General features: G+C 47.8%; 2 protein-coding genes across 2 annotated transcripts; both read right to left on the bottom strand.

Moving 5' to 3' along the window:
* Positions 1–23354: 23354 nt before the first annotated feature.
* LOC142010756 (coiled-coil domain-containing protein 166-like) lies at positions 23355–25286 on the bottom strand. The gene is made up of 3 exons (XM_074989170.1): positions 25260–25286; positions 24495–24607; positions 23355–24208 (listed from the first exon to the last, which is right to left on the bottom strand). Exon 3 carries the CDS (start codon positions 24198–24200, stop codon positions 23355–23357), a length of 846 nt encoding a protein of 281 aa, XP_074845271.1. The 5' UTR covers positions 24201–24208; positions 24495–24607; positions 25260–25286.
* Positions 25287–25638: 352 nt separating this feature from the next.
* Positions 25639–130743, bottom strand: GCKR (glucokinase regulator). Its single transcript, XM_074989168.1, has 9 exons — positions 130709–130743; positions 70578–70734; positions 50832–50950; positions 50472–50570; positions 50093–50190; positions 40841–40917; positions 37348–37444; positions 27499–27644; positions 25639–25731 (listed from the first exon to the last, which is right to left on the bottom strand). The coding sequence occupies exons 1-9, from the start codon at positions 130741–130743 to the stop codon at positions 25639–25641; spliced, it is 921 nt and encodes a 306-aa protein (XP_074845269.1).
* Between the last annotated feature and the right edge of the window lie 12828 nt (positions 130744–143571).

Below are 143571 nucleotides of genomic sequence, written 5' to 3'. Positions count from 1 at the left end.
AAATGTCCTTCTGACACGCAGTTATCATAGTGCTGCCTGTGATACAGATCACTCGCTAGTTTGCTCCAAGCTCAAGCTGAGACCCAAGAAGCTGTACCGCTGTAAACCTGCTGGAAGGCCCCGCATTGACGCCAGAAAGACGGCAAACTTGGAGAAAGCTGAAAAGTTCAGAGAGACCCTCCAGGAAAATCTGCGCAGCGGCCCTGGGGGCGTCGATGCGACATCCAAATGGCAACATCTGAGGGATACAGTTTACAACATGGCCTTGTCGGTGTTTGGAAGAAGAGCTAGAAACACGAACGATTGGTTCGAAGCTAACTCTGATGAAATGATTCCAGTCATTGAAAAGAAGCGCGCTGCACTCCTGGAGTACAAACGCTCACCGAGCCAGGTACCCAGCAAGCACTTAGAGAGGCCAGAAGAACAGTACAGCAGACAGCCAGGCGCTGTGCCAACAACCACTGGCTCCAGTTATGCAGCAGCATCCAGATCTGTGCCGACTTTGGTAATCTCAGAGGAATCTATGAGGGTATGAAGAAGGCATTAGGACCCACCCAGAACAAGATGGCACCTCTGAAATCCAAATCTGGTGAAGTCATCGCTGACAAAGCCAAACAGATGGAGTGCTGGGTCGAGCACTACTCCGAGCTGTACTCACGTGAGAACCTTGTGGTTGACGCAGCCCTCGATGCCGTCGAGCTCCTACCAGTAATGGACGAACTGGATCAAGAACCGACTGTGGATGAACTGAAAACACCATCGACAGCATTGCAGCAGGAAAGGCCCCTGGTCAGGATGGTATACCACCAGAGGTAATCAAATGTGCCGCAGACACACTCCTGGAACCCCTGCATGAGCTGCTGTGCCTGTGCTGGAAAGAGGGTGAGGTTCCACAGGATATGCGTGACGCTAACATTGTAACGTTGTATAAGAACAAAGGAGACAGAAGTGACTGCAACAAGTACCGTGGAATCTCCCTCCTAAGCATCACTGGTAAACTGTTCGCTCACGTCATCCTTGGCAGACTCCAGAATATTGCTGAGAGGGTGTACCCCGAATCGCAGTGCGGATTCCGTGCAGAGAGGTCTACTGTTGACATGGTCTTCTCTCTAAGGCAGCTGCAGGAGAAATGCAGGGAGCAGAGAAAGCCACTCTACATAGCCTTCATTGACTTGACCAAGGCTTTTGACTTGGTCAGCAGGGATGGTCTGTTCAAACTGCTCCACAACATAGGCTGTCCTCCACGGTTACTCAAGATGATCCAGTCGTTCCACGAAAACATGAGAGGAACCATCCAATATGATGGCGCATTATCGGATGCTTTCAGAATCAGGAGCGGCATCAAACAAGGATGCGTGCTTGCTCCGACATTGTTCGGGATCTTCTTCACACTCCTCCTGAAGCATGCCTTTGGATCTTCAACAGAGGGCATCTTGCTGCACACAAGATCTGATGGGAAACTGTTTAACCTTGCAAGGCTGAGAGCTAAGACTAAGGTGCGGGAAGTCTTCATCAGAGACATGCTGTTCGCAGACGATGCTGCTGTAGTGTCTCACACAGAAGACCAGCTTCAAAAACTGCTGGATCAGTTCTCCAAAGCGTGCAAGGACTTTGGGCTTACCATCAGCCTAAAGAAGACAAATGTACTTGGTCAAGATGTTGCTGAATCCCCATCAATCAGCACGGACAACTATACGTTAGAGGTTGTCCACGAGTTCGTTTACCTCGGATCCACCATCACTGACATCCTGTCGTTGGACACTGAGCTAAATAGGAGGATCGGAAAAGCGGCCACAACTCTGTCCAGACTCAGCAAGAGAGTGTGGAATAACAAAAAGTGTACACTTGCACCAAAATGCAAGTCTACAGAGCCTGCATCCTCAGCACCCTCCTTTATGGCAGCGAGACTTGGACCCTGTATGCCCGCCAGGAAAAGAGGCTGAACGTCTTCCACTTGCACTGCCTCAGGCGCATCCTTGGAATATCATGGAAGGACAGAGTTACCAACACAGCCGTCCTCAAGCAAGCTGGAATCCCAACCATGCACACCCTCCTCAGGCAGCGTCGGCTCCGCTGGCTTGGCCACGTCCACAGGATGAACGATGGAAGGATTCCAAAAGACATCATGTATGGTGAACTAGCCTCTGGCAAAAGACCCCCCCAGACACCCCCAGTTGCGTTACAAAGATGTCTGCAAGAGAGACCTCAGAGAGGTAGACATTGAGCTGGACAACTGGGAAGAACTAGCAGACGACCGCGGCAGATGGAGGTAGGGGTTACACAAGGGCCTTCAGAAGGGCGAGTTAAAGATCAGACAGCTAGCAGAGGAGAAGTGAGCACACAGAAAGCACAATAAGGACTTGCCAGACACCCACTACATCTGCAAGAAATGCAGCAAGGACTGTCACTCTCATGTGGGTCTTTATAGTCACAATAGACGCTGTAAATGAAGTCTTAAATTGAAACTTTAAAGGGCGTGATCCATAGTCTGTGCAGACTGAAGGATGCCTACTACTACTATATACATCGGACAAACTGGACTGATGTTGGGGCAACAAGGGCCCATAATTCACTGCTTATGCTGCTATATTCTTATACTTCTCTTCTCTCGTGGTGGTCATTCAATAACAAGTTGGATGTCTTCATGTCACCTTCCTATCTGTGAGTCCATTTATGTCTGATCAGCTCCATTCTGGAGCCACAGAACTTATCACAGAAGGGGCACTCTTCGTAGTTCTATTTGGGATCATCATTTGCAGCATCGACTGTGACTGTGAAGGCCCACACGAGAGTGACAGTCCTTGCTGCATCTGTTGCATGTGTAATGGGTGTCTGGTAGGTCCTTACTGTGCTTTCTGTGGGCTTGCTTCTCCTCTGCTAGCTGTCTGATCCTCATCTCACCCTTCTGAAGGCCCTTGTGTAACCCCTGCCTCCATCTGCTGCAGTCGTCTGCCAGCTCCTCCTAGCTGTCCGGCTCGATGTCTGCCTCCCTGAGGTCCCTCTTGCAAACATCTTTGTAATGCAACTGGGGGCATCTGGGAGGTCTTTTGCTAGAGGCTAGCTCGCCATACAGGATGTGTTTTGGGATCCTTCCATCATTCATCCTGTGGACATGGCCAAGCCAGCAGAGCCACCTCTGCCTGAGGAGGATGTGCATAGCTGGGATTCCAGCTTGCTCAAGGACGGTGGTGTTGGATACTCTGTCCTTCCATGATATACCAAGGATGCGCCTGAGGCAGCACAAGTGGAAGACGTTCAGCCTCTTTTCCTGGCGTGTATACAGGGTCCAAGACTCACTGCCATTAAAGGAGGGTGCTGAGGATGCCTTGTGGGTTATGCTGGGAAGGAGCAAGGCTAAGGGAGTAAACCCTGACAGAAAATCCAGAGGGGAGTCCTAAGGCGGTTCTATGCCAACTTCTGGCATTGACCTGGCAACTCTTGCAGCTGAGCTGGTACCAGACGTAGAGGTTATCCTCTCCTTTGGACTATATCAGTAAAGCCGAGAGGGGAACGCTGGTGTCTGGGTAGCCCAGGGTCCCAAAAAGTTGCCCAGGTTCGCGCCTGGAGAGGTAGTCCAGCATTGCTTAACAGCGTTGAACCAACACGGGAGGTAACAGATACCAGTTACAAATTCTTGCTTGATTGGCATAGAGAATGAGCGCCAGGGGTTGCCTTCGACAGTGGGAGAGATCGTTGCATCTCACTGGACAGTCACCGCCCGCCAAGCTGGGCAGCCCCCAGCCAGAAGGGTACTGTCCCACCACAGTTCACCCGCCTCACCGGGTGTGTGAGGCTTAAGGTTCCCAAACCTGACAAGTGACTGAAATTTGAGCACCAGTCAAACCAATAAGAAAATCAACAAGAAAAGGAAACCATCCAAGTTTTAAGCTTGCTTGTTGGAATGTGCAGACCATGCTGACCGGTTTGACTGAAGATCTTCAGGACATCAGTGACACCCGAAAGACCACTGTCATCAATGAGGAAAAGAGGCTCCAAGTTGACATTGCTGCTCTGCAAGAGACGCGACTCACAGATTTGGGATCTCTAAAGGAAAAGGACTACACCTCTTTCTGGCAGGGTAAAGCCCAAGAAGAACCCAGGGAGCATGGTGTTGGCTTTGCCATCAGAAACACCCTTCTACAAATGGTGGAATTAGTCATGGGAGGATCAGAAAGACTCCTTCAGGTCATACTTCAAACTTTCGCCAGTCCTGTCCACCTGATCAGCGCATATGCTCCAACCCTGTACGCTGCACTGGAAGTAAAAGACAAGTTCTATGATGTGCTTAGCGCTGCCATAGCGCAAATACCTGCTCGCAAACAACTGTACATTTTGGGTGACTTCAATGCAAGAGTTGGAGCCAATCGTGACTCATGGCCTTCCTGCTTAGGCCACTTCGGTGTGGGAAAAATGAATGAAAACAGACAGCATCTTCTTGAACTTTGCACGTACCAAATCTATGGATCACAAACACATTTTTCCAAACCAAGCCACAGCACAGTGTGTTATGGAGACACCCACGCTTGAAACACTGTCATTAACTAGACGTGGTTATCACTAGACGTGATAACCTCAGAAACGTCCTTCTGACACGCAGCTATCATAGTGCCAACTGTGATACAAATCACTTGCTAGTTTGCTCCAAACTCAAGGTGATTCCCGAGAAGCTGTACCACTCTAAACCAACTGGAAGGCCCCACATTGATGCCAGAAAGACAGCAAACTTGGAGAGAGTCAAAAAGTTCAGAGAGACCCTCAAGGAGAATCTGCGCAGCAGCCCTGGGGGTACCAATATGACATCCAGATGGCAGCATCTGAGGGATACAATTTACAACACGGCCTTCTCAGTGTCTGGGAGAAGAGCTAGAAACAAAAATGGCTGGTTTGAAGCTAACTCCAATGAGATGATTCCAGCCATCGAAAAGAAGCGTGCTGCACTCCTGGAGTACAAACACTCACCGAGTCAGAGTACCCTGCAAGCGCTCAGAGCGGCCAGAAAAACAGTACAGCAGACGGCCAGGTGCTGTGCCAACAACTACTGGCTTGAGCTATACAGCGGCATCCAGACCAGTGCTGACTTTGGTAGTCTCAGAGGAATGTACAAGGGCATCAAGAAGGCATTAGGACCCACCCAGAACAAGATGGCACCTCTGAAATCCAAATCTGGTGAAGTCATCGCTGACAAAGCCAAATAGATGGAGCGCTGGCTCGAGCACTACTCCGAGCTGTACTCACGCAAGAACATTGTGGTTGACACAGCCCTCAATGCTGTCGAGCTCCTACCAGTAATGGACGAACTGGACCAGGAACCAACTGTGGATGAACTGAAGAAAGGCATTGACAGCCTTGCAGTAGGAAAGGCCCCAGGCCAGGATTGTATACCACCAGAGGTAATCAAGTGTGCCACGGACTTCCTCCTGGAACCCCTACGTGAGCTACTGTGCCTGTGCTGGAGAGAGGGAGAGGTTCCGCAGGATATGCGCGATGCTAACATCGTAACCTTGTATAAGAACCAAGGAGACAGAAGCGACTGCAACAATTACCGTGGAATCTCCCTCGTAAGCGTCACTGGTAAACTGTTCATTCGTGTCATCCTCAGCAGACTCCAAAAGATTGCTGAGAGGGTGTATCCCAAATCACAGTGCGGATTCCACACAGAGAGATCTACCGTTGACATGATCCTCTCTCTGAGGCAGCTTCAGGAGAAATGCAGGGAGCAGAGGAAGCCACTCTATATTGCCTTCATCGACCTGACCAAGGCCTTCGACTTGGTCAGCAGAGATGGACTGTTCAAACTGCTCCACAAGATAGGCTGTCCGCCATGGTTACTCAAGATGATCCAATCTTTCAACGAAGACATGAGAGGAACCATCCAATGTGATGGCACATTATAGGATGTTTTCAGCATCAGGAGCAGAGTCAAACAAGGATGCGTCCTTGCTCTGATATTGTTCGGGATGTTCTTCGCACTCCTCCTGAAGCACGCCTTTGGATCTTCAACTGAGGGCATCTTTTTACACACAAGATCTGATGGGAAACTGTTTCATCTTGCAAGGCTGAAAGCTAAATCTAAGGTGCGGGAAGTCCTCATCAGAGATATGCTGTTCGCAGATGACGCTGCTGTAGTGTCACACTCAGAAGACCAGCTTCAGAAACTGCTAGATCGGTTCTCCAAAGCATGCAAGGACTTCAGGCTTTCCATCAGCCTAAAGAAGACAAATGTACTTGCTCAGGATGTTGCTGAACCTCCATCAATCAGCATTGACAACTATACGTTAGAGGTCGTCCACAAGTTCGTTTACCTTGGGTCCACCATCACAGACACTCTGTCATTGGAGTCTGAGCTAAACAGGAGGATCAGAAAAGCAGCCACAACTCTGTCCAGACTCAGCAAGAGAGTGTGGAATAACATCAAGTTGTACACCCACACCAAAATGCAAGTCTACAGAGCCTGCATCCTCAGCATCCTCATTGGAGGGGTATGAGGCAGTTTTTGCTGCTCTTTTCTTCTTCTCTGCCATTCCTCATGTGCACTGCTGCAGGACCTCTCAAATTGTGCCCCCTCCTTCCCCAAGGCTACCATTCTCCACTGGGGACAGTGCCAGGCAAGGTTCTCCCAAAGGTCAACACCTATACTGCACTGTTTCATGTGTGCCTTCAGCATGTCCTTATATCACCTCCTTCTTTCAATTCGGAAAACAGACTCTGTTTTGGGAGGCATTGAGCAGACATCAGTTTGTGACCAGTCCAACGAAGTCATTGATGAATGATAACTGGTTCAATGCTGGTCATGTTCAGCTCTTCCAGGATGCTAGTATTCATGTGCCTATCCTCCTAAGATCCATTTAGGATTCTCCTGAGGCAATATTGATTAGACTGTTGGAGTGCCCTCAAATAATGCTTATGTCAGCCAGGTTTCACATGCGTACAGTGGCATTGGAATAACCACTGTGTAATGTACACGGAACTTTGTCTTGGGATAGATGTCCCAGTTTTCAAAAATTCATTGTTTGGGGTGTTCAGTGTGAGGCTGAGAGTCTCATATACTTTGGTGAAGGAACTCAAGATGGTCTGAACAGCTCTGGAAGAAAGAGCAGCAACCATATTGTCATCTGAGTATTGGCAGTCCATGGTCTAGGTCATGGAGGGCTTGCTTTTAGCCTGCAATCTCCTGAGATTAAAAAGCTTCCTAGTCTTTCAATAGACAATCTTCACACCATCTGGAAGCTTGCCATCAATGAGGTGAAAGGTCATGGCAATGAAGCTATAGAACAATGATGGGGCAGTGATGCAAGCTTGTTTGACTACCATTTTGACCTGAAAGGGGTTACTTTGGGATCTGATGTTGCTCAATACTATGGCAGTCATGTTGTCGTGAAGCAGCTTCAAGGTGCTAATGATTTTTTTTTGGGGCAGCCATGCTTTGGGAGGATGGTCCATAGGGTGCTATGACTGATTGAGTAGAACACTTTGAGGTCAGTGAAACTCATGTATGAAGCTTGGTTTTGTTCGCAACCTTTTTCTTGCAGTTGCCAGGCAGTGAAGATCATGTCCACTGTTCCTCGGAATGATTGGAAGCAATACTGGCATTCTGGAAGAATTTCATCTAAGTGGCAGGAATTGGTTTGCAAGGATTCTAGCTAAGATTTTTCCCTGCAGTTGGCAGGAGGGAGATGAGAGCATGGAATTACTATCCACAGAAATTCTATACAATAGTTTAAGTCATTTAAAAATTTCACTTCATTTGACTCTATGCTTTTCTCGCATATAAAAACAAGATTCCTGTGGCACCTTACAGACTAATAGATATTTTGGAGCATAAGCTTTCATGGGCAAAGACCCACTTTGGCAAATGAAATTTAATGTGGGTAAGTGTAAGGTAATGCATGTTGGAAAAAATAACCCAAATTACACGTACTACATGATGGGGTCAAATTTAGCTACGACAGATCAGGAAAGGGATCTTGGCGTTATAGTGGATAATTCTCTGAAGACATCCACACAGTGTGCAGCGGCAGTTAGTAAGGCAAATAGGATGTTAGGAATTATTAAAAAAGGGATCGATAATAAGACAAAAGATATCATACTTCCCCTATATAAAACTATGGTACGCCCACATCTTGAGTACTGCATGCAGATGTGGTCTCCTCACCTCAAAAAAGATATATTGGCATTAGAAAAGGTTCAGAAAAGGGCGACTAAGATGATTAGGGGCTTGGAACGGGTCCCATATGGGGAGAGGCTAGAGAGACTGGGACTTTTCAGTTTGGAAAAGAGGCAATTGAGGGGCGATATGATAGAGGTATATAAAATCATGAATGGTGTGGAGAAAGTGAATATGGGAAAAGGTAAATAATTTTTCTATAATACAAGAACTAGGGGACACCAAATGAAATTGATGGGTAGTAGGTTCAAAACTAATAAAAGGAAATTTTTCTTCACACAGCGCACAGTCAACCTGTGGAACTCCTTGCCCCAGGAGGCTGTGAAGGCCAGGACTCTATTAGGGTTTAAAAAAGAGCTTGCTAAATTTTTGCAGGTTAGGTCCATAAATGGCTATTAGCCAGGGATAAAGTATGGTGCCCTAGCCTTCAGAACAAGGGCAGGAGATGGATGGCAGGAGATAAATCACTTGATCATTGTCTTCTGTTCTCCTTCTCTGGGGCACCTGGCATTGGCCACCGTCGGCAGATGGGATGCTGGGCTGGATGGCCCTTTGGTCTGACCCAGTATGGCCATTCTTATGTTCTTATGTACTTGTCTTTGCCCATGAAAGCTTATGCTCCAAACTATCTGTTAGTCTATAAGGTGCCACAGGACTCTCATTGTTTGTGAAGATACATACTAATTTGACTACCTCTCTGGTACTTTTTCACATATAGTGCAACTCCCCCACCAGGATGACCTGTTCGTTCTTCTGATATATTTTGTACCCTTGTATTACTGTGTCCCTGTAGTGTCCTTGACCTGCGGTAATTGCCCTATGTAGGTGGCGTGGGTCTCCACAGCTTGCCCCCTCAGTGCCCAGCCACCCTGGCATGTTGTCACCTTTAACGGGGCTGCTCAAGGCAGGCCTGCTGGTAGGAAGCCCAGACCTCAGTTGTTCAGAAGCCCAACCATCAGTTTGGGGCAGGGCAGCAGGTAAGCAGTGCAGAAGCCCAGCCCTCAGTTCAGGGCAAGGCTGAATGGTCTGTAGTTTCCTGTGTCGTTCTTATTCCACTTTTTGTAGATGGGCACTATAATTGCCTTTTTCCAGTCTTGTGGGAGCTCTCCTGTCTCCCATGATTTTCCAAAGATGATAGCTAAAGTAAATCAAATGCTATAGTAAAGCATTTGATATAGTCTTAGCGAAGCATTAACAGGTGTGTTGTGAACAAGACATGAGAAGTCATTCTTCTGCTCTACTCTGCACTGGTTAGGCCTCAGCGGGAGTATTGTGTCTAGTTCTGGGTGCCGCATTTCAAGAAAGATGTGGAGAAATTGGAAAGGGTCCAGAAAAGAGCAACAAGAATGATCAAAGGGCTAGAGAACATGACCTATGAAGGAACGCTGAAAGAACTGAGCTTCTTTAGTTTGGAAAAAAGAAGATTGAGGGGGGACATGATAGTGGTTTTGAGGCCTTTAAAAGGGTGTCATAAGGCAGAGGGGGAGACCTGGTTCTTCTTGGTCTCTGAGGATAGAACAAGAAGCAATGGGCTTAAACTGCAGCAAGGCAGATTTAGGTTGGACATTAGAAAAAGTTCCTAACTGTCAGGGTGGTCAAACACAAATAAATTGCCTAGGGAGGTTGTGGAATCTCCATCACTGGAGATATTTAAGAACAGGTTAGATAGATGTCTATCAGGGATGGTCTAGACAGTACTTGGCCCTGCCATGAGGGCAGGGGGCTGGACTTGATGGCCTCTCAAGGTCCCTTCCAGTCCTAGTATTCTATGATCAGGCAAACCAGGGTGAGAGCTAGACTACGGGCTCAGATGGGGAGGTGGGAGGGCAGGAGGTAGCTTGTGGGGAGCAGCACTGCTGCTCCCTGCTGTTTCTCCAGCCAGGGAAATGGGAGAGGGAGTGGCAATGGCCTCAGCAACACTGCTGGGAGGCCTCATCCTGCTGGTTTGACTGTCCAGAATTCATAGAATCATAGAATGCTAGGACTGGAAGGGGCCAGGTATATTTGTTTAAATCCAGGCTACTTACAGCCTCAGGCTATGATTTCTTTCTCAATAAGACAAATCCAACCAGCCACAGTGGTACTTCTGCCAGCCCCACTGGTACTTCTGCCAGCCCCACTGGCCAGCCAGAAACCACATAAGAAAACCCATAGCTTCTCCAGCTGCTACACAAGCCCAGACCAACAGCTCCCTGTTCTCACGTGAGAGGTTATTAAACCTATATCACCAACTCCACCCAGATTGTTCCAGGCCCCACCAGGTCCAGCCACAGTCCCAGGTCAATTATATACTTGGATCTTACCCAAAACAACACACTGATGCCAATCCTTTAGAATCCAAAATCGAAAGGTTTATTAACAAAGAGAGAAAGAAAAGGGTAAGAGACAAAAATTGTTAGTGATATTTTACATACATCAATTACAGCTAATGATGCAGGCCAGCGATGGTATATTCTGATTTCTTGAAAGTCTTTACAAGCATCATTTTGAGGGGATCGGCCCCTCAGTTCAGAGTGGCTTAGTTCATGGGGTCTGAAAGAACAAAGATGGACCCTGCCAGGGCCGCTGTGATAGTTTTTCATAAGGAGGGAAAATCTCTTTCTTCCTCCCATAGGCACTGGAGGGCAGGGTCACCTGAGCCAGGTTGGCTGCTGTAGTACTCTACCATTGGACTCTTTGGGTGGATGACAGTTCCAAACTCCTGAGATGTGTATTGGACATCTGGGAATCTGTTCCTTTTGTTTAGCCCATCACCCAAGCTGAGGAAGAGATCATGCCTCCCATTGTGTACTCTTGATTCTAAAACACTTATAATATAGCTATCTAGCCACATGCAAACATGGCACTGACATACAAGTAACACAAACAGATTTAGGGCATTGCCAGCTGTTAGCCGGTGGCCGGGTAATGTGCGGTGAGGTACCCACTATGCCCTTGTTACCATCTGAGTTTAAAACTGCGAGAGCAGGGAGCTCGTCGCTGTGAGCAGCCAGGACAGGCTGATGGATTCCCCTGGGTCCTAAACAACCCAGTTTTTTACTGTTAGAGCAGGGAGCTCCTAGCACTCTCATCTATGGCCAGGCTGTGGTAACCAAACAGTTAAAGTTCTTTTTATTGTGCCAGCTGTGTTGCAGTGACAAAGACTAACATTAGTCAGGCTTAGATCTTAACTAGTTACAAGTTTATTTAGGCTACAGTTATAAGCGTGTGGTTACAAAAGGCTATTGTCTACTTCTTATATGCTAGCAAAGTACAGGTGTTAACAAGTTACGTTACAATCCAATACAAAGATATCTGTTACCATCTAACACAATGATATCTTGATATGACGACATCTAGTTACAGAGCTCTAATTCTTTAACTGTGCACAAAAAAGGACACCTTGCATGGGTATATCTTACCCTCTCTGCGTCTTTCGATACCAGCATAGCCAAGCCAGATCGGTCACTCAGTTCCGCGGAAAGATGAATACGAGGTTGGGCGTCCCCAGTTGCGGACCTCAGGAGGCAATCACCTGACCCGACCAGCAGGTAGTTGGTGGAATGCACTCAAAGTTAGAGTTCTGCTGGGCCCACCTTTTATACCCCTTTAGGTTACGTATTCGCTTTCTTATCTATGGTGCCAGATTGTACTGGTCTGTCTTTTGTGACACCAGTTTGTTACAAGAGCAATTCTTACTTAATTTGCACTTGTAAGACAGGAGATAAGCAATTTGGGAGTACAGGACATTCTTTTGCAAGGGCAGAGATTTCTCTTCTGGGATGTGTGTGTGTGTGTGTGTGTGTGTGCGCGCATCAAAGCCATCAATTCCAGCTGGGGTGATTTCCTGAGGTCCCCCCCCGCCTCTTGTTGACAGTTTGGCCTGTTAGCCTTTTATCTGTACTTTCTGTTTCTCAGGGTCACGATGAGCTAGCACATCTGGGCCTCAATGAGAGGCATCAAAGACTGCTGTCAGCAGCCGTTTCCGTGCCCTGTGTGCTTGTGAGGCTCCTCAGTGAGTGGGGGGGGGCAGCGAGCAAGCTGGCTTGCAAGGGGGAGACTTTGTCTGGCTACACCAGCTTTCATTACACACTTCACTTGGGCCACGTGGCACAAGGTTTGGTGTCAACTACATACAAGGATAACATACATAGCTTCCAATTTCAATTTAAATTCCAGTAATGTCATAGGGAATGGTGCTTTGTGATCAGTATCTACTCCAGTTTGGTTAGAGTACAAGAAAATAGACTCAGGCTGTACCAGAGATGTTCCATCCCAGCACAGATATGCAGTGGTGACCTCACAGCAGTGGTGCATAGCAACAGAGCGCACAGAACGTCCCATGAGAGTAAGCACTTATAGTCTCAGACTGGAGGTCAGAGTTGCTAGGCAGCAGGGCACTCTGGGAAACTGCCAGGTAAGGGAAACATGATATATTGCAGTGTGGTGGTGGGTAGGTGGGAACAATCTAGGTGGATGGGTGAGGACATCCTACACCCAGTGCACCCTTCCCTTGTAAAGTCTATTGACCTATAAGTTTCTTCTCTCTTTCGGTCTGCACTCATTCATTCACAAGCCTCGGCAGAGCTGGTTGTTATGGGCACTATTCACTCTTTACCAGCAGACTCGCCACTCTTCGCATTCCATTTAAACAGAGAAATAAAAATGCCTCTTGCAAAATCTTCCCAGTACTGGACAAATGGCACTGTGGCTAGTTTCAGGGTTCTCAGGATTGTGGATCGCCTTATTACCACCTGCATCTAGTAAGATGGAGTCTTCATGATGGTGTCTGGAGGTCTGTTCCTTGACACCAGCAGCCTGTGAGCCAGTAATACATTCCCCTGGGGCTGTCAGCCTTGTCTTCTCCTTGAGGGTTAAAAAGAGGTGCAACACATTCCCCTTGAAACATTCATCTGTGGTATCCTTGCCATGCCCCGACAACTCCCAGAAAACACCAGCCCTGTAAACTGCATAGCATATGTGAAAAATAAGTTGCCTGTTTTATTGAAGGAAAGACTAGAGGTTCCACCAGAAAGCACAGGGGAAGTTGCAAACAAACAATTACAGTAGGAAAAAAACCCATAAAAATAAACTAAGACCTACCTTTATTAATTTTAATATTAATTAATTAATTATTATTACCATTCCCTTCTAATAAACTAAGTTCCCCCCTCCTGCTGCCCACACCAAAGTTCAGTCTGTTGCAGAGATGGGTGGCTACCCAGGAGCCAATCTTTTAGGAAACACTTATGCTCAATAAGATGCCACCTCATTGAATGTGTGCCATATCTTTTTCACTGTTCTGTGGTATACCTAATTAGTCGTCTGTCTTTGTTCACACGTAGGGCACTCACCTCTACTACAATGTTGCTTTTTACCTCTGTGGTTTTGATTGCTATCAGCTGTCTTTGATGGTTTTTTTCACTGACAATTAGTTCTGAGATGGGCAAGGGTAGGAAATTGGACACTATATTACTAGCTCGCTGTTGCTCACTGTGTCTTGCTAGTGGCAATCAACAAACTCCTGCAGATGCTGTGGTCACTCAGCAGAACCACATGTGGAGTTCCCCATCAAGCTACATTCATGAATGTTCCCTGAGCCACTCATGAATCACTCAGAGAAAAGTACCAGCCAAATCCTCCCAGGCTTGCACCTTAGGAACATACCATCATGCACTGCTCGAGATGATAGGTTCACCATTTCATCAGTGGGAAGTGGATGTGGCCCAGCCTTTAAAAAAATCTGATCTAATTAATCAAACACTTGAGGAAATTCACTGGTAAAGCTAAACAGTAAAACAAGTTTGACTACAAAAATAGATTTTAAGTGACTGTGTGACAGGCAAAAAGTCAGAATGGTTAATTTAAAAAAAGAAAGCATAACCAAATAGTTTAAACTCTCAACCTTATCAAACCAGTCAACATCTAGATTAAGCAGTTTTTCACTCCCGACTGTATTTGGCAATCCTTAATACAGAAGTTTGTCCCTTAAACCTGAACCAGTCTTGTCTGTTGGTGTCTTTGCTCTTCTTCTCGGAGTCAGTGTTGCTTGCAGCATAGGTGAGGGCAGGAAGAAGTTTAAGCATGGGTCCCCCCTGTTTTCTGTTTTATAACTTTAGTCCATATTCTTGGAGAATGCAAGTCCAGGCATGTTTGCTGGGCACTTTTGAATCCTCAGGCAAGTTTCAGCAATTTCCTGATGTAGCTATATGCAGATAAGTCGATGAATTGTAGTTCCCTGTCTGGACAATGAGGGCTGATACCTCCCCATGCATTAGTTAGCTCCCTTGTCCTTATCTCTGGAGAGTCGATATCAGGGCACTTTCCAAACCCCAGCATAGTATAATGAAAACTATACCATATAGTAAAATTCTTATAATTTACATGCACTAATTATATACATATGTAGATGAAACCAAGGTTTTCAGCAAATCATAACCTTTCCCCTGATACCTTGAATGATATGTTTTACATGCAATATCAAGGTTATATAGAGATGAGGAGTATGTGGGCTACAGAGTGCTCCCCTTGGGTACAAAGAGTCACTACCACCATGAAAGCCATGTATAATATGTAGTAAGTTTGTCAGGTCTGAGCCAGGAATTGCTTGTAAAGAACAGTGAACACTTTTGCCACTTGGCTTCATTGGTGTCTTTGTTACATGAATCCATGCATTTTCCTATACATTATAATCCTTATGATTAACAGGCCTGGAATTAGAACTTCAGTCTATAGCTGTTTTCATGCTACAGACTCAGAACCTTGGATCCAGAGTGAGAGCAAGAGAAAGAAATGAAGCCTAGAGCTATTTCTCAAGACAAAGAATCATTGGCTGCAGCCTTGTATCAAGAGTGGTGGTGAGTCATGGAGTCCCCCTGTCCCTATCCACTTCCTCTGAGCAGAGGCAGTGGTGCTATTGTGGAGTCTTCTCTACTTCATCCTTTGCTGCTCATCAAGGATGTGAGAGAGCGGCTAAATACACACATCAGAAAAAAGAGATTGCAGCTTCTGTGGGGCTTGCCATATATAATCCTGAACTCCCTAGAGACATCCACCCCATCCGTCCCAGGGTTCCTGGAGTGCACAACATTGCTGGACTCTAAAGAGCACCAGAGGCCACTCTTCAGGGCAGAAAGACGTAAGCACCTCGAACGACACCTGAGAAAGAAAATGGTGCACCACAAATGGGGCCTTCCCAAGAGAATCCAGAAGTCTTTGAAATTGTTTATTCCTCCTGAGGCAGCCAAGCAGGAACCCATACTGGATGAGAAGGTTCCTGTATCTACCTCTATACATACAGGACTCTGTGAAATTACCTGTGGAAGCTCAGAGGCCTGTACTAACAAGATCTATCTGACAGCGCATAGATCTGAAGGCAGTGGACAGACCACACTGATACTAGACAATACATCTGAGGCCACTATAGCTGAACACAAGAGAAGTCTTCTGGGATGTCAGACCAGAACATGTCCACAGAGTAAAACAGGAAAGAAAGCTCTGTTGCTGAAACTGTCTGTGCACTCAAACACAGATGCAACTGAACTATCAGTGACTGAGGAGAAGGAAAAGCACGTGGAGTTCCAGAGAAGCGAGGAGAACTGTGACTTTTCAGAAGACACCAAGGGCTCCTGGGAGACATTTTTGCTGGGTACAAGTCCACCAGGCACGCTGCCAGCTTTCCTCAATGGCACTCAGAGTGCACTTGGAATCAGCTTCATGGACACACTATTCATAAATGACAAAGGACAATGTCACCAGAATCTGCAGCTTGGGACAGAGCTAGAGATGAAATGTAGCATAGCCTACAAGATCCAGGAATCCTCTCCTCTCATGAGATTTTCCCCTGCCCAGCTTACTGACTGGGAGAGAGAGCCAAACTCAGGCGCAAAAAAAAGCCTTGTAAACAACATCAGTGGGTCTCAAAAATTACCCTACAGGTGCCAAAGGGGATTTTCCCAGGGATTCCTAAAGGCACTCAACCCTCCAGAAGAGTTACAACCACAGCTGCTTTCACACATCAGTGGAGATGAGGTTCCAAAATCTAACTTTGTCCAGGAAGGTCAGAATTTTTTTGGAATATCTGGCTCTTGTAGATCAGCAACTATGAAAAGAACTGGTAATGATCTAGCAGGGTCCTCTGGGGCCCAGCTACTGCCAGGGCAGTTAGCCTCACTGGAGGACAAGGAACAAGAGGCTAAACTAAAGATGAGTCTCCCACAGTTGCCTCTGGAATTCCAGCTGCAGCCCAGCCCATCTGGTGCTCCTCTTGCTGAGACTCTATGGGCTCTCAATAGAGACATGCTGGTCAATCAAAAGGTTCAGATTAAATTGGATCTGCAGAGCCCCTCTCCAGTGCCCGTGATCTCCATCATCAAACCTATAGACTCCCTACAAATTCCAGAAGCTGAAAGTAAAGGAAGTCTTGTTACAGATGACATAAAAAGATACTTTGAAATCCACCTGAGAGAAAAATTGCTTCACCAGAAATGGGGATTCCCTAAGAGATTGCAGGAATCCATTACTCTGTTTCTGCTGCAAGAAACAATAAATTAGTGCCTTTTTTCCCTAAGGAAGGGTAGGATGTGCTGACCTGGGTCTCTTTGTTCTCTGTGAAGGACAGAATTCTATAATAATTATCACCTCTTCTATTTGTTAACCCTTTAAATATAACTTTGGACATTCAACAGAAATATAAATGTAGATTTTTTTAAAAATTGTACAGTTCACAGGCTCAGTCACAGAATCATAGAATACTAGAACTGGAAGGGACCTCAAGCAGTCATCAAGTTCAGGCCCCTGCCTTCACGGCGGGACCAAGCACCATCTATAGCATGGATGCTATCAATGACTTCCAGTGGCAGTGAGTTTCAGTCTAATTACACATAGTGTGAAAAAGTACTTTGTTTTCTTAGGTCTGAATTTGCACCTTTTTGTTTAATTGAATGTCCCCTCATGCTGGTCTGACACAGGAAAAGCATAAGTTGTTTATATATAAGGAAACTCCAGCTTTTCTCCTAATCACAGGATTTCAGAAATACCAAAAATGCAGTTGTGTGTGTGTCAGTCCCAGGATATTATATTACTTAACTTGTGTCTCTCCTATCTTGTATGGGGACAACTTCTGTTGGTGAGAGAGACAAGCTTTCAAGCCCTACAGAGCTCTTTCTTTCACATGGGGGCTGCATCTATACTACAAACTTACTTTGAAGTTTACTTACAGGGCTACTTCAAAGTAGCTTGCAGAGCATCTACACACACTTTTTCTTACTTTCAAGTTAACTTTGAAGTAAGAGAGGCTAACTTTGAAGTGCTCTACTTTGAAGTTTAACTTCAAAATACGGTGTGTGTAAATGTTCTGCACTCCGCCTGGGAGGATGGAGACAGCCTGGCCCTTGTGGTCCCTGCCGGCTGCCCTAAAAGAAGCAGCTCCCTGACAACCCCAGGCAGGAAGCTGAGAGTGTGCCAAAATCAGGGGCAGCACAAGCTCTCCCTTGGACTGCCCCTACTCAACGCACCAGCCAGCCTCCGCACTTCCTGGCCACCATGGCAGCATGCCAATACCACCCCCTGCCCCCTGGGGGCCCCAGATGACAAGTCCAAGGGCTTGCAGTACCCAAGCAAGAGCCGTGCCAAGAGGGGACCCTCCTGGACCGAGGCAGAGCTGAAGGACCTCCTTGCTCTGTGCAGGGAGGAGGAGGTCCTTTGGCAAACCGGCACCTGCCAGAGAAATGCGGAGGCCTTCAACTGGCTGGCCAGCGGCCTCGCCACCTGAGGCCACCCGAGCTGTGAGCCACCAAGCCAGCTCGCACCGAGCTGCGCTGGGGACAGAGTCTGGACGAAGGTCAAGGAGCTAAGGCAGGCGTATGTCAGAACCTGGGATGCTGCCAGCTGGTTGGGGGCACAGCCTGTGCACTGCCCCCATTACCGAGCACTGCACAGGCTCCTGGGCCCAAGGGAGATGGATGCCCCAGAACATATGATAGACACAACCGGCCATCTCCACAGACAGCGACAAAGAGGCAGGCCTGTCCAGCACCACCCCTCCCCCATGCAGGGACTGGCCCACCAAGACCAAAGGCAATGATGAAGGCTCCAGCAACGGGACCCTTGTCATCACCCTCCCCACGGGGACACCCAGCCATATGTCATCGAGCCAAGCCTGAGCCCTGGGAGGTCACCGCCTATAGGTATGGGGTGAGCTGGATATCATAAGGGCTGAGGATGGGGCCTCCCCAGAACAGCCCTGCAGCCCATGCACCTGGGGACAGGGGACGGGGGGATGGGGAGGGAATATGGGCTGACCCTTGCCAGGCAGGAACCTCCACGCACCTGGGATCCCATAGGGGTCATGGGCCATTGAATGGCAGGGGGATGGGATGGGGACCAGGGGCCTCGCCCCCCCCCGGTGTTAGGACCTGGCACTCATGGGCTGTCCCCTTCTGTCTCCATAGGTCCATAATCAGGCAGCTGCCACAGCCCATCAGCGTGGGCCACAGCCGCAGGGGGCCAGGAGGCTGCCCCATTGCACCAGCCTGCATCCTCCTGCAACCACGCTGGAGGGATGAGGAGGTGGCCACCCACCAGTTGGTCATGCAGGAGATGACTGTGGCACTCCAGGACTGGCTGGTGGTGGAGCAGGAGGTATGGGTGTGGCTGGCCAGCAGCCTGGATGCTGTGGTCCAGGCCTTGGCCACCTGCCTTGCCCAACCTCCCACCCCCTTGCCAGCCACTACCCCCCCTGAAGATCTGTCTCCAGCTGCCCATGTCGAGCTGGCTCGGTGGCTCCCAGCTGGGGTGGGTACACCTGGCCCAGCCCAGTGACCCTCCTGCACATTTTGAGGAGGCTGAGCCTGTGGCTCCCCCCCTACCACCCTGCGGTCCCAGCCTCACAGGGGGCCCCAGCTCCAGGGCAGTAGGGGCAGCCATGACTGCCACAGTTTCCAGCCCCTCATGCCCCTGGGCGACTGAGCCTTCTCCCATCCCAGCCCCACTCCCACTTCAGTCACCCCACCTAGCCCCTCGCTTCCCTTCTGTGGACTATTGCCCCCATGCATTATATGTAGTTTCATATGTTGTTCGTTTTCCAATTACATTTATTCCCCCCAAGTAAAGTTTATTGTTCCCACCCTAACCCCATGTCCCTAGTGCATGGTGGGAGAGTGGTGGTGGGGAACAGAAGGGGTATGCATTTGGTAGCAGAGCGTGAGGTATGGGCAAGTCGGGGGGGCGGGGGGAAGCTGTGGTGTGGAGTGTGGCTGGGAGGGTCACAGCAGTTTGACCCCATTCCTCTGGGCCTCACGGTACAGGGCAGTGGGAGCTGTTTGTACCCAGCCCCTGGGTCCATGGCCCAGCCATGGATAAAGGGCTCCTTCCAACCCTCCACAAGACTGTGGAGGGCACAGCAGGCAGTGATGACCACATGGACATTTGGGAGGCAGACATTCAGCCTCGTGAGGAGGCTATGAAACCTCCCCTTCAGCCTCCCAACCGCCGGCTCGACTCTGCTCCTGGCATGGTTGTGGTGACCACTGAAGGGGTCCTCAGCTGGTGTTGTGTCATGTATTGGGCTACATGAGTCATGGATGCAGTGGGTACACGGCATTGGCTATGATGCAAGGAGGCATGGTGCTCCAGTGTTGACAAAACAATACCCAGCGTCCCTTTGCAAGACACCTTAGGTTTATAGTGGCCTCTCTCTCATGCAACTGTTCACCAGTTAGTCATCCTCTGCATATGCAAAAATCTATGTACTCTAGGCTGTGTCAGTCACCCCACTGCCACTTCAATGGTGCCACATTCGTCTTCAAAGAGGGCCTTTTGAATCTGCTTTCAAAAGAAGGCACTTGCTTTTGACTCTCAAGGTTGTTAATATGTCTGGTCTTCCCATATGTCAGGTGTTTACTGTCCTTAGATTTGGTCCTATTCCTCTCTCCCACTGTTGCAGCTATTCTGCGGTGATTGCCTTCTACACCTCTCATTCACACCTCATTCATTCCACAGGGCAATCAATTAAATAAAAGCGGAGCGATCGAGAATCATAGAGTCCTAGGGCTGGAAGGGATGTGGGGAAGTCATTCAATCCAGCCCCCTTCCTAAAGCAGGATCAACCCTAACTAAGGCTGCATCTACACGATGAGCTAAATTTCAGTTTGGTAGTTAGCTCAGTATCACCAGGTGACTGTCTTCACTGTAACTACCATTAGCTCGATTTAGGGAGCAGTAATATTGATATCATATTGTTGGTACCTGATGGGTATAGTATCAAGCTCAAATTCAAAAGTTCAATTAAAGGCCACTGTGGAAGCACCACATCTTAAAACTGAATTTATTAGCCTCCAGCGGTGTCCCATATGTAATCCACAATGCCCCTCTGTGTTCTGCTCTGGCTGCTGCTTTCCAGGTGTGCGGGAATTAGGTAACAGGAAGACCATGAATTTCAATTTGGGACCAGGAAGCCTGTGGCTGTGGGGGGGTCATGGTTGTATGAAAGCCTGAGAAATGTCTTTCTTTGGTATTAGTGCTGTGAGCGCATCTACCCCTTACAAATAACCCCAGCAGGGAGTTTGTGGTTCTGTCTCTACGCTTCATATCTTTTTTCTGTGCTGCCTGGAGTCATCCACTACCCCACCACACCCTGTGGCAGCAAGGCTGTTGGGGGGGGGGAGGGGTTGTGCTTCAATAAAAGCCCAAGAAACTGCTTCTCTGTGGTTTACATTTGTGTGCTCCCCCAGGTGCCACGTAGTCAGGGTCTTTTTTCCATCCTCAGCCACATCATGTAGGTAGCCCCCTGACCCAATAAGATAACATGCCTTCCATTTGGTGCTGACCATGCTGCCAGGCAGCACCATGTCCTGGCTTGTGCATGGTTAGGGCTCCAAGGGCAGGAAAGAATTTTGGGTTCTTGCATTCACCGGGGGTGGGGGAGGTGCTTTCCAGAGGCCCTGTATTATTTTCAGAGACTGGATGCAATCAAGGGCGTGGGGACAGTCAGTGGATGTCCAGTTGAGAATTCAGTTACAGCAGAAAGATAGATCGGTTAACTTTGCCATCTTTGTGAATGCCCTACTTTTCCTTCCTTCCAACGGGAGAAAGAGACGTTTGCTTAACATAAGAAGGGAATGAGGAAAATGCAATGTAGGCAGATGATATTAAAGACCAGTAAGTACACCCAGAATGCTAAGAGGATGAGAGAACTGTGGGATAGGTTCCCATAATGCACTACAACAGTTGATGTTTGCCAATTGAGTGTTGCAGCAAAAAGTTGACTTTGTAAGGATCATATGGGGAGGTGAGGATAATCAAAATCAAATTTATAAATTCCAGTTACAAAATTGATATTAATAAATTTGATTTTTAAGCTCATAGTGTAGACACAGCCTAAATCATCCCAGCCAGGACTTTGTAAGCTGGGCCTTAAAGACCTCTAAGGACAGAGATTCCACCACCTTTCTAGGTAACGCATTCCAGAGCTTTAACCACCCTCCTGGTGAAATAGTTTTCCCTACGATCCAACTTACATCTCCCTCTCTGTAACTTTAGACCATTGCGCCTTGTTCTGCCATCAGCCACTACAGAGAACAGCCTCTCTCCATCCTCCTTAGAGCCCCCCCTTCAGGAAATTGACGGCTGCTGTCAAATCGCCCCTCACTCTTCTGCAAACTAAATAAGCCCAGATACCTCAGCCTCATTTCATAGGGCACGTGCTCCAGCCCCCTAATCATTTTTATTGCCTTCCGCTGGACCTGCTTCAATGCATCTATAGCCTTTCTATACTGGGGGGCATGAAATGGCCACTATACTCCAGATGTGGCCTCATCAGTGCCAAATAGAGGGGACTAATAACTTCTCTCGATCTGCTGGAAATGCTCCTCCTAATGCACCCCCAAGGCAGTGTAAAAGACAGTCTCTTTACCTTAATTATGCTTAGGGACCTTTAAACCAAGATTTAATACAGAAGACTTAATACAAAGTTTCTATGTAAGAGTTCAAACAAAGCTTTCTTTACACACACACACACACACACCACCCCCCCCCCCCCATAATATCTTGGTGGACGCTCAATAACAAGTAGGACATCATGTTACCCTTCTATTTGTGAGTCAGTTTATGGCTGATCAGCCCGATTCTGGAGCCACTGATCTTACCACAGAAGAAGCAGGTGCTGCTAGCTGTTGGAGGGGCACAAGCCAGTTTTTAATGCTCTTTTCTTTTCTGCCTCACCTCATCTCCACTGCAGCAGGACCTCTCATATTTCTTTACCCACCCCCACCCCCCATGGATTACCTTGCTCCACTGGAGATGGTCTTGGACAAGGTTCTCCCAAGTGTCACCAGTGATGCTGTACTTTTTCATGTGCGCCTTCAGCATGTCCTTATATCACTTCTATTGGCCCTACAATGCTCCTCTGGCCTTCCTCCAACTTGGAAAACAGAATCTTTTTTGGGAGGACATATGAACCATGTGACCAGTCCAACAAAGTTATTGATGAATGATAATGGCTTCAAAGCTTGTCATGTTTAACGTTTGAAGGATGCTAGTGTTCGTGAGTCTATCCTCCAAAGAGATATTTAGGATTCTCTTGAAGTGGCATTGATGACATTGTTCAAGTGCCTTCAAATGACGTGTGTATGTTGTCCAGGTTTTCTTCTCTGTCTCTCTCTCTCTCACACACATACACACAAAGTTAATAAGAAAATGGTACAGCAGTTACCAAGTTTCCATATAGAAGGACAATAAGCAAATGGTGTGGTGACTTAATACAAGGTTATAAGAGAATGATACAATTTTTTGTCTACATTATGAGCATTTAGTCTGACTTCCTGCACAACAGACAAGAAAACTTTCCTAAAATAATATCTAGAGCATATATTTAAGAAAAATATCCCATAATGACATTACCCTACCTTTCAGTGCAGTTTGGGTAAATATGTTCAATTTTTTGAAGCATTCAGACACTACACCAATGGGGGGCCATATAAGAACCTGTGAGACTGACAGGGAACAATTTATCCAGCTACTTCTCACTAAGGCCTTTAGGATTAGTTCTCTTTTTCTTGGAAGTTATAGCTCCTCTTTGTTCACTATCCTCTGGGAATTTAGTTTCTTTCCTGGATTAACAAAGCTGTTACTCAAGAATTCTAATAGTAAAAGCATATTATGGCACGCAACAGTGGCCACTTTGTTAGCTCATTCCTGGGGTCACAGCTGGGGTCTATTTCTTGCCCTGGTAAGCATGGTACAGGTGAACCATGTCTTGCATGTAGCATCGCTCTTGCAAAAGTTGCTGTGCCTGCTTCTCTAACTGGCACTTGTATAAATGCAGTATGCGTGATCGTTGGATGAGCTGGCGCAGCTCCTGACGCAGCTCCTGGTTCTCACGTTTTACCTGGTCACTATGCTCCTGCACACAGTGCACAGCCACTTCCTGTGCCTGCTGCACCAAGCAGAGCACTTGCTGCTGGGACTTCTGCTCTAAGGCAGCCTTCTCCTGCAGGAAATGGTTCTTGGTCTCTTGTAGATGCTGCACATATTGCTGCTTGGTGGCCACCAGCTCTTCCTGCAGCTCCCTGATGCGAGCAGCCTGCTCCTGCTGTAGTGCCTGGATGTCCCACAGGCCCTCAACCTCCTTGTTAAGATGGAGGAGTTCACCCTCTTTGTGCAACAATTGCTCTCGCAGAGCAGCCTCCTTCCGCTGGTAGAGGGTGAGCAGTTCCTGCTGCTCCTTGCGGATCTCCTCTATAGTCTGCTTGTTCTGGTCATTCACAGAAATAATGGCATCCTGGCACCGCTGAGCCCGCTTGGCCACATAGCACATGAATGCCTGGCTCTCAGCACGGAGATGTTCGGCCTCTTGCTGCAGGAACTCATTCTCCTCCCGCAGCTGAACTCTTGTCCCCTTCAAGTCTTCCAGCTCCTTGCAAAGGTGGTTGTATTCTTGCTGCAGCAGCAACTCCTCTCTGCTGGCTTCAGCCCACTCAGCAGCTTCCTCCAGGGGCACAGCTGCAGCTAGCTGCCCCTTCTGCTCTTGTTGCAGTTTCTGCCTTTCCTTTGGGGGCATTGTCGGGCCTTATGAGGGAGAGAGAATAGAAAAAGACACAATAAAAGCTCAACAACCTGTACACAGCTCCTCCCAGTGTGTATCTAGAGCATTTCAAGAGCAGGGAAGCGGGAGGTGGGGAGAATACTGCTGCCCTGCCAAACCTGTAAAATAAGTGGGGGAATTGGAGAAGAGTGGTGACTGAAAAGAAATAGGTGTGGCAGCCAGAGTAGTTCAGTGTCTCAGGCTATAAGGGTGCTTTCTGAACCCTCTTGTTTCTGGTGAAAATTCCATTACCTGTAAGTTTCAACTCACCTCTACTACTTCACTGGAGCAGAAAGGATTTCGAGAAGAAAATTCATGCCCGCTTGTTCTTACTCTGTGTGCAGAGCTGGAGTCATTGCTTCTCTGGGAAAGGCAGGTCCCCTCTGCTGGAAAACCAAACTCTGTGATAAAGAAATCTCCTCAGTCCTGTATCCATTCCCACAACAGGGTTTTCCGTGCTACCCAACTCCTCTTCACTCTGTGCCTCCCACCCGGGCTACTTATCCTATATCAGTCTGCCACTACTTACCTCACCCCATCACAATGTCCTGTTTTCTCCTACCTCATCTCTTGCCCCAGGCCAGCCCACCAGCTCCCTTCGTCCTGCACACTGTCTTGCACCACGTGGCTCCCACCCCCTGTGCCAAGAATTCTAGCTCCTCCACAGACACCAGCCCACCCTTGCGTCCCTCTCACATACACCTTGTATCCCCCTGATCCCCCCACCTCACTCCAGTCTCCCCACTTCCCTCACTCCATGCCAGGACTCAGTTCCCCCTGCCCTAGCACCAACCCTCCTAAATTCCGCAGCCCACCCAGGTCCCTCCCTAGGACATGGACTCTGACTCCCTTCCAGCTCCTCCACTGGTGACGTCTCTGACTCTCCACACCCTGTACCCCCAACCCCTCTCCCCCGCTTCACTCACGCTGGGCCCCCCAGCTCCCCACATCCCACCACCTGGCTCCCCTCCCCTCCCCTCCCTCTCCTTCTCCCCTGCACAACAGACTCCCCCGTAAAGCGCTTCGGCCCCTCACCCGCGCCGCTTCCCCGTTGCTTGGAGACGCATTGGGTCCCAGGGGAAGCACACACCCGAGGGCGGGGCCGGTCTGCCCCCTCCGGTAACCACACTGAATATTCATGAGGCCAGGGCCGCCGAGGAGCCGTGGCAGGGTGTGGCTCTGCACCGAGCGGGGCGGAGCTGGCTCCGGAGCCCGGCTCAGCCGCGGCCACGTGGGGCCTGTATAGCTCCAGCACTATCATGCTCCGTGTGGCTGGTTCCGGCCCGCTGCTTTGGTCCGTCGTGCGCGGCCGAGCTGCGCCCCTTTCCGCTCCAGACAGACCTGCCCCCGGCCCTGCCCGCTCCTCCGTACCGTGTGTGTGGGGGGGCAGTTCCTGTGCCGCCCCCCTGCACACTCATTGCAGGGAGGCGGTCGGGCCAGTTTCTCCTCTGGCAGCGCCGTTCTCCCTTGCAGCCGGAGCGGACTGCAGCCCGGTGTTGGAGGGGCTCTGCAGAAAAAGCACCACGGACCACAAAAATGCAGCTCCACTGTGTGTGGGGTGGGGAAGTGGGGGCTGCCGCTGCTATTCCTCCCTTCGCGCTCGAGGGAATGTTGCTTCCGTCGCCTGCAGGCACCACCACCGCAGCTCCCATTGGTTGGGACTCGCAGCCAGTTGCAGCTGCGGGGAATGGGCAGATGCTCAGTGCTTTGGACCCTCATCCCGCGTCCCCTCCCATATCGTATATCCCATCCAGACTCTCATTATCTCCAGCACAGCCTCCTGGTCCCCCACACTGAACCCCTGGCTCCAGCCTGGAACCCTTCCTGTGCCCAAGACACTATATCTCTCTCTATATATATTTTGCAAATACATTGCAGATCAGAGATTTCTCTCTCCATTTGATTTTTTTTATGGAGATCCTTTACCTGCATATCTACTAATATAATATATTCCATCATGTGCTAGCAATGCCTCACTGCGATTTACATTGGCCAAACTGGACAGTCTCTATGTAAAAAAAATAAATGGACATAAATCAGACATCAGGTATGGTAATGTACAGAAAACTGTGGGAGAGCACTTCAGTCTCCCCGGACACTCAGTAACAGATTTAAAAGTAGCAGTCCTAAAACAAAGACATTTCAAAAATCGGATGAACAGGGAAATCTCTGAGCTGTGATTTATTTGCAAATTTGACTCCATCAACCAAGGATTAAACAGAAACTGGGTGTGGCTGGCCCCTTACAAAAGCAGCTTCTCTGCCCTGGGTGTTAACATCTCCACATTAGACTCTGACAATGGGCCACATCCCCCTGTCTGATCTGACTTGTTTTTCCTCTTTTGATCCATACTACTGATAATGGGCCATTTCCACCTTGCTGAATATACCTTCTCAGCTTTGGCCATCCCTTTTACCCGGACCCCACTCATTAAATACCCCTCTGAACACCCACCCCACTCATGCATCTGATGAAGCAGGTCTTTGCCCAAGAAAGTTTATGCTTCAAAATATCTGTTAGTCTATAAGGTGACACAGGCCTTCTTGTTGTTCTCGAATATACAGACTAACACGGCTACCTCTCTGATACATGCTTTTTCCATTACTTTTACTAAAGAAGCCCATGACTAAAATGTAGCCTTAGTCATGATTATTGTGAGAGATTTGTATGGGGAACAATTTTACAGTTAGCCAACAGAGGATGCAGTATTCTAAGCCTGTTGGGAACTTAGCACTTAAGGCAGAGCCATCTGAGAGCTGAGCCAATCAGCACGAGAACAAATATCCATGCAGACAGCTTGTGTCTGTGGTCTAGATCAGACACAGGGAGATGTACAAAGCCAAACAAACTCCAGGAGAGTTCTGGACAGAGTGATCCCCTCAGGCTAAGGCTCCATAGCCTAGGATTGGGTAGTAGCAGATGGTTTTTCCCAAGTGGGTACCAATTAGGGTAAGAGACTCTGATAGTGGGGACAAGCCCTGGATGAACTAACCATTGGGCAAGGAACAACGTTACTTTCCTGTGTAAGGTTATGGTTTGCAGACTGCATTTTTTTTGTTTCTTTGACCTTTGAGGTTCAGTGCTGTTTGGGGGCAGCATGTCCTTGATGCAACTTAGAGCACGTCCAGCTGCACCCATTGCTTCTGTGGGGCAAGACTTACTCCCTTCCCACTCACGAGTTAAGGAATCCAAAATGGAGGCAACCCTAGCCTGTTCTCGCTGGGTATGCACCAGAGTACAGTCTAATTACATGAGCACAATTTCTATTTCCCACAGGACTTTCCCTCATCAGGGATGAAGGCAAAGAGCCTTCTCTACTTCCCGGGAGGTACTGCCCAACAGTGGCATGAGAAAGTGCTTGGATATTTGATGTCTTCTCCTTCACCTGAACCACAAGGTTTTCCACCTCTGTGAGGTCATCTAAAAGCAAAACGGAGCATAAGACTGAGATAACCAGGTTCTGTACAGTCACTCAGGAAAATCCAGGGCTAGACAGAATCAATGGCCCTTTGTACCACCATAAACAGTAATGAAGAACCCAACTTCCAACAGATTTGTACGCTCACACACCAGCATATATTTCTTGCCTTGCTTTGGTCTCACACCTTGGAATTATGGCAATGAGAAAGAAGAGAATAACAGTTGCCTGCACTTGCTCGCAAACCCCTGACCTACCCCAGCAGCAAGAACAGCTGGTATTCCTCCTGTGTGACAACACAAACAGGCCCTTTTTGCCTATAGTTCAGTAAAAGGGCTATTTGGATGATCCAAGGAATGAAAAACCTACCTTATGAGAGGATATTTAGAGCTTGGCTTGTTCAACCTAACCAAATAGATGTTGAGGGGAGATAGAATTAGTCTGTATAAATACATCAGAGGGATAAATACCAGAGAGGGAGAGGTGCTATTTAAGTTAAATGCCGATGTGGACACAAGAACAAATGGATATAAAGTTTTGGTTTGAAATTAGATGAAGATTTCTAAACTCGTGAAGTTCTGGAACAGACTTCTTAGGTAAGCAATCCCTGTGGTTGCCTCTGACATGACAGATCTAGACTACTGTGATATTTTTAGTTAAATTGGAGTAGGCGGATAAGGAACAAATTAAAGGGGAGATTACAATGGGTCATTCTGAAAGGTGACCGATCAGGCTGGAGGGAGATAAGCCTTGGAATGAATCCTATTTAAAAATTTTATTAATGATCTTGCACAAAAAGTAGGAGTGTGCTAAGGTTCTGAATGACAAAGCTGAGTGGCACTGCCAATATGGAAGAGGACCACACTGATGACCTTAAATCAGCATAATAGAGCTGGCTGGAAATTAATAGTGCAAGATCATGCATTTAGGGACTAACACCATGCTTTGTTGCTGAGAATGTATCAGTTGGAAGTAATGGAGAAAGATATGGGCACGTTAGTTGACCACAGAATGCGTGAGCTACCAGTGTGATATGGCCATGAAAAAGGCTAATGCACTTTTAAGCCACATCTTATTTATATAGAGAATTTTAACTACTGGATGCGTTATTTTTATAAATATGGAAATGTTAGTACCATTTTAAAAGGCACTGGTGAGATCTCATTTGAAGTACTGTGCACACTTCTGGTATCCCATGTTTAATAAATATGATTTCCTGCCAACACAGGTGAAGAAAAGGGCTACTTGGATGATCCAAGGAATGAAAAAGCTACCTTATGAGAGGATATAAAGGGGAGATAGAATTAGTCTGTATAAATATATCAGAGGGATAAATGCCAGGGAGAGAGAGGTGCTATGTAAGTTAAATGCCAATGTGGACACAAGAACAAATGGATATAAAGTTTTGGCTTGAAATTAGATGATTTCTGAACTCATGTGAAGTTCTGGAACAGACTTCTTAGGTAAGCAGTGGTTGCAAAAAAACCTAACTGCCTTCCAGACTGAGCGTGATAAGCTTATAAAGGGACTGGTAAGAAGAGTTTGCCTTTGGTGGCATGTGGATGAGCTGTGACTGCTAGCAGTAATCTGTAACAGCTGATGATGAGACATTAGATGGGGAGGGCTCTGAGTTACTACAGATAATTCTTTTTCTCTCTCAGGAGTGTGGTTAGTTGATCTTGCCCAGGTGATCAGGATCTAACTGACTGCCATATTTGGTGTCTGGAGGGAATTTTCTTGCAGGTCAAATTGGCTGGGACCCTATGGCTTTTTTGCTTTCCTTTGCAACATGGAGCACTTGCAGATTTAAGCTAGTGTAAGTGTCAGATTGATAAGAATCCAACCAACTGGCCTTAGGCAAATCCCCACCAACACAAATAAATATAATTTCCACAGTCTTAAGAAACGGATCTGGGAACAAGAGCCGAAAGCAAATATGGATGATAGGGTGGAAAGCAAAAGATGAGAGATTGTAAAAGCTCCACTCCAAATGATGCTGACAGTATCAATCCTTAACTGCAAAGCTATTCATTGAGGCACCTACACAGTCCAAGACTAAAGCTCTGTGTGGATGGAAAATTGGTATCTGCATTCACATCTGCAAAAATTATCCATGAATATTTACACCCATAAAAATAGCCATACTTGGTTAGACCAAAGGTCCATCTAGACTAGTATTCTGTTTTCTGACAGTGGCAAATGCCAGGTGCCCCAGAGGGAATAAACAGAACAAATAATCAAATGAAATTCCAATCTTCAGACAAACAGAGGCTAAGGACACAATCCTTGCCTATCCTGGATAATAGCCATCAATAGACCTATCCATGAATTTATCTAGCTCTTTTTTGAGCCATGTTATAATCTTGGCCTTCACAATATTCTCTAGCAAGGAGTTTCTCAGATTGACTGTGCTTGGTATGAAAAAGTACTTAATTTTGTTTTAAATCTCCTATGTATGAATTCATATGTTAGTTCATGTGTCGTGGGAGGGAGAAAATAACTCTTCTTTATTCACTTCTTCCACACCAGTCATGGTTTTATAGTGCTCTGTCATATCCCCCTTAGTCACCTCTTTTCAAGCTGAAAAGTCCCAATCTTAATCTCTCATGACAGGGCTGCCATTTCATATTCTTAATAGTTTTTTTCCCCTTTTCTGATCTTTTTCCAATGCCAAGATATCATTTTTGAGGTGAAGTGACCACATCCAAAAGCAGTATTCAAAATGTGGGTGCGTGATGGATTAAATATAGAGGCAACAAGATATCTCTAACTTATTATCCAGCCCTTTCTTAATGATTCCTAAAATTGTTTGCAGCCACTCATTGAGTGGATGTTTTCTAAGAACTATCCACAATGATTCCAAGATCACTCTTAAGTGTGAACAGCTAATTTAGTCCCCTTCATTTTATACATTTTTGTGGGATTATATTTTCCAATACGCACTACTTTGCATTTATTTACATTGAATTTCATATGCCAGTCTGTTGCCCAGTCACCTAGCTTTGTGAGATCCTTTTGAAACTCTGCACAGTCTGCTTTGGGCTCAAATATCTTGAGCAGTTTTGTATGATCTGTAAATTATGCCACCTCTCTGTTTATGCCACCTCTCTGATCTGTTTCTCCAGATCATCTGTGAATATATTGAGAAGGTTTGATCCCAGTATAGACTCCTGGAGGACACCACAAGTTACTTCTCTCTATTATGATAACTGACCTGTTCCTACCCTTTCTACCCTTACTCCTACACTTTATTTCTTGTATTTTAACCAGTTATCAACCCATGACTAGGCCTAGAATCATATAAACACATAGTTGGAAGAGACCTTGAGTGGTCATCAAGTCTAATCCCCTGCAGGACCAACGCCAACTAAACCATCCCAGCCAGGACTTTGTCAAACTGGGACTTAAAAAGCCTCTTGGCATGGAGATTCCCCCATCGCTCTAGGTAACCTCTTCCAGTGCTTTATCACCCTTCTGGTAAAATAGCTTTTTCCTAATATCCAACTTAGACCTCTCCCCCAGCAACTCAAGGCCATTGCTTCTCATTCTGTCAGCTGTCACCAAAGAAAAGAGCCCTTCTCCACCCTCTTTGTAATCCCCCTTCAGGTAGTTGAAGGTTGCTATCAAATCCCCCTGTCACTCTTCTCTTCTGTAAACTAAATAAGCCCAAATCCCTCAGCCACGCCTCATAAATCATGTGATGCAGCTCTCTAATCATTTTTGTTGCCCTATGCTGGAGTGTCTCCAATGTGTCCACATCCTTTGAGTAATGGAGGGCCCAGTATTGGACACAGTATTCCAGATGTGACCTCACCAATGTTGAATACAGGGAAATAATCACTTCCCTAAATCTGCTTGCAATGCTCCTATTAATGCAGCCTCCTATGCCATTAGTCTTCTTGCCTACAAGGGCACCTTATTGACTCATTTCCAGCTTCTCATCATTTTTCTGAAGAACTACTACTTAGCTCGGGGGTGAGAAAACTTCTTACATCAGGCCTCATTTTTCATTCCTGCAATTAGCAGGGCTCCTCAACCTGTCTAATGTCATCTAAACAAACATTAATTTTGGTTACGTTCATATGAAAAAAACTTTTGGCACGTATAAGAAAATAAGTACGTAGAATGTAGAAACTTTGTTATTCTGTAAATAAATGTGAATACACGTACAGTAGAACCCCAAGATATGCACATTCAAGGTGTGCAAATCTCACGTTAACGTGACTCTCAGTGGTGGGGAGCTGGCACCTGGCTCTGGGCTGCCTACTACTCAGGAGAGCCGGGAAACTGACAAGTGCAGCAGCACCAGTGTCTGGTCACTCACAGGAACAGGAAAACTGATCAGCTGCTGTGCTGGTCAGTTTTCCTGTTCCTGTCAGTGACGGCAGCCGAGAGCCTGACTCTCAGCTGCCACCACTAACAGGAGTGGAGAAACTCCTTTCTCTGCTCCTGTCAGGAGCGGCAGCCTCCCAGCTCCTGTCAGGGATGGCGAAAGTCAGGCTGCCAGCCCTGACAGGAACAGTTTCACAGGTTTTTAAGTTCTGGCTTGACAAAATCCTGGCTGAGATGATTTAGTTAGGATTGATCCTGCTTTAGGCCGGGGGCTGGACTTGATGACCTCCTGAGGTGCCTTCTAGCCCTAGGATTCTATGATTCCATGATTTCCCTTTATAAAAACCATATTGATTCTTCTGCAACAAGTTATGTTCATCTATGTGTCTGACAATTTTGTTGTTTACTACAGAGTCAGAGTTAGGGTTAGTTTTTAAGGTGCTAGAGGACACCTCATTGTTTTTTGTGGATACAGACTAATACAGCTACCCTGGTGGGCCCCCCCACCTTTTTTTTTAATAGTTGCTATCGATTTGCCAGGTATTGAAGTTAGACTTCTGTTAACTACAGGCCAGTAATCATCCCTAAAGCCTTTTTTAAAAATTGGTATCACATGAGCTATCCTTCAGTCATTTGGTACAGAAGCTGATTTAAAGCATAGGTAACAAAATATAGCTTGTATTTCTGCAATTTCACATTTGAGTTCTTTCAGAACTCTTTGATCAATAAAATCTGGTCCTGGTACTTAGTACTGTTTCATTTATATATTTTTTCCAAAACATCCTCTGATGGAACCTCACCTCAATTTCTCAGATTTGACACCTAAAAAGAATAGCTCATGTTTGAGAATCTCCCTCACATCCTCAGCCATGAAGACCAATGTAAAGAAATCATATAGTTTCTCTGCAATTACCTTATCATCTTTGAATGCTCCTTTATCACCTCACTTACCCAGTGACCCCATTTTATTAGCAGGATTCCTGCTTCTGATATAGTTAAAATTGCCGTTACTTTGACTTTTTGGCTAACTGTTCTTCAAATTCTTTTTTACACTTAATTTGCCAGAGTTTATGGTCCTATTTTCCTCATAGGATTTAGCATCCACTTTTTAAATAATGCCTGTTTATCTTTCCCTGTTTCTTTTACTTGGTCGTTAAGCCATGTTGTATGCTGATAACCAGGGATATAAAGTGGCTATCACAAATTTGCAGGCTTCTAGTTACAAACTGGGATCCACGTCTACAAAAATGAGCCATGGATATCTGCATCTGCATCCAAGGATACAGCTACTTGCAGTTTGTAGGGCTCTACCCATGAGCAGAGTTCATTGAGTTTACTCTCACAGTCCTTTGTGACAGAATGTACTGTATTGCCACTGGCCATAAGAAACTGAGGCACAGAGAGAAGTGACTTGTTCTAGAGAGAACTGACCCCAGATTTTCTGAGCCTAGGCTAGTACTTTAACTGCTGGTCAACTTTCCCATGAGCCAGCAACACAGGACTCCAACACTACCCATGTGGAATGGATAAGGGTCCATTTACACTACTGTCCTAACTCCAACATGGGCCAGCACCAACTGCTTCAGGAATGGTACACTGACCAGGTGGCCTGACCTAGCAGATGATTGCTTGAGCCCAGTAGTTGGGGCTCATGCCCTGGAGCATGAGGGCTCATGGCCAGTCCCCCGCACTTATCTTCAGTTGCATTATGTGACAGAGAGATCCACAGGCATTCTTGTTTGTATGGGAAAATATGGCTTTTGGTCAGTGACAGTCCTCCCCGCCACTTACGCTGTATGAAAATTGGCTTATAAAATAAATAAAATAAAATAAAATATATAAAGTATATAATAAATATGCATAACTCAGAGATGCTTTGGACAAAATACCTCATGTAACCTATAAATTTTGGTGTTATAATCTGGTGGATCTAACTATTCTGGTCTGGTGCATGTGTCATTCTTCTGTGTCAGGGGTCTGCAACCAAAATTGTGAGAAGAGCCATTTTTTTTCAAATTCATTTGCAAAGTTAATCCTTCAATGCATGTGAATACCAGACAGTCCTTAATAAATAACATCAAACCACACTTTTTAATCATCCCTATTTTAAGAACAGAACACACACATTGATTTGTGCCAGTTAGAAAGTTGTTACCCCCATCTCCAGGCTTAACCCACCTCAGCCCCCAAAGCTGCACCATAGCCCCCAGCTTCCCCTGCATCCCCCAAACCCCTCTCAGCCTCAAACCATGCCCCCATCCCCAGGATTAACTTGCATCACTGTGTGCGGCTCCTCTGCAGCTGCTGCCTCCGCCTTTGCTGCTCCCTGCTGCCTCCTCAGCGGAGCTCCATGGCTCCAGCAGGGACAAACTCAGCCTCCCCTTCCCTCAGCTCTCCTGTGGGCTTAGCACTTCCCCCACATGCAGAGCAGGCAGCTCCCTGCCTTCCTGGCTTTCTTTTCGGGGACTCTCTGCCCTGCTGCAGCTTTCTTCTCCAGGGCTCCCTGCCTCAGCTGACTGGTCTGCAGCTCTGGAGGCTGCTGCCACTTAAACAAACAAACAAACAAAATTAAGTTGGTTTAATGGTGGGCAACTCAGTTTAGTTTTTTTGTTTAAGTGGCTGCAGCCTCTGGCACCACAAGAGGAGTCAGTAGTGGTAGGGCTCAGAGCTGCAAGTGGCTCCTTAAAGAGTTGCATGTGGCTCTGGAGCTGCAGGTTGCTGACCACTGTTCTATGTGAAGTAAGAAATATGAAATATAAGTCTGTTTATAGCTTTAAATGTGCTAATGACAGCCATTACCCTAGTGATTGGGTGATCAGCTTAATGATTTGTAAACAGCCTTGTTTGTCCTGTAAGCCTAGAAGGTGGTTGGTGCTGGAAAGGCACATGATCATGCCACCCGGTACTGAAAGCTATTTTGAGCCAGTTTTTCCAGGTGGAGAGGGCACTGGGGCTATGTCTACACTAGAGAGTTTTGTCTGCTGTGCTTCCGGGTGGCTGTATTGTCAACAGAGCAGATCGCTTTTTCAATCTGCTTTTGTGTGCAGACGCACTCTGTCAACAGAAGTTTTGTTGGAAGATCTCTTCTGATGGTGACTTCTTTTGACAGACTGCTGTAGTGTAGACATAGCCTGGGTGTATAGCACAACTATTTTCCACCCCATGGGAAAATCTGTTTAGGGAATGGGAAGCTATCAGTTTTGTCTCCAGCCTGCCTTGGAATCTTCGTGACACACCCTAAGAGGAAACAAAGAACTCTGATTTGGGTCAACAGCCTTTCCTAGAAAAAAATAGCAGCTATGGTCTGAAGATTTCACCTGACGTGAGAATAGCTTTTTAGGGTAAGAATCTGTATGCAATAAGTTTTAGTGACATCAGAAATAACGAAGCATTTTCTTCCCATTTCAATTTAGTTATTTAATTTGATCTGTCTTTCATTTCTAACCACTTGAAGCCTATTGTTTATGCTTAAAAAAGTCTTTTGCTTATGATCAAGCCAAGTGTAAGTAATTATTACCTGGGGGAGAGGGGCATGACTGTTTATAGCTTCCTTTCATTGATGAAGAAGGCTTACCTGATGAGCTCTCTGTGCAAAAGTTTTGCACAGAGAAAGATAGTTTATTTTGGGGTGTGATCCCTTTTGAGGGTTGGTTTCCTGGGTGCTATGGCCTAGACCTGCATCCACCCAGAGATAAAGGACACAGTGCCTTGATTGCTCAGCTTTGGGACAGTAACCCCAACTCTGTGCCTGGGCTGGTGTAGCCAGACAGACCCCCCCACCACTTTCTCTACTCCGTCTTGTCTCTCCTGGGTGCTTCAGAGCACCAAAGGGTTAAAAGAAACACCTCAGCCCTGGAATGCCCGAGAGTGCAGATATACTTATCTCAGGCACAGTCTTTTTGATGCTCCAGAGCAAAGACAATGGACTAATAAACAGCCGGGCCTCGGACTGCCCTTGGCTAAGTACCATCAGTTGATTCGCCTACACAAACGTCTCAGATGGAGGAAAAAATCTCTGGCCCATAAAGAAAGAATGCCCTAAAATTATCTCCACCCCACAGGTGTGAACCAGTCTTGTGAGAACTAGTGTCTCAAGATGAGTTAATTCAACTCGCACCTTTTGAGATAAGGAAGAGCGTACATGACCCAATGGGTATAAAGTAAGGGACCGGCAGGCCCTCTAACTGAGCTCCAATTACCTCTACCTGCTGGTCAGGAGGGTCTTTGCTGCCCGAGGTCCTAGGGGATGCCCCTTCCTCATTATTATTACTTCTTCCCGAGGGATTGAGTGAAAACGCTGGCCACGCCACGTTGGTAACACGGGGTAAGAATAAGACCTGTTAAGTGTATTGCTTTCCTTTTGTTTTCTTTGTGCACATTCAATAATAGATCTATGAATTGTTACATGCTAGCTATTGGCAACTAAAGAACAAAGTGTAAACCTTGTAATCTTTGTAACAAAGTATAAATCTTGTAAGCTTGCAACAAAGTGTGTGTGTATATATATATATATTACTCTTGTAACCATAAGAGTTAAGTCTCCTTAGTCAATAAATAAGTAACTGGTTAACTTGTAACCTGATTCTCCCTGTTACTGTGCAAGCCAAACACAAAACAAAGAACCCAGCTGCTTTTCAGCTGCATTAAGCCTGGTCATTGGTAAGAGCGTGCTGAGAGCTGAGCGCCGAGTCATACTGCCTCCATGGAGCAGACTCTCTGGGGCACCCGTCAGCCACCCTGGCTGCCTGCTGTGAAGGGACTTTCTCGTCCTAGCAGCTAAAGACTCAGGTGTTAGGATCTTGGGGCATCCGTCAGCCTGCCCGGGCTGCCCGCTGCGAAGGGACTGTCTGTCCTAACAGTTAAAGACTTGGATGAAAATAAGGGCATAGGTGGTATCTCACCCGACCATCGGCTAACAGCTGGGGAAGACCACAGGATCTGGCCCAGCAGGACAGAGAGTGGGTGTCAGGGTCATGACCAGCACACTGGGGAACAAGCCCAAGGAGTCTTCTGTGATCGTACTCGTCACAGTCAGTTTTCACTTTGCAGCCTTTCAGTCTGTAGCTTCCCTCTCTTTCCTGTCTTATGAGACTGGGAGAATGCACACTCCCAATCTCCTTTCTCTAGATCATGCATTGTTTTAAAGATATTTTCCATCATATTTTAACCATGTCCCCTCTTATATTCTTCCCAGGTAACACCCCCAATCTTTCCAATCACTCAGCATACTAGGGAGAGGCAGGATAAATCACAGCAAGAGGCTGACGTGATCACTCGGCTGAGGGTAGTGCCCAGCAGAGGGAACAAAAGCTGCTTCTTCCCCACCCCTCAAGTTGTGCTGGCTTCTGCCTTCAGCTCCCAGCCACCCCTCACCATCTAGTGTGAAGAGGAAGAGAACGGTATCGAGCTCCGTCAGTGATGGGAGAACCATCTTCACAAAGTCCTCCCGAGAGAAAGCAAACTGTGGGCCCTGCCAGAGAAAAGAAGCCTGTTTAATATAAAGCCAGGGCTCCAGCTACAACCCCAGACACTTGGGTTCCCCATCCTCACCTTCACTGGGGCCTCTTCCTCTCCCAGAGACCAGTATTACCTTTTGCTCCTAAGTCCTATCGTCCCTTCCCAGACATTGGGAGACCCCTTCCCCTTCATAATACTAGGACTTCCTCTGGTCTCTCCTGCCTGACTCCAGGTTCTTCATGCTTCCTGACACCAAAATCATAGGCCCCCACCCTAACACCAGCCCCCTCTCCATGCCCGGACACTGGGGCCTCTGACCTGCTCTCTCCCAAACAGGGGCCCTCTGCATCCCTCACAAGATAGGCTCCCTCACACACCCCAAAACCAGACCCCTTATCCTTCCTGACATCTGGGCTCCATCAGTCCCTAACACTGGGGACTTTTTCCCTACCATGGTGACTCTACTTTGCTCCCCAACATAGCAGCACTACCCTTTTCCCCAATAACAGGCAGAAATGGGGTATCAGTTCCTGTCTGCTCATCAGCCTGGGGGACTCTGGGAACCAGAAGCATGGGCCCACCACTCACTCAGCATCCACCACATCCCCACAGCACCTGCCTCAGGCCATCATCCACTCCGCACCCAGCACCCATGCCAGACTATGAAGTTCCTCACTCCCAAAGAAGCCTATAACTGGAAGACACCTTAACGTGGCATCAAGCCTAGTCCCCTGCACTCATGGCAGGACCAAGAACCATCTAAACCATCCCTGACTGGTGTTTAACCTGTTTGTAAAAATCTCCTATGATAGAAATTCAACAACCTCCTCAGGCAATTTATTCCAGCGCATAAGAGGACAGTTGAGAATTTTTTCCTAATGTCCAACCCAAATCTCTCTTGCTGCAATATAAGCTGATTGCTTCTTGTTCTATCATCAGACATTAAAGAGAGCAATTTTTCTCCCTCCTCGTTGTAACAACCTTTTAGAGCATGCAGAGCCATCCCATTCATAAGACAAACTGTGTTGCAGCCCCTGGCCCTGCACTTTTCAGGGTCTTGCAGCAGCCACCCCAACCTTCCTATGGTCAAGGTGTTCCCTGTGGACAAAAGTCAGGCAGCGGAGGTGGAAAGGGTAGCTTCCTCTCACTCCACCAACCATTCACCACATGAACAGCGGGAGCAGCAGCCTGCTGCATTATGTCATCCTGCCCTCCCAACCTGCTGCACTTCACTTTGCTTCAGTGGCAGGAATCAGAGTGGAAAAGTCAGGTGCAGTGGGCCAAGAAGATGGCAGGTCCTGCAGAAGATGAAAGCTGCTCTGTTCCCATCAATCTTCTCTTTTCCAGAGAGAACAAACTCATTCCTTCAATCTTCCCTCATAAGTCATGTTTTCCAGACCTTTAATCAATTTTTGTTGCACTTTTGTGGACTATTTCCAGTTTGCCCACCTCTTTCTTAAAATGTGGCCTCCCAGAACTGGACTCAGCTCTCCAACTGATGCCTGAGCAATGCAGAGTAGAACGGAAGAAATTGCTTATTGTGTCTTCCTTACAACACTCCTGTTAATACATCCCCAAATGATGTTTGTTCTTTTTGGAACAGCATCACAATGTTGACTACTTTTTAGCTTGTGGTTCACTATGACCCCTTAATCCCTTTCTGAGTACTCCTTCCTAGACAGCCAACTCTAATTTTGTATGTGTGAAACTGACTGGTCTTCGCTAAGTAGAGTACTTTGCAGTTGTCCTTATTTAATTTCATCCTATTTACTTCAGACCATTTCTCCAGTTTGTCCAGATCATTTTGGGAATATAGGATTATAATTCAAGCACTTGCAACCCCTCCCAGCTTGTTACTATCCACAAGCTTTATAAGTTTAATTTCTATGCCACGGTTGGCAACCAAAATAGCAAGAACAGCCATTTTTTCCAATTTGGTAAAAAAACTCAATAATTCAAGAGCCTCAATGCATGTGAATATAAGAAGGTCCTTAATAAATAACATTAAACCATACTTTTCATAAGCCCTATTTTAAGAACAGTGCACACACAATGATTTGTAATGCAATATATGTTTACTACAGGATGTTCACAATTTTTTTACATATTCTATTTCCTCACACTTTATGGGCCTGTTTGTACACTGTCTTCCTGACTTTCACTCCCTCGCTCTCTGGAGGACACTAGCAGGAGTTATCCAATGATTCAAGATCACATATTGTTTGCTATTTAGAAATGAATTGTTATTTTTTGGGCTTTTAGATATTCACTGTTTACTGAAAATAATCTAGAATGGGTTTTTTTTTGCTTTTTTTGGGTTTTTTTTTTTAACTTTGCAATTATAGCATCGGGAGCCACAAAAATGTCTTTGAAGAGCTGCACGCAGCTCCAGAGCCGCAGGTTATGAACCCCTGTTCTATGCTATTATCTAAGTTGTGGAAGACATTGAAGCAAACCAGTCCCAAACCAGCCCCAAAACTGATTCCTGTGGCTCCACACTTGTTATGCCCTTCTATCATGACTGTGAACCGTTGTTAACAACTGTCTGGGAATGGTTATCCAACCAGTTATGCACACACCTGATAGTAGCCCCATTAGGTTGTATTTCCCCAGTTTATTAATGAGAAAGTCATGCAAGACCATATCAAATGCTTTAAAAGTTTAAGTGGCACTTTAAAGACTAGCAAAATGGTTTATTAGGTGAGCTTTTGTGGCACAGACCCACTTCTTCAGACCATCATGGTCTGAAGAAGTGGGTCTGTCCCACGAAAGCTCACCTAATAAACCATTTTGCTAGTCTTTAAAGTGCTACTTGACTGCTTTTTGTTTTGATAGTGTATAGACTAGCACGGCTTCCTCTTTGCTACTATTTAAAAGTTTAGTTATACCACAAGTACCGTATCTCCCTTATTCACAAGGTTTGTTATCCTATCAAAGAAAGCAATCGGGTTGCTTTGATATGATTTGTTCTTTATAAGTCCATGCTAACTGTTATCTATCATCTTATTATCTTTCAGGTGTTTGCAAATGGATTCCTTACTTATTTGTTGCTCCATTATTTTTCCTGGTACACAAGTTAAGCCAACTGGCCTGTAATTTCTTAGGTTGTCTTATTTTCCCTTTTTATCCATGAACTACCTTATATCAGACGCTGCCTAGTAGCCACCCCAGCTGAGTCCAGCCCTAGAATCCTGGCCAGAACTACCTCCTGGTCTCACTCCGTACTTAGAACCTATTCAAGAAGAGCACTCACATTCTGCCCGAACTCTCCGACTGTCCCAACCCCCTCATGCCTGGCCAGACAGGATCTTATTTCTCATAGAATTCACTCCATTGAACTCAGCACACACCTAGAATAACTCTGATGTCAGGTTCTTCCTCTTCACCTGTATTGCAGCCCAGCTCATACCTGTGATATCAGATCTGCCTCCTTGTTGAACATCTCACTGAAGTCCCCAGTCAGGAAGCCCCGCACATCATTATAGTCTGCACAGAAAAGTAACAAGAAAGCAAGTGAGTGACACAGAGACAGAGGGAATGAGGTTCAGAGCCAAGGGGGCTTTGAGCAGGAAACCAAGGGGCTGTAGGCTAACAGGTCTCTGAAGGATCCAAGAGGCAGGAGGTAAAGGAATGTCCCAGAAGGATCCTTGGTTGCTGGTGACCAAGTAGGATCCCTGGGGATTCAGCTAGGAGGTGCCTTGCCCTAGCCTTTAGGATCCATCTCAGAGATCCCCCTCTCCCTAACCAACAGCTATCTAGCTTGGAGACTCCAAAGCCAGCTAAAAGAGGAAACTGACCCCTGAAGATACAGCTTGGGCACCCCTTGCTTTCCAGCTCCCCAGGAAGCCTGCTCAGAAAGACCTTCCCCACAATTCTTTGGGGATCCTGCTTACAGACCTCCTGTCCCCAGCTCACAGGATCCAGCTCTGAGACTCTTGTTTTCCATCATCAAGAATAGGAGCACTGACCATGTAAATCCAGGGTTGTGAGAACCCTTGAGGGGGCCTTTTAAGGGTATGGGTCAGGTTAGAATGAAAAAAAAAACCTGCCAGGGATGGTGATAGGTCCAGCTGTAAGTGCAGGGGACTGGACTTGATGACCTCTCAAGGTCCCTTAGTAGTAGACATCCTTCAGTCTGCATAGACTATGGATAGCGCCCTTTAAAGTTTCAACTGAGGACTTCATTTACAGCATCTATTGTGACTATGAAGACACACACGAGAGTGACAGTCCTTGCTGCATCTCTTGCAGATGTAGTGGGTGTCTGGCAAGTCCTTATTGTGCTTTCTGTGCACTCGCTTCTCCTCTGCTAGCTGTCTGATCTTCATCTCGCCCTTCTGAAGGCCCTTGTGTAACCCCTGCCTCCATCTGCTGCGGTCGTCTGCTAGTTCTTCCCAGTTGTCCAGCTCGATGTCTACCTCTCTGAGGTCTCTCTTGCAGACATCTTTGTAGCGCAACTGGGGGCGTCCGGGAGGTCTTTTGCCAGAGGCGAGCTCACCATACAGGATGTCTTTTGGAATCCTTCCATCACTCATCCTGTGGACGTGGCCAAGCCAGCGGAGTTGACGCTGCCTGAGGAGGGTGTGCATAGCTGGGATTCCAGCTTGCTCAAGGACGGCGGTGTTGGTCACTCTGTCCTTCCATGATATTCCAAGGATGCGCCTGAGGCAGCGCAAGTGGAAGCCGTTCAGCCTCTTTTCCTGGCGGGCATACAGGGTCCAAGTCTCACTGCCATAAAGGAGGGTGCTGAGGATGCAGGCTCTGTAGACTTGCATTTTGGTGTGAGTGTACAGCTTGTTGTTATTCCACACTCTCTTGCTGAGTCTGGACAGAGTTGTGGCCGCTTTACCGATCCTCCTATTTAGCTCAGTGTCCAACGACAGGGTGTCAGTGATGGTGGACCCGAGGTAAACGAACTCGTGGACGACCTATAACGTGTAGTTGTCAATGCTGATTGATGGGGATTCAGCAACATCCTGACCAAGTACGTTTGTCTTCTTTAGGCTGATGGTAAGCCCAAAGTCCTTGCACGCTTTGGAGAACTGATCCAGCAGTTTTTGAAGCTGGTCTTCTGTGTGAGACACTACAGCAGCATCGTCTGCGAACAGCATGTCTCTGATGAGGACTTCTCGCACCTTAGACTTAGCTTTCAGCCTTGAAAGGTTAAACAGTTTCCCATCAGATCTTGTGTGCAGCAAGACGCCCTCTGTTGAAGATCCAAAGGCATGCTTCAGGAGAAGTGTGAAGAAGATCCCGAACAGTGTCGGAGCAAGCACGCATCCTTGTTTGACGCCGCTCCTGATTCTGAAAGCATCCAATAATGCGCCGTCATATTGGATGGTTCCTCTCATGTTTTCGTGGAACGACTGGATCATCTTGAGTAACCGTGGAGGACAACCTATCTTGTGGAGCAGTTTGAACAGACCATCCCTGCTGACCAAGTCAAAGGCCTTGGTCAGGTTGATGAAGGCTATGTAGAGTGGCTTTCTCTGCTCCCTGCACTTCTCCTGCAGCTGCCTTAGAGAGACGACCATGTCAACGGTAGACCTCTCTGCACAGAATCCACACTGTGATTCGGGGTACACCCTCTCAGCAATCTTCTGGAGTCTGCCAAGGATGACGCGAGCGAACAGTTTACCAGTGATGCTTAGGAGGGAGATTCCACGGTAGTTTTTGCAGTCGCTTCTGTCTCCTTTGTTCTTATACAAGGTTACAATGTTAGCGTCACGCATGTCCTGTGGAACTTCACCCTCTTTCCAGCACAGGCACAGTAGCTCATGTAGGGGTTCCAGGAGTGTGTCCGCGGCACATTTGATTACCTCTGGTGGTATACCATTCTGACCAGGGGCCTTTCTTGCTGCAATGCTGTTGATGGCTCTCTTCAGTTCACCCACAGTCGGTTCTTGATCCAGTTCGTCCATTACTGGTAGGAGCTCGACGGCATCGAGGGGTGTGTCAACCACAACGTTCTCACGTGAGTACATCTCGGAGTAGTGCTCAACCCAGCACAACATCTGTTTGGCTTTGTCAGCGATGACTTCACCAGATTTGGATTTCAGAGGTGCCATCTTGTTCTGGGTGGGTCCTAATGCCTTCCTCATACCCTCGTACTTTCCTCTGAGATTACCAAAGTCGGCACAGGTCTGGATGCTGCTGCGTAGCTGGAGCCAGTGGCTGTTGGCACAGCGCCTGGCTGTCTTCTGTACAGTTCTTCTGGCCTCTCTAAGTGCTTGCTGGGTACTCTGGCTTGGTGAGCATTTGTACTCCAGAGCTGCGTCTACACGTGCACGCTACTTCGAAGTAGCGGCAGTAACTTCGAAATAGCGCCCGTCACGTCTACACGTGTTGGGCGCTATTTCGAAGTTGAAATCGACGTTAGGCGGCGAGACGTCGAAGTCGCTAACCCCATGAGGGGATGGGAATAGCGCCCTACTTCAACGTTCAACATCGAAGTAGGGACGTGTAGACGATCCGCGTCCCGCAACATCGAAATAGCGGGGTCCTCCATGGCGGCCATCAGCTGGGGGGTTGAGAGATACTCTCTCTCCAGCCCTTGCGGGGCTCTGTGGTCACCGTGGGCAGCAGCCCTTAGCCCAGGGCTTCTGGCTGCTGCTGCTGCAGCTGGGGGTCCGTGCTGCATATACAGGGTCTGCAACTAGTTGTTGGCTCTGTGTATCTTGCACTGTTTAATGAAAGTGTGTCTGGGAGGGGCCCTTTAAGGGAGCAACTTGCTGTTGAGTCCGCCCCGTGACCCTGTCTGCAGCTGTGCCTGGCTCCCTTATTTCGATGTGTGCTACTTTGGCGTGTAGACGTTCCCTCGCTGTGCCTATTTCGATGTTGGGCTGAGCAACGTCGAAGTTGAACATCGACGTTGCCGGCCCTGGAGGACGTGTAGACGTTATTCATCGAAATAGACTATTTCGATGTCACAACATCGAAATAAGCTATTTCGAAGTTGGGTGCACGTGTAGACGTAGCCCAGGAGTGCAGCGCGCTTGTTTTCAATGACTGGAATCATCTCATCGGAGTTAGCTTCGAACCAGTCATTTGTGTTTCTAGCTCTTCTTCCAAACACCGACAAGGCCGTGTTGTAAACTGTATCCCTCAGATGTTGCCATTTGGGTGTCGCATCGGCGCCCCCAGGGCCACTGCGCAGATTTTCCTGGAAGGTCTCTCTGAACTTTTCACCTTTCTCCGAGTTTGCCATCTTTCTGGCGTCAATGCGGGGCCTTCCAGCAGGTTTAGAGCAGTACAGCTTCTTGGGTCTCAGCTTGAGCTTGGAGCAAACTAGCGAGTGATCTGTATCACAGTCAGCACTATGATAGCTGCGTGTCAGAAGGACGTTTCTGAGGTTATTACGCCTAGTGATGACCACATCTAGTTGATGCCAGTGCTTCGAGCGTGGGTGTCTCCACGACACTCTGTGCTGTGGCTTCGTTCGGAAGAATGTGTTTGTGATGCACAGATTGTGGTACGTGCACAGTTCAAGGAGACGCTGTCCGTTGTCATTCATTTTTCCCACACCAAAGTGTCCTAAGCAGGAAGGCCATGAGGCCCAATCAGCTCCAACTCTTGCATTGAAATCACCCAAGATGTACAGTTGTTCACGAGTAGATATTTGCGCTACAGCAGCACTAAGCGCGTCATAGAACTTGTCTTTTACTTCTGTTGTGGCGTACAAGGTTGGAGCATAAGCGCTGATCAGGTGGACAGGACCGGCGCAAGTTTGTAGCGTGATCCAAAGAAGTCTTTCTGATACGCCCATGACTAAATCCACCATTTGTAGAAGGGTGTTTCTGACAGCAAAGCCAACACCAGGTCCCTTCCAGTTCTGTGATATACATATTCTGCTCAGACAGACCCCTGTGTCCCAAGTATTCTGCTTAGGTACCCCTTTGACCTTGAATCCCCAAGGCTCCAGAACAGATAGCCCTTGTCCATAGACCCCAGGGATCTTGGCCAGAGGTGGAGTGCAGAGTCTCTCAGCAGGCTCTCAAGGAACTGTGGAGCAAGGGGTCTTGGGAGCTAAAACATTGGAAACAGTTCATGAAGCTGTGGTAGCCAATAAATACCATGTTAGGCACAGTGTTAGTATAAGTGTTGGGAATTTATTTGACCTGACCATATTATACTTGTCCCACAACTCTAGTCATCGTTGTAAGGTATCAGACGTTGAATTAGCTAAAGTAAGCTTTGGCTTAGGTAAAAAGGAACACCGTCAGGCTTAGAATATAGGAGTATTTTTCCATAGCAACTGGTAAGGTGTTAGCCTCTCAGGCTAAGTCTGGAATGTCCCAGAGAGAAAGGATGATGGTCTACCATGGTACAAACCTAAGAAGTGCCTTCATCCCCTGTGGCACCTGAAATGTACAGGCTCAGATCAAAGAGATAAGGTGTACACCAGAGCATCAGAAACACAAAGTGGAAAGCTGATTAGTAAAATCCAGTTCTAGGTGATGTACCTTTTACTTGTAAACAGACAGAGCATAAAATGGTTTGGGATGTAACTTTGTGAACACACTTTCTGTGCAAGCTGACTATAACACCCTGCACACAACCACTTCCTGGTGACGGTTAACAGAATGAACAATGTAACATTACATGATTAAAATGACCATTGGGTCAAACCTCTGACTTGTGCCAGTGGGTCCCACTTTCATGCAGATTATGCTTGCTGCAGAAGTTCACTGTAGTCTTCAGTGTAACCCTGCTCTCTTAAGGCAATGGTTACAACTTATTGAGCCACTTTTGTCATGGGCCAGCAACAGGACTGGTAGGAGAACTCCCACAGTCACTATTGTTCCCTTGTATTTAGTAGGCATAGGTCAGCCTTCTGCCCCAACAGGGGTCTGTCTTTCCTCTCAAGGGTGTCTCTGTAGGGCCTGGAGGAGGAACCATGGGCAGCTGTTGGTAATGTTTCCCTGCACCACCAAAGTGGTTACAGTTTCCTGGGACACTTCCCTGTGACCCCCTCTCTCTTAACACCTTCTTCACTCTTACCTCAGGGCATGCTTCCTTGCAGCTAGTTGGTGTTTGTACTTCCCAATCCTTTGGTAATACTTCTTGTCCTCTAGCTCTCCTAACTTGAGTGTGTGTGGGGTGGGATGGGGTGGGAGGGTCTTAAACAGATCTAACAGGCCCTTAATTAATTTCAGGATTTCAATTAAGCCTAATATTCTCAGCTGACTCTTTCCAAATTATTTGATATCAAATGCCTTAATTAGCATAATGCTCTTATCTGACTCTTTGCATGTTAATTGGCCTTAGGTGTCTCAGTTAGCCTGCCATGCCCCCACCTTTTTTTTTTCTTGGGTTACTCAGGGAACACAAACCTGCCTACTCTGTTGGCCTCACTCTCCTATAATTCCTGGAAACATGCAAAGGCATGTGACTAGATCATGTAGTATTGAACTCCATCGTGTGCCTATACTTTTTCACAAACTGCTTGGAACAATGGATTCCTCTCCACACGGCAGAAACCATAAAAGACCTTGGAAACATCTCAGTTTTCCCTCTTTCCTCCTGTGAGCTCTGGACAATAGGACTCCTCCTAATGTGATCAGACAGTTTACTTTTGTTGCAGGACTGGCATCTCTTATGGAAGAACAGCCATCAGTTTTGGGGTGCGTCAGCCCTATTTCTCAGCAGTTTGTCCTGAATCTGATATCAGTTGTGACTAGTGCTTTTTATTGGTTAAAAAAAGATGGTGCTACTACTCAGCCAGCTTTCCCTCCCACTCCAAGCCAATCCCATGGCTGGGGCTGCCAAAGTGCCAGTACTCAGTACTGGCAAGTACCGGCACAGAAAAAGCACTGGTTGTGACCTACTGAGGCATGATGACACTATAAAATACAATAAAAAACACAGTAATAATAGGAGATTTCAGTTGTCCCCATATTGATTGGGTACATGTCACCTCAGAATGGGATTCAGAGATTAAATTTCTTGATGCCTTAAATGACTGCTTCTTGGAGCAGCTAGTACAGGAACCCACAAGGGGAGAGTCAATTCTCGATCTAGTCCTGACTGGAAAGCAGGATCTGGTCCAAGAGGTAACTGTTACTGGACCGCTTGGAAATAGTGACCACAATATAATAACTTTTAATATTCCTGTGTTGGGAAGAACACTGCAGCGGTCAAACACTCCAGAATTTAATTTAAAAAAGGGGAATTACACTAAAATGAGGAAGCTAGTTAAACAGAAACTAAAAGGTAGAGTAACTAAACTAAAATCCCTGGAAGCTGCATGGAAACTGTTTAAAGACACCATACTAGAGGCCCAACTTAAATGTATAACCCAAATAAAAAAACACAGTAAGAGACCCAACAAAGAACCGCCATGGCTTAACAGCCATGTTAAAAAGGCAGAGAGAGAGAAAAGGGCAGCTTTTAAAAAGTGGAAGTCAAGTCCTAGTGAGGAAAATAGAAAGGAACACAAACACTCCCAAATTAAGTGTCATAATGTAGTAAGAAAAGCCAAAAAAGATTTTGAGGAACAGCTAGCCAAAAATTCAAAAAATGATAGTAAAAAGGTTTTTTAAATACATTAGAAGCAGGAAGCCTGCTAAAAAAGCAGTGGGGCCTTTGGACGATAAAGATATAAAAGGAGCGATCAAGGAAGACCGTGCCATTGTGGAGCGATTAAATGATTTCTTTGCTTCAGTCTTCACGGCTGAGGATGTTACAGAGATTCCTAAATCTGAGCCAGCCTTTTTAGGTGACAAATCTGAGGAACTCTCCCAGATTGAAGTGACATTAGAGGAGGTTTTGGAGTTAATTGATAAGCTGAATAGTAACAAGTCTCCAGGACCAGACGGTATTCACCCAAGGGTTCTGAAAGAACTCAAATGTGAAATTGTAGAGTTACTAACAGTGGTTTGTAACCTATCTTTTAAATCCGCTTCAGTACCCAATGACTGGAAGATGGCCAATATAACGCCAATATTTAAAAAAGGCTCTAGAGGAGACCCTGACAATTATAGACAGATAATTCTAACATCAGTACCAGGCAAATTAGTAGGAACAATAGTAAAGAATAAAATTGCAAGGCACGTAGAAGAGCACAAATTGTTGGGCAAAAGTCAGCATGGCTTCTGCAGAGGGAAGTCATGTCTAACTAATCTATTAGAATTCTTTGAAAGGGTTAATAAACATGCGGACAAGGGGCACCCAGTGGACATAATATACCTAGATTACAGAAAGCCTTTGACACGGTCCCACACCAAAGGCTTTTATGTAAATTAGGCGGTCATGGGATAAGAGGAAAGATGCTTTCATGGATCGGGAATTGGTTAAAAGACAGAAAACAAAGGGTTGGAATAAATGGTAAATTTTCACAATGGAGGGGGGTAACTAGTGGTGTTCCCCAGGGGTCAGTCCTGGGACCGATCCTGTTCAAGTTGTTCATCAATGATCTAGAAAATGAGGTAAGCAGTGAGGTGGCAAAGTTTGCAGATGACACCAAGTTGTTCAGGACAGTCAAAACCAAAAGGGATTGTGAAGAACTACAAAAAGATCTCAGCAAACTGAGTGATTGGGCCGCAAAATGGCAAATTAAATTTAATGTGGGTAAGTGTAAGGTAATGCACATTGGAAAAAATAACCCAAATTACACGTACAACATGATGGGGTCAAATTTAGCTACGACAGATCAGGAAAGGGATCTTGGAGTTATAGTGGATAGTTCTCTGAAGACATCCACGCAGTGTGCAGTGGCAGTTAGTAAAGCAAATAGGATGTTAGGAATTATTAAAAAGGGATAGATAATAAGACAAAAGATATCATACTTCCCCTATATAAAACTATGGTAGACCCACATCTTGAGTACTGCGTGCAGATGTGGTCTCCTCACCTCAAAAAAGATATATTGGCATTAGAAAAGGTTCGGAAAAGGGCGACTAAGATGGTTAGGGGTTTGGAACGGGTCCCATATGGGGAGAGGCTAGAGAGACTGGGACTTTTCAGTCTGGAAAAGAGGCGATTGAGGGGCGATATGATAGAGGTATATAAAATCATGAAGGGTGTGGAGAAAGTGAATACAGAAAAATTATTTACCTTTTCCCATAATACAAGAACTAGGGGACACCAAATGAAATTGATGGGTAGTAGGTTCAAAACTAATAAAAGGAAATTTTTCTTCACACAGCACACAGTCAACGTGTGGAACTCCTTGCCGGAGGAGGCTGTGAAGGCCAGGACTCTATTAGGGTTTAAAAAAGAGCTCGATAAATTTTTGCAGGTTAGGTCCATAAATGGCTATTAGCCAGGGGTAAAGTATGGTGCCCTAGCCTTCAGTACGAGGGCAGGAGATGGATGGCAGGAGATAAATCACTTGATCATTGTCTTCTGTTCTCCTTCTCTGGGGCACCTGGCATTGGCCACTGTCGGCAGACGGGATACTGGGCTGGATGGACCTTTGGTCTGACCCAGTATGGCCATTCTTATGTTCTTATATTATTATTTGCTTAGAGCAATAAACTTGACTGGTAGTTGTCACGTCATCTTTTGAATATATTTTATAATGACCCCAAGTATAGTCAAACAATTGACTTTATGATTTATCAACAGGTGAATGCAAGGGAAGCTCAGAGCAAGAAGCTTGGACACTTCTTCCTGATCACCACAGGGCTCCTATGCAAGAGACATTAGCTAGTTTCCTTACCTGCCCCAAATGTTGGGATGCACTCAGCACCATCCATGATAGCAATGATGCCCAGTGTGTGCCAACCCACCATGTACACACAGGCCTTCTTCTGCAAGCTGGGAAAAGGACAGCACACAGGTATTACTCAGATGCTCAGTGGGTAGGGACACAGCACAACACTGGACGTCACTGGACATGCTCAGGCAGAACACAACATAGGGTATTACTGGTGTTGCTCAGGGGAGTAGCAGGAAAGCACAGCATGGGGAGTTGTTAATTGACTGTTTCACCCAGGTCCCCTGAGTAGTTCTGCAACCTACACATTTTTCTTCTCCCTCCTCCTTCTGTCCCCAGGCCCCCAGTCTCCCACAGAAATGTAGCTGTCTGCCCACCTTACCTGGTGCCTGCTTGCTTCACTAGCGCAGCAATCTTTTTGCTTTGGGCATATGTGACTTTGTGTGCACGCTCGTATGTTCTCAGGATTTCCAGGAGGCACCTAGACATAGGACGAACATAGAAAGGGCTCATGGAGCCTACATATGCCAAGCTCCTGCCCACTATGGTGCCATTCCAAGTGTGACCAGGAGCAGTCAACTACAGAAGTCTTTTCCCAATGTCCATGCATGACACCAACACTCCCAGCAAATTCCTGAGCATAACAATAGGTCAGCTGGTTTCCCAGTTACAACAGGAACTTCAGCACTGTGAGAGGTTGCCTGGAGCACAAAGCCAACCAGTTCTGTAAATGAAGACTTACTTCTCTGAGATATCAGTGTCCTTGGAGACTGTCTTGTGTGCTGCCAGCAACAGGGTCTCTAGCAGGATCTTGGTAGCACTCCCACCCTTCATCCATGAGGAGCCACTGATGCCTTCAGGCTGAGGCAGTAGAAGAGAGAGAACTGAATGACACATGGGCATTGGGCTTCCAACTGATTTCCCAATTCCTGTCTTGAGTGTACTAAATCCCACTCCCTGTGCATGCCTTTCCTGGGGGATTGAACCCTGTCTTGCAAGCAGCACCACCCCAGGTAGTTATTCCATAGAATCATAAACATGTATGGATGGAAATGACCTGAGCAGTCATTAAATCAAGACCATTGTCCTCAGGCAGATACCAGGTACACCTCTTATGCCATCCCAGAGAGATATTTGCCCAACCTATTCAAAAAAACTTACACTGATGAGGCTTCCAAAATTGCCCCTGGAAACATATTCCTGAGTTTAACTAACCTTATAGTTACAAAGTTTTCCCTAAAACCTAACCTAAATGTCCTTTGCTGCAGATAAGCTAATTACACTCTGTCTTCACCTCAGTGGAGAACAATGGATCACCATCCTCTTTATACGAGCCTTTAACATATTTGAATGTTGTTATCATGTCCCCAACAGCCACCTTTTCTTATGACTGAACATTCCGAATTTTGTAACCTTTCCACAGACATGAGGTTTTTCTAAACATTTTATTATGTTTGTTGCTCTGCATTGGACTCTCCAAGTTGTCCACATCGTTCTTAAAATGTGGTGCCCAGAAATGGTTACAGTTCTGCAGCTGAAGCCTCAATAGCTGCAAGTAGCACAGCACAATTACCTCTAGAATCTTACCTGACACTCATTTTAATAGACCCCAGAATGAGATTAGCCTTTTTTGCACAGGCATCACATTGCTGGTTCATATTCAATTTGGGATCAACTATTGTCCTTTCATTCTTTTCAGCAGTACTACCACCTACCCAGTCATACCCCATTTTATAGAAAAGCCATTAGATTTTCCCTTCTTACATTTGTCTTCAGTGAATTTAATCTTGTTGATTTCAAACCACTTGTCTGATTTGTCAAAGTTGTTTTGAATTCTAATCCTGTGCTCCAAAATACTTGTAAACATTTCCAGCTTGGCATCATCTGCAAATGTACAAGCACACTCCCTACTCCATGTCATTAATGAAAATATTGAACAGCATCTGACCCAGGACAGGCCCATGGAAAATCTCTTTAGGTATGCCCATCCAGTTTGACAGCAAGCCATTGATAATCACTCTTTGCGTATGGTCTTTCAACCACCCATTCTACAGTAATTTCATCTGATCATATAACCCTAGTTTGCTTATGAGTGTGATCATGTATGTCAACAACCTTACTAAAATCAAGTCTGTTGTTTTGCCCCTATCCTCCAGGTCAGTAACTCTATCAAATAAGAAAATTAGACTGGCTTGGTACAAGTAGTTCTTGATTAAGCCATGCTAGTTATTTCTTACGCTCCTATTATCCTCCAATTCCAGATCTGAAGAAGTGGGTCTTACCCATGAAAGCTCATTATCTAACACATAAATGTGTTAGTCCTTAAGGTGCTACAGGACTGCTTGTTTATTATCCTCTAGGTGCTTACAAACATAGGGCATGTTTTCACTCTCGAGAAGATCGAAGCTGTCACAGTCAATCTTCCAGAATTCAATTTACCGCATCCGGTAGGGACATGCTAAATTGAACTCACAGGGCCCCATTGACACTGGTACTCCTGCTGAGGGCCAGACTTAGGCATACACAGAGCATGCAGCTGCATAGGGCATCACTAAATTGGTGACACCACTTTTCCACAAATTATATAGTGCCCAGTGCTGTGCCTGAATGTGTGCAGTGCAGCTGAAGGCCAGTGCTGCCTCAGGCAGCCCCAGTCCCCTGGCCTCCACGATGCGACCACACAATCCCTCTGCTCTTCTGTTGCACCCCCCTGCTCCACCTCCCAGCCCTGCGACCCAATCCTCTGGCTCCTCTCCTGGCCCCCAGCCCAATCCCACACCCCCTCAGCTCTCCCCACCCCCCACTGCACCTCCTGGCCCCAGCAGCTGAAGCCCTCAGCCCCCTCATCCCCTTTCACACACACCCTACTATGATGGCCCCAAGATCTGCTGGCCCCAATTCCCTGGCCTCCACTCCACCTCCTGAATGTGGCCATCCAATCTCCCTGTACCCCTGCTCTGCTTCCAGCCCTGACACCCAGCCCCCAGCCCCTCCCCACTTTGCCTCCTGGCCCCAGCAGCTGAATCCTTCAGCCCCCCCCTTGCACCCTGCTCTGATGGGCCCCAGCTCCAGTGGCCCCAATCCCCTGGTCTCCTGCTCCATCTCCCAGCCCACAGCTCTGGTCAGCTGCAGCACTCTTCCTTCCACCTATTCCCCCACTAGTCTCCCTGTCCTTCTCCTGCCCTGCAATCCTGAGCACAGCCCCCTATCCTGCAGCACAGTGCCCCAACAGCTGTTCTGGTCCCCAGCAGGGAAGAAGAGTGCAGATGTTTGGCTGCAGAGGGCCCCAAAGTCTTAAGGACAGACCTGCTCCTCACTCCTGTTGTCCTCCTGCAGTGGAGACAGCAGGGAAGCTTGAATTATGGTATCTCCACTACGTAGCTGTAGTTGCGTAATGTAATTCAACCTTCCCCTTCAGTGTAAACTTGGCCTTATTGTGTACTAATTTGTTCCAGTATCTTTCCAACTATCAAAATTAGACTGACTGAACTATAATTGCCAGGACTCTCTTTGCTCCCCTTTTTTAAAAATTGGTATTAGGTTTGCTCTTTCCCAGTCCTCTTGGAGCTCACCCATTCTCCACACGTTCTCAAGAACAAAGACCAGTCAGTCTTACCTGAGTACCTGGGAAAATAATGGAAGGGATCCTCAAGGAATCTATTTTGGAGCACTTGGAAGAGGGGAAGTGATCAAAACTAGTCAACACGGTCTCCCACAATATTCTTGTCAGCAAGTTAAAGGAATGTGGATTGGATAAATGGACAGTAAGATGGACAGAAAGCTTGCTACAAGGTTGGGCCCAGCAGGTAGCGATCAATGGCTCAATGTCAGGAAGGCAGTCGGTTTCTAGTGGAGTGCCCCAAGGTTCAGTTCTGGGTCCTGTTCTGTTCAACATATTTATCAATGACCTGGATGAGGGGTTGGATTGCACCCTCAGCAAGTTTGCGGATGATACTAAGCTAGAGGGAGAGGTAGATATGCTGGAGGGTAGGGACAGGGTCCAGACTGACTTAGACAAATTGGAAGACTGAGCTGCAAGAAATCTGATGAGGTTCAATAAGGGCAAGTGCAGAGTCCTGCACTTGGGCCAGAAGAATCCCAAGCATTATTACAGGCTGGGGTCCGACTGGCTCGGTAGTAGTTTTGCAGAAAAGGACCTGGGAGTTGTAGTGGACGAGAAGCTGGACATGAGTCAACAGTGTGCCGTTGTAGCCAAGAAGGCTAATGGCATATTAGGTTGCATCAAGAAGAGCATTGCCAGTAGATCCAGAGAAGTGATTATTCCTCTTTATTTGGCTTTGGTGAGGCCACATCTGGAGTACTGTGTCCAGTTCTGGGCTTCCAGTTATAGGAAGGATGCAGATACACTGGTGAGGGTCCAGCGGAGGGAGACGAAAATAATTAGGGGACTGGAGCATGTGACTTATGAAGAAAGGTTGAGGGAATTGGGACTGTTTAGTCTGCAGAAGAGAGGACTGAGGGGGGACTTGATAACAATCTTCAACTTACTGAAGGGAGGTTGCAAAGAGGCTGGAGAGAGACTGTTCACAGTGGTCATGGATGGCTGAACATGGAACAATGGTCTCAAGTTGCAGTTGGGAAGGTCGAGGTTGGACATTAGGGAGAAACTTTTTCACTAGGAGGGTAGTGAAGCATTGGAATGGTCTACCCAGGGAAGTAGTGGAGTCTCCATCCCTGGAGGTATTTAAGTCTCGCCTCGACTCAGCCCTGGCAGGGCTGATCTGATGGGTTTGGTCCTGCTTAGAGCAGGGGGCTGGACTCAATTGCTCTTTTAGGTCTCTTCCAGCTCTATTGTTCTATGATTCTATAATTGTATGATAAGTCATGCCTGACCAATCCGATTAGCTTCTGTGATGAGGTAACTGGCTCTGTGGACATGGGTAAGTCAGTGGATGTGATATACCTTGACTTCAGCTCAGCTTTTGATACAATCTCTCAGAGCATTCTTGCCCACAAGTTAAGGAAGTATGGATTGAATACATGGACTATAAGATGGGTAGAAAGCTAGCTTGATGGTTGGGCCCAAACTGTAGTGGTTTATGGCTCAATATCTGGATGGCAGTTGGTTTCAAGTGGAGTGCCCCAAAGCTCAATTCTGGGGCCAGTGTTTTTCAACATCTTTATTAATTAAATGGATGACAGACCGGATTGCACCTTCAGCAAATTTGTGGATGACACAAAGCTAGGGGTAGAGGTACACATGTTGGAGGGTAGAGATAGGATCCAGGGTGACCTGGATAAATTGAAGGATTGGGCCAAAATAAATCAGGTGCAGTTCAACAAGGCGAAGTGCAGAGTCCTGCACTTGGGGCGGAAGAATCCCAAGCATTGTTATAGTCTGAGCACCGCCTGGCTAAGCAGTAATACGATGGAAAGGGACCTAGGGATTATAGTGGATGAAAGGCTGGATATGAGTAAACAGTGTGCTCTTGTAGCCAAGAAGGCCAATGGCATATTGGGGTACATTAGGAGGAGAATTTTGAGAGGATCTAGACAGGTTTTTGTTCTCCACTATTCTGCACTGGTGAGGCCATATCTAGAGTATTGCATCCTGTTTTGGGCCCCCCCAGTACAGAAAGGACGTGGATATGATGGAGCAGGTTGAGCGGAGGGCAACAAAAATGATTAAGGGGCTGGAGCACATGACCTATGAGGAAAGGCTGAGGGCTTTAGGCTTATTTAGTTTGCAGAAGAGAAGACTGAGGGGTGATTTAATAGCAGCCTTCAACTTCCTGAAGGGGTGCTCTAAAAGGGATGGAGAGAAACTGTTCTCAGTGGTGACAGATGGCAGAACAAGGGGTAATGGTCTGAAGTTACAGAAGGAGAGAAGTAGGCTGGATATTATGAAAAACTACTTCACCAGGAGGGTGGTGAAGCACTGGAATGCATTGCTTATGGAGGTGGTGGAATCTCCATCCCTAGAGGTTTTTAAATCCAGGCTTGACATAGTCATGGCTGGGATGACTTCGTTGGGGTTGATCCTGCTTGGAGCAGGGGACTGGACATGATGACATCTTGAGGTCCCTTCCAGCTCTTTGATTCTATGCTGAGTATCTTGTATTAAATGCCTCAGCCTTTTTGATGTCATTGCTCATTAGCTCTCCTTTCCCACTAAGTAGAAGACCTATACTTCCCTTCATCCTTCTCTTGCACCTAATGTATCTAAAGAACATGGCCTTTTTATGTTTTATGCCCCTTACTATGTATAACTGCCTGCAGGGGGCTGGATTTGATGACTCCAAAGGTCTCTTCTAGCCATGGGATTCTATGATTTTATGAGCTCACTGTGTGACTTCCCCCTTCTGCTTTGTGCGTAAGCGCCTCTGCCATTCTTTTGCACCCCTCCTGAGCAATCGTTCCTTTTATGTAGCATTTCTTTTTCGTGACTGGGCCACTGGAGAGCTCCAGGTGAAGCATACTGACCTCTTGCTACTAATCTTTTCTTTCCTTCATTTCCGGAGGTTTGCAAATGTGCTTTTAATATTGGTTCACTGAGAAGCTTCCAGTTCTCCTGAGCTCCTTTATCCCTTAGATTTTCATCCCAGGGAAACATACCAAGGAGTTATCTGAAGTTGTTAAAATCAGCTATGTGAAATCCTTTGTCCCTGTTCTGCTGCTCTCGCTCCTTGTTTTTCTTAGGCCTTAGTGGTATACGTTGTCAAGGTCAGAAACAAGTGAGTTCCAGTCTCTCACTGCAGCTGTCCATGGGCTGCTTGTCCAACTGAGATGAGCCCAGAGCCGGGGCCTCCTGGGCCTTCTGCATACAGATTACAGCTGTCCTGCAGGCAGTACTTCACATGGAGCTGGAACAAGTGCCTGTGATGGGAACTAGAGCTAATGGGAATCCAGACCTCAGTCAACTCATCTGCAAAAGGCTGCTGGTGATATGTAAACTTACTGTCTTGCCATTGCATGGGGTACAAAGAACAGGAAGGAAGCACCAGGGAGAGAGAGAGAGGAGCTGGGCTGGGTGAGCCCAGTGTGTTCAGGAGCTTGCTGGTGCTCTCCAGCCCTGAGAGTAAGGGCTAAAGGGTGAGAAGTCCTGTCTCTAATATTGCTGCTTGGAATTGTATTGGTATAGGTGATGGAAATGTAAATAATCACACACAAGTTGCCACTCAACTGAGGAAGTCTGAGGATATGTCTACAAAGCAAATTTATTTCCAAATAACGGCCATTTTGTTACCGTCTACACAACACAACCACTATTTTGAAAAAACTTCTAAATAGCAGTTGGCTTATTTTGAAATAGGTAAACCGAGTGCCTTTTTTGTAAAAAAGAAGTGCCAGTACTCAGATCTCAATAAATATAAAATGCCTCTCCCACTCCCCCCTTCCTTCCTTCTGTCTGCAACCCTGTCCACGCTGCTGCTTTCAAGTCCTCAGCAGGAAGCTACAAGCATCACAGACTACAGCAGCTTCTTGGGGATTAGAACCTATTTCAAAGTGAGCCACAGTGGCTATGTGTACACTAGTGAGATTTGCCAAAAAAGCCAGGGATCTTTTTAAAAAATCCTGTGGAGCGCATACACACAACATGCACACTTTCGATATTGAATCAGAAGACCACAGCACTTCTTCTGGTGGCCCTCCTGCATTCCCAGATGAGAAAGAGTGCCGTTTTCTGATTCTTTCAGGAAAAAAATTGTATGTAGAAGCCCCAGGGGCCCATTTTTCAAAAGAGCAGTCCTCCATGTTGCCAACCAACTGGAGCAGGGACACACCTTGACCAGCACAATTGGAGCGCTATGCTCTCTGTTTCTGGCCACTTTTAAAGGCATCAGGAGCCTTGGAAACCCGGTGACAAGAAGCTGAGAGCATGGAAGCAGAAGGCACACAGGCTGCTGACACCCAGGCACTCACCCATCACAGCTGGATCAAAGCCATGGCTAGCAGCCAGCAGCCCCGTGACCCCCAGAGGCTCTCCAGGGAGCCAACTCTCCCAGGAGTCCCTTCAGGCCACCAAATACAGGGCCCTATCCTGTATAGAGCCTGAGCTGAGGGACCTCCTTAGCCTGTTAGAGGACAAGGCTGTCTTGAAGGAGACCACTAGTGAGAGGTAGACTGCCCCCGCCTATTCTTAGCTTGCCATTGGCTTGGTGGCCCATGGACACCCCACCTGGACAAAGGAACAGGTCCACTCCAAAGTCAAGATGCTGTGGCAGAGAGTACTCCTGGGCCAGGGATGTGGGCAGGGGTCAGGTGCAGGACCCTCCATCTGACCCTTTTACAAGGTGTTCCACAGCCTCCTTGGGGGCAAGGACAGCTCCCCCACACGCACACCCGACATAGCAGTGGAGTAGGGCCCTGCATCATTGGCATCAGACCCTGAAGCAGAGGAGAAGGAGCCAGGCCCATCCAGCCAGATCACCCTGCTGGAGCCACCCTCAGAACTGAACGATGGGACCCTTGTGATCACCGTGGCCTTGGTATCCTCCAGCCAGGCCACGTCAAACTGGTCATCCCCAGACCTGTTTGAAGATCCCATGGTAAGCACCACCTGGCCCTGCCACAGCTGGACATGGGCCAGCCACACAGCCACTGTCCCCAGCCCAGGCACACCCCAGAAGGCCACAATTCCCGGCTTGCAGACATGGCCACAGATGACAGTCAGCACCTGCTTCCACAGATAGCTCCACAAGCCACACATGGGCGGGGGAGGCCCAGATTGTGCCCAGCACATGCCCACAACTGATGTGGGACCCTTCAGTGCCCAGGAGCACGAAGGCCACTGGGCTGTCTGATGGGGGAGCTGCTGCACATGGGGGCAGCACAGCCCTTGGGGCTGTGGTGTGGGACTGACTTACCATCTCTCTCTCTCCTCATAGCTGTGTGGTCTGAGGGTGGGGAAAGCCCCTCCGCACCTCTGGGGCCTGCCAACCCTGTCCAAGTCCTGGAGCCAGGAAGTCCGGGAGTGGAGGAGGAGAGGACCAGGGCAATGCACCACTGGTGCCCAGGTAGGCCCATGCCCAAAAGGCCCATCAGCACACCCAGGATGACAGCTTGGCCTACATGGCCATCCTGAGGCACCAGAATGAGCTGGTGGAGTGGCGGCTGCAGGTGGAGGAAGTGGACCTGGCGAGGTTGCAGGAAGCTTAGGCCAAGATCATGTCCCACCTGTGGACAATCACCAGCATCCTCAGGGAGCAGTTGGCCCAGTCATCTGCCTGTGCTGCTCCTGCCACTGCTGCCTTGCTCCTCCTGCCCCCCGGTGCCCCATACACCCACCCCAACTGCCCCTGCTGCCCTGTTCCTGATTGAATTCCTCCCAGCCTTCATGATGGGCTTCACACGCTGGCTGATGGCCATGGTGGACAGCGCCATGCCAGCCCCCACATCTGCCCCCACCCCTTCTGCCCCTTGCTGAGCCTGAGCCCACTGCACCCCTCCCACAGACACACTTCCCCATTACCCCAGCCCCAATGGGGACCCCAAACTTATGTCAAGAGGGCCTCCTGTGGCCACTGTGGATCACAACCCCCCCCAAGCCCTGCCAAGCCTCACCCTGTCCCGAGCCCCGCACCCATTTCAGATGCCCCCCCACCCCCTGTCCCAAGCCCCTACTATATACATAGTTAACCATTGTTCCACAATGTAAATAGTTATTAACATGTTTTATTTTGTACAAGGTTTTCTGTGTTGAAGTAAACAGTTTATTTTTCTCCACCCCCATGTCCCTTGTTACTGGGGAGAGGTGTGTAGGGGGGTGTCATGGTGGAGATAGTGTAGGGATGTGGACCTGAGGCTCCCACTGGGCATGCCCTGGGGAGGGTCATTGGGGCCCATGGGCACTGCTGTCCAAGTGGGCCTCCCAGATCTGCACCCCATCATGGTGGGCTTGGCAGTCAGGGGCCACGCCTGGCTGTTTCACCCCAGGAAGAACGACTCCGTCTTGCTCTCCATAGCTGTGTCTAAACGTGCACGCTACTTCGAAGTAGCGGCACTAACTTCGAAATAGCGCCCGTCGCAGCTACACGCGTCGGGCGCTATTTCGAAGTTAACTTCGACGTTAGGCGGCGAGACGTCGAAGTCGCTAACCCCATGAGGGGATCGGAATAGCGCCCTACTTCGACGTTCAACGTCGAAGTAGGGACAGTGTAGCCGATCCGCGTCCCGCAACGTCGAAATTGCCGGGTCCTCCATGGCGGCCATCAGCTGGGGGGTTGAGAGACGCTCTCTCCAGCCCCTCAGCTCACTGGTGGCCGCGTGGAGCGGCCCCTTAAAGGTCCCCTCCCACTCCCTTCCTGTGCAGGAAGCTGAGGCAACGTGCAGGCTCCTGCCTGCACACGCAGCGAGCCTGCACAGCCCTCAGCCAGCCAGCGGCGATGGCGAGCCGGCAGCCCCCCCAGGGGACCCCCCCCAAGGGGAGCCAGGGCAGCCAGCCGAGCCAGAAGACCAGCCAGTCTGGGAAGCGGCAGCGGGGCCCCTCCTGGACGGAGGCCGAGCTGGGGGACCTGCTGGGGCTCTGGAGCGAGGAGGAGGTGCTCCAGGTAATGGGGAGCAAGAGGCGGAACGCGGATGCGTTTGCTCGGCTGGCCGACGGCCTGGCTGCCCGGGGTCACCCCGCCCGCACTCCGGACCATGTCCGGAGTAAGGTGAAGGAGCTGCGGCAGGGTTATGCCTGGGCCCGGGATGCGGCCAGCCGATCTGGGGCCGCCCCCGTCACTTGCCCCTTTTACAGGGAGCTCAGGGATATCCTGGGCTCCCGGCACACCTCCTCCCCTCCGGCCACCCTTGACACCTCGGCTGACGAGGCCCAGCAGGCCCTGCAGCCGGAGTCCGACCCGGAGGCAAGCCCCGCACCCTGGGGGCCCCCCCCGGAGGCCATCCCCGGGACATCGCGGCAGGAGGAGGAGGAGGAGGAGGAGGGGGGCTCCTCCTCCGCAGAATCCAGCCTGCAGATCCTCCTCCTGCCATCCCGGAGCAGCAGCAGGGCCTCCGACCCCCGGGGATCTCCGGACCGTGGGAGCGGACCCACAGGTAGGTACCCCTCTCTGGTGGACACCCCTGGGCTTGAGGGGGCGGGGGTAACAGAGATGTGTCCAGGGCCCCCCACACGCTCACATGGCCATGGCCCCAAGGACACCAGGGCCATGGCCCTCACAGCACTGCAGCCATCAGCCCCTGCCCCCCCCCACCCTGCATGACAGTGCCATGCCCCATCCTCGGGCCAGGGGGGAGCGGAACCTCGAGGGGCCCCCGGGCGGAGGGGGTGGGACACCCCGCAGCAGCAGCATGTGATGGAGTGGGGGGAGTGCCAAAGGGAGACTCAGGCTACATATCAGCCACAGGAGCCGAAGAGCTCCCAGGGCCAAAGGAGGATCCTGGCGCTACAGCTGGCAGGTGACACCTCTGCCCCGAACAAACAGGAGGGAGGAGCCGAGCTGGCTTGGAATTGGGGGGCGAGGGCGGGGACCACAGGTAGAGGCTAGGGGAAGGGAGAGCTGGTAGGCAGCCAGCCAGAGGAAGGGGAAAGCTGCATCCCAGAGGGCCCCCCCCTTGGGGTCTTCTCCCCACGACGGGTTGGAAGGACTGTCTCTTCCGACAGCTGGTGCTGTCACTCCTGCCAAAAACTGGCCATCTGTGGCCTAAGAAAGCTCTCCTGCTCTCAGACCCTGCGGGGTGAAGTGAGAGTCGCTCCCACCAGGGGACGGGGTGCAGGGCAGGGGGACCCCTGAACCCCATCCATTACAGCAGCATCTCCCGGGGAGGGGGATGGGGAACCTGCAGCACAGGGCAGGGGGGACCAAGGCCACGGCTCGGGGCCCACACTAACGCCTGTCTCCATTCTTCTTCCCCCACTCCTCTCCTGTGTCCTGCACCTGCACCTGCACCATCCGAAGGACCGGAAGAGAGCGCCGGCGAGGCCTCAGTTGTCCCGGAGAGCCCTCCGGGACCATCGCTCCAGGGCAGCCCCTCAGCTGAGGAACGACCGGCCCCGCGGAGGGCAAGATGGCGGACCCCGCGCCTACTACCGGCGACGGCGACGGACCCCCAGCTGCTGGCCATCCTCCGCCGGCAGCTGGAGGTCTCGGAGCAGCACCTCCAACTGCAGGAGCGGGCGCTGGCCTGGCGCCAGGAGGCATGGGGGGCCTACATGCAGACATTTAACTGCCTGGTTGAGTACCTGGCCCCCCATGCCGCGCCGGCCGAGCCATCGCCCGCCGTGCCCGCTCCTGCAGCCCCACCACCAGCTGCTCCAGCCATCGCCGGGCCGTCCGCCGTCGCCCCACCACCCACCCGTGAAGGCCACAGCGCCGAGGGACCCCTGGAGCCACCTGAGACTCACCGGCGCCGATACCTTCCTGTCCAGCCCACTCCCACCCAGCCGCGGACCAGACTGCAGGCACGGCAGGGCTCCCGGCCGGGCACGCCCAGTGCTGGGCTCTAGGGGCGAGGGGCCCGGGACGTGGCCCCCCCCTTGCTGTATATAGTTTGACTGGTTTTTTTTGGTGCCCCCGTTTGCCCCGTCCCCCCCATGTAAATAGTTCTCCCCATTCTCCTCCCTGCTTTTCTTTTTTTTTGATGGCGCACACTTGTTTGCTTTGTTGTTTTATTTGTGCACATCTTGCTTTGGTTGAACGTTTGTCCCTCCTTTTTGGTTTGTGTTTCACATATTTATTTATTTACATACCAAAAAAAAAAAGTTTCTGAAAGACAAAAAAAAAGTTTTCGTTCAGCCACAAGTTCGTGCTGTCATTTGTCCAGGACAAGTGGGGGGGGGGGGCGGTGGGGTGCTCCATGGTGTGGGCGTTGGGGCAGGAGTGTGGGGGAGGAAGGGGCGGGCAGTAGGGGGCCTGAGCAGAGTTCACCCCACGGCCTGTTGGTCGAAGTGGGCCCGCAGGGCCTCCCGGACCCAGGTCCCCTCTGGGTCCACCTGCCGACTGGGGGCAGCAGGTGGCTGCACGTGTGCCCTGCCGGCCTCCGCGGCCCAGCCCTGCAGAAAGGTCTCCCCCTTGCTCTCCACAAGGTTGTGCAGGGCGCAGCAGGCACTCACAATCTGGGGGATGTTGTTGGGGCCCTCATCCAGGCGGGTCAGGAGACATCGCCAGCGTCCCTTGAGGCGGCCAAATGAGCGCTCCACCACCTGGCGCGCACGGTTCAGGCGCTCGTTGAAGCGCTCCTGGCTAGCGGAGAGATGGCCCGTGTAGGGGTGCATGAGCCACGGCCGGAGGGGGTAGGCCGCATCTGCGATGACGCAGAAGGGCATGGTGGTGTCCCCCAGAGGGATCTCCCGCTGGGGGATGTAGGTCCCCGCCTCCAGCCGACAGCACAGGCCCGAGTTCCAAAAAACCCGGGCGTCGTGGGTGCTGCCAGGCCAGCCCACGTAAATGTCCTGGAAACATCCCCGGCTGTCCACCAAGGCCTGCAGGACGACAGAATGGTAGCCCTTCCGATTGAGGTATCGTCCTCCACTGTGCTGCGGGGCGCGGATGGGGATGTGAGTCCCATCCAGAGCCCCGAAGCAGTTGGGGAAGCCCAGGGTGGCAAAGGCGGCGACAGTGGCATGTGGGTCCCCCAGCCTCACGAGCCTGTGCAGGAGCATGGCGTTGATGGCACGCACGACCTGCAGAGAAAGCACATGGGACAGCCCCAATGAGGGGTGAGCAGGGTGTGTGTGGCCCTGCCCTGCCCTGGCCCCCCTGCCCTGCCCTGGCCCCCCTGCCCTGGCCTGCCCTGCCCTGCCCTGGCCCCCCTGCCCTGCTCTGGCCCCCCTGCCCTGCCCTGTCCTCCCCCTGTGGGTTCTCTTACCTCCATGAAGACAGCCCCAACGGTGGCCTTTCCGACACCAAACTGCTGCCCCACGGATCGGTAGCTGTCCGGAGTGGCCAGCTTCCAGACAGCGATGCCGACCCGTTTCTCCACAGGGAGGGCACGCTGCATGGCAGTGTCCCGGTGCCTGAGTGCGGGGGTGAGCCACTGGCACAGCTCCAGGAATGTCTGCCGGGTCATCCTGAAGTTCCTGAGCCAGTGGTCGTCGTCCCACTCCCCAAGCACCAGCCGCTCCCACCAGTTGGTGCTGGTGGGGTAGCTCCACAGCCGCTGGCGTGTGAGGCGGGGGGTGGAGCGGGGTGCTGCAGGGTTAGGGGTTGAGCCCTGCTGCCCTGGGAGCATCTCCTCCCCTGGGGCAAGGAGGTACTCAGCTGCCTCCCACATGGCATGGGCCAGGGCAAGCCCTGCTCCTGCCGGGAGGGCTGGGTGGACCTCTAGCTGCTGCTGCTGCTGCTGGGGGTCCATGACTGCGGCGCCCGGGGTCTGTGTGCCTATGGCTCCTCAGACCGCGTGCTGAGTGTATGTGGGAGGGGCCCTTTAAGGGAGCGGCTAGCTGTTGCCCCGGAAGCGCTAGTCCGCCCGTTGACCCTGTCTGCAGCTGTGCCTGGCATCCCTATTTCGATGTGTGCTACTTTGACGTGTAGACGTTCCCTCGCTGCGCCTATTTCGACGTTGGGCTGAGCAACGTTGAAGTTCAACATCGACGTTGCCGGCCCTGGAGGACGCTATTTCGATGTCGCAACATCGAAATAAGCTATTTCGATGTAGGCTTCACGTGTAGACGTAGCCCATGTTATGGAGGACAGAGCATACCCTCCACAATCTGAGGGACAGTGTGCCCCCTCCCCAAGATCCCGGCAGATGAGGAGAAACCTGAACTGAACCTTCAGGTGGCCAAAGGCACACTCCATGGGGTAGTGTGTCCATTTGAGGCAGCTGTTTACCACAGCCTGGGTGAGGTCGAAGTGGCCTGTGTATGGCTGAATGAGACAGGGGTGAAGAGGATTAGGCCACATCCCCCACTATGCACAATAGCATGGTGACTTCCTTGCCCACAAGCTCTCACTGGGGGAGGTAGGTCCCCACTTCCATCCTCCAGCAGACGCTGGCGTTACAGAAATCCCATGCGTCATGGGCCCGGCCCAGCCAGCCTACACAGCTATCCATGAAGAGTTCCCAGTGGTCCATCAGGGCCTGCAGCACAACCAAGTGGTAGCCCTTCCTTTTAATATAGTGAGCTGCACTGTGGTCCAGGGTATGGATGGCAATGTGGGTGCCATTGATGGTGCTGAAACACAGGGGGAAGCCAAGGGCTACAAATCTGGTGATGGCCACATCCAGGTCCCCAGTACAGACAACCCTTTGGAGAAGGATGGAGTTGCTTGCCCTCATGACCTGCATGGGATGGAGAGAAAATATGTTCATGAGCATGTGAAGGCGTGCCCCTGGTCCCAGTGGGGCCCCTGCCCCCTCTCATCCCTCTTCTCCTCTCTGAGCCCTCTGGGCATTCCCCTCCATGAAGTCACCCTGGTCAGTGGGCCTGTGTAAGGATGGGACAGCATGGTCCCCTGGGGACAGGCCTCCCTGCTCCCCCAAACCGATCCCTCACACAGCAATCCTGGTCCTCAAGGGTCCCCCTTGCCTGCAGGCCACCTCCCTCATCCCCTTGCTGGGTCTGTGAACCAAGCATGCCTCACCTCCACGAGGACAGCCCTCATGGTTGACTTGTGCACCCCAAATTGCTGTCCCATGGAGTGGTAGCTGCCCAGGGTGGCCAGCTTCCATGTCATGATGTTGACTCGCTTCTCCAGCAGGAGGGTGGGCCACATGTTGGTGTCGTGGCATCGAAGAGTGGGGACGAGCCAGGTGGAGTGCTCCAGAAATGTCTCCTTTCTCTTGCAGAAATTCTGGATCCACTGCATGTTGTCTCATTCGCCATCACCAGCCAGTTCCACCATTTTGAACTGGTGGGGTGGCTCCAAAGATGCCTGATTGCCCAGGGGTGGAGTGATCTTGGGGGGGTTGGGCTCCTCAGCCTCCGGTGTGTGTTCCTCCAACCAGAGGAGCTGGAGGGCAGCCGCAATCACCATGGCCAGCAGCCCAACCACTGTGTGGCTGTGGTGCCGGACTGGGTGCTGCTGTGCATCCACAGCTATCAGCTTCTGGTCCCTGCTCCAACTCTGCTGTGCTTTGTGCAGCAAGGCAGGCCTCAGCATGTGCAGGGAGAGGGTGTTTGGGAGGGGTCCTTTAAGTGAGCCCCTGGCTGGAGCTCCCAGAAGGGCTTGCAGGCCATTTGTCCCCAGATGTGGTGTTTTCTGGCCCATTCTTTCGAAAGAGCGGCTGGGGCTGTGTGGCTGCTCTCTGTGAACAAGAGGATTGATTTTTCCATCCACTTTTTGTGTGTGGCTGTGATGTTCCAAAAGAAGATTTTTTGGAAGAGATCTTCTGGAGGAACTTCTTTCAAAGGACCGTTGTAGTGCAGACGTAGCCAGTGTGTCCAATGCCTCTATTTTTAAACAGGCTCTATTGTGTGTAGACACTATTCCAAAATAGCTGAGGGCTATTTTGTGTGTGGCTTCAAAATAAGCTATTACAGAAAACCTCTTATTTTGCAATAACACTGCTGTGTAGCCATACCATGCAAGGTTTCTAAGGCATCTGAGAAGAGGGATAGAGAGGACCCCACTAGAATGTCAAATCCCTTCAATTTCTACTGTGACCTCTACATACAGTTCTAGCTTTCTCCCCAAGCCTGCCAACAGAGGGAGGCATGTGGGCAATTGCTAGGGGGCCCAGGGCTGCTGCTGCCACTGTTGCCCTGCCCAGGTCGCAGGCCCTTTTAAATAGTTGTGCTTTAGCAGCATAGTAGAGCTGCAGGGAGCCTCAAGGCTTGGATTTATGGAGCTGCAGGTCAGGATGGGGCCCAGAGGTTGTAACCATGTGAATGAGAGGGGAGAGCTGGGCTAAGAATACAGAATGGGGGTGCAGGCTGGAAAGAAAAGGAGGGACTGAGCTCAGAGATAGGAACTGCAGGAGCAAGGACTGAGGGGGTGGAGAAAACAAGCTGGGAAGGGAAAAGAGTGCTGTGGGGGGACGCTAAGGTGATCATATTTCCCTGCCTCAGATATGGGACAGGGAACTATGGTGAGAGGGGTAGCTCCACCAAGTCCCTGGGAGCCAGGAAGGAGGCGGCAGCCGCTGGCACTCCCCATGAGTCCAGGGAAGCAACACCCCCAGTGCTCCCCAGAAGCCCTGCCTAAGCAGCAGCTGCTGGCCCACCCCAGCCCCAGGGAAGCTGAGCACCAGGAAAGCAGCAGCAGCTACCACCCACTGCCAGCCCTGGAGAACCAGGAGCCCTGGGAGGCTACAGCTTCCAGCGCCCCCCTAGACCTGGGGAAGCCGCAGCAGGAGAACTCCAGAAGAACTCCAACCAGCAGCTGTGCCTCCAGAGAAGGTTAGCCGGGGGTAGGGCCCAAATATGGGACAATTAGTCCCTTTTAAAAAATAAGTAGGGATGCCTTTTTGGCACCCCAAATGCGAGACCATCCTGCCCAATATGGGACAGATGGTCACCCTAGGAAATACAGAGCTAGGCAGCGACAGTTGGGAGAAAAGAGCTGAGTGGTGGGAAAGGGCACAAGACTGCTGTGGGGCAAAGGTGGGCTGGAGGGGAAGGGGCAGAGCTGGGCACAGGAACAGACCTGGTCAGTGTTGATGGTGTGGCAGAGAGGAGATGGAGGGTGGGAAGGGGGCACCTCCAGGCAGGTGGGGGATGGGGTTTCAACCAACGGGGGGTGGGGTCTACTGATGGAGGGGTGGCACTTGGGGTTTCTTTGGGTGTGCGGGGAGGGGGCTTGTGGCTCTGTCCGAGGGAGAAGGCAGGGGCCCCATTGATTGTGCTGCCCAGAATTCGCGCCAGTGGGGCTGCCCTTCCACATCCTGCTTTGTTCACACAGATCACAAGAGTAATGCTGAAAGGCTGAAGGCAGAGCTGTCTTCCAGTGCCAGCAGGGCACCCTAGATTTGCTCCCATTCGCCTGGCTCCCCCGATAATGCCACCATGCCTATCTTCCATTGCCTGCCTCATCTCCTCCTGTTGTCTTCTGGCTGAGCTCCTTTAAAAGAGACCGTAAAACCCCCCAGGCATCTTTTGTGCATGAGCTAGTTAACAAAAAATTGCTTCAAGAACAACAAGAAGTCCTGTGGCACCTCATAGACTAACAGATATTTTGGAGCATAAGCTTTCGTGGGCAAAGACCCGCTTCATCAGATGCATAAGTGCGGGGGGGAGGTTTCAGTGAGGTATTTAAAGGTGGGGTCCCAGTAAGAGGGAGGGCCAGAGCTGACAAGTTCTATTCAGTAAGGTGGATATGGCCCAGTATCAATAGTACTTATCAAAAGAGGAAAAATCAAGTCAGATCAGACAGGGGGATGTGAGCCTTTGTCAGCGTCTAATGGGGCGATATTAACGCACAGGGAAGAGGAGCTGTTTTTGTAATCTGTGAGCCACTCCCAGTCTCTGCTTAATCCTTGGTTAATGGAGTCAAATATGCGAATAAATGGCAGCTCAGAGATTTCTCTCTCTCCATTTGATTTTTGAAATTTCTTTGTTTCAGAACTGTCACCCTTAAATCTGCCACTGAATGTCCAGGGAGATTGAAGTATTCCCCCACAGGCTTCTGTACATTACCATTGCTGGAGGCCTACAGAGCCCCACTAGCAGCAGAAGCCCCCTGCTGCTCCCATGGTAGAGACCTGAGCTATCTGCACTTATGCTATCACCAGGGGTAAAAGTAACAACATTTCTTACAGGTATTGTCCTATTGCAGCCTGGGGCCCAGCCAGCACTTTAAAGAGCTCCTTGCTCACTTTCAGCACAGCTCAGCCAGCTCTTGCCAAGCTGTGTGCTGGGACACTCCTGCTTACGTTCACCTCTGGCTACTGCTGTGCCAATGGGACGAGGTGTAACCCTAGTCCTGAGCCTGTTCCGATGCAACACTCAGAGGTATCAGATCCAGACACCAGGTCCACTTGGAGTCGGAGCTGGGTTGCTCTTATCACAGAAGTCTTGGCCCTCCACCCCAGGCTCTGCAGAGCAGGGTTGCCAACTGTCAGTAAAGTCATGGACAGTTAAAAAAAAACACAGGTAAAATTGGAGCTGTCTGTAAAAATCCATAAAATCATTTAGGCTGGGTCTACACCAATCTCTGCTCAGCGCTGCTGCCAGCAGAACTATACAAAGTGAGCTTCTTGGGCTTGCAAATGGCTGCTTATCTGCATTATCCTGAAGCTCCTTACCATAGCCACTTGAGAATTCGATGCCAGAAGAAGGGGATGCCGGCACTGCAGAAACTGTGTGGACATGTCTTTGCCGGCTAACCCCCCACTCTGTGACCAGTCCTTTATGCCTGAAACTGATGGGCTTCTGCAGCTAGGGGTAGGTGATGGCCAGGATACAGTGGACCAAAATACAAGTGTGTGGTCATTTACATATAAGAGATAAACTGTCCACTCATATGCTGGCAAGATTAGTGACTGCCAAAATTGGACTTGGATAAATGACTAAAGCAATGGCGGACAGTGTGGCTGCTGCAGAACATGATCACAAACTGGAGAACTGGAGGGTGCTGATGTGGCTAGTAAGTACAGTAAACCCTCGATTTAGCAGACCTTGATATAATGGACTTCAGACATAAAGGATGCTGTGTGCCAGCCACACCATGCCCCCCTTCCCAGTAAATGCCAGAGACTCACCGGAGCCACTGCCAGGACAGGTGGAACTGATGGAGTGGCTGGGACTGCCAGAACTGGAGGGACTGCTGCAGCAGCTGGGGCCACCATGCCCAGAGGAGCTGGGGTGGTGGAGGCAGGCTGTCACAGGGCACAGGAGCTCTCCTCCTCTAGTCCCATGTGTGTGGAGGATGTTGGCGCCCAGCCCCCATTGCCTGCAATGGCACTGAGCATCAGCCATGGCGTTGAGGGCTGCTGCCCACTGACAGGCTGTGGGCAGCCATGCTTTACCTTCATGTGGGTGGTTTGGAGCCGGGGGCTGGAGGACCCATAGCGCTGAGAACTGCAGGAGGTAGAAGAAGCCAGGCTGGCATTCAGCTCCTCTCCTGACAATTGGAAGGGAGATGGAGGCATGAGGGGACACATGGAGCAGGAGGAGGGAAGGGAAGAGTAGGGGCAGAGGACAGGAGTGAGTGATGATCTGGGAAGGTCAGTGCATCATCATACAGTATAACCGTTTGGTTATAATGGGTTTTTGGCATTAATGGACACCCCTTCCCCCCATTTGTCCATTGAACGAGGGTTTACTATACATTAAACTAGCATAATAACACTGCTGTTGTGCTACGTCAATAAAAACACTGACTGTTGTTCACTTCTGAGCCATCTTTAATATTACATCAGAATGTGTCTGTAAAAATGTTTGATTGTCCAGACTTTTGTACGTGCTGTCCATGAAAACATTTTTCAGCAGTTGGCAACCCTGATGCTGAGCCCTTTCTCCATCCCACCCTCTCTCCCTGAGTCTTCTGTGACCAATCCTACTGGCTGGCTGGCCCTGTTTCACCAGACCCTCTGCCTCAGTGTCAGGGGTGGCCCTTCATGGAGGAAGAGCCCAGCCTGAAGAGGATTTCCAGGCAGCACTATGGAGAGGATACAAAGGCAGGTGGGACCTGTTACCTACTCCCACAGCAGGATTGAGGATGAAGGCTTCGTGTGATTCCTGCAGCTTCTGCATTTGCTCAGCCACCTGGCGGAAGGTAGAGTGCCAGCCCTCAATCTTATCATTCCTGCAAGAGAGACCCACTGTGATCAGGGCTAGTATGCGTATGGACCTCACCCTGCCCCAGAGAATAAAAAACCCATGAGAGCGACTGAGCCTGAGCTGAGTGATGGGGCATCTCCATTTAACCCCAAGTCTGACATGCCCATAAGAGAGCCTGGACATCAGCTCTGACAGGGGCATCTCCATTCAACCCCCAGCCTGACATCAGTGTTCCCTGTAAGCTGTACACCTTTGTGGCTGCTCAGGAGAGATTCAAATGCTGCCCAGCCAATTAGCAGAGCACCCACAGCTATATTTTGTTTCTAATTGTGATGCACATTTGCATATGTCTTGATGCACATACAATTTTTATTTTGCACATGGATGGAAAAAGTCCAAACATGGATGGAAAAGATTAGAAGGAATATTTCCTGGCATCCATGTGAGAAGCCCAGGCCCTCAGCCCTGCCAGGGGCTTCCCCATCCTACTCCCGGGTCTGTGAGAGGACCTGGCACTCAGACAATATTTGCTCTAATTTTTAACATTCAGGTGCGGAATGAATTTCGTCATGTGCACCAATATGGAGGTGATATGTGCAGGGATGTCTCCAAGTGGTTCAGATTGTGGGAGGAATGCCCAGTGCTGGAGCAGATGGTTAACATGTGGGCCCTACCATTTGAATTCAAGTGGTTTGCCTATGGGGTGCTGACTGTGCATATATTGGTTATGTAAAGTGGGATACTTTCAAAAGTAGTCAGCATTCGCTCCTGGAAATCATACCCAGAAATCCTTGCATCCTCAAATGCAATTTATTAACCCAAAGAGACTCAGCAGGGTAGTCATGCTAGTCTGTAGCTTCACAATAACAAGCAGTCCTGTAGCACCTTAGAGACTAACAAATTGCACCTGCAAGGTTCCACAGTATACCAACATTTTTATGGGTGATCTAGAACGAAGTTTCCTCTACTTCTATCCCTTAGCACAACTCATCTACTCATGCTATGTTGATGACATCATCATATGGTAAGGAAACACTTAAAGAATTCCACAGGGATTTCAACAATTTCCACCCCACTATCAACTTCAGTCTGGATCAGTCCACACAAAAGATCCACTTCAGCAAAAATCAGTGATGGTCACATAAACACCACACTGCACTAGAAACCCACTGACTGCTGTTCACACTTCCAACTTCCATCCAGGCCACATCACATGATCCATTTTCTACAGCCATGCCCTAAGGTAGAACCATATCTGTTCCAATCCCACTGACAGAGACAATAACCTACAAGGCAAAAGACTGCCTTGGCTTAACCACGAGATCTTGCATGATCTCAAAATAAAAAAGGAATCGTGTAAGAAATGGAAACTGGGACACATTACAAAGGATGAATATAGGCAAACAACACGAGCATGCAGGAGCAAGATTAGAAAAACTAAGGCACAAAATGAGCTCAAGCTAGCTACAAGCATAACGGGAAACAAGAAGGCTTTTTACAAATACATTGGTAACAAGAGGAAGACCAAGGAGAGGGTAGGGCCATTGGTCAGTGAGGAGGGAGAAACAGTAACAGGGAATTTGGAAATGGCAGAGATGTTTAATGATTTCTTTGTTTCGGTCTTCACTGAGAAATCTGAAGGAATGCCTGACATAGAGAATGCTAGTGAAAAAGGGGTAGGTTTAGAAGTTGAAATAAGAAAAGAACAAATTAAAATTTACTTAGAAAAATTAGATGTCTGCAAATCACCAGGGCCTGATGAAATGCATCCTAGAATCCTCAAGGAGCTGATAGAAGAGGTATCTGAGCCTATAGCAATCATTTTTGGAAAATCATGGGAGACGGGAGAGATTCCAGAAGACTGGAAAAGGGCAAATATAGTACCCATTTATAAAAAGGGGAACAAGAATAACCCAGGAAACTACAGGCCAGTCAGCTTAACTTCTGTGCCAGGAAAGATAATGGAGCAGGTCATTAAAGAAATCATCTGCAAGCAATTGGAAGGTGGTAAGGTGATAGGGAACAGCCAGCCTGGTTTTGTTAAAAACAGATCATGTCAAACCAATCTAATAGCTTTCTTTGATAGAATAACGAGCCTTGTGGATAAGGGAGAAGCAGTGGATGTGATATACCTAGACTTCAGTAAAGCATTTGACACGGTCTCACATAATATACTTATCAATAAACTACTCACATACAACTTAGATGGGGCTACTATAAGGTGGGTGAACAACTGGCTGGATAACCGTACCCAGAGAGTAGTTCTTAATGGTTTTCAATCCTGCTGGAGAAGTATAACTAGTGGGGTTCCTCAGGGGTCTGTTTTAGGACTGGTTCTGTTCAATATCTTCATTAACGATTTAGATATTGACATAGAAAGTACACTTATGAAGTTTGCAGATGATACCAAGCTGGGAGGGGTTGCAACTTCTTTGGAGGATAGGGTCATAATTCAAAAGGATCTGGATAAACTGGAGAAATGGGCTGAGGTAAACAGGATGAAGTTTAATAAGGACAAATGCAAAGTGCTCCACTTAGGAAGAAACAATCAGTGTCACACATACAGAATGGGAAAGGACTGCCTAGGAATGAGTACAGCAGAAAGGGATCTAGGGGTTATAGTGGACCACAAGCTAAATATGAGTCAACAGTGTGATGCTGTTGCAAAAAAAAAGAAAACATGAGTCTAGGATGCATTAACAGGTGTGTTGTGAACAAAACACGAGAAGTCATTCTTCTGCTCTACTCTGCACTGGTTAGGTCTCAGCTGGAGTATTGTGTCCAGTTCTGGGCACTGCAGTTCAGGAAGGTTGTGGAGAAATTGGAGAGGGTCCAGAGGAGAGCAACGAGAATGATCAAAGGTCTAGAGAACATGACCTATGAAGAAAGGCTGAAAGAATTGGGCTTGTTTAGTTTGGAAAAGAGAAGATTGAGGGGGAACATGATAGCAGTTTTCAGGTATCTAAAAGGGTATCATACGGGAGAGGGAAGGAACTTGTTCTTCCTTGCCTCTGAGGATAGAGCAAGAGGCAATGGACTTAAATTGCAGCAGGGGAGGTTCAGGTTGGACATTAGGAAAAAGTTCCTAACAGTCAGGGTGATCAAACACTGGAACGAATTGCCAAGGGAGGTGGTAGAATCTCCATCACTGGAGATATTTAAGAAGAGGTTAGATAGATGGCTTTCAGGGATGGTCTAGAACGTGCTTGGTCCTGCCATGAGGGCAGGGGGCTGGACTTGATGGCCTCTCGAGGTCCCTTCAAGTCCTACTCTTCTATGATTCTATGATTCTAAGATCTTTATCAAGCATTCTTAGAACTTAATTACTCACCAAGGAAAATAAGGAAACAGATTGACAAATCCAGATGAATACTCAGAAGTCACCTACTTCAAGACAGGCCAAACAAGGGAAATAACAGAACACCACTTGTCATCACCTATAATCCTCAGCTTAAACTCCTCCACTGCATCACTGACAACCTTTCCTGGAAAACAATCCCTCACTCTCATATGCCTTGGGTGACAGGCCAGTCCTCTCCTACAGACACCTGCCCAACCACAAGAAAATACTCACCAGCAGCCACACACCACACCACAGAAACACTAACCTTAGAATTTATCCCTGTAATAAACCCCGTTGCCAGCTCTGTCCATATAGCTACACAATCAACACCATCACAGAATCTAACCACATCAGCCGCGCTATCGGGGGCTCATAGACCTGCAGTTCTACTAATGTGACATATACCATCAGGTGCCAGCAATGTCCCTCCGCCATGTATATTGGACATAGTGGACAGTCTCTGAGCCAAAGGATGGAACAGATATTAATATGACATCAGGAATGTGAACACCCATAAACCTGTAGGGGAACACTTTAACCTCCCTGGATATTCAATAACAGATTTAAAAGTAGCCATTCTTCTACAAGAGACTGTTACCACAAAATTACAGAGGGAGACATCTGAACTGGAATTCATTTGCAAATTTGACACTTTTAACTATCTTATGCATTACAAGGGCAATTTTCACACCTCTGATATTTGCAGGAATGAGATACAGCCTGCTTAACTTGCTTCATTAATTGTCCTCCTAGTGACAGCTAGCCCTTTTTTCTCGTGCTCCCCCCACTATATAAACCCTGTATTCAGTTTTTTCTCTCCGTTTTCCTCTGACAAAGTGGGTTTTATTCATAAAAGCTCATGACTTAGTACATATATTAGGCTCTAATGTGCCACAAGACTGCTTGTTATTTGTAACCCAAATAGGAGTAGTGAAAAAACCTGTAATTTTAAAAGAACTTAGTTGTGCATCCTACGCTGAAGCTGATTATTTAAAAAAAGAAAATCCACACAATAGCACTGGTGTTTGCTTTCATGTTTTTAAAGATCTCTCTAGAGAAGTTTGTAATATTTTCTGTTATTTTAAACTAGCTTCTCCTACCAAATCTTTGTTATTCTATTTGAAAATGGAGCTGTGTGCTATCACCCTCTCTTCCTAATGAAGCTATATTTTGTTAAAGGTTCTTTGCTAACAGCTTGCTTGACTGAGCATCCATACTTCTGATATCAAAGAGGTAGCCATGTTAGTCTGTAGCTTGCAGAACAACAAGAAGTCTTGTGGCACCTTACAGACTAACAGATATTTTGGATCATAAGCTGTAGTGGGCAAAGACCCACTTCATCAGATGCATTGGAGGGGAGGGTTTCAGAGGGGTATTTAGAGAGTGGGGTCCCAGTAAAAGGGAGGGCCAGAGCTGACAAGGTCTATTCAGCAAGGTGGAAATGGCCCATTATCAGTAGTATGGATCAAAAGAGTTAAAAAGTCAGATCAGACAGGGGGATGTGAGCCATTGTCAGAGTCTAATGCAGAGATATTACCAAATTTAATAAAGCACAGATTTTTGTGCTCACATAACAATGATATTGTTTGTTATGAGTGAAAAATTTGCATCCAAAGCTGTCGTTTAAATTACACATACTGTCTGTGCCGCTAAAAAGTAGCAATTATAGTTACAATTAAACTGCAGCTAGTGGTACAAACACATGTAAACTTTTCTGTGTACATGTTTTTCGCACTTCCAGTTATTTTATAATAGCAGAAGTGATTGGCTTTGTAATTAGTGATTGTAAATAGGTGCTAATTTTTTAACCATTAGTAACTCCAGCACCTCTTCCCCAGTTCCCTCCCAGGAGAGTGAACTCCAGTATACTTCTGATGTCAGGACTGGCTCAGAAACAGAGCATTGCTCACATAAAATCAGCAGAGGGCGATAACCTACTTTTCAGGGCAGTATAAACTTGGCAATAAGTTTTTACTACAGTTTTTCTCTTCTCTGACTCTCTCATCAGGGCTTGGCATAACTCCACCTCCGTGCAGATACCCAAAAGAATAGGGTGGGGGGATAAATTCAAGCCCAAGGTCCTGTCCCCACCGGGAGGTGCTATGGCTTTGGGCCTATAAATGTACATGAATTGTGAGCTGAACTGCATTAAATTTACTCGAGGTTATAATAACCTATCTAGGCCAGCTGACTGCAGTCACCCCAGGGCCTGATGATTCAAAGGGGACTAGGGCTCTGGCTGCCACAGTTGATGAAGTAGTGGTAGTGGCAGAGGCTAGAGCCCCGGGCCCTTTAAATTGCTGCCAGAGCATTGTTTGGCATGCTGTGGGCAGCACTAAGGGATAGGGGAGGGGCATGCTGCCCTCTGGGCTGTGCTGAGGGCCAGCTGCCCTCAGCCCTGCCCCTTTTGGGAGCAGGGAAACAGCCCCCCATGCACTGCCACCTTGCCCAGGAGCCTGTGGAGGTTGTTGGCTCCACTGAACCTACGCCAACAGTTTCTGAGGGGAAGCAGTGCAAAAAGGCATCACAACAACTGACCAGCTCTAAAGAAAATGGCCAACCTGAACTTAAAGAACTGTATTGAAGTTTTGCTTGTTGAGAAGAGGAGCTCCATAGCTGAAACTTACTTAGCCAAAATTGGTATGTCAGACACTAGGCCTAACCGGTTGTCACAGTAATGAGGCAATGGGCTATTCCACCCAGTACTCCCTCTGAGGGGCATTAAAAGAAAGATTTGGTAGGAAAAGTACAAAAGAATGAGGGACGCCTCTGAAGAAAGTGTTGCCATTATGATGCCCCTCCCCACCACTCTTCCTGGGCCTTCATCACCCTGAGCCTGTGAAATGTCCTGACCAAGCCAGAAAGAGGGACCCCAAGAACATTGCTGGCCTGCCAGTTCAGCTGAAGGTTAACCACCCTGGGAGGAAAAGACTTTAAATAGTGTTTGCTACTCATTTGCTACTCTACAGGCCGATGTAACGGCGAGGAAAAAGACAACTTTCATGGTCATCATTTGCAAGTAGGTGATAGCCAGTGGTTCAAAGTGTGGTGCCATTAGCACATCTAGTATTATGTCCAAGTCCCATGGAAGGGGGACAGGCCTTAGAGGAGGATTCAGATTTGTAAGTCCTTAAAGAACCTCTTAAATCGTGGGACATGCAAACACTGAAAAATTCTCATCGGGGTGACTGAAGGCAGTGATTGCCATGAGATGCACCTTTAGAGAAGCTAATCCCAAACCAAACTCTTTTAAGTGTAAAATGTAGCCAAGGATTGCATACAGAGGAGCTGCGTGAGATTCTGTGTGTTGCAATGAGCAACAAATCTATGCCATTTGGACTGGTAAGTGATTCGGGTATTCTGCCTTCTACTATGAAATAAAATCTCTTTGACTTGTGTCAAGCAGGGATGTTCAGACACATTGAGCCAACTAGGAGCCATGCCGTGAGATGTAGGGTGTGTATTCAAGGATGGAGCAGAGATCTCCAGTTCTGAGTCAGGAGGTTGGGAAGAGCAGGGAGGTGGTAGGGAGGGCATGGGGACATCTGTTGGAGGAAGGGTAACCAATGTTGGTGTGCCCAAGCAGGTGCCACTACTATGATGGTGGCTCCATCTGTCTTGACCTTGTGCAGGACTTTGGGTATGAGCCTGGTAGGAAAAAAGACATAAAGGGGAGCTCCCTTCCATTTGAGGAGGAATGCATCGCACAGAGATCCATGGCCCATTCCCACCCTGAAACAGTAATAATGGCACTTTTTGTTGTGGTAGATAGCATAGAGTCTAAGAGAGGAGTTCCCCAGTATTGGAACAGGAGGTGGAGAACCCCTTCATGAAGCTCCCATTCATGGTCTGATGCAGTGTCTGCTCAGAGAATCTGCGGCGATGTTGTTGACACCAGATAAGTAAGATGCCACAAGTGTGATGTTGCTATGAATGCACCAATTCCAAAGTGGGATCACCTCTGCACATCGGGAGAGAGATCTTGCTGTGCCCTGATGACTGATATATTACATCATTGCAATGTTGTCTGTGAGTATTTTGTCTGTAGTGTTGTGAATATGTTTGTGAAAATGCTTGCAAGCATTGAAGATGGCTCTGAGCTCCAACAGGTTTATGGAAAGTAAGGTCTCCTGAAGCAACCAGAGACCTTGAACAGACATGGTGCCTATGTGGGCTCCCTGTCTGTGCTGATAAGCTGTGAGTGCTGTTTGAGAAAAGGAACACCAGACAAGAGATTCTGGTGGTTCGTCCACCATTTGTGAGAATCTCAAACATGAATGGGAAGAGTTACTGATCTGTGCAGGTCGTACTTTGTGTGGTTGTAAATGGAACCTATCCAATGTTGTCAGCTGTGAAAATGTAATCTCGTGTGATGGACTACACATGTTGTTGCATCAGTGTGGCCCATTAATCTTAAACACATGATTATTTGTATCGTAGGGCTGCAGCTCATGACATCTATCAAGCCCCGAATGATCTGGATTATCTGCAAGGGCAGGTAAGCTTTCGCTGAGGATGCGTTGAGTCAGGCACTGATGAATTCCAGGTCCTGAGTGGGTTGGAATATTGATTTTTGCTTGTTGATCAGCAATCCAAGGCATTCAAAAGTTCACCTTGTGATGTTTACCATTATGAATGTCTCGATTGATGAGAGACCTTTGATGAGATAAAAAGCAGTCAAGTAGCACTTTAAAGATTAACAAAATAATGTATTAGGTGATATAGTTGTCAAGATAAGGGAATATTGTAACTCCTTCTTGACTTAGGTGTGCTGCAACAACTGCTAAGTTTTTTGGAAAACAATCTGGGTGCGTTAGATAAGCCAAAGAGTAGGATCCAATATTGGAAATGTTCCATACCAACTGTAAAACAGAGGAATCATCTGTGGGTGGGGTGGATCATAATGTAGAAATATGCCTCCTGAAAGTCGAGGGCAGAGAGCCAGTTGTGATCTAGTGTAGGTATTATAGATGCAAGCATCATCATTTTGAACCATTGTTCTCACAGTTAGTGGTTTAGTCTTCGGAGGTCCAGTATTGGTCTCCATCCACCTGTTCTCTTTTGGGTGTGAAATTAGTGAGAATAAAATGCCTTCCCCTTGAACTCTTCTGGTACCCTCTCCACAGCTCCACTGAGAAGGAAGTGGTTGACTTCTTTGTTAGACAAGGTCTCGTGAGAGGGGTTCCTGAAGAGGGACGGGGTCGGTGATGTTGTTGGTGGGATGGAGAGGAAGGGTATTGAATAATCCAATTGTGTTATTTCCAAGACTCATTTGTTGGTGGTAATGGAGGCCTATTGGTGGAGAAAGGGCCTCAACCAATGATGAAACATAGGGAGTATGATGGTTCTTGTAGGTGTCATGAACTGATTTGTCATCCTCAACTAAACCACTTAATTTGCTGCCTGTGGAGTTGTTGGGGCTGTGTAAGATTGTTTGGATTTCATCATTTCTCTGGTCTTTGACAAGAATGAGGCTGGTCAAACCCTAATTGTTGGTTAAACCCCACAATCAGGGCGATGAGTCACTCAGAGACTGAAGGGGGCTAGGGAAGTCATATTGAGGGGCTAGGAGTCACTCGGGAGCTCTGGCAGGCAACACCAGTTGTAGGAACCCCAGCTGTTACGGGGGAACCCCTATACCCATGGCTGGAAGCAGGCTGGGGCAGAGCCCTGTCAGCTCCAGGAACCCTGCTGAAGGCTGTGGGGACCCCACCTCCTGCAGAGACTGGAAGCCAGGGAGCTGATCTGCTTTACCCTCCCTCCCAACCTCAGACTCAGGACCCTACCTTGGCTGGGCTGGGTGCTGCTCCGCAGGTATGCAGTTCTCTGCTCTGCACAGACTCACTTCATCAGTTGCTGGACTTGGAAATCTGCAGGGCCACGTACAAATAAGCCAGAGCAAGGGTGGGGATAACAAGGTTAGCTCAGTCAGCAAGGGTGAGGCTTACTACCAGCAGTTGATCTGGAGGTGTGAACACCAAGGGAGGGGAAGCTGCTTCTGTATTTAGCCAGCCATTCGCAGTCTTTGTTTAAGCCTGAGCTGAGGGCGTCGAATTTGCAGATGAATTGTAGCTCAGAAATTTCTCTTTGGAGTCTGGTCCTGAAATTTCTTTGCGTAGGATAGCTACTTTTAAGTCTGGTACTGTGTGGCCTGGGAGATTGAAGTGCTCTCCTATGGGTTTTTGTATACTGCCATTTCTGATATCTGATTTGTGTGTGTTTATTCTTTTACGTAGAGACTGTCCAGTTTGTCTGATGTATATAGCAGAGGGGCATTGCTGGCACATGATGGCATAAATTATATTGGTAGATGTGCAGCTGAATGAACCCACGATGGTGTGGCTGATCTAGTTAGGTCCTGTAATGGTGTTGCTGGTGTAGATATGTGGGCAGAGCTAGCAACGAAGTTTGTTGCATGGATGGGTCCCTGAGTTAGAGTGACTGTGGTGCGGTGTATAGTTGCTGGTTAGGATTTGCTTCAGGTTGGCAGGTTGTCTGTGGGCAAGGACTGGTCTGCCTCCCAAGGCCTGTGAAAGTGGGGGATCATTGTCCAGGATGGGTTGTAAATCCCTGATGATGCGCTGTAGAGGTTTTAGCTGAGGACTGTAGGTGATGGCTAGTGGTGTTCTGTTGGTTTCTCTCTTGGGCTTGTCCTGTAGTAAGAGGCTTTGTGGCACACGTCTGGCTCTGTTGATCTGTTTTTTCACTTCCTCAGGTGGGTATTGCAGTTTCAAGAATGCTTGGTAGCGATCCTGTAGGTGTTTGTCTCTGTCGGAGGGGTTGGAGCAAATGCGGTTATATCTTAAGAACATAAGAATGGCCATACTGAGTCAGACCAAAGGTCCATCCAGCCCAGTATCCCGTCTGCTGACAGTGGCCAATGCCAGGTGCCCCAGAGAAGGAGAACAGAAGACAATGATCAAGTGATTTATCTCCTGCCATCCATCTCCTGCCCTTGTACTGAAGGCTAGGGCACCATACTTTACCCCTGGCTAATAGCCATTTATGGACCTAACCTGCAAAAATTTATTGAGCTCTTTTTTAAACCCTAATAGAGTCCTGGCCTTCACAGCCTCCTCCGGCAAGGAGTTCCACATGTTGACTGTGCGCTGTGTGAAGAAAAATTTCCTTTTATTAGTTTTGAACCTACTACCCATCAATTTCATTTGGTGTCCCCTAGTTCTTGTATTATGGGAAAAGGTAAATAATTTTTCTATATTCACTTTCTCTACACCATTCATGATTTTATATACCTCTATCATATCGCCCCTCAATCGCCTCTTTTCCAGACTGAAATGTCCCAGTCTCTCTAGCCTCTCCCCATATGGGACCCGTTCCAAACCCCTAATCATCTTAGTCGCCCTTTTCTGAACCTTTTCTAATGCCAATATATCTTTTTTGAGGTGAGGAGACCACATCTGCACTCAGTACTCAAGATGTGGGCATACCATAGTTTTATATAGGGGAAGTATGATATCTTTTGTCGTATTATCTATCCCTTTTTTAATAATTCCTAACATCCTATTTGCTTTACTAACTGCAGCTGCACACTGTGTGGATGTCTTCAGAGAACTATCCACTATAACTACAAGATCCCTTTCCTGATCTGTCGTAGCTAAATTTGACCCCTCATGTTGTGAGTGTAATTTGGGTTATTTTTTCCAATGTGCATTACCTTACACTTACCCACATTAAATTTAATTTGCCATTTTGCTGCCCAATCACTCAGTTGGCAGCACTGCGCCCATCTTGACCACACCGGTAGCAGAAAAACAGTCCTCTCCTCCTCTGCCTGGGTGGGATGGTGGCTCCAGATACTGACATCTCCATCACCACAGCCTGAGGCTCCTCATCCCTGCAAATCCCAGCCTGATCAATGACAGTTTGCAACTCAGCCATCTGTCCTGTCAGGACCTGAATTTGAGCAAGGTCTTCTCTGGTGTTCACCATCAGTACACTGGCTGTTGGTAGGGGTGCTGTGCCAGCTGGCTCAGGCATCTGGGCTTCCCAAAACTCACTGGCAGCCTCACTTGCTTCCTCCTCTCTGACCCCTTTAATCAGCTGGGAGTAGCTTGGTGGGTGCTCCGGTCATTCTCTTAACCTGAGATGAAGTAAAACCAGGCTGAATACTGAGTTCCTCTTACAATTTGAGCCAGTCTGGACTGGTCCATCTGCTCCAAAGTAACCACTCCCCTAAGAACAGCTATCTGTAGCAGTCTTTCCAGCCTGTGTATACAGGCTGAAACTTTCTCTCCCTGGTGGCTGCTTAGCATTAAGGAAGTTACAATAACTGTCTTCAGGGCTCTCTATGCTCCCAAAGGCATGAGTGAGGGCCTCTAGGCAGTCCCTTACACTGATCTTAGGCTTAGTGAGCTTCAAGGTGCAAATCATGTCTAATGCTGGGCCCCTGAGACTCTCTAGTAAACATTTTGCTTCTCTGTCTGGTGCAGCCTACTGCTCTAGCATTTCAGTGGTGTGTTCTAGCCAGGGTTCAAACTCCTCTTCCCCAGGAAATAATCTTAGCTTACAACAGAAGGTCTCCATGACATGGGATAGCACACACTTTTCCAATGTCTGCCCTAGGGCTTCCGCCCAGGCATCAGCTGAGGCTGCCACCCTTGAGCTAGAGGCTTCTGAGCCAAGGCCCCACAAAGCTGATAGATTAGCCATGATACAAACAGTAACTTCCTCAAATACAAAACATAATTAATTCCCACTTAGCAAATCACTCAACATGTGCTTGCGAGGGGTACTGACCCAGGATCCCGGATGAGCCCCCAAAAATGCAACCCTTCTGCCAGAAGGAATCAGCAGCAACCTGGGCTGGGTTCAACATTTAGGGGTTCCGTTTCATCTGTTTCGCACAGAACCAGCTCAAGCTCCCACCCAGTAGCCTGGGAAATTCACACACCCCTGGACACCTCGGAGGGGCAATGCTTCCCTACTCGCAAGCACAGAGTCTGAGTGTAAACAAGAAACTTTTAATGGGAAAGGTGGGAAAAATCATATGGCATAAGCTTGGGAAATACCACACACAGAGTTCACAACTAATCCTCAGGTAACGGTCCCAGCTCAAATGAATTGAGCAATAATCTTGGCCTCTCAGGCTCATCAGTCCAATCCTGTAAACAGCCAATTCACACACCCAAACTTTCTTCGTACCCCCACTTCAAATGCCCCACTTACAACTTGGTCCAGTCCATGTAGGCCCTGACACATCACCCTGATGCGTTCCCTCATTGAGCCCAAGGCACTGCCCCCCTTACACTGGTCTGGTGTTTCGCTTGCTCCCTGCCAGCTGCCCAGCCATCTGGTTACACCTGCCATCCATCTGCTGCTCCTCCTACTGGCCATGCCATCCATCCACTGCTCCTCCTACCAGCCAGCCACACCATCTGCTACAGGTTTGGCCTGAGGCAAAACCCTGTGATTTCAGCTTAGTAGCCTCAGCTACTCACCTAGGCATCCTTCAGTCTGCGTAGACTATGGATCGTGCCCTTCATAACTCCATTTAAGATCGTCATTTGCAGAGTTGGCTGTGACTGTGGAGACCCACACGCGAGTGACAGTCCTTGCTACATCTGCTGCATATGTAGTGGGTGTCTGGGAGGTCCTTGCCGTCCTTTCTACAGGCTCGCTTCTCCTCTGCCAGCTGTCTGATCTTCATCTTGCCCTTCTGAAGACCCTTGTGTAGTTCCTGCTTCCAGCTGCTGCAGTCATCTGCCAACTCTTCCCAACTATCTGGGTCGATGTCTGCCTCCTTGAGGTCCCTCTTACAGACGTCTTTGTAGCGCAATTGGGGGCATCCAGGAGGTCTTTTGCCAGAGGCTAGCTCACCGTACATGATGTCTTTTGGGATCCTTCCATTGTTCATCCTGTGGACGTGGCCAAGCCAGCGGAGTCGGCGCTGCCTGAGGAGGGTGTGCATGGTTGGAATTCCAGCTTGCTCAAGGACGGTGTTGTTGGTCACTCTGTCCTTCCATGATATCCCAAGAATGTGCCTGAGGCAGCGCAAGTGGAAGACGTTCAGCCTCTTTTCCTGATGGGCATACAAGGTCCAAGACTCGGTGCCGTAGAGGAGGCTGCTGAGGATGCAGGCTCTGTAGACTTGCATTTTGGTGTGAGTGTACAATTTGTTGTTGTTCCACACTCTCTTGCTAAGTCTGGACAGAATTATGGCTGCTTTTCCAAGCCTCCTGTTTAGCTCAGTCTCCAGCGACAGGGTGTCAGTGATGGTGGACCCGAGGTAAGTAAACTCATGGATGACCTGTAGCGTGTAATTGTCAATGCTGATTGATGGAGGTTCAGCAACTTCCTGACCAAGTACGTTTGTCTTCTCTAGGCTGATGGTAAGCCTGAAGTCCTTGCATGCTTTGGAGAACTGATCCAGCAGTTTTTGAAGCTGGCCTTCTGTGTGTGTCACTACAGCAAGGTCGTCTGTGAACGGCATGTCTCTAATGAGCACTTCCTGCACCTTAGACTTAGCCTTCAGCCTTGCAAGATTGAACAGTTTCCCGTCAGATCTTGTGTCCAAAAAGATACCCTCTGTTGAGGATCCAAAGGCATGCTTCAGAAGGAGTGTGAAGAAGAACCCGAACAATGTCGGAGCAAGGATGCATCCTTGTTTGATGCCGCTCCTGATGCTGAAGGCATCCGATGATGTGCCATCATATTGCATGGTTCCTCTCTTGTCTTCATGGAAAGCCTGGATCATCTTGAGTAGCCGTGATGGACAGCCTATCTTGTGGAGCAATTTAAACAGTCCATCCCTACTGACCGAATCGAAAGCCTTGGTCAGGTCGATGAAGGCAACTTAGAGTGGCTTCCTCTGCTCTCTGCATTTCTCCTGCAGCTGCCTCAGGGAGAAGATCATGTCAATGGTAGACCTCTCAGTGTGGAATCCACACTGGGATTCAGGATACACCCGCTCAGTGAGATTCTGGAGTCTGCCCAGGATGACACAAGCAAACAATTTACAAGTGATGCTTAGGAGGGAGATTTCATGGTAATTGTTGCAGTCGCTTCTGTCTCCTTTGTTTTTATACAAGGTTACAATGTTGGCATCCCACATATCCTGTGGAACCTCACCCTCTCTCCAGCACAGGCACAGCAGCTCGTGTAGGGGTTCCAGGAGTGTGTCCAAGGCACACTTGATTACCTCTGGTGGTTTACCATCCTGGCCTGGGGCCTTACATAAGAACATAAGAACGGCCATACTGGGTCAGACCAAAGGTCCATCCAGCCCGGTATCCTGTCTGCCAACAGTGGTCAGTGCCAGGTGCCCCAGAGGAGGTGAACCAAAGACAACGATCAAGTGATTTGTCTCCTGACATCTGTCCCCAGCCTTTGACTAAAGGCTAGGGGCACCACACTTTACCCTTGGCTAATAGCCATTTATGGACCTAACCTCCAAAAATTTATCAAGCTCTATTTTAAACTCTGTTAGAGTGCCGGCCTTCACAGCCTCCTCCAGCAAGGAGTTCCACAGGTTGACTGTGTGCTGTGTGAAGAAAAATTTTCTTTTATTAGTTTTGAACCTACTACCCATTAATTTTATTTGGTGTCCTCTAGTTCTTATATTATGGGAACAAGTAAATAACTTTTCAATATTCACTTTCTCCACACCATTCATGATTTTATATACCTCTATCATATCGCCCCTCAATCTCCTCTTTTCTAGACTGAAAAGTCCCTTTCTCTCTAGCCTCTCCTCATATGGGACCCTTTCCAAATCCTTAATCATTTTAGTTGCGCTTTTCTGAACTTTTTCTAACGCCAGTATATCTTTTTTGAGAGGAGGAGACCACATCTGCACGCAGTACTCAAGATGTGGGCGTACTATAGTTTTATACAGGGGAAGTATGATATTCTTCATCTTATTTTCTATCCCTTTTTTAATAATTCCTAACATCCTATTTGCTTTACTGACTGCCGCTGCACACTACGTGGATGTTTTCAGAGAACTATCCACTATAATTCCAAGATCCCTTTCCTGATCTGTTGTAGCTAAATTTGCCTCCATCACATTGTATGTATAATTGGGCTTATTTTTCCCAATGTGCATTACCTTACACTCACCCACATTAAATTTCATTTGCCATTTTGCTGCCCAATCACTCAGTTTTCTGAGATCTTTTTGAAGTTCTTTACAATCTACTTTGGTTTTGAGTATCCTGAACAGCTTGGTATCATCTGCAAACTTTGCCACCTCACTGCTTACCCCTTTCTCTAGATCATTGATGAACAAGTTGAACAAGATTGGTCCCAGGACTGACCCTTGGGGAATACCACTAGTTACCCGCCTCCGTTGTGAAAATTTACCATTTATTCCAACCCTTTGTTTCCTGTCTTTTAACCAGTTTCCAATCCATGAAAGGATCTTTCCTCCTATCCCATGACCACCTAATTTACATAAGAGCCTTTGGTGAGGGACCTTGTCAAAGGCTTTCTGGAAATCTAAGTATATTATGTCCACTGGATGCTCCCTGTCTGCATGTTTGTTAACCCCTTCAAAGAACTCTAATAGAGTAGTAAGACATGACTTCCCTCTACAGAAATCATTTTGACTTTTGCCCAACAAATCATGTTCTTCTACATGTCTGACAATTTTATTCTTTACTATTGTTTCTACTAATTTGCCCAGTACTGACGTTAGACTTACCGGTCTGTAATTGCCAGGGTCTCCTCTAGAGCCCTTTTTAAATATTGGCATTATATTAGCTGTCTTCCAGTCATTGGGTACCAAAGCTGATTTAAAGGATAGGTTACAAACCACCATTAATAGCTCTGCAATTTCACATTTGAGTTCTTTCAGAACCCTTGGGTGAATGCCATCTGGTCCTGGAGACTTGTTACTGTTTAGCTTATCAATTAGTTCCAAAACCTCTTCTACTGACACTTCAATCTGGGACAGTTCCTCAGATATGTCACCTACAAAGGACGGCTCAGATTTGCAAACTTCTGTAATACCCTCAGCCGTGAAGACTGAAGCAAAGAAATCATTTAGTTTCTCTGCAATGTCATTATCTTCCTTGATTGCTCCTTTTATATCTCTATTGTCCAGGGTTCCCACTGCTTTTTTAGCGGGCTTCCTGCTTCTAATGTACTTAAAAAACATTTTACTATTGTTTTTTGAATTTATGGCTAACTGTTCCTCAAAATCTTTTTTGGCTTTTCTTATTACATTTTTACACTTAATTTGGCAGTTTTTATGTTCCTTTCTATTTTCCTCACTAGGATTTGACTTCCACTTTTTAAAGGATGCCTTTTTATCTCTCACTGCCTCTTTTACATGGTTGTTAAGCCACGGTGGCTCTTTTTTAGGCCTCTTACTGTGTTTTTTAATTTGGGGTATACATTTAAGTTGGGCCTCTAATATGGTGTCCTTGAAAAGTTTCCATGCAGCCTGCAGGGATTTTACTTTAGTTACTCTACCTTTTAATTTCTGTTTAACTAACCTCCTCATTTTTGTATAATTCCCCTTTTTGAAATTAAATGCCAGAGTGTTGGACTGCTGCGGTGTTCTTCCCAACACAGGAATATTAAACATTATTATATTATGGTCACTATTTCCAAGCAGTCCCATAATAGTTACTTCTTGGACCAGATCCTGCATTCCAGTCAGTACTAGATCGAGAATTGCCTCTCCCCGTGTGGGTTCCTGTACCAGCTGCTCCAAGAAGCAGTCATTTAAGGCATCGAGAAATTTTATCTCTGAATCCCGTCCTGAGGTGACATGTACCCAGTCAGTATGGGGATAATTGAAATCCCCTATTATTACTGAATTTTTTATTTTGATAGCCTCTCTAATCTCCCTTAGCATCTCAGCATCACTATCAATGTCCTGGTTAGGTGGTCGATAATATATTCCTAGTGCCATAGTCCTATTAGAGGAAGGAATTGCTATCCATAATGATTCTATGGAACAATTTGATTCATTTAGGATTTTTACTTCATTTGAGTCTATATTATCTTTTACATATAGTACCACTCCACCACCTGCACGACCCATTCTGTCTTTCTGATGTATTTTCTATCCCGGTATGATAGTGTCCCACTGATTGTCCTCATTCCACCAGGTTCCTGTGATGCCTATTATGTCAATCTCTGCCTTTGATATGAGGTACTCTAGTTCACCCATCTTATTAGACAGACTTCTAGCATTTGTGTAAAAGCACTTTAAAAAACTACCACTATCTATATGTCTGCCCTTCACTGATGCGTTGGATTTTTTTCTTATATGTGACTGTTTCTTATCTGATCCGGCCCATACTTTACCATCTCCCATCTTCTCTTTCTGACTGAGTTCTAGGAAATCTCTACCAATGGAGTCTCGTCTAAGAGAAGTCTCCGTCTGATCCATGTGCTACCCTGCACCAATCGGCTTTCCCCCATCTCTTAGTTTAAAAACTGCCTTTCCTACTGCAGTGCTGTCAATAGCTTTCTCCCATTCGACCACAGTTGGTTCCTGGTCCAGCTCGTCCATGACTGACAGGAGCTCGACGGCGTTGAGGGCTGTATCAACCACAATGTTCTTGCATGAGTACAGCTCGGAGTAGTGTTCGACCCATCGCTCCATTTGTTTGGCTTTGTCAGTGATGACTTCACCAGATTTGGATTTCAGAGGTGCCATCTTCTTCTGGATGGGTCCCATTGCCTTCTTTATGCCCTCGTACATTCCCCTGAGATTACCAGAGTCAGCCCAGGTCTGGATACTGCTGCATAGCTTAAGCCAGTACTTGTTGGCACAGCGCCTGGCTGTCTGCTGTACTATTTTTCTGGCTATTCTGAGTGCTTACTGGGTACTCTGGCTCAGTGAGGGTTTATACTCCAGAAGTGCAGCGCGCTTCTTTTCGATGACTGAAATCATCTCATTGGAGTTAGCTTTGAACCAGTCGTTTGTGTTTCCAGCTCTTCTTCCAAACACTGACAAGGCTGTATTGTGGATTGTGTCCCTCAGATGCTGCCATCTGGATGTCGCATCAGCACCCCCAGGGCTGCTGTGCAGATTCTCCTTAAGGGTCTCTCTGAACATTTCAGCTTTTTCTGAGTTTGCTATCTTTCTGGCATCAATGCGGGGCCTTCCAGTTGGTTTAGAGTGGTGCAGCTTCTTGAGTCTCAGCTTGAGCTTGGAGCAGACTAGCGAATGATCTGTATCACAGTCGGCACTATGGTAGCTGCATGTCAGGAGGACGTTTTTGAGGTTGTCGTGTCTGGGGATGATCAAGTCTAACTGGTGCCAGTGTTTCGAGTGTGGGTGTCTCAATGACACGCTGTGCTGTGGCTTGGTTCAGAAAAATGTGTTTGTGATGCCCAGACTGTGGTACGTGCAAAGTTCGAGGAGATGCTGTCCATTGTTATTCATGTTTCCCACACCAAAGTGACCTAGGCAAGAGGGCCATGAGGCTGATCGGCTCCAACTCTTGCATTGAAGTCACCCAAAAGGTACAATTGTTCACGAGCAGGTATTTGCACTATGGCAGCACTGAGCTCATCATAGAACTTGTCCTTTGCTTCTGGTGTGGCGTTCAGGGTTGGAGCGTAAGCGCTGATCAGGTGGACGGGACTGGCACAGGTTTGAAGTTTGACCTGAAGGAGTCTTTCTGATCTGTCCGTGACTAGTTCCACCATTTGCAGAAGGGTGTTTCTGATGGCAAAGCCGACACCATGCTCCCTGGGTTCCTCTTGGGCTTTGCCCTGCCAGAAAAAGGTATAGTCCTTTTCCTTTAGGGATCCCGAAGCTCCGAGTCGCGTCTCCTGGGCTATGTCTACACTAGCCAAAACTTCGAAATGGCCATGCAAATGGCTATTTTGAAGTTTACTAATGAACGCTGAAATACATATTCAGCACCTCATTAGCATGAGGGAGGCCACGGCACTTTGAAATTGATGCGGCCCACTGCTGTACAGCTCTTCCAGACAGGGCTCCTTTTCGAAAGGACCCTGGCTACTTCAAAGTCCCCTTATTTCTATCTGCTCATAGAATAAGGGGACTTCAAAGTAGCCGGGGGCCTTTTGAAAAGGAGCACCATCTGGACGAGACGTGCTGCCGCGAGCCGTGTCAATTTTGAAGTGCCGCGGCCACCCTCATGTTAATGAGGCACTGACTATGTATTTCAGCGCTTCATTAGTAAACTTCAAAATGGCCATTTGCATGGCCATTTCAAAGTTTTTGGCTAGCATAGACACAGCCCTGCAAAGTGGCGATGTCAACTTGGAGCCTCTTCAGTTCCTCATTGATGACAGCGGTATTTCGGGTGTCGGTGATGTCCTGAAGATCTTCAGTCAAACCGGTCAACATGGTCCATACATTCCAACAAGCAAGCGTGAAACTTTGATGATTTCCTTTACTTAATAATTTTCTTGTTGGCTTGTCTGGTGCTCATTTCAGCCACTTCTCAGGTTTGGGAACCTTAAGCCTCATGCACCCAGTGAGGCAAGTGAACTGTGGCGAGACAGTACCCAACTGGCTGAGGGCTGCACAGCTTAAGGTGGGCAGTGACTGTCCAATGAGATGCGATGATCTCTCCCACCATCGGAAGTAACCCCTGGCACTCGTTCTCTGCACCAGTCGAGCAACAGCTTATAACCAGTATCTGTTGCCTCCTGTGTTGGTTCAACGCTGTTAAGCGATGCCGGAGAACCTCTCCAGGCACGAGCCTGGGCAGTTTTTATGGAAACCCTGGGCTGTCCAGACACCAGCCCCACCCCACCTCGGGTTTACTGATATAGTCCAAAGGAAAGGATAACCTCTATGTTTGGTACCAGCTCAGCTACAGGAGTTGCCAGGACAGTGCCAGAAGTTGACACAGAAACGCCTTAGGACTCCCCTCTGGATTTTTCTGCCATGGTTTACTCCCTTAGCCTTACTCCTTCCCAGGATAAACCACAAGGCAGCGGGATGTCTTCCTCCGCCTTCATAGGAGTTGTCGATTTGCAGCACCACACCTCCTGGTCTGCTGTTGAGACTGTGCATGAGAAGGGAGAAGGAACCAGTCCCTCCATAAGGTCGGTATGTGAGTCAGACCAGACCCCCCTCACTGTGTTTCGCCTGCGAGCTGATGCAGTTGCCCGGGAGATGGCATCGCTGTAATGCACAACAGCTGCTAGGAGACAACAGTGAGAGTTGAGTGGTGGGTGAGGACCAATGCTTTCATCCACCTGAAAAGGCGCAGCTGCTGGAGAGTCAAAGGTACTCGTTTGGATACTGTTGCATAGCTTAAGCCAGTAGTTGTTGGCACAGCGCCTGGCTGTCTGCTGTACTATTTTTCTGGCTATTCTGAGTGCTTGCTGGTTACTCTGGCTCGGTGAGCGGTTATACTCTAGAAGTGCAGCGTGCTTCTTTTCGAAGACTGAAATCATCTCATTGGAGTTAGCTTCGAACCAGTCATTTGTGTTTCCAGCTCTTCTTCCAAACACTGACAAGGCCATATTGTAGATTGTGTCCCTCAGATGCTGCCATCTGAATGTTGCATCAGCACCCCCAGGGCTGCTGCACAGATTCTCCTCAAGGGTCTCTCTGAACATTTCGGCTCTTTCTGAGTTTGCTATCTTTCTGGCATCAATGCGGGGCCTTCCAGTTGGTTTAGAGTGGTGCAGCTTCTTGAGTCTCAGCTTGAGCTTGGAGCAGACTAGCGAATGATCTGTATTGCAGTCAGCCCTATGGTAGCTGCATGTCAGGAGGACGTTTTTGAGGCTGTAGCATCTGGTGATGACCAAGTCTAATTGGTGCCAGTGTTTCAAGTGTGGGTGTCTCCATGACACTCTGGGCTATGGCTTGGTTCAGAAAAATGTGTTTGTAATGCACAAATTGTGGTACATGCAAAGTTTGAGGAGCTGCTGTTTATTGTCATTCATTTTTCCCCACACTGAAGTGACCTAGGCAAGAAGGCCATGAGTCACAATCAGCTCTAAGTCCTGCACTGAAGTCACACAAAAGTTACAGTTGTTCATAAGCTACTACCCTGTGATTTCAAGTCTCAATATCTACTTAAATTGAACCTTGTAAAAGACAAAAACAGTAACACCCTTTTGCCTTACAATGTTTTCAACCAGGGGAGGAGCCCTGTGCAATCCATGTCTTATATAGTTATGATGACTGTCTTGTCCCCCATAACAACTTCAAGCATTGGTGAGATTTCACAATTCTTAAGCTGCATCTACATGTGCACGCTACTTCGAAGTAGCGGCACCAACTTCGACGTTAGGCGGCGAGACGTCGAAGTCGCTAACCTCATGAGGAGATAGGAATAGCGCCCTACTTCGACGTTCAACGTCGAAGTAGGGACCGTGTAGACGATCCGCGTCCCGCAATGTCGAAATTGCTGGGTCCTCCATGGCGGCCATCAGCTGGGGGGTTGAGAGATGCTCTCTCTCCAGCCCCTGCGGGGCTCTATGGTCACCGTGGGCAGCAGCCCTTAGCCCAGGGCTTCTGGCTGCTTCTGCGGCAGCTGGGGATCTATGCTGCAGGCACAGGGTCTGCAACCAGTTGTCAGCTCTGTGTATCTTGTGTTGTTTAGTGCAACTGTGTCTGGGAGGGGCCCTTTAAGGGAGCGGCTTGCTGTTGAGTCCGCCCTGTGACCCTGTCTGCAGCTGTGCCTGGCATCCCTATTTCGATGTGTGCTACTTTGACGTGTAGACGTTCCCTCGCTGCACCTATTTCGATGTTGGGCTGAGCAACGTCGAAGTTGAACATCGACGTTGCTGGCCCTGGAGGACGTGTAGACGTTATTCATCGAAATAGACTATTTCGATGTCGCAACATCGAAATAAGCTATTTCGATGTTGGCTGCACGTGTAGACGTAGCCTTATACTGTTAGCATAAATTGTGATTTTACAACAATGTGTTTACAATAGACAAAACCCCATTGCTTCCTTGCTACCCATCAGGCTTTGTTTGCAAAGTATCACATATGCACACCTTTGCATTTTCATGCAAATAATCTCTGGGAGACACATTCCTCCCACCCTTCAGCAGCATTGAGTACCTGTTGGCACATTCCTTACAGAAGAAAAGGTTAGAAGATTTGAGTTGCAAATATCCATCAGAGGAGAAGACGTCCTTGATAGAAGGCATCATTTAGTACTGCAGGCATAGCAGGCTGGGCAACCAATGAGGGCAGTACAAACCAAGGAAGAAAATGAAGCGTGTAACCTCCAGCAGAAGAAAGCCAATTCAGGTATCTCCAATTCCTGCAGCATTAAGCAACTGCTTTCAAGCTCTCTGCATGAGTGATATGATGGAGAATGCTGTGGCAAAGACCTCTCAGAGAAGGAATCAGAAGAAGACCCCACCGACTGGAAGGTATTGGATGCCTGCCTCTGACCCCCTCACATGTGGGAGGTCGGGATGCTAAATCCCTCATTCAGTCGACTGCCTCTCCTAGAAAGGCATGATCTGAGGTGGCCTGGTCCATTAGAAGTTTGTTCATCTCTTGCTGAACCCAAGTGGCCTCTTGCTGGGCTGCCGGGTCTTGCACCAGTGCCTTAACTGACTCCTCCCTGCTGGGGGTTAATTCTAACTTCCATCTCCACAGTTAACTAAGGAGGTGACAGCAGCAGGACAGTACCCAAACCCACACCCAAGAGTAACTCTTCCTCTTTCCCCCCAGCCCTTTCCCCTTCCCCTGTCCTTTTTGTGGTTTTTTCCTTCAGCAACCATGCAGAAAATCCCACCCTGACACCAGTGTGACAGACCCCTTGACGGTCCCTAAAGGGTCCTGCACTTCTGGGCAGCTCCTTGTGGGCCTCAGAGACTCAGGGAGGTCCCTTTTGTTTCCCTGGGATTTCTCAAAGTCAAGAGTCTCCCTTTACCGAGACATTTTCATCACAGGCCAGTCTGAATTTGGGGTGGAGCAGGCTCCTTCTCCACCAGCCTCGAGCTGCTCTGGCCCTACCCCAGTTGGCTAGCCCTACCAGGGAGAGTGGTGGGGGAAGTCCAGTCTGACCCATTGCCCTGGACTCCAGCCCAGGGACCCTTGGGAAAGAGGGATCCAGTGGAACTTTTTGCCCCCTGCCCCACAACAGGTCCCTTTCCCTGGGCCTCTTCACCCACCACTACCCTCTGGGGTCTTTTCTCCCTGTACCGTGCTGCTGGAAGGTCTGGTCTGGTCTGGTCTGGTCTGGTCTGGTCACCACCAGCCTCTTTCTCTCTGGGCACCACGCCCCTCCTTCTTCTGCTGCCTGGGGGAAGCCTTTCATAGAAAGCCTGAAGGCTTTTATTGGTCCCAGGTGCTTTAATTATAGTTTGATGCTGGCTGCCCCTGATGACCCCATCTGCCTGTGCAGCCTGCAGGACTGCACTCTCTGGGAACTTACAAAGGGAACAAAAAGGGGTTTCTCCAATGCCCCAAATGTTCCCCCTCCCTCAGGCACCTGTCGGCTGCAGCCTGTGATCTTCCACAATGTGGAGAGCGATAGTAAGGGAGGAGCCAGCAGGGAGTGACTCCAGGAACATGCTGGGCAGCCATGTCAGATAAGGAGCCCTAGAAGCCTTCTAGGATCTACAGCCTTCTTGTTTTGTTCCGGAATCCCCAGCCCTACTGGAACATTGGGTCCTGGCACATTAAGAATAATAACAGCCAAACTGGATCAGACAAAATGTCCAAATGGCTCCATGTCCTGTCTGCCAACAGTGGCCCATACCAGGTGCCCCAGTGGGAATAGATAGACCAGGTAGTTATCAAGTGACCCATGCCCTGGTTCCCATTCCCAGCTTCTGGCAAAATGGGAGCAGGGAGCAGATCATTAACCTAACCTCCCTTCCCACACCTTCACACCAATCCCTGTGCATGGAGGGAACTGGATGCCACCTTCTTCCTTAACTCAACCTTGCCCCCACCAGCTATCCTTCCAGATTGGCTGAAGGTGGCAATGGTACTGGGTTCTGGAATGCAGGGGCCCAAACTCATTGTCCAGACCAGGCCAGGCAGCCTCATGGTGACAATCTGGTGGCAGCACCAAGGAAAACAGTCTGCTGAAACACCCATGTTTTCACTAGCATGGCTCCTCACTGGGCCCAGACAGTGTCCCATGAACAGTGTTACAGCCCACACTGGGCCTATACTGGCCATGGAGCAGAAATCCCTTCCTATACTACTTGGGGACAACTTCCACCCAGTTTGCTGCTTATTCCTGGGACAGTAGCCCTCTCTCTATCTGGGACATTAATGCTTGCGCAGGTGTTTTAAAACCAGTGAAGCAGGAGAAAATTGGAAGGACCTGGTCTTTGTTCTCCTGCTGCAAGCAGCCAGGGAGGGCTCATGACCGGTCTGTCTGGTGTGATCACACACCCCCAGCCACCACACACACATGCACACACAGACAAATAACCACAGTCCACTGGTACAGGACAAGGGCAGCCAAACTGTTCTATGTTCTACTGGCTGATTATTCTGATCAGGTTAAATTTTATGTGGATTTGCAGATATGTGATCAACAGCAGTCAAAAAGGTCATAGTAGACAAGGCAGATCAGTCCCAGAAGGTAGGTGCTGGGCCTTTTGCTGACCACCATCTCTCTTACTACCTGCCTAAGCCTGTCACAGCCACAGTGAAGGAACAAACCTCCCCTTTAAGACAGGGGTGGCCAAACAGTCAGGAACTAAAAGCCATGGATAGAGGGCAAAGAGCCACACAGACAGAGTGCAAAAAGCCACCTATATTTATTTTTGTCTAGCTATAATATAGATAGATAGAAACAAATATGTAATATGTGGCTCAATCCCCCTCCCCTCCTCCAGAGCCAGGCAGCCCCAGGACCTCCCTCAGCTCAGTTCCCTCCCCTATAGCCAGGCACCCCCACTCTCCCCACTTTAACTCAATTACCCTCCCCTCCTCCAGAGCCAGGCAGCCCCAGGACCTCCCTCAGCTCAATTCCCTCCCCTATAGCCAGGCACCCCCACTCTCCCCCCTCTAACTCAATTACCCTCCCCTCCTCCACAGCCAGGCACCCGCCAACACTCAAACTCAATGCCAGCAACCCACTGGAGCTGCCCTGCCTCCACTTGCTTTCCCCACCCAGTGCCGGGGTGCATGTGCAGAGGTGCGGACAGCACTCCCAGCATGTGGCTTCATGGAGGAGACACAGTTTATGGCTCAAAGAGCTGCATGCAGCTCAAGAGCCACGGGTTGTCCACCCTTGCTTTAGAAGAAACATGAGTGCAGTGCAGCCCCTGGCCAGGTGTGAACCCATCAGCTAAGCTGAAGCAGGTCTGCCTCAGACAGTGCCATTGTCCCAGTCTGACAGCACAAGCACTTTCCTGCTCGAGGAAAGCAGCCCGCATCTGTATAGAGTGCATTCACAGAGCAGCTGCCTGCCTCTGTCCCTGACTCAGAGACATAGTGCTAGAATGTGCTGGCTTTACTGCCAAACCTCTCAAATGCAGCTGTTCCATTCCAAGGTCTCAGTCACCTTTCCACATCTCCTTAGCCGTGGCCTCCAGAGATCATCTCTGCCCTATCCAGCCTATCCAAACTGCAGCTACACGTCTCCATAATACAAGAAGTAGGGGTCAGCCAATTAAATCAATTGACAGAGGGTTTAAAACACACATAAGAAAGTGCTGTGTTTCTTCACACAATACACAATCAGCCTGTGGAACTTGTTGTCAGAGGATGTTGTAAAGGCCAAAAGCATAAATGGGTTCAAGAAACAATTACAAGATGGCCAGCAATGCAGCCACATGCTCTGAGTATCTCTAGTCTTTGCCTGCCAGAAGCTGGCACTGGACAACAGGGAATGAACAGATAATTTGATATTCTGGTCTGGTCTGGTCATTCCCTCTGAAGCACTTGGCAATGTTGGAAGACAGGACGCTAACCTAGATAAACCATGGGTCTGACCCAGTCTGGCCATTTGTGTGTTCCTATCACTGAAATTGCTGATGCCTCACCTCCCTGGTTAGGAACTTGCTGAAGTGAAGAGGTGGCACTGGGAATGGCTCATTCCCATCAGTCTGGGTTGCGAGGCCTGTATAGATTCTTGTTCTATCTGCTGTCACAGTCAGAAGGAGCTGAGATGATTGGAGTGTCATGTCCCTTTTCACAGCCACACCCTGCAGCCACTCAGGATATAACTATACTTCATGCAAAAGTGTGGCTGTAGCCCATGTAAAGATACCCATGCCAGCTCTAAGTGACAACACATGGTAGCATCTAAGCCTGTCAGGAATTGCTGCATCTCAATCATAGAATGATAGACTGCTAGGACTGGAAGGGACCTTGAGAGGTCATCGAGTCCAGCCCCCTGCCCTCATGGCAGGATCTTCACTGCTATTTTAGCCGTGCTAGCTAATATGGCAAGGACCCCTCTTTCCCTGGCCAGTATTTGGGTCAGCAGTCTTCCCCCTTTGCCAGAGATTTGGACTCACCACTGGTTTCTGGGGTAGGAAGCTGAGCCATTCTGTCTGGGACTCCCTCTCCTGCTTTCTCTACAACTCTTTGTACTCCACGGCTACGTCTACATGTGCACGCTACATCGAAATAGCTTATTTCGATGAATAACGTCTACACGTCCTCCAGGGCTGGCAACGTCGACATTCAACTTCGACGTTGGGCAGCACCACATCGAAATAGGCACTGCGAGGGAACGGCTACACGTCAAAGTAGCACACATCGAAATAAGGGTGCCAGGGACAGCTGCGGACAGGGTCACAGGGCGGACTCAACAGCAAGCTCCTCCCTTAAAGGGCCCCTCCCAGACACAGTTGCACTAAACAACACAAGATCCACACAGCTGACAACTGGTTGCAGACCCTGTGCATGAAGCATGGATCCCCAGCTGCAGCAGCAGCAGCCAGAAGCCCTGGGCTAAGGGCTGCTGCACACGGTGACCATAGAGCCCCGCAGGGGCTGGAGAGAGAGCGTCTCTCAACCCCTCAGCTGATGGCCGCCATGGCGGACCCCGCTATTTCGATGTTGCGGGACGCAGATCGTCTACACGTGCCCTACTTCGATGTTCAACTTCGAAGTAGGGCGCTATTCCCATCCCCTCATGGGGTTAGCGACTTCGACGTCTCGCCGCCTAACGTCGATTTCAACTTCGAACTAGCGCCCAACACGTGTAGCCGTGACGGGCGCTATTTCGAAGTTGGCGCCGCTACTTCGAAGTAGCGTGCACGTGTAGACGCGGCCCATATGTCACTATGGCTATGTCTACACTGGCACAAAACTTCAAAATGGCCATCTAAATGGCCAAATTGAAGATTACTAATGGGGTACTGAAGACATATTCAGCACCTCATTAAGGTGCTGCCGGCCACAGCTCTTCAAAATTGCTGTGTTTCACTCCCATGCGGCTCGTCCAGACTGGGGACCTTTTCAAAAAGACCCCTCCGACTTCAAAATCCCCTTATTCCTATGAGCTGAGGAGGCTGTGAAGGCTACAACAATAACAGGGTTTTAAGAAGAGCTAGATAAATTCATGGAGGTTAGGTCCATTAATGGTTATTAGCCAGGATGGGTGAGGAATGGTTTCCCTAGCCTCTGTTTGTCAGAAGCTGGAGATGGATGGCAGCAGAGATCGCTTGATCATTCGGTCCACTCCCTCTGGGGCACCTGCATTGGCCACTGTCAGCAGACAGGATACTGGACTGGAGGGACCTTCAGTATGACCCAGTATGGCCATTCTTATGTTCACTAGAGATGCTTCTTCACTAAGACATACATTTGTATTTAAGGCAGCTAGCTTGATTGTACCAAAGCACGGTCTTCACTGTAAATACCATTAGTTTGATTTAGGGAGCATTAATATCAATATAATATCAATAGCATAATAACATTGGAACCAGATGGGCATAGCTTCAAGTTTGAATTTAAAATCTATAGTAAAGGCCAGTGTGGATGTGCCATGTCTTTAAATCAAATTTATTAGCCTGTAGAAGTATCCCATATGTATCCCACAATGCTACATGGTGAACCGCCAAGCATGGCTACTTCCTTTTCCACTGCTCTCCATCCAGTGGTGCAGGAAGAAGGTCACAGGAAGCCTGTAAATTTTTGATTAAATTTGAATTCATCAGCAACCAGGCATGCAAATATAAAGGGGGCCCATAATGGAAAAATTCTTTTATTCATCACATCGCACTACATTGGTAGTCATCACACCGCGTCGGTAGTAATCGCATTGTTAGTCCTTGCAATCATGAGCACTCAGTGTAGTGATCTGCCTAGTAGTTCTCAGAATCATAGAATCATAGAATTCTACAACTAGAAAGGACCTCAGGAGGTCACCTAGTCCAGCCCCCTGCTTCAAGCAGGATCAACTCCCACTAAGTCATTCGAGGCAGGACTTTGTCAAGCCGGGACTTAAAAACCTCTAGGGATGGAGATTCCACCACCTCTCTCAGTAACACATTCCAGTGCTTCACCACTGTCCTGGTGAAATAGTTTTTTCTATGATTCAACTTACACCTCTCCTTCTGTAACTTCATAGCTCCTTATTCTGCCATCTGTCACCACTGTGAACAGCCTCTCTCTATCCTCTTTAGAGCCCTGTTTCAGGAAGCTGAAGACTGCTATTAATTCATCCCTCTGTCTTCTCTTCTGCAAACTAAATAAGCCCAAATCCCTCAGCCTCTCCTCATAGGTCATGTGCTCCAGCCCTTAATCATGGCCCCCACAATATGCTGATATATTTATGGCTGACCTGGAACAATTCCTCATCTCTCGTCCCCTGTTTGCCCTCCTCTACTTAATATATGTTGATGACGTCTTTATGATTTGGACCCATGGTATAGAGACTCTAGAAGAATTCCACGGAGACTTTAACAGTCTGCACCACCATCAACTTATGCCTCGATTACTCCATGCGAGAGATACATTTCCTGGACACTACAGTACAAATCAAGGATGGCCTGATTGGTACCACACTGTACCGAAACCCCCCTGGTCTCTATACTTACCTACACCCTTCTAGCTTCCATCCTGCACACATAACTAGACCTATTGTTTACAGTCAAGCCCTTAGGTACATTCGCATTTGCTCTGATCCGACTGACAGAGACCAAAAACTACAAGATCTTTACCAAATATTCATAAACCTGAATTACCCACCAGGAGAAATAAAAAAACAAATTGACAGGGCCAGATGAATACCCAGAGACCAGCTACTCCAAATAGGCCCAAAAAAGCCAAGAACAGAACACCACTGGTCATCACCTACAGCCCCCAGCTCAAACCACTGCAACGAATTATTAAAGACCTATATCCTAGCCTTAATCAGGATGCCACACTCCAGAAGGCCCTGGGTGACATGCCTGTTCTGTCCTACAGACAACCTCCCAACCTTATGAGGATTCCCACCAACAGCCACAGTCTGTACTGCAGGAACACCAGTCCTGGGACTTTTTCTTGCAACAAAGCCTGTTGCCAGCTTTGTCCACATATCTTTTCTGGAGGTACCATCACTGGACCTAACCAGGTTATTCACAGAATCACAGGCACATTCTCATTTTCCTCAGCTAACATCATATATGCCATCATGTGCCAACAATGCTCAGATGCTTTGTACATTGGACATACTTCAAAATCTCTTAGACAAAGAATTAATGGGCACAAAACGGACATAAAAACACTCCTGATCCACAAACCTGTTAGCTGGCATTTTAATGGAGGGGGCCATTCTGTTAACGACTTCAGAGTTTGCGTGTTACTGAAGAAGAATTTTCACAACATTCTTCATAGAGAAGCTGCTGAACTGTCTTTTATATTCAAATTCGACACATTAACACGTGGTTTGAACTGAGATTGGAATTTTCTGGGTCACTATAGGGGCTCGTTTGCATACTTGGTTTAATCTAATGCTTGGCTCCCCGCCCCAGCCCCTCTACTCTCTGATTTGCTCACCCTGATCATTTTTTTTCTGATTTGTCCACCTTGATTACTGGTTTTGGTTCTCTGTGCCTTATATATTGAGTCTGTTCTGGTATGGCTATGGTCTGAAGAAGTGGGTCTGTCCCACGAAAGCTCACCTAATAAATTATTTTGTTAGTCTAGTTAGTCTTTAAAGTGCTACTTGACTGCTTTTTTGTTTTGATTGTATATAGACTAGCACGGCTTTCTCTCTGTTACTATTCAACATGCAAGGTTTATCTAAGTTGCTGTTCTCATCTAGCTGAGCTTGAGTTTTTTTCTTTTATTACAAAGGAGAGAATTGGCTGCTTGGAACACCACAAGGCTGAAGCAGATTCCTTGTACTACCTTCTTCTGGTTTTCTTTGACAGAGCAAAGAACATTTTTCTACCCTTTTGTGGGTAGCAGGTTACATCTTAAAATACTTCTTTTACCTGTATATTTACTGATTTTGGGTAAAACAGAGGCATTGCATTGATTCCAGTCTTATTTGGATTTTGTTCTGTGGTTAGACAAGGTTTTTACCCTTTAAGCTGGTTTAGGGTGAATTAATTATTAGCTTGGTTAGTTATCAAAATTTATGAGGTGGTGTTTTTAGTTTCCTTTTTTTATACAGCAGAACAAGTTTGTAATGTTTTTTCTGTTCAGCTAATTTTGGCCTTATTTAAAGTGACCCCTTTATCATGAGGGATATTTCTGGTTACCATTTTTAACATTGCTTAAAGACTTTTATTAAGAGAAAATTGTATACATTGCACCTTATTACAAGTTTACTCATTTTAAATGTATACATTTTTAAACACACATTAAACCAGTTAACTAGTTTTACACTACTGTACACAGTTTTACATTCCCCTTTTATAAATTTGGGGCATTTAAATTCCAATAGAAACCCCTTATCTTCTTTTAGCAAGTTTACTGAATTATAGAGATTTAAATTTGATATTTCTTAGCCTGGCTTATTTACAGACACTCCTTTAGAAAAAGGGCCCATTTTTCCTTTAGAATGGCTGCAAAGAAACCAAGAATTGTTCTTTATATCATTTTACAAAGTTAATTTACAAAGTTTAACTACTTAGTTTCCTCCTAACTTTGCAAGGTTAATTTACTCTTTCCTTAAATTACTTGCTTATTTTACAAAATGACATTTTATTGGATGTTGCCATTTTAAATAATACTGCAGGGATCTGGATCTTTTATGCCTGGACTTATTGTTTTTTAACTATCACTATACTCCTGTCCTGGGCTTTAGCAAATAGTTCACTCTCCTTGTTTCTTGCATCCAGGATAGAGACTAGGCATAAGGCGACTACAGAAGTCATAGAAGGGTTGCTGAGTTTATTTTTTTTATAATTCACAGTGTGCCACCAGAACTTTTTGTTCACCTTTAGAAATGGCAAAATTTGGGCTATTGAAGGGGCTCTGGGTCTGAATGAGGACCCCTTCCTTGAGTAAATCTTGGATTCCTCCCTCCATTCATGCCTCCACTTTGGCAGGATAAGGATAGCAAGGATTAACCTTAAGAAATAGAAGAAATAGAAGTGGGAGGGAACCTGGGCTGCAGCGACCAGGAGAGCATAGATTTCACGATACGGACAAAAGTAAGAAAGGTGAGTAGAAACATACAGACCCTTCATTTCAGAAGAGCAGACTTTGACTCCCTGAGAGAACGGATGAGCAGGATCCCTTGGGAAACAAAGAAGAAGGGGGAAAGAGTTGAAGAGAACTGGCAGTATTTTAAAGGAGTCTTACTGAAGGCACAGAAACAAACAATCCTGCCGCATAGCAAGAAATGCAAACATGGTAGGCAACCAGCTTGGCTTAACAGGGAAATCCTTAGTCAGCTTAAATTCAAAAAGGATGCGTACAAGAAATGGAAATGTGGACAGATGACTAAGGAGGAGTATAAACATATAGCTGGAGAATGCCAGGCAGTAATCAGGAAAGCGAAAGCACAATTGGAACTGCAGCTGGCAAGGGATGTGAAGAGTAAGAAGAAGGGTTTCTACAGGCATGTAAACAATAAATAGGTTATCAGAGATGGCGTGGGGCCATTACTGGATGAGGGAGGTAACCTAGTGACAGATGTTGCAGGAAAAGCTGAAGTACTCAATGCTTTTTTTGCCTCAGTCTTTACGGACAAAGTCAACTTCCCCATGACGGTTGTAGATGGTGCAGTATGGGAAGATGGAGGGCAGCCATCTGTGGGGAAGGAACAAGTTCTGAGCTATCTAGAAAAACTAGATGTGCACAAGTCCATGGGTCTGGATTTAATGCACTCCAGGGTACTGAGGGAATTGGTAGAGGTCATTGCTGAACCTTTGGCCATTATCCTTGAAGACTCTTGGAGATGAAAGACTCAGGGGAGATACCGTCAGCCTTACCTCAATCCCTAGGAAAATAATGGAGGGAATCCTCAAGGAATCCATTTTGGAGCACTTAGAAGAGGGGAAAGTGATCAAAAGTAGTCAACATGGATTCACCAGGGGCAAGTCCTGCCTGACCAATCTGATTAGCTTCTATGATGAGGTAACAAGCTCTGTGGACATGGGGAAGTCAGTGGATGTGATATACCTTGACTTCAGCAAGGCTTTTAATACAGTCTCCCACAACATTCTTGTCCGTAAATTAAGGAAATATGGATTGGATCCTTGGACTATAAGATGGATAGAAAGCTGGCTTGATGGTCGGGCCCAACGCATACTTTCACAGAATCACAGGGCTGGAAGGAACCTCAGCAGATCATCTAGTCCAGCCCCCTGCTTCAAGCAGGATCAACCCCCACTAAATCATCCCAGACAGGACCTTACCCAGCCGGGACTTAAAAACCACAAGGGATGGAGAACCCACCACCTCTCTAAGCAACACATTCCAGTGCTTCACCACCCGCCTGGTGAAGTAGTTTTTCTTAATATCTAACCTACACGTCTCCCTCTTCAACTTCACACCATTACTCCTTGTTCTGCCATCTGACACCACTGAGAACAGTTTTTCAGCCTCCTTTTTAGAGCTCCCCTTCAGGAAGTTGAAGGCTGCTATTAAATCACTTCTAAGTCTTCTTTTCTGTAAACTAAACAAGCCCAAATCCCTCAGCCCATCCTCATAGGTCTTGTGCTCCAGACCCTTAATCATTTTTGTTGCCCTTCGCTGAACCTGCTCCAGCAAATCCACATCCTTTTTATACTGGGGGGCCCAAAACTGGACACAGTATTCCAGATGTGGCCTCACCAGTGCCAAATAAAGAGGAACAACTACTTCTCTAGACTGCTCGAAATGCTCCTCCTAATGCACCCTCGTATGCCATTAGCCTTCTTGGCTACAAGGGCACACTGTTTACTCATATCCAGCCTTTCATCCACCATAACCCCTAGGTCCCTTTCCATCGTACTGCTGCTGAGCCAGTCAGTCCCCAGCCTGTAACAATGCTTGGGATTCTTCCGCCCCAGGTGCAGGAATCTACACTTCTCCTCGTTGAACTGCATCAAATTTCTTTTGGTCCAGTCCTCCAATTTATCCAGGCCCCTCTGGATTCTCTCTCTACCCTCCAACAAATCTACCTCTCCCCCTAGTTTTGCGTCATCCGCAAACTTGCTGAGGGTGCAATCCAGTCCCTCATCCAGGTCATTAATAAAGATGTTGATTCTGTAAGGCTGAGAGCTGTTGACAGATGGGTATTAAACCCTTCTCCTAACTTACATGTTTTACTTAGCAGACCCCACAAATCCCTGTGATCCTGTTGGGCATAACTCTTAGCGGGTGATTTCAAGTACATTTCACACATTATTTCGGTATATTGATGTTACTTCTGTAATTAATTAGTTTTAAAACAGAAGAGAAAACTTAACCCTGTGAGCCTATTTAGGTTTTACATAATTTCTGTTATCTGATATTGAAACGTGTCCACATTGGAAGGCATCACCTCCTTATGGATACACCAGCAAGATTAACAAACAAACATGCAAACAGACGACAAACAAAATTATTCCAGACCTGTCACAAAGTAAAGAAGCTCCAAACACAAAGGAGGAGGAGGAGGACAGATTAGTACAGTTTCTAATTGCCAGTCACTTGGCAGCACAAAAACCAAGACAGCTCCCTGTCACTACAAAGGCAAGTTGTAAGATTCTGACACAAACACTTGTTAGCAAGACAATTAATTTAAATTAAGACGCCACAACCTGAATGCTTGTAAGATTATACTCTATACCCCAAAGAGTTAAATGGAAAAAACTCAGATGAACAGCTTTCAGAGCTGGGCAGTTCCTTCAAGGTCTGATACGCTGGGCATCTGTCCAGAAAACTATTTCTCACAGCTCTGTTTGCTGAACTTATTTTACCTATCTCCTATGTTTATAACGTAAAGTGACAACTCCTTTATCTCCTTGTGTCTATCCAGACCACAACAGCAAACTGAATCTTAGTTAAACCTATTACAGGGATCTCCTCTCCATTATTATACATGCTGGTTGCAAAGTCTTAGCTTGAATTTCCTACTTTGTATACTCTGTCCTTTTTCACATACATGCTTTTGTTTATGTTTCGAATCAGCCTCCAGCTGTCTGGCTTATACCTCCTCAGGCTGCTTGTGCTGACATCCTTCCTTTCTGCAGCATACACGAGTAAAACTGCTGCTCCCAAACTATCCTTTTGCCCTGGTCACTATGTCTGTGCGGAATCCCTGATCAGCTGTGCTGTCTTCCCCAACATTCCTTATTCTCGTAGTACATGTTTAAATAGGGGCCATACGCTGTATACAATCCCCCACTGTTGCTATCTTCCATGCGTCCCCACCATCATTCCTGGCAGGATTTAGAGCTGGTTCTCGCTGATATGAAGTTGGGTACAGGGGGAGAGGGTCGGCTTGGGTGGCCAAATCTTCCCATGGGTAGTAAAGCGGTGGTACAAGCACCAGCTGAGAGTTCCCTCTCCCCTGACTTTGGTGTTTGTCCAGGCACAGAGGTTGTGATTCTCGCAATTTGATTTTCTCACTCTAAATTGGGCATTTACTTTGGAGAGCATTGTTTTAATCTCTCAAGGTTTCAATTTCTTTCTCCTTTAATTTTAGGATGTCCAATAATATTATTACTGCCTTATCTGTTTTATCCCCTTTCTGATTACTCCAACACTTAATCAAATCCTCCTCAGTTCCAGCTGTGGCTTATCCTGCTTTCTTAACTGCCGCCTGTCGAGTACATATGGGTTTGTACTCTAAATAATCCTGCAGGCTTTGGCAGTCATCTGGGGATGTGTGTTACTCTTTTTTTTTGTTTTGTTTTTTTGTTTTTTTTCTCTTTTTCCTCTTGTTTGGGAGCGTGCATCTTCCCCTTTCTGTATACAGCTTTGCTGATCAGGATGGGGATATATGTCTCCCCCATCCGGTACCATGGTCTCAAGTCCCACAGTCTTGGGCCAGCCTTAATTGGGAATGTATGTCTTCTCCTTCTCCCTCTCTGTATACAGCTTACCGTGGCCTTGGTACCCACAAATATCTTAATAGAAATTGTACTATTGGAAGGTGTATACATTATGTGCCTGTCAGGGGGCTTCCATCAGGACTTGCAATGTTACGTGCAATGAGGAAGGGACCACCAATTCACACTGCCTGCTGCCTTGCGTCCCCAGCCAGTCCTGGGCTTAACGTACGGCTCAATTGATCCTTGGTGGTTTATCCAGTCCCTCCGTAACAAACCCCTTCGCTTAAACAGTACACAGCCCTCTTGTACTCGTCCCCCTTCCCATGGACGTCCCTTCTGTTTAGCTCACACACGTCCAGGTTCCGCCCGGTTTAGATTTGGAAAGTGGAACCAAGATGTGTCTGAAGGAAGAGAGAGACCCACACCCTTAGCCTAATGAGGTGGTAAAGTAAAGATACTCGCCTCTCTTGGATGTTAAGTCTCTGACTCCCAGGCAGCTCACAAGCTTGGATCCCGGATGAGCCCCCAGTTGTTGGAACAAAGTCTGGATGCTGTGTATGAAGCAAGCAGGAGGGTTTATTACACACAATGCTGGTGGAGTGCCACTTCGCCCATCAGGACTCAGTGAAGCACTGCCAGACAATAGGTTACAATTGATTATATAGATTATTGGTGGGTTGGGGGGAAACTATGACATGGGTGTCACCCACGCCAGAATAGGTTCTAGCAGCAAGGCAAAATGAGCACAGTAAACCAATAAGCTAAACAGTTTACAGAGTCTCTCTCCCATAGCTCATAGAGCATCTTATCTCTAGTACAGGTGGTTTCCTCTACATGTTAAACAAAACAGATACACAGTGACCAGTTGTGTCAAGATAGGATAGAGAATGTGGTGATGTCTCCACACGGGCACCTCTGGGGGGTTATCTAGAAGATTTAAAGCACAAGTCATTAAAAGACATTAACAGCATACAGCACTAACAATTGGTTTCCACATGCAGGGCCTCTCCTGGGAATGCAGTTGCTGAAACAGCTATTCCTCCCTTCAGACTTCAAGGCCCTTCCTGCCCTTCTCTGGGTATTGTGAGGGAGATAAGAGGGCCCAGTGAGGTATCTGGTGAGAGAGATAAAGGAGAAGGAGTCCCAGCGAGGTATTTTTCCGCTCTTGTTAGCTGGGTTTCTATATTATATGCCTACTCCAGATTTTAAGAATTGAACAGGGGGTCTTTAGCACAAACCATGGCCTGCCTGAGGAATTTTCAGCCTACAAGCAAGAACACCACTTGCACTCCATATTCCTTCATCCTTCTTCCCAGAGAGTTACATAATCTGCAGTGATCTGCTCAAGGTCTTTTTTGGCTGTGTCATTGGCTCCTACGTGGAGTAGGAGGAAGGGGTAATAGTATGCAAGTGTGATGAATTTTGGAAGTGACTCTGTCACATCCTGGATTCTAACTCCTGGTGAGCAGAAAACATACTGGGATTCCAGGTCTAGATGGCAGATGGATGACTCTGCCCCTCTTAGGAGCAACTCCCTGACCACCACCACTCATCTTCATCTCTTAGGGGTTGTGGTCGTAGAACTTCCATCCCTACAACTATGCATCCCATTCCTTTCAGTCACTGAGATCTTCTGATCCCTTTTCTCTGAGATCTCTGCCACAGAATTCTCCGCCAAATCACCCCTGCAGAGAGCCTGAAAGTGGTTGCTTACCTCCACTAGAATTTGAGATACCTTAACTGGCTTTCTTCTCCTGAAGGTTACATGCTTCCAGCTTTCTTCTTTGTTTAGCACTGCCTTTGCTTGCTGCTGAGCCTGCTGTGCCTGCAGTACTAAATGCTCCCTTCTGTCAAGGAGCTCTTCACCTTCTCTGATGGACCAGAGGGTTGATATTTGTGCCTCAAGTCTTCTAACCTTCTCTTGCAAGATGGCAACCAGCTTGCACTTGGTACAGATAAAATCCCTTCTATCTTGTGGGAGGAAGACAAACACAGCACATGCTGTGCAGGTTGGAACAGCTGACTTGTCAGTAGACTGCTCACTATCCTTTTTTACCTTTCTTCTGAGAGATCCCTCATATTTTCAGTGCCATCTTGAAGGGCAGAAAAGGAATAAAACCACAAGAAGGAGACAACCAGTATGGGGCTCCCCACAAGGCAAACTCCCAGGCAAAACTCACCTTTCGCTGCTACCCTGTTCATCTTTTTAAGGCTGATGGCTAGGCCTGGCTCAAAGCCTTGCCTCCAATCCAATCAGCCCTTGAAGACCCAACTGGAACAAAGCACTCCCAATTCACACTTTTCAAACTTATCAAACCATCAAACACACTGTCAAATTGCCCCTCTCTGCAAAACTGCAAAACAAATGCTCAGACACTTGAATATTCAACCCACCAGCTCACAACACAGCCCCCCAAAAGCTACACTTACCTGAGCTCCTCTTGGATGTTTTCCCAAGCAAACTACCTGTTAGCTGCTGCTCTTAGGCTCACAAAAGAGCTCCAGCATGGACCCATAAGGAGATTCTGGATTTTCTTGCAGTTTGGGGAGAGGAATCAGTGGCAAGGAGACTTTAGGTGGCCAAGAGAAATGCAGACCTCTATGATCACATGTTGCATTAGATGACTGCCAGAGTTTACTCCTGGGACTCTACACAATACTGGGTGAAGGTGAAAGAACTCCAGCAGGCCTAGCACAGAGTCTGGGAAGGGGGCAATGAGCAGGGGACCGCGGGAGTTATTCCTGACAGCCTGGCGCTCTTCACCCGAAATCTGGAACCAGTTCCCCCCATGACGGTCCCCAAGCCTCTGGGACCAAGCTGTTCTGGTGAGTATTTTCTTCTGAATGCTACAAGAGGGTTGTGGGTAGGTGTAGGAATAGGTATGGGTATGGGTACAGGTTTGCTATGGATCTGTGCCCTTCAGAACAGCGTGAACATTTCAGGGGATGGAATGCTTCTCCTTTTTGGAGATCTCCTTGAAGGCCACATCCAGGTACTCTTGTACTTCTTGCACAAGGCTTTTGGGCAGGCCGGACTTATTGTGGTTTCCACAGTAGCACACCTTTACCATGTCAGGCAACGAGATAGCGATCTCATTTCATGGCGCCAACCCTAACCCTAACCCTAACCCTAACCCTGTGGACATACTGGATGAGCAGCTCTTCTTTGTCAATGTCTGTTAGTTTTAGGAGGGTGATGTCTTCTTTGGTAACCTAAAGAAACATGGGAATTCGGATTGGATCTTTTTTTTCCAATACTTTCTGCCCATTTACTTTTCTCTGGAGCCCATTGCCACATTACGTGACTGGCAGGCGCGCTGTTCCCCACAACCCACGTGGGCTACAGGTTCTCCAGGCCTTCTCCCTTCACATGGCCCTTTCCCCTTGGCATTTATTTTCACTTTCCAAGGATCCCTCCCCACCCATGTGTCCATGCGGCTGGAATCGAACCCTTCCCCCTCACCACATGGCTGCAAGGCTTTGAGGACCCTGATACTGCAAACCAGTATGTGCAGCTCTGGTGGGTTTTGGCCTGCTTTAAATTGCCTTTTTTCCCTGATGAGGGCTACTCCAGTGAGAGCCAAGAAACATTTTTCCCCCAACCTGGGAGATGGCATGAAACACACCCTTCCCCTCCTGGCATTTCTTTTTACTTTACAGAGATCCCTGCCCCCACACAGCCATCCAAGAGGCTGGAATCAAACCCTTTCCCACCATCCCCTATTGCCAGGGCAGGATGGCGGTTGGTTCCAAGCAGAGTGCCGCAAGGCTCAGGTCTAGGGATGGTGTTGTTCAACGTCTTTATTAATGACCTGGATGAGGGACTGGATTACACCCTCAGCAAGTTTGAGGATGACACAAAGCAAGGGGGAGAGGTAGATACATTGTAGGGTAGACCTAGGATCCAGAGTGACCAGGGTAAACTAGAGGATTGGGCCAAAAGAAATCTGATGCAGTTCAACAAGGCGAAGTGTAGAGTCCTGAACCTGGGGCAGAAGAATCCCAAGCATTGTTATAGGCTGGGGGCTGATTGGCTAAGCAGCAGTACAGCAGAAAGGGACCTACAGCTTATAGTGGATGAAAGGCTGGGTATGAGTTACAGTGTGTCCTTGTAGCCAAGAAGGCTAATAGCATATTAGGGTGCATTAGGAGGAGCATTTTGAGCAGATCTAGAGAAGTGGTTGATCCCCTCTATTCGACACTGGTGAGGCCACCTCTGGAGTATTCTGTCCAGTTTTGGGCCCCCCAGTATAAAAAGGATGTGGATGTGCTGGAGCAGGTTCAGCAAAGGGCAACAAAAATGATTTAGTGGCTAGAGCACATGACCTATGAGGAGAGACTGAGAGATTTAGGCTTGTTCAGTTTATAGAAGAGTGAGGGGAGATTTGATAGCAGCCTTCAGCTTCCTGAAGGGGAGCTCCAAAGAAGATAGTGAGAAACTGTTTTCAGTGGCATCAGATAGCAGAACAAGGAGCAATGGTGTGACATTACAGAAGGAGAGGAGTAGGTTGGATATTAGGAAAAACTACTTCAGCTGGGGTGATGGGTGAAGCATTGGAATGCGTTGCCTAGAGAGGTGGTGGACTCTCCATCCCTGGAGGTTTTTAAGGCCCAGCTCGACAAGGTCCTGGCTGGGATGACTTAGTGGGGGTTGATCCTGCTTGAAGCAGGGAGCTGGAGTCGATGACCTCCTGAAGTCCCTTTGAGCCCTATGATTCTATGATTTTATGATTCCAACATGACAAGGGAAACAGCTCAGTGGCGGCAAAGTAAAGCTGAGTGGTGTCATAAAATGCTTGAGTTCCAGCAAGCTCAAGCAGCAAAGCTCATAGTGGCAGTGAGTTACCAAACAGAGATCCTGCACTCCATGCTGCAGCGGCAGAGGGACTCCCAGCACAACACTGCAAGCTCCACTGACTGCTGCCTGGCATCCCCTGAACACAAGTAGCTCCCCCACCTGGTGTCATGGTCCCCAAATACAAGAAGGGAGGGCAAGGACAGCCTGCCGCTCTAGCTCCAATGGCTACTGCAAAGGGCTATTCCACCACCTTTGACAAGGCTTCTTTTCCCTGCCATTTAAACCTCTCCTCAGGCCACAATAAACTTATTCTTTTGAGCTCGGTGTGATTTTTTTGGCTTGCATGAGTGGTAGGGTACACAAATTATTGCAGGAACTGGGTGCAGGTGGGGAGTTGTAGGTGATGGTAGGGTACACAAATCATTGTGTGGAACTGGGAAAGGGGTGGTGGGTGGAGAGCTGAACGCATAGGTTCCTGCCGCTAAGCCAATGCCCACAGAGGACTAGTGGCAGATAGAACCAGGTGATGCGGGTGAGGGAGGGGGAGGTGGAGGGCTGAAAGCATAGGTGCCTGCCTCTAAGCCAAGGCATCCAGAGGACTGGCAGCAGAAGGAACCGGGCAGGGCCATAGTGGGTGAAGGGATAAAAGCCTGGGTGCCCACCACTAAACCAAGGCCCACAGATGACTGGTGGTGAATGGAACCAGGTCGGGGAGTAGAGAGCTGAAAGCACAGTTGCCCTTTTTTAGAAAAATAACTCTCCCTGGACATCCATTCTAGTTCCTGCAATGTAGCCCCCTCCCACCAAGTCAAAGCATTCATTCAGTAAGACAAGATCTGATTTATTGGTTCACAGTTGGTGGGGAGCACAAATTAGTTTGGTGAGTGGGCCTTGGTTGGAAGTACAACAGAGAAATACATTGCTATCATGTGCATGACCAATCATTCATGAAGCTATGTTTTAAAGTGTCCCTTATTGTTGCTGCCTGTGCATGGTTATTGGTGAACATCCACGTAGGCAGCTGCAAGTAACCCTGCTGATGGCCTCAGCCTCAGAATTCCAGATGGATGGGAAATTCTCCTGCCCGGGACATTAGTTTGAGACAGGTCCAAATGAGTCAATAAGCATCTGAACCTCACTTTTAAATGGCCAAAGGCACATTCCACCACCAGCTGAGTCTCTGATTGAAGTTACATAAGAACATAAGAACGGCCACACTGGGTCAGACCAAAGGTCCATCCAGCCCAGTAGCCTGTCTGCCAACAGTGGCCAGTTCCAGGTGCCCCAGAGGGGGAGGACTGAAGACAATGATCAAGGGATTTGTCTCCTGCCATCCATCTCCAGCCTCTGACAATCAGAGGCCAGGGACACCTTTCCTACCCTTGGCTAATAGCCTTTTATGGACCTAACCTCCATGAATTTATCTAGCTCTTTCTTAAATTCTGTTACAGTCCTAGCCTTCACAGTCTCCTCTGGCAAGGAGTTCCACAGGTTAACTATGCACTGAGTGAAGAAGAACTTTCTTTTATTAGTTTTAAACCTGCTACCCATTAATTTCATTTGGTGTCCTCTAGTTCTTCTATTATGGGCACAAGTAAATAACTTCTCCTTATTCACCCTCTCCACACCTGTCGTAATTTTATATACCTTTATCATGCCCCCCCCAGTCTCCTCTTTTCTAAACTGAAAAGTCCCAATCTTCTTAGCCTCTCCTCATATGGGACCTGTTCCAAGCCCCTAATCATTTTAGTTGCCCTTTTCTGAACCTTTGCCAGGGCTGAGATATCTTTTTTTAGGTGAGGAGACCACATCTGTTCACAGTGTTCAAGATGTGGGCGTACCATAGATTTATATAAGGGCAGTAAGATACTCCTTGTTTTATTTTCTATCCCTTTTTTAATAATACCTAACATCCTATTTGCCTTTTTGACTGCCTCTGCACACTGCGTGGATGTTTTCAAGGAACTACCCACGATAACTCTCAGATCTCTTTCCTGATTAATTATAGCTAAATTAGCCCCCACCATATTGTAAGTATAGTTGGGGTTATTTTTTCCAATGTGAATTACCTTACACTTATCCACATTAAATTTCATTTGCCATTTTGTTGCCCAATCACTCAGTTTGATGAGATCTTTTTGAAGTTCCCCACAGTCTGCCTTTGTCTTGACTATCTTGAACAGTTTAGTGTCATCTGCAAACTTTGCCACCTCACTGCTCACCCCCTTCTCCAGATCATTTATGAATAAATTGAACAGGATTGGTCCTAGGACTGACCCCGGGGGGGAACACCACTAGTTACCCTTCTCCATTCGGAAAATTTACCATTTATGCCTACCTTTTGTTTCCTGTCTTTTAACCAGGTCTCAGTCCATGAAAGGACCTTCCCTCTTATCCCATGACAACTTAATTTACATAAGAGCCTTTGATGAGGTACCTTGTCAAAGTCTTTTTGGAAATCTAAGTATGCTATATCCACTGGATCGCCCCGTCTGCCTCCCCTCCTCCCTACACCATCGTCTCATCCATGCGTTGAGACTCTGAAGTTCTGCTTGCCTACCTGGCCCTGCATGTGGAACAGGAAGCATTTCTGAGAATGCCACCTTAGAGGTCCAGGATTTCAGTCTCTTTCCTAGCAACCTAAATTTGGCCTCCAGGACATCTCTCCTACCCTTCCCTATGTTGTATATACCACGACCACCAGCTCCTTCCCAGCACTACACATTAGTCTATCCAGATGCCTCGAGACATCCGCAACCTTTGCACCAGGCAGGCAAGTCACCATACGGGTCTCCCAGTCATTGCAAACCCAGCTATCTATGCTTCTAACAATTGAATCAACCACTACTAACACCTGCCTTTTCCTAACAACTGGCATTCTCTCCCCCGGAGAGGTATCATCAGTGCAAGAGGGCACCATAACATCATTTAGAAGGAGGGTCCCAACTATGGGATGGTTTCCCTGAGCTTCCAATGGCTGCTTTCTTCCCCTGAGCCTTTCATCCTCCTTAAGAGCACTGGGGCTCTCAGACTGGAGGTGGGACAGTACTACAGTGTCCCAGAAAGCGTCGTCCACTTACCTCTCTGCCTCCCTGTGCTCCTCTAGTTCAGCCACCTGGCCTCCAAGCCCAAACTCGGTCTCTGAGGGTCAGGAGCTCCTTGCAACAAGCGCACACATATGCCACCCACCCACAGGGCAGGTAGTCGTACGTATTACACTCTGTGCAATAAACAGGACAGCCCTCACTGTGTTGCTGGGCTTCTGCCTGCATTTTCTCTATTGAATAATCTGAATATAAATGGGGTTTTTATTTAAAGGCTTGGGACATATGTTATACGTCAGAAGGAAATGACACCCTCTAACCTGTCCTCTCAAAACTCCCTCCTGTTTGCAACTGCCTGTTCGCAAGCTCCCTGGTTGCTATCTAGCAGGGTTTATAAAGCTCTGGCCTTTCTGATAGCCCCGCCCTCTGGCTACAGCTCCACCAATGAGCAGATAGTTTTAGATTTCAATTCCAATTATGACTCACAGCTTCCAACTGCCGCTTTCAGCAAAAAGCCTTTCAAAAAAACAGACAGCTCAGAGCTCAAAAACCCTCAAACAAACAGACAAACAAACCCAGAAGTATCACCATCATCATCAATAACCGTGGGCTCAGCAACCATTGGTGTCTGATGCCTTTCTCACTATTTCCTTCCATCTTTCCCTATCCAGTGCAGAATGGCTTAGTTCCTGTAGACTAACTCCGCACCAATCTACTACATCATTCTCTGTGGGGTCTGCCTCTCCTATTCGAACCATCCATTATGCTGAATACTAGGGTGTTGGTTTTTCGTTCATCATTCATTCTGCAAATATGTCCAAATAGTTGTAGCTCCCACTTTATAACCTTCTGCAGCAGGTTCTCTTTTGGCTGTATCTTCCTATATAATTCCTCATTGGTGACCTTCTGCACCCATCCCATTCTCAGGTGCTTTCTATAACAATTCCTTTCAAACGCCAATATTCTTCTTTTTGAATCTTTCATTATCACCCATGTCTCACATCCGTACAACATGCTGCTGAATACACGTCTTTCAAGACGCCCAGCTTTGTTCTTAAGCTAATTGCTTTGCTTTTCCAGATCTTATCCATCACCTTCAAACTCGCTCTTGCTTTCGCTATTCTAGTTGCTATTTCCTTCTTACAGTCTAGATCATACGTTATGTTGCTCCCCAGATATGTGAACTTTTCTACATTTTCTAGTTCAATACCATATACACTGTTTCTTCCTCACATAGCCTCGCCACATCTCTTCTTTTCCTAAACTGTCTTACATTTTCTTTTGAGTTTTATCTTGATGTTTGCGATCACTAGACTGTGGTCTGAGTCTATTTCCACTCCTTGGAAAGTTTGGCACTGCTGTACTGATGTTATCCATCTTCTTCTTATCAAAATCATATCTGTCATGTTCTTGGACTTCCCATCATTCGATCGCCATGTCCACTTCCTACAGTCCTTTTGTTGGAATCTCGTGTTGTAAATCACCATCTCATGCCCTGTTGCAAACTATAACAGTTTCTCACCTCGTTCATTTCTTTCTCAATATCCAAACCTTCCCATGACTCTCTCCCAACCTTCATTATCTGGTCCAACCTTCGCATTCCAATATCCTCTGATGATCAACACATCTTTCTTCGGTATCTCCTACACCGTCTTTGTCAAGTCTTTATAAAATAGCTCAATCTCTTCCTCCCTACTGTCTGATGTGGTGCACCTGAATGACTGATATGTTGAATGGTTTTGCTTCGAATCGCGCAACCATCATTCTTGCACTCACCGATTTGTATCCTAATAATGCTCTTCTAGTTGTTTTGCTAAGAAGGAATCCAAGTCCTGCTTCATGCTTCGTTTCGTTTCCTGACCAGATGACTTCGCAACCACATATCTCTCCTGATCCCATCCAACGCAACTCTGCAAGTCCAAGTATATCACATCGGTATCTCTCCATTTCCTTCCTAAGCAGCTCTAATTTTCCAGTTGCCCACAGTGTTCAGACATTCCATGTTCCAATGGATAGCATATGTGTTAGGTGTAATTTTCTTTTGGTAGTCAACTTATCGACCTAACCCCAATTGCTCGATTGGTATTGCGGGCCTTGTTTATCCAGGAGACGTCAGAGCCGGCATCTTTTAACATTTGATTGTACTGGCATCAGATTTCATTCGTATTGTTGTTTGATGGTCAGTGCATCGACACACATCTGACCAACCCTCCTCTTTCATCCAGGCTTGGGACTGGCATGGAGCTCTCAGATCCATGCTTGCACTAGCACTGTGCTGGAGCAAATGCCAGACAAAAGGGTGCACTGATTTCTAAAGTAACAGAGAGGAAGCCATGCTAGTCTATACACTATCAAAACAAAAAGCAGTCAAGTAGCACTTTAAAGACTAGCAAAATTGTTTATTAAGTGAGCTTTCGTGGGACAGACCCACTTCTTCAGACCATAGCCAGACCAGAACAGACTCAATATTTAAGACACAGAGAACCAAAAACAGTAAGCAAGGAGGACAAATCAGAAAAAGATAATGATTTCTAAAGCACGCTTCTTTCCAAAAAAATATTTGGGAAGAAGGGTGCTTTCAAAATCGGGTCACCCTTTAGAAGGAACCCAGCTACACACCTATTTTTATTTCAAAATCAGTACTTTTAATGGGCCAGTGGCTGCCATCATGCAAATGAGGTGCTGAATAGTCATATCAAAACCTCATTTGCATTTTTGTACAGGCATAATTTACATGCCCCTTCAGAAAGGGATAGGTAGTATAGCCATGGCCCCAGTGATGGAGACTCTACTATGTGCCTAGGGAAATTATCCCACTGGTTAAATACCCTCAATATAAAATAAGCCCCTAATTTCTATTAATCTGTCAGGTGGAATTTTTTCAAAGTGAATTTCAATGTGCAACTTATTAAAGGTATAAAAACAAAACAAGAAGTTATTAACTCTATCAGAAGGAGGAAGCTTGCAGAAGAGTTTTTTTCATTTACAATTTAACTTATAATAGCTTTATTCTGGGAAAAAACAGTAAATGGGTGATATATTTACTCAACTATTTGGCTGTTTTCAACAGCACCTTCAGCCAGTTACTGATTAGAGTGATTATGAATGTGTATGATGTATTTGGACATAAGACATCAGGCCAGAGAATGTGGTTTGTTTTTGTGGGGTATTGGTAAATACGGCAGTGCTTATATTTAAGTAATCTCCACTAATAGTTTACAGAGTGGGGATGTTCTTGGTGGGTCTGCATTAAATAAGATATATACCTACCTCATGGAGCTCGAAGGGACCTTGAGAGGTCATCAAGTCCAATTCCCTGCACTCACAGCAGGATCTATCCACTCTCTCAAAGCTCTTTTTCGAAAAAGAAGAGAAAAAACTAACTTGCCCTACCTCCTTGAAAGGCTGCCCTGAGGGATTGATCTCATAACCTTGAGGTTAGGCAGGCCAATGCACTAATCACCAAGCTATTCCACCCCAAGCAAAAAGAATCCTGTGGCACCTTAAAGACTAACAAATTGACCTGGGCTTCAGCTTCAGCGGGCTGGAGTTCACCTCATCAGATGCATGAAGGGGAAACTTCAGTTTGACAGTGATATATATCCACATGCAAAAATGGGAATGTTATGCAGAAGACCAATGCTATTGATACCAATACTGCTAGATGATGATCTCTTGCTCTCACAGACCCAGAGAAGCAGGCCAATCCTCACTTACAAACAGCCCCTCAATCAGAAACAAATACTCACCACCAACTACACAACAGAAACACTATGCCAGGAACCAATCCCTGTAACAAACCCTATTAATCCACAGATTGTCGTGCACAAGTTGGTCATATTATTTCCTCCAACATGTACTGCTTTGCATTTACCAGCATTTAATTCCATACAGTCCCTTATGTTGGCCTCAGGCCCTGCCTCCTCCTATTGCTGTGCCAGATGCTGACTCAGAATCCTCCTTGGTGCATCATCAATGCCACATAGAGATGACTACTGCAGGGGAAATATGGGGTGGGGGTTGTCACTGGCCACGTGACTGCCTCCCCCAGCTCAGGGAAGGGTTGGGTCACAGAATCACAGGGCTGGAAGGGACCTCAGGAGGTCATCTAGTCCAGCCTCCTGCTTCAAGCAGGATCAACCCCCACTAAGTCAGACCCTGTCTCTCCCAGCTCACTCTGACATATCTCCCCGAGATCAGAATTCTGTCCTGCACCATATCCCATTGCAGCCCCTATGCCCCAATCCCCTGCCCAAGGTCACAACCCCATCTTTCCCCCAAACTCCCTCTCAGACCCCAGACCCTATCCTGCACTCCTACCACAATCCTACCATGAGCTCCCTTCTGTATTCAACTTTCATCCCAGACCCCACACCTCCTCCCTAGAAAAGTGCAACCCTTGACCACTTGCCAAAATCTTGGAGTGCCCCTCCCCATAAAAAATTATTGCCCAACCCTGCTGTTGCCCCTTCCACCCATGCTGTTTGAGGTGGGTATTTGACCCCTCAATCCCCCCTACCTGTCACTACTAAGGCCAAGGGACTCACATAGCTCCATGCTGGGCATGGTAAAAGAACCTAGCACTCTGGAAGCAGAAGAGTTAAACCCAAGTACTCTGCATAGTAGCTTCTATCTCTTTGGGAAAATTTGGGACATTGAAGAAATCTCACAAGACTGGAAACGTGGCTACCTTATCAGTAGTAGTAGTAGCAGCAGCCCAGAGTCTCCATAATAAGTGCCCAGGCTTGCACCCGGAGAGGTACTCTGGCATCGCTGAACAGTGTTGCATCAACACGGGAGGCAACAGATACCAGTTATAAGCTCTTGCTCGACTGGCATAGAGAACAAGGGCCAGGGGTTGCCTTCGACGGTGCGAGAGATCCTCGCATCTCACTGGACAGTCACCGCCCTCCTCAAGCTGGGCAGCCCCCAGCCAACAGGCTACTGTCCCGCCACAGTTCACCTGCCTCGCTGGGTGCGTGAGGCTTAAGGTTCCTGAACCTGACAAGTGACTGAAATTTGGGCACCAGGCAAACCAATAAGAAAATCAACAAGAAATGAGAAACATCAACAATTTAAGCTTGTTTGCTGGAATGTGCGGACCGTGCTGACCGGCTTGACTGAAGATCTTCAGGCCATCAGTGACACCCAAAAGACAGCTGTCATCAACGAGGAAGTGAAGAGGCTCTGAGCTGATATCGCTGCACTGCAAGAGACGCGACTCGCAGATTCGGGATCTCTAAAGGAAAAGGACTACACCTTTTTCTGGCAGGGTAAAGCCCAAGAAGAACCCAGAGAGCATGGTGTTGGCTTTGCTGTCAGAAACACCCTTTTACAAATAGTGGAATTAGTCATGGGCAGATCAGAAAGACTTCTTCAGATCATGCTTCAAACTTGCCCTGGTCCTGTCCACCTGATCAGCGCTTATGCTCCAACCCTGTACGCCACAACAGAAGTAAAAGACAAGTTCTATGACGTGCTTAGTGCTGCTGTAGCGCAAATAACTGCTCGTGAACAACTGTACATCTTGGGTGACTTCACTGCACGAGTTGGAGCTGATTGGGCCTCATGGCCTTCCTGCTTAGGACACTTCGGTGTGGGAAAAATGAATGACAATGGACAGCGTCTCCTTGAACTGTGCATGTACCACAATCTGTGCATCACAAACGCATTCTTCCAAACGAAGTCACAGCACAAAGTGTCGTGGAGACACCCACACTCGAAGCACTGGCATCAACTAGATGTGGTCATTGCTAGGTGTAATAACCTCAAAAATGTCCTTCTGACACGCAGCTATCATAGTGCTGACTGTGATACAGATCACTCGCTAGTTTGCTCCAAGCTCAAGCTGAGACCCAAGAAGCTGTACCGCTCTAAACTTGCTGGAAGGCCCTGCATTGACGCCAGAAAGACGGCAAACTCGGAGAAAGCTGAAAAGTTCAGAGAGACCCTCCAGGAAAATCTGCACAGCAGCTCTGGGGGCACCGATGTGACATCCAAATGGCAACATCTGAGGGATACAGTTTACAACACGGCCTTGTCGGTGTTTGGAAGAAGAGCTAGAAACATGAACGACTGGTTCGAAGCTAACTCCGATGAGATGATTCCAGTCTTTGAAAAGAAGCGCGCTGCACTCCTGGACTACAAACGCTCACCGAGTCAGAGTACCCAGCAAGCACTTAGAGTGGCCAGAAGAACAGTACAGCAGACAGCCAGGCGCTGTGCCAACAACCACTGGCTCCAGCTATGCAGCAGCATCCAGACCTGTGCTGACTTTGGTAATCTCAGAGGAATGTACGAGGGTATGAAGAAGGCATTAGGACCCACCCAGAACAAGATGGCACCTCTGAAATCCAAATCTGGTGAAGTCATCACTGACAAAGCCAAACAGATGGAACACTGGGTTGAGCACTACTCTGAGCTGTATTCACGCGAGAACGTTGTGGTTGACGCAGCCCTCGATGCCGTCGAGCTCCTACCAGTAATGGACGAACTGGATCAGGAACCGACTGAATGAACTGAAGAGAGCCATCGACAGCATTGCAGCAGGAAGGGCCCCTGGCCAGGATGGTATACCACCAGAGGTAATCAAGTGTGCCGCGGGTACACTCCTGGAACCCCTACATGAGCTACTGTGCCTGTGCTGGAAAGAGGGTGAGGTTCCACAGAATATGCGCGACGCTAACATTGTAACATTGTATAAGAACAAAGGAGACAGAAGTGACTGCAACAACTACCGTGGAATCTCCCTCCTAAGCGTCACTGGTAAACTGTTCACTCACATCATCCTTGGCAGACTCCAGAAGATTGCTGAGAGGCTGTACCCCGAATCACAGTGTGGATTCTGCACAGAGAGGACTACTGTTGACATGGTCTTCTCTCTAAGGCTACGTCTACACGTGCAGCCAACATCGAAATAGTCTATTTCGATGAATAACGTCTACACGTCCTCCAGGGCCAGCAACGTCGATGTTCAACTTCGACGTTGCTCAGCCCAACATCGAAATAGGCGCAGCGAGGGAACGTCTACACGTCAAAGTAGCACACATCGAAATAGGGATGCCAGGCACAGCTGCAGACAGGGTCACAGGGCGGACTCAACAGCAAGCCGCTCCCTTAAAGGGCCCCTCCCAGACACAGTTGCACTAAACAACACAAGATACACAGAGCTGACAACTGGTTGCAGACCCTGTGCCTGCAGCATAGATCCCCAGCTGCCGCAGAAGCAGCCAGAAGCCCTGGGCTAAGGGCTGCTGCCCACGGTGACCATAGAGCCCCGCAGGGGCTGGAGAGAGAGCATCTCTCAACCCCCCAGCTGATGGCCACCATGGAGGACCCAGCAATTTCGACGTTGCGGGACGCGGATCGTCTACACGGTCCCTACTTCGACGTTGAACGTCGAAGTAGGGCGCTATTCCTATCTCCTCATGAGGTTAGCGACTTCGACGTCTCGCCGCCTAACGTCGAAGTTAACTTCGAAATAGCGCCCAACACGTGTAGACGCGACGGGCGCTATTTCGAAGTTGGTGCCGCTACTTCGAAGTAGCGTGCACGTGTAGACGCAGCTTAAGGCAGCTGCAGGAGAAATGCAGGGAGCAAAGGAAGCCACTCTACATAGCCTTCATTGACCTGACCAGGACTTTGACTTGGTCAGCAGGGATGGTCTGTTCAAACTGCTCCACAAGATAGGCTGTCCTCCACGGTTACTCAAGATGATCCAGTCATTCCACGAAGACATGAGAGGAACCATCCAATATGACGGCGCTTTATCGGATGCTTTCAGAATCAGGAGCGGTCTCAAAGAAAGATGCGTGCTTGCTCCGACATCGTTTGGGATCTTCTTTGCACTCCTCCTGAAGCACACCTTTGGATCTTCAACAGAGGGCATCTTGCTGCACACAAGATCTGATGGGAAACTGTTTAATCTTGCAAGTCTGAAAGCTAAGTCTAAGGTGCGGGAAGTCCTCATCAGAGACACGCTGTTCGCAGACGATGCTGCTGTAGTGTCTCACACAGAAGACCAGTTTCAAAAACTGCTAGATCAGTTCTCCAAAGCGTTCAAGGACTTTGGGCTTTCCATCAGCCCAAAGAAGACAAACATACTCGGTCAGGATGTTGCTGAATCCCCATTAATCAGCATTGACAACTATACGTTAGAGGTCGTCCACGAGTTCGTTTACCTCGGGTCCACCATCACTAACACCCTGTCGTTGGACACTGAGCTAAATAGGAGGATCGGAAAAGCGGCCACAACTCTGTCCAGACTCAGCAAGGGAGTGTGGAATAACAACAAGCTGTACACTCACACCAAAATGCAAGTCTACAGAGCCTGCATCCTCAGCACCCTCCTTTATGGCAGTGAGACTTGGACCCTGTATGCCCACCAGGAAAAGAGGCTGAAAGTTTTCCACTTGCGCTGCCTCAGGCGCATCCTTGGAATATCATGGAAGGACAGAGTGACCAACACTGCCGTCCTCGAGCAAGCTGGAATCCCAACCATGCACACCCTCCTCAGGCAGCGTCGGCTCCGCTGGCTTGGCCACATCCACAGGATGAATGATGGAAGGATTCCAAAGACATCCTGTATGGTGAGCTAGCCTCTGGCAAAAGACCTCCCGGATGCTCCCAGTTGCGCTACAAAGATGTCTGCAAGACAGACCTCAGAGAGGTAGACATCGAGCTGGACAACTGGGAAGAACTAGCAGACGACCGTGGCAGATGGAGGCAGGGGTTACACAAGGGCCTTCAGAAAGGTGAGATGAGGATCAGACAGCTAGCAGAGGAGAAGCGAGCGCACAGAAAGCACACTAAGGACTTGCCAGACACCCACCACATCTGCAAGAGATGCAGCAAGGACTGTCACTCTCGTGTGGGTCTTCATAGTCACAGTAGATGCTGTAAATGAAGCCCTCAATTGAAACTATAAAGGGCACGATCCATAGTCTATGCAGACTAAAGGATGCCTGCTACTAGTAGCATCCTTCAGTCTACATAGACTAAGGAATGCGCCCTTCATGGTTCTGTTTGGCATCCTCATTTGCAGCGTCGGCTGTGACTGTGAAGACCCACACGAGAGTGACAGTCCTTGCTGCATCTGTTGCATATGTAATGGGTGTCTGGAATGTCCTTGCTGTGCTTTCTGTGGGCTCACTTCTCCTTTGCTAGCTGTCTGATCCTCAACTCACCCTTCTGAAGGCCCTTGTATAGTTCCTGCCTCCATCTGCTGCGATCGTCTGCCAGCTCCTCCGAGCTGTCTGGCTTGATGTCTACTTCCCTGAGGTCTCCCCTGCAAACATCTTTGTAGTGCGGCTGGGGCATCCGGGAGGTCTTTTGCCAGACGCTAGCTTGCCATACAGGATGTCTTTTGGGATCCTTCCATCATTCATCCTGTGGGTGTGGCCAAGCCAGCGGAGCCGCCGCTGCCTGAGGAGGGTGTGCATAGCTGGGATTCCAGCTTGCTCAAGGACGGTAGTGTTGGACACTCTGTCCTTCCACGATATTCCAAGGATGCGCCTGAGGCACCACAAGTGGAAGACATTCAGCCTGTTTTCCTGGCAGGCGTACAGGGTCCAAGTCTCGCTGCCATAAAGGAGGGTGCTGAGGATGCAGGCTCTGTAGACTTGCATTTTAGTGTGAGTGTACAGCTTGTTGTTATTCCACACTCTCTCGCTCAGTCTGGACAGAGTTGTGGCTGCTTTACCGATCCTCCTATTTAGCTCAGTCTCCAAGGACAGGGTGTCAGTGATGGTGGACCTGAGGTAAACGAACTCGTGGACGACCTCTAACGTATAGTTGTCAATGCTGATTGATGGAGAAACAGCAATGTTCTGGGCAAGTACATTTGTCTTCTTTAGGCTGATGGAGAGCCCAAAGTCCTTGCATGCTTTGGAGAACTGATTCAGCAGCTTCTGAAGCTGGTCTTCTGGGTGTGACACAACAGCAGCGTCATCTGGGAACAGCATATCTCTGATGAGGACTTCCTGCACCTTAGATTTAGCTTTCAGCCTTGCAAGATTAAACAGTTTCCCGTCAGCTCTTGTGTGCAAAAAGATGCCCTTTGTTGAAGATCCAAAGGCGTGTTTAAGGAGGAGTGCAAAGAAGATCCCGAACAATGTCGGAGGAAGGACGCATCCTTGTTTGACGCCGCTCTTGATGCTGAAAGCATCCGATAATGTGCCATCGTATTGGACAGTTCCTCTCATGTCTTCATGGAAAGACTGGATCATCTTGTGTAACCGTGGTGGACAGCCTATCTTGTGGAGCAGTTTGAACAGTCCATCCCTGCTGACCAAGTCGAAGGCCTTGGTCAGGTCGACGAAGACAATATAGAGTGGCTTCCTCTGCTCCCTGCATTTGTCCTGCAGCTGCCTCAGAGAGAAGACCATGTCGATGGTAGAGCTCTCTGCACAGAATCCGCACTGTGATTCAGGATACACCCTCTCAGCAATCTTCTGGCGTCTGCCGAGGATGACACGAGTGAACAGTTTACCAGTGATGCTTAGGAGGGAGATTCCACGGTAATTGTTGCAGTCGCTTCTGTCTTCTTTGTTGTTATAGAAGGTTACAATGTTAGCATCACCCATATCCTGTGGAACCTCTCCCTCTCTCCAGCACAGGCACAGTGCTTATCAAGCTTCCTTATCAAGCTACCTTATCAAGCGTCCAAAGACAGGCTGAAGGAATGCAAAAACTGGAGGGGCATCACATTATTGTCTATTCCAAGAAAAGTGTTCAATAGGATTCTCTTGGAGAGAATGAAGACAAAAATCAAATGTACATCAGTTTACATTTATCCACATTAAGTTTCATTTGCCATTTTGTTGCCCAATCACTCAGTTTTGTGAGATCCTTTCGAAGTTCTTCATAGTCTGTTTTGGTCTTCACTATCCTGAGCAGTTTAGTATCATCTGCAAACTTTGCCATTTCACAGTTTACCTCTTTCTCCAGATCATTTATGACTAAATTGAATAGGATTGGTCCTAGGACTGACCCGTGGGCAATGTCACTAGTGACTTCTCTCCATTCTGAAAATGTACTGTTTATTCCTACCCTTTGTTTCCTGACTTTTAACCAATTCTCAATCCATGAAAGGATCTTCCCTCTTATACCATGACTACTTAATTTACATAAGAGACTTTGGTGAGGTACCTTGTCAAACTCTTTCTGGAAATCTTAAGTGCACTATATCTACAGGATTCCCCTTGTCCACATGTTTGTTGACCACTTCAAAGAACTCCAATAGATTAGTAAGACATGATAGCACTTTACAGAAACCATGTTGAGTTTTGCCCAACAAATTATGTTCTTCTATGTGTCTGACAATTTTATTCTTTACTATGGTTTCAACTAGTTTGCCTGGTACCAATGTTAGACGTACTGGTATGTAATTGCCAAGATTGCCTCTAGAGCCCTTTTTATGTATTGGCGTTATGTGAGCTATCTTCCAGTTGTTGGGTACAGAAGCTGATTTAAAGGATAGGTTACAAACCACAGCTAATAGTTCCGCAATTTCACATTTGAGTTCTTTCAAAACTCGTGGGTGAATGCCTCCTCCACTAATGACACCTCAAACTTGGACAATTCCTCAGATTTGTCACCTACAAAGGGTGGCTCAGGTTTGGAAATCTCCTTAACATCCTCATCCATGAAAACTGAAGCAAAGAATTCATTTAGTTTCTCTGCAATGACTTGATCGTCTTTGAATGCTCCTTTGTTATTTTGATTGTCTAGGGACTCTACTGGCTGTTTAGCAGGCTTCCTGCTTCTCATGTACGTAAAAAACATTTTGTTATTGCTTTTTGAATGTTTTTGCTAGCTGTTCTTGAAACTCCTTTTTGGCTTTTCTTATTACATTTTTACACTTAATTTGGCAGTGTTTGTGCTCCTTTCTATTTTCCTCACTGAGATTTGACTTCCACTTTTTAAAAGATTCCTTCTTCTCTCACTGCTTCTTTTACATGGTTGTTAAGCCATGGTGGCTCTTCTTGGCATCTCTTACTGTGTTTTTAATTTGGGGTATACATTTAAGTTGGGCATCTATTATGATGTCTTTGAAAAATTCCCATGCAGCTTGCTTTACTTTAGTCACTGTATTTTTTAATTTTTGTTTAACTATCTATCCTCCTCATTTTTGCATAGCTCCCCTTTCTGAAATTACATGCCACAGTTTTGAGCTGCTGAGAAATTGTCCCACCCTAGAAATGTTAAATGTTGTTATATTATGGTCACTATTGCCAGGTGGTCCTGTTACAGAAACCATGACCTCTTGTACCAGATCCTCCACTCAGAACTAAATCCAGAATTGCCTTCTCCCCTTGTGGATTTCTGTACCAGCTGCTCCAAGAAACAGTCATTTAAGGTTTCAAAAAATTTTATCTCTGTATCTCATCCTGAGGTGACATGTACCCAGTCAAATATCAGGATAATTGAAATTCCCTACTGTTACTGAGCTTTTTATTTTGATTGCTTCTCTAATCTCCCTTAGCACTTCATAGTCACTATCACTGTCCTGGTCAGGTGGTCTGCTATACATCGCTACTGCTATATTCTTATCAGAGCACATAATTTCTATCCGTAGAGATTCTATGGAACATTTTGATTAATTTGAGATGTTTACTTCATTTGATTCTACATTTTCTTTCACATATAGTGCTACTCCCCAACCTGTTCTGTCCTTCTAGTATATTTTGTACCCCGGTATGATTGTGTCCCATTGATTGTCCTCACTCCACCAGGTTTCTGTGATGCCTAGTAGTAGTATGCATCCTTCAGTCTACGTAGACTATGGATCGCACCCTTCATAGTTCCATTTGGGATCATCATTTGCAGCATTGACTGTGACTGTGAAGGTCCACACAAGAGTGACAGTCCTTGCTGCATCTGTTGCATGTGTAATGCATGTCTGGCAGGTCTTACTGTGCTTTCTGTGGTCTCGCTTCTCCTCTGCTAGCTGTCTGATCCTCATCTCACCCTTCTGAACGCCCTTGTATAGTTCCTGCCTCCATCTGCTGCGATTGTCTGCCAGCTCCTCCCAGCTATCCAGCTCTATGTCTACCTCGCTGAGGTCTCTCTTGCCAATATCTTTGTAGTGCAATTGGGGGCATCTGGGAGGTCTTTTGCCAGAGGCTAGCTCACCATACAGGATGTCTTTTGGGATCCTTCCATCATTCATCCTGTGGACATGGCCAAGCCAGCAGAGCCGACGCTGCCTGAGGAGGGTGTGCATGGTTGGGATTCCAGCTTGCTCAAGGATGGCTGTGTTGGACACTCTGTCCTTCCATGATATCCCAAGGATGCACCTCAGGCAGCACAAGTGGAAGACATTCAGCCTCTTTTCCTGGTGGGCGTACGGGGTCCAAGACCCGCTGCTGTAAAGGAGGGTGCTGAGGATGCAGGCTCTGTAGACTTGCATTTTGGCATGGGTGTACAACTTAATGTTATTCCACACTCTCTTGCTGAGTCTGGACAGAGATGTGGCTGCTTTTCTGATCCTCCTATTTAGCTCAGTCTCCAGCGACAGGGTGCCAGTGGTGGTGGACCCGAGGTAAATGAACTTGTGGACGACCTCTAACGTATAGTTGTCAGTGCTGATTGATGGAGAATCAGCAACATCCTGACCGAGTATGTTTGTCTTCGTTAGGCTGATGGAAAGCCCAAAGTTCTTGCATGCTTTGGAGATCTGATTCAGCAGTTTCTGAAGCTGGTTTTCTGTGTGTGACACAACAGCAGCGTCATCTGGGAACAGCATATCTCTGATGAGGACTTCCTGCACCTTAGATTTAGCTTTCAGCCTTGCAAGATTAAACAGTTTCCCATCAGATCTTGTGTGCAAAAGGATGCCCTCTGTTGAAGATCCAAAGGCATGCTTCAGGAAGAGTGTGAAGAAAATCCTGAACAACGTTGGAGGACGCATGCATCCTTGTTTGACGCCGCTCCTGATCCTGAAAACATCCGATAACGTTTCATCATATTGGATGATTCCACTCATGTCTTCGTGGAACGACTGGATCATCTTGAGTAACCGTGGTGGACAGCCTATCTTGTGGAGCAGTTTGAACAGTCCATCCCTGCTGACCAAGTTGAAGGCCTTGGTCAGGTCGACGAAGACAATATAGAGTGGCTTCCTCTGCTCCCTGCATTTGTCCTGCAGCTGCCTCAGAGAGAAGACCATGTCAGCAGTAGATCTCTCTGCGCAGAATCCGCGCTGTGATTCAGGATACACCCTCTCAGCAATCTTCTGGAGTCTGCCGAGGATGATGTGAGCGAACAGTTTACCAGTGATGCTTAGGAGGGAGATTCCACGGTAGTTGTTGCAGTCGCTTCTGTCTCCTTTTTTCTTATACAAGGTTACAATGTTAGCATCACGCATATCCTGTGGAACCTCTCCCTCTCTCCAGCACAGGCACAGTGGCTCACGTAGGGGTTCCCGGAGGGTGTCCGTGGCACACTTGATTACCTCTGGTGATATACCATCCTAGTCTGGGGCCTTTCCTACTGCAATGCTCTTTATGGCTTTCTTCAGTTCGTCCACAGCTGGTTCCTGATCCAGTTCGTCCATTACTGGTAGGAGCTCAACGGCATTGAGGGCTGTGTCAACCACAACGTTCCCGCATGAGTACAGCTCAGAGTAGTGCTCGACCCAGCGCTCCATCTGTTTGGCTTTGTCAGTGACAACTTCACCAGATTTGGATTTCAGAGGTGCCATCTTGTTCTGGGTGGGTCCTAATGCCTTCTTGATGCCCTCGTACATTCCCCTGAGATTACCAAAGTCAGCACAGGTCTGGATGCTGCTGCATAGCTTGAGCCAGTAGTTGTTGGCAGAGCACCTGGCTGTCTTCTGTACTGTTTTTTGGCTCCTCTGAGTGCTTGCAGGGTACTCTGGCTCGGTGAGCGTTTGTAGTCCAGGAATATCTGTGATGCCTATTATATCAATATCCTCCTTTAATACAAGGCACTCTAGTACACCCACCTTATTATTTAGACTTCTAACGTTTGTGTAAAAGCATTTTAAAGCATTTTATTTATTCATTTGTCTGCCCTTTCCTGATGCGTTAGATTCTTTTTCAAGTGATTGTTTCTTTTCTGGTCCAGCCCATAGTAGTAGGCATCCTTCAGTCTGCATAGACTATGGATCGCACCCTTTAAAGTTTCAATTGAAGACTTCATTTACGGTGTCTATTGTGACTATAAAGACCCACACGAGAGTGACAGTCCTTGCTGCATCTCTTGCAGATGTAGTGGGTGTCTGGCAAGTCCTTATTGTGCTTTCTGTGCGCTCGCTTCTCCTCTGCTAGCTGTCTGATCTTCAACTCGCCCTTCTGAAGGCCCTTGTGTAACCCCTGCCTCCATCTGCTGCGATCGTCTGCTAGATCTTCCCAGTTGTCCAGCTTGATGTCTACCTCTCTGAGGTCTCTCTTGCAGACATCTTTGTACACAACTGGGGGCATCCGGGAGGTCTTTTGCCAGAGGCTAGCTCACCACACAGGATGTCTTTTGGAATCCTTCCATCGTTCATCCTGTGGACGTGGCCAAGCCAGCGGAGTCGACACTGCCTGAGGAGGGTGTGCATGGTTGGGATTCCAGCTTGCTCGAGGACGGCAGTGTTGGTCACTCTGTCCTTCCATGATATTCCAAGGATGCGCCTGAGGCAGCGCAAGTGGAAGACGTTCAGCCTCTTTTCCTGGCGGGCATACAGGGTCCAAGTCTCGCTGCCATAAAGGAGGGTGCTGAGGATGCTTTATCTTCTTCCACCCTCTCCTCTTGACTAAAACCTAGAAAATCTCTATCTATAGACTCTCCTCTAAGAGAAGTCTCTGTCTTACCCATGTGCTCCTCTGCACCAATCGGCTTTCCCACATATCTCAGTTTAAAAACTGCTCTGCAACCTTTTTAATGGTAAGTGCTAGCAGTCTGGTTCCACTTTCATTTAAGTGGAGTCCTGTATAGGTTCCCCCTACTCCAAAAGTTTCCCCAAGTGCTAATAAACCTAAATCCCTCTTCCCCTATACAATCATCTCATCCATGCATTGGGACTCTGAATTTCTGCCTGCTTACCTGGCCCTGCATGTGGAAGTGGAAGCATTCCTGAGAATGCCACTGTCGATGTCCTGGATTTCAATCTCTTTTCGAGAAACCTAAATTTGGCCTCCAGGACATGTCTCCTACCCTTTCCTATGTCACTGGTACTTACATGTACCACGACCCCCGGCTTCCCCCAAGCACTACACATAAATCTGTCTAGATGCCTCAAGAGATCCACAGCCTTCACACCAGGCAAGCAAGTCACCATGTGTTTCTCCTGGTCATCGCAAACCCAGCTATGTGTGTTTCTAATGATCAAATCTCCCATTACTAACACCTGCCTTTTCCTACTGACTGGAGTTCCCTCCCCTGGAGAGGCATCCTCAGTGCGAGAGGTACCACAGCATCATCTGGAAGGAGGGTCCCAACTATGGGATGGTTTCCCAACTATGGGATGGTTTCCCTCTGCTTCCATTGACTGCTTGCCTTCCCTGAGCCTTTTATCTTCCTTAACAGAGCAGGGGCTGTCTGACCGGAGGTGGGACAAGTCTACAGTGTCCCACCAAGCCTCATCAACTTACCTCTCTGCCTTGCTCAGCTCCTCCAGTTCTGTCATCTTGGCCTCCAAAGCCTGCACTCAGTTTCTCCTTGCACCAAATGCACACATAGGCCACCTGACCATGGGGTTGATAATCATACATGTTAGATTGGATGCAATAAACAGGATAGCCCCCACTCTGCTGCTGAGCTTCTGCCTGCATTTTCTAAGGGTAATTAGATTATATATAGGGTTATTATTTAAATGTTGTAGTTTGGGATGTAGTTTTTAGTATAAATGTTTTAAAGAATGTCAGAAGTAACTAGCTCCCTTTCAACTCTCCTCTCAAAACTCCCTCCTGCTTGAAATCACCCTGTTTGCAAGTGTGATGGAGTGGGGGATACATGTGTGTAACTGAGTGGCTCACAGAGGGTGTGGGGCTCCTGCTGAGGGTAACCTGGGCAATCAGGTGACACCTCTGGACTGCAGACAAAGGGTGGAGATGGAGCCTGAGGGGTTTGAATTGGAATTGGGAGCTGGGAAGCAGTTAGTCTGGGCTGAGAGAGAGAGTGAGACAAAGGAGGGGGCAAGGCAACGTGGATTGGACTGGCTGTCCCTGATTGCTGTACTGACTCTTCTGTAAGACACTGTGTCCTGTCAGCTAATAAACCCGCTGTTCTCCTGCTGAGTGAGAGTCACTCCTACCTGCAGATGGGGTGCAGAGCCTGGGGGAACACAGGTGTCAGAAGTGGGATGTACTGCACCCCGAGGAGGGAGCATCCAGCAGGAAGTGACAGGGGCCCAGAAGGAAGAAGGGGGGCCAGCGAGACCCAGGTGTGCTGACGGGCAGTGAGCTGCAGTTCCCCAAGATGGAGGGGCCTGTGGCTGAATCTGAGCCATTGCGGTCGTGGTCCTTGAGAGGGGGTGTCACACCTGTGGAGGGTTTAGTCCTGGGAGTCCGTTGGAGTTCATAGAATTATAGAATCATAGAACAATAGAGCTGGAAGAGACCTACAAAAGCCATCAAGTCCAGCCCCCTGCCCTAGGCAGGACCAAACCCGTCAGATCAGGCCTGCCAGGGCTTTGTGGAGGTGAGACTTAAACACGTCCCGGGATGGAGACTCCACTACTTCCCTGGGTAGACCATTCCAATGTTTCACCACCCTTCTAGTGGAAAAGTTTTTCCTAATGCTCAACCTGGACCTTTCCAACCGCAACTTAAGACCATTGTTCCGTGTTCTGCCCTCTGTGACCACTGTGAACAGCCTCTCTCCAGCTTCTTTGCAACCTCCCTTCAGTAAGCTGAAGGCTGTTATCAAGTCCCCCCTCAGTCTTCTCTTCTGCAGACTAAACAGTCCCAGGTCCTTTTCTGCAAAACTACTACCAAGCCAGTCAGACCCCAGCCTGTAAAAATGCTTGCGATTCTTCCAGCCCAAGTGCAGGACTCTGCACTTGTCCTTATTGAACCTCATCCGATTTCCTGCAGCCCATTCTTCCAATTTGGCTAAGTCAGTCTGGACCCTGTCCCTACCCTCCAGCATATCTACCTCTCCCCCTAGCTTAGTGTCATCTGCAAACTTGCTGCGGGTGCAATCCAACCCCTCATCCAGGTCATTGATAAATATGTTGAACAGAACAGGACCCAGAACTGAATGTTAGGGCACTCCACTAGAAACTGATCACCATCCCGACATCCAGCCATTGATCACTACCCGCTGCGCGCAACCGTCTAGCCAGCTTTCTATCCATCTTACCGTCCATTTATCCAATCCACATTCCTTTAACTTGCTGACAAGAATATTGTGAAAGACCATATCAAAAGCTCTGCTAAAGTCAAGATAAATCACATCTATTAATTTTCCCCTATCCACAGAGCCAGTTATCTCATCGTAGAAACTAATCAGATTGGTCAGGCATGACTTGCCCTTCATGAATCCATGCTGACTAGTCCTGATCACTCTTCCCTCCTCCAAGTGCCTCAAAATGACTTCCTTGTGGAGCCCCTCTGTGATTTTTCCAGGGACTGATGTAAGACTGACTGGCCTATAGTTCCCTGGATCATCCTTCTTCCCTTTCTTGAAGATGGGCACTACATTTGCCTTTTTCCAATCATCTGGGATCTCTCCCGATCTCCACGACTTTTCAAAGGTAATGGCCAAGGGCTCGTCAACAACATATGCCAACTCCCTCGGATGAATTAGGTCCAGGCCCATCAATTTATGTATATTTAGTTTTTTTAGATAGCTCCTAACCTGTTCTTTCCCCCGCAAAGGCTGTCAACCTTCATCCCACAATGCATCACTTATCACATTAGTCCGGGAGCTGTCTTTGTCCGTGAAGACAGAGGAAAAGAAAGCATTAAGTACTTCAGCTTTCCCTACATCATCTGTCGCTGGGTTACCTCCCTCATCCATTAGGGGCCCAACACCCTCTCTGATCACCTTCTTCTTGCTAACATGCCTGTAGAAACTTTTCTTGTTATCCTTCACATTCCTTGTGAGTCGCAATTCCAGTTGCGCTTTCGCCTTCCTGATAACTGCCCTACATTCTCGAGCTATACGTTTATACCCCTCCCTAGATGTCTGTCCCAGTTTCCACTTTTTGTAAGCTCCCTTTTTATGCCTAAGTTTTCCAAGGATTTCCCCATTAAGCCAGTCTGGTCTCCTACCATATTTACTTCTCTTGCTGCACATTGGGACAGTTTCTTTCTGTGCCTTCAATAGGGCTTCCTTAAAATACTGCCAGTTTTCCTGGACTCCTTTTCCCTTCATGGTAGCATCCCAGGGGATTCTGCCCATCAGGTTCCTGAAGGAGTTACAGTCTGCTTTTATGAAGTCCAAGGTGTGTAACTTGCTGCTGTCTTTCCTTCCTTTGGTCAGGATCCTGAAGTCTGCCATCTCATGATCAGTGCTTCCCAGGTTGTCCCCCACCTCTACCTTCCCTATTAGTTCCTGCCTGTCTGTAAGCAGGAGGTCAAGCCGTGCACGACTGCTGGTCGAGTCCTTCAGCACTTGTACCAAGAAGTGATCCCGAACACTCTCCAGAAATTTCCTGGACTGCTTGTGTACTGCCATATTGGTCTCCCAACAGATATCAGGGTAACTGAAGTCCCCCATGATAACGAGAGCCCGTGATCTGGAAACTTCTCTCAGTTGTCTAAAAAGGGCCTCATCTACGTCATCATCCTGATTTGGTGGCCTGTAGCAGACACCAACCACCACATCTCCAGTGCTGCCTACACTACTAAGCTTGACCCATAGATTCTCAACAGGCTTTTCTCCCTCTATGTACTGGAGTTCCAAGCAATCACAGTGCTCTGTTACATACAGTGCAACCCCTCCTCCTTTTCTCCCTTGCCTGTTCTTCCTGAACAGTTTATACCCTTTCATGGCAGCGCTCCAGTCATGCAAGTCATCCCACCAAGTCTCTGTTATTCCAATCAAGTCATAGTTCTTGGACTGAACCAGGGCTTCTAATTCCTCCTGCTTGTTACCCAGGCTTCTGGCATTGGTGTACAAACACCTTAGATAATCAGTCGATCTCCCCACCCTCACTACTCGAACCAAGGGTCCACTTTTGTTGTACATTCCCCTTTGTATTTCTTCCCGGCCTCCAAGTTCCTTTCTACCCACAGGGTTTTGGTCACCATCCCTCAGCAATCCTAGTTTAAAGCTCTCATCACTAAGTTTGCAAGCCTACTTGCGAAAATGCTCCTTCCTTTCTTGGTTAGGTGGACCCCATCTCTTCCCAATAATCCTTGTGCCTGGAACAGCGTCCCATGATCAAAGAATCCAAAGCTCTCTCTCCAACACCACCAGCATTTACTTCCTCAATTCAGCAGTCCCTACCTAGCCCTTTCCCTTCGACAGGAAGGATGGATGAGAACACCACTTGCGTTCCAAATTCTTTAACCCTTCTTCCTAGCACCACATAACCTGCAGTAACTCACTCAAGTTCATCCTTGGCCGTATCGTTAGTTCCCACATGCAGAAGTAGGAAGGGATAGTATTCCGAAGGCTTGAGCGGTTTTGTAAGGCTCTCAGTCACATCCTGAATTCAAACTCCCAGTAAACAGCACACCTCATGAGATTGCAGGTCCGGTGGGCAGATGGATGGTTCAGTCCCTCTTAGGAGGGAGTCCCCTACCACTACCACCCATCTTTTTTTTCTGGAGGTGGTGGTCATTGAACCCCCCAACCCTAGGGCTACACATCCCATGTCCTGAAGTAGAAGCAGCTCCTTTGTGATTTTCTTCCTGTAAGGCTCCTTCCAAAGCATTCGCCATCGCAGAACCAGTGGAGAGTGCCTGAAAGCGATTGCTTATCTCTATATCAATGGGGGACTAGTGTACCGGCCTTCTTTTTCTTCTAGAAGTTACATGCTGCTAGTTCTCCACTTCATCCCTTACCGCCCTCCCCGGTTCTTCCGCCTGCCATGCTTGCAAGATTAAATGCTCCCTTCTGTCAAGGAAATCTTCATCCTCCCTGACTGAGCATAGGGTCGACACTTGAGCCTCCAGTCCTCTAATTTTTTCTTTTAAAATGGACACCAGCTTGCACTTAGTGCAGATGAAATCCCTTCTTTCCTCAGGGAGGAAGACAAACATGGCACATCCCTAGCAGGTAACAGCAGCAGACCTGTCACTATCCATGCTTGCCATCCTTGAACAGTGATTTGAAAGAAAGGCAAGGGACCCTGGCCCCTTCCCAACTCCCTCTCTAAACCCCCTTTTTGCAGTCCCCTGTTCGCAAGCTCACCTGTTCACTTGGACACTGATTTATAAAGCTCTGAACTGCCTCAAAGTCCCTCCCCTTAATAAGGCTCAGCCAATCAGCAGAGGCTTCTAGATAACAAGCTTATTTAGAAGCCAACAGATTCCAACTGCCAGTGCCAGTCCACCCTCCGTGTGTGTGTGGTGGGGGGGGAGGCAGGGAAAAACAAAAAACAAAAAAAAAAAACCCAAAACCCAACAACCACACACCACAGAGCAGAAAAACATCACAGCCAGGAAGCCCCAAACACAACACTCACCCATCCTCTTACTTAAGAATCCTGTGTTTCTCCTTTACCTGCCTGAAGAACTTCCTCTCTAACTCCCTGTTCCCAGTTGGTCCCAGAAGGTGGAGGGGCTGAGGGCCCAATGCCCAGGAATGAGTGACCCACAAGGAGGCTGACACACTGAATAAATTCTTCCCAAGAGAGTGTGGTTGTCGTCCTTGGGAGTGGGTGTCACAGCAAAGAAGGGGTTCTTCTGGGAGTCTGTTGGAGTCGGTCCCAGAGGATGGAGGGGCCTATGGCCTAACCCAGGGGAGCTTGTGACCTGCAAGGAGTCTGTCACACTGAAGGGACTCTTCCAGGAATGGTGGGGTGCAGAGGGCATCGGCCTGTGAGCCTGCAACCATGCTCAACAATTCCACTGTGAAGCGGTAGCATCTAGCAACTGAATTGAGATTAAAGGAGCTGGGCAAGGCAGCGTGGATGTACAATGGTAAGCTGTCTGTGAGAGAAGCTTTCTCACCTTTTGGGCATGTGTCTGAGACCAGCCGGGGGGCTGGGACAAAGGAGAGACTGTCTTGATTGTCTGTCTGTGTTGAACAGCAGCAGCATGCCTGGGGAGAGAGCAGAGCCTGCATTTCAAGGGTGCCAATGAGGAAACTAGTGCATTGTCTGAGGAAGACTCCCCCAGCCTGGGGTGGCTGGAGAGGGAACCCAGAAAGAGCATTTCAGGTGTGACTGATTCCAGCCATGGGGGCTGGAGCAGAGGGAATGGCTCCGGGATGGGCAGTGGTATCCCTGATAAGGACATTGGTCCTTGGTGCAAGAAAAGTGCTTCTGCTTCTAGGGAAGCGAATCCTTTGTCTGAGCCTATGGGGGCTTGAGTTGGGGCCAAGATCCCAGAGCCGGATCTGAGTGCAGCTGAAGCCCAGAATGGGAAGTGGGCTTACGTCTGTGTCTCTCAAGGAGGATGATGCTTTAATTTGGTCTGATCCAGTTAGTATCATCAGGGAATCCCAGAGACCAGACGATTCTGGTACTTGTTCTTTGCCTGATGCTGAGGTGTTATAAGGCAGGGGCGAGAGGACTCTGTCTGACCAGAGTCATCCTCTAGCCAGAACACAGAAAGAGCAGACTGGCAATGGATAGTAACAGAGAGTAAGCCATGCTAGTCTATACACTATCTGTACACTATCTTCAGAAGTGGGTCTGTCCCACGAAAGCTCACCTAATAAACTATTTTGCTAGTCTTTAAAGTGCTACTGGACTGCTTTTTTGTTTTGACTGGCAATGGAGTTATGCTGCCTGATGAAAATAAAGAAGCTGGTAGCAGAAGGGAGGAAAGTGATCCTAACCTTTTGTCCAGTGGTACTTGCTGTCTGCCTGGAAAGGGATTATGTGGGAATGCACCTGATAGGCCAGAAATGATCCTGCGTGTAGGTGAAACCTAGAAGGAGTTGGTTGTGGCTCAAGGAACAGTGCCCCTGTGGGGCCAGAGAAGGGTGAGCTGTTGTTGAGGGAACTCTTGAGGAAGAGAATTTCCCTGAAACTTTTCCTGAGCAGTCTGTGGGAGCTGTGGAAAATGGTAGTGAGGTGAAGGAGAGTGAACAGGAAAGGAGCTTGTCCGTAAGAGCCAGAGGCAGCCCTTTGCCTGGGGAGAAGTTTGTTTCAGCTCCTGATGGCCATGACCTACCTGAGTGTGAAACCACTGGCTGTGCTCTGCAAGGGTCCAAAGCAGGCAGTGTGAAGGTTTCTCAGGACCTGGAAGTTGATCCAAGTGAAGTGGAAGCTATCAAAGAATGTGAGCAGCTCCGTGATAACCGAGTGAAACAGCTGCACAGTCAATCTCTGTAGGATGCAGAAGAGGTTCAGCAATTCCCCATCTCCAGATGCTGGAAACACTCAAATTCTCATACTGGACTCCACTTCTGATTCCATGGGGAGGCAGAAGTTGGAGGTGGAAGGACAAAGGAGCTGTGGGCCTGGTGGGCCAGTAAGGGATAAACAGGGATTCCTCCATGTTGATTCTGCATCTGGGACTCACAAAGCAACTTTCAGAAAGCAGTTTGGCTTGCAAATGTCCAGACTGGCTGTGGGGGAGGGGGGTGTTCATCCTGAGGATCAACAATGGCCCAGCTCTTGTTAGAAGGGAGGACACACACAGAGAGATCAAATTTCCATGCCACAGGGCAAGGATGATTGGAACTTGATGTGCAAAGAAAGGCCTCAGCCATTTAGCCCCAAAAATCCAGATCTCAAGGATGTTACATAAAGGTTGTGGTACACCAAAGAGCAATGCAAAGGTACATTTGCAATGGGTTTGTTCTTGTTACTTATGCTGATTGCTGTAACCAATGAGCGCTGCTACCAAAAGGTGTAGGATTGTACCATGTACTGAATGTTTGGAAAGAACCGTGTAATGTGTTGACATGGATGTAGAAGCATGAATTGTATGTTGAAGGAGTTTGTAATTCTGAAATGTCACCATTGCTCCCTGTAACTAATCTTGCAACCTGGTTCTCACATGAGGAGGAACATTCCAAACCTATTGTGTGGCATGAAAGGGGAAACTGAGGCACACAACCATTTTGGTGGTATGGGTAGATGCCAAGAGTGGAAAGCATTTGTACCTTCCTTTACTGGACTGTAACTGAATTCCAAACATTTGCTGGAGCAGCTGAATGGACTGGTGGGCAGATGGGGCAGGGTCCAGACCAGAGAAGACCCCTTCCAGCCCCACATTTCTGTGAATCTTCTCTCTTCAGCTCTCACCCCAAGGTCATTCTTGGTTCAGCTGGATCCACCTCTCCTTGGATCCCCTAGGGACTCTGCCTTCTCCTAAAGGAGGCAGTTACTGGGAGCTCTGCAGCCTGGGGACTTGCTCTGCTTTTTCCAATCATCTAAGAAACAGCTGCTTTGCAGGGTCACAGGGGTCATGGGCCATGTTCCTCCCTAGGTGGTCAGCATGTCACGGCTCCTTTCTGAGCTGCCATCTTTGTCCTTGCTCACACTGTTCTTTTCCTCTGACCTCTTCCTTCACCATCTTGTGGTATAAAAGTTTAATGGTTCCAGATGTGTTTTCTTCTTGTCTAGTCCTTCTAGAATTGTTCCATTTGTCCCTGTTGTCCCTTCCCTTATCTGTCTCAGTGGGAGGACTCAACAATATTGCCTCTAATCTCTTTCATCCATGTGCAGATTTTTGCCATCCAAATGTGGAATAAATTTTTATGTGCACCAAGATGTGAAAATGTGCTCCACTAATAGAAATACAAACCCTATATGTTTTTGGCATTTGAATTTCCCTTGAGCAACTGCACAAGTGCACAGCTTACAAGGAACACTGGGCCCCATCCAGCCTGGCTTTCATGACCCCCCCCAACCCCCACTTCATACTCCATCCATGTCTACTGCTGTTTGTGTCCCACCCCCCGGCTCTGTTTTCTCCCAGGCAGCCAGCCAGCTGGCTGTAGGCCTAGCTCCTTCACACTCTGGTATCACTCTGTTCTCGCTCTTTCTGGGCCCTCCTCTTCATTCCTCAAGACTCCTCCAAGCCTTGGAGAATATCTCAGGTTGGGAGAACCTGTATCTTAGATTGGAGCACCTAGGCCCTGCCTCTTCTGACAAGGCTATATGTTTCCCTGGATACTAAGGTAAGATGTCAAATCTGGCATCACAATTTTCCTCTTAACTGAATTAGTTGTGGCTCATGCTGACTCAGCTCTGGAGGCTCTCAGGGCTTGCACAGCACATTTTACCATTGTCACACTCCTCACTCTGGTCTGGGCCACACTCTTTAGATTATATATCATGTTGACTGATGTCTCACTATCTGCCTTGATTGCTTCTGAAGGGTTGTTATCTGGACCAGGTGCTCTTCTGCTTTTCAGATGGGCAATGGCTTTTCTGATTTCTACTTTTGCAGGTCTGTTGCTGTTAATTTGCAGTGGTGTATTTGCAGGTGGTAACTCCAGGGGTCCCATGTTGGCAGCACAGTTCAGTAATTCTTCAAAGTATTCCTTCCATCTACTGAACTGTTCACATGAGCAGAGTTCCAGGATTCAGGAACTTCAGGGTTCTGTGTGGTAATTGCATGAAGGTGTTCCAGCAGACAGAACAATGGCCTGTCAAGCTGAAGAGCAGGAGGCATGGTGGGAAAAGGTGGGCTCTGGGCTTGTTGCACATGCCAGCACTGACACCAGCCATGTGAAAACAGAGGTGTCCTGTCCTTTGCAGGAGTCCTCTGGCATCACAGCTTTATTACAGCCCTGAGCAGATGAACATTCCTCTTGGACATCAGTAAGAATCTAGCAGGACTGGGGGACTGTCTCTCTCAGCTCCCCTACCCCAGTTTCATGTCTCCCCTCACCAATGAGCCAGAAGTGCTGCCCTTGGCTCAGACAATCTCTTCTTTCAGCTCCCAGAGCAAGCTGATTAAGCACTTTCTTTTCACTTGCTTTTCTCCCCACATAGCCTGCCAACATAAATGCAAAAGCCTGGGAGATTGGCGGCATCACCTGGCAAGCACATTCTGTTTCCTCCATCTGAGTGGCACAGACCCAGACCTGGCTCCTTGGTTTTCATTAATGGAAGCAAATGCTGAGTCGGTGTGAGGTAAATGCTGCAAGTGCATCCAGAATCAATGATGTAGATGACGAATTGCCCTGGCCCAGCAGAGACCAGTGTCACAGAGGAAATGCCAAAGAAAAAGCACCAGCCTAACACTCTTTGGAAGAAGCCCCAGCCAGAGCTTAGTCAAGGGAAGAACAAACACCAACCCCTTATCCAACTAAAAATCTCCTGTGGCCCGGGAAAGGTGTGAACTCAGCCCTCAGGTCCTGTGGTGAGTATAGAAGAGATAGTGCCCATCTGGATAAGTAAGGCCAGGTCTACATTAGACCTGCAAGTTGATTTCAGATATGCAGTTCTAGCTAAAGCAATTGTGTAGCTAGAATCGTCATATCAGAAATCAACTTAGTTGACTGTCTTCCCTAAGAAAGGTCAATAGGAACATTTCTCCCATTGACCTCCCTTACTCCTTGTGAATGCACACTCCCCATGAGCAAGAAGTACAGGGGTTGACTGTTTACCCCAGAGAGATTGATTGTGCTTGTGTCTACCAGACGTGCAAAATCAGACTCTGTAAGATGGACCCTGAACAGGTAGATCTTTGTGGAAGTGTAGACAAGCCCTGAATGTCCATTTAGTCCAGTGCTTGTGCCCAGTACCAGACAAAGGACAAAGGACAAAGACTCCCACAGAACCAGATAACCTGCCTTCCCTCCTCCAAGAAGGGCTCATCCTCAGGCCTACACAGAAATTTCTGGGAGAGGGTGCTCTTTTGTGAATATGGACTCCCCCCCACACAGCGGGCCCTGCCCTTCTCCCCCCCGGCTCAGGTCTCCAGCTGGCCCTACCTCCTGCCCCCTCCAGTCATCCCTAGTTTGCCCCCCCCAAAAAAACCACTGCACCCAACTCTGTTCAGACTGAACCCTGCTCACAAGGCCCTACAATCCCTCCTCACCCAAACACTCCATCCGACCCCTGGTCAACCTGAAATCTCTCCCTGCTTGTTCCAAACACCCCCTAACCCCTGCTGAAACTGAAACCCTCAGCAACGCCCCAATACACCCCACCTGAACACCCCACCCCTCTCTCACTCAGCTCAAAACCTCTTCCTGCTTGGTCTACACCCTGTCCATCCCCACTCAGACTGATCCCTCCCTACAAGGCCCCAACATCTGCCCCACCCAAATACAATCCCCCCACTCAGCCCAAAACCCCCTTTCCCCAGCTCAGCCCAAAGATCTCCTGCCCTCACGCCCCTGCTTGACCCAGGAGGAAGAGGATTATTGGTCTAGGGGGCAGGCAGCAGCAGCAGCAGCAGCCACAGGGGATCACCTCCCTCCCCCTCCACCAGACCACTCCATGGGAAGTTCTGCCTTGGCCTCTGGGTCTGCTGAGCCCTGCTTCTCCTTGGGTGGCTGGGAAGCCTCCAGCCATCCAGCAGGGCTCAGTGGGGCCAGAGGATATGGTGAGTGAGGCGGTGGGGAGGTGATCCTCTGAGGCTGCTGATGCCATCTGCCCCGTGTGATAGGACAGGGTTTATGGGCACAGCTAGAGAAATCTCTCCAGGATACCTTTGCTTAAAATCTGGGACACTTAGAGCCCCAGGATGGGATTTCCTTCTCATGAAGGCAAATCCAACCAGCCACCACAGCACCTCTGCCAGGCTCACTGGCCAGCCAGAAGCCACACAAGCAAACCCCCAGACTTCTCAGCTGCTGTACCAGCCTAGACCAACAACTCCCAACTTAAGGTGAGAGACTCTTAAGCTGGTTTCACCCAACACCACACAGATTCTTCCAAACCCCAAAGGGCCCAGACCCAGATCCTGGTCAATATATACTTAGATTTTACCCAAACAACAGGTTCACCAATTCTTTAGGCCTAATAGCTAAATATTTATTAATGAAAAGGAAAGAACAGGGTTAGAGAGAATAATTGTTAAAGCAATACCTTATGTACATCAGTCATAACTACTGATTCAGGCCAGCAATGTTATCTGATGATTCTTGAAAGTCTTTGAAAGTTCATTTCAGGTTACATATTTTCAGGTATCAAATCATTGTAGATCCAGACCATTGCAGTCCACATGGTGGGACATGGACCCTTGGAGACCACAAGACAAAGGATCCAAATGGACACTGCTAAGTCCACACCATTATCATAAAATCATAGAATCATAGAATTCTAGGTCTGGAAGGGACCTCAGGAGGTCATCTACTCCAGCCCCATGACTAAAGTAGGATCAACCCCAGCTAAATCATCCCAGCCATGACTATGTCAAGCCAGAACTTAAAAACCTCTAGAGATGCAAATTCCACCACCTCTCTAGGCAATGCATTCCAGTGCTTCACCACCCTCCTGGTGAAACAGTTTTTCCTAATATCCAACCTACACCTCTCCCTCTGTAACTTCAGACCATTTCTCCTTGTTCTGTCATCTGTCATCATTGACTACAGTCTCTCTCCTTTCTCTTTAGAGCCTCCTTTCAGAAAATGAAGGCTGTTTTCAAATCACCCCTTGCTCTTCTCTTCTGCAAACTAAATAAGGCCAAATCTCTCAGCCTGTACTCATAGGCCATGTGCTTCAGCCCCCTAATCATTTTCATTGCCCTGCACTGAACCCCCTCCAGTGTGTCCACATCCTTTCTATACTTGGGAGCCCAGAACTGGATACAATACTCCAGATGTGGCCTCACCAGTGATGAGTAGAGGGAAATAATAACTTCTCTAGATAAGTAGGAACTGCTTCTCCTAATGCACCCCACTATGCTCATAGCCTTCTTGGGTACTGGGGCACACTGTTGACTCATATCCAGCTTCTCATCCACTATAATCCATAGGTCCTTTTCTGCTGCATTGTGACTTAGCCAATTGGTCCACAGACTGTAACAGTGCTTGAGATTCTTCCATTCCAAGTGCAGGACTGTGCATTTCTCCCTGTTGAACCTCACCAATTTCTGTCGGCCCAATTCTCCAGTTAGTCTAGGTCACTCCAGACTCTATCTCTACCCTCCAACATATCTATCTGACTCCCTACCTTAGTGTCATCTGCACATTTGCTGAGGGTGCAGTCCATCCCCCTCATCCAGGTCATTAACAAAGATGTTGAACAGTACTAGCCTCAGAACTGATCCTTGGTGTACTCCACTTGAAACCGACCACCAAGCAGACACTGAGCCATTGCCCACTATTTGTTGGGCCCATCCATCAAGCCAGTTTTCTATCCATCTTACAGACCCTGTATCCAATCCATATTTCCTTAACTTGTGGGCAAGCATGTTGTGGGAGACTGTATGAAAAGCTTTGCTAAAGTCAAGGTATATCACACCCATTGACTTCCCGATGG

Source organism: Carettochelys insculpta, chromosome 3 (assembly GCF_033958435.1).
Source record: "Carettochelys insculpta isolate YL-2023 chromosome 3, ASM3395843v1, whole genome shotgun sequence".
NCBI lineage: Eukaryota > Metazoa > Chordata > Testudines > Carettochelyidae > Carettochelys > Carettochelys insculpta.
The sequence above is the reverse complement of the archived record's forward strand: the minus strand, read 5'-3'. Positions and strand labels throughout refer to the sequence as shown.

Excerpts from the sequence above, each read along its gene's own strand:
- LOC142010756 (XM_074989170.1), bottom strand. The coding sequence starts at position 24,200 with ATGCCCCCAAAGGAAAGGCAGAAACTGCAACAAGAGCAGAAGGGGCAG.
- GCKR (XM_074989168.1), bottom strand. The coding sequence starts at position 130,743 with ATGACAGAACTGGAGGAGCTGAGCAAGGCAGAGAG. Across the intron at positions 70,735-130,708 it reads GAGCTGAGCAAGGCAGAGAG|GGTGAGGTCCATACGCATAC; the intron begins GTAAGTTGATGA and ends TCTCTGGGGCAG. Across the intron at positions 50,951-70,577 it reads TCCTCAATCCTGCTGTGGGA|CCTGAAGGCATCAGTGGCTC; the intron begins GTAGGTAACAGG and ends CTACTGCCTCAG.